The 107,444-nt window shown below is 39.6% G+C and overlaps 1 protein-coding gene and 3 non-coding genes across 4 annotated transcripts; all 4 read right to left on the reverse strand.

Annotated features, from left to right (window-relative positions):
• Nucleotides 1-10,664: 10,664 nt before the first annotated feature.
• LOC102157778 (uncharacterized) lies at nt 10,665-78,192 on the reverse strand. The gene is made up of 6 exons (XM_085013018.1): nt 77,968-78,192; nt 77,375-77,911; nt 66,679-66,756; nt 65,060-65,159; nt 24,265-24,451; nt 10,665-13,128 (listed from the first exon to the last, which is right to left on the reverse strand). The coding sequence occupies exons 1-6, from the start codon at nt 78,190-78,192 to the stop codon at nt 13,086-13,088; spliced, it is 1,170 nt and encodes a 389-aa protein (XP_084869144.1). The 3' UTR covers nt 10,665-13,085.
• On the reverse strand, nt 32,621-32,700 carry MIR30C-2 (microRNA mir-30c-2). The gene has a single exon (NR_038510.1). It is a non-coding gene; the product is annotated as a microRNA mir-30c-2 (primary transcript).
• MIR30A (microRNA mir-30a) lies at nt 61,664-61,770 on the reverse strand. Its single transcript, NR_038519.1, has one exon. It is a non-coding gene; the product is annotated as a microRNA mir-30a (primary transcript).
• A 19,636-nt stretch (nt 78,193-97,828) lies between the features above and the next one.
• LOC146406070 (small nucleolar RNA SNORA70) lies at nt 97,829-97,963 on the reverse strand. The gene has a single exon (XR_014832305.1). It is a non-coding gene; the product is annotated as a small nucleolar RNA SNORA70 (small nucleolar RNA).
• Nucleotides 97,964-107,444: the final 9,481 nt, after the last annotated feature.

Genomic DNA, 107,444 nt, shown 5'->3' on the forward strand with positions numbered 1-107,444 from the left:
GCTCTTGTAGACAGTGGTGATTAGCTCAGTCCTTGCTCTAGGGGCCGTGGGAGGCCTCTGGGGAGTTTGGACAGAGAGTGACAGGGTGCAATTGGGGCTGTGGAAGGTCACTTGGTGTGATATATAAAGGGAATATTTGGGGGGAGAGTGGGACAGTGAGAAATTTATGTCTGTACTTTAAGCAGGAGGTGATGAGAGCTTGAATGTCAGCAGTGGAGGTGCAGAAGAGATGGATGCAGGATGCATTGCAGAGGGCGAGCCAATAGGAATTGTGATAGATTGTGTATGAGAGGTGAGGGGAAGGTACAGAGAGAGTAAAACCAAGGATGAACAGCTAGGCTGTTCAGTAAGATTTCCCGAGGTGAGAAAAACCTCATTTGTTGCTCACAACAGCCCTTGGAGGTGGGTTCTATTGTCCCACCTAACCCTATATTTACCCCATCCTAGATCTCAGTATATCTATACATCTACTCTGTATCTATCCTGTATTATTCCTCTATCTATTCTAACACAAACAGGAAAATAAACCTTAGGGTTTTAAGGGAACTTGGCCCAAGACCTGCAATGAGAAAATAGTGAGGGAGGACCCATCTCTACTCTGACTATCCTTCCCATCAACCACTGTAATATTAGAGAATTACTGAACACATAAGCCATCATCCTTTAAGTGTTCCCTTGTTTTTTTTGGCTGTACCCACAGACAAGTTCCTGGGCCAGGGATCAAACCCACGCCATAGCAGCGAGCCAGGCCACAGCAGTGACTACACAAGACCCTTAATCTGAGCCACCATGGAACTCCCCAAATATTTATTTTCAAGAGAATAAGACTTTGAGCAATAGTGTTTGGGGAATTAACAGATAAATGGCCTAAGAAATTTTCCTCAAGGGTGAGGGGTGGGGGTGGGGGGTGGGAACAAATCAATGTTTTGTTTCTTCAAGAGTTTCATTCCAATATATACACATACATTTAAAAAAAAATCTGTGCTTTTACATAAAGCATCTTGTACAATGTTTATTAATCAATTATTTTATTTTATTTATTTATTTTTTTGCTTTTTAGGGCCACACCCGAGGCATATGGAGGTGCCCAGGCTAGGGGTGCAATCAGAGCTGTAGCTGCCAGGCCTACACCAGAGCCATAGCAACGCAGGATCCGAGCCGCGTCTGCGACCTACACCACAGCTCACGGCAACGCCAGATTCTCTACCCCCTGAGCAAGGCCAGGGCTCGAACCCACAACCTCATGGTTCCTAGTCGGATTCTTTTCTGCTGCGCCATGACGGGAACTCCTAATCAACTATTTTAAGAATTATTTACTCTTATTCTTCAAAATTACCGTCAAACTCCAGAATAAATCATTAAGTCTGAGTTCTAAGCCATAGAGTAATTCACCTATTTCTTGGTAGCTAGTTTGAAATTATACCATGTACTCTGCCTCATTGTTTTATTCAGTATCTGGTGGTTTCAAGTAATGGAGACCTAACCAAGCTAGTTCAAGTAATAGTAAGTCATTAGTTGTTTTAGACCAAGTTAGCTAAGGAGTAGAGATTGAAGCAAGCAGAAATTTTAAAATCTGAAGTTTGTTTGGGAAGCTCAAAGCCAGGGGGTGCCAGAGTGGAAAAGAAGGGAAACTCTGCAGAGAATGATGAACGGTGGGATATGATGCACTGCACCACAGCTCCTGCTTCTTGGGAGCTGTGGCAGACACAGCAGGTCTTCCAGGGATCCCCAGACAGGTCCAATGGAGAAACTGCGCCTTTGAGGGTCCAGGATGCAGAAAAGAGGGGTTTATGAACCTGGTTCCTGCTCATCCTTTCCCCTGATCAGAGTCTCTCCTAGGGCTCGGACTGCCTCTACAGGTTGCATCAGGGGGTACCTTCAGGAGGTTCAGGGCAGCTGCTCAGGAGGTTCAGGGCAGCTGTCTGGGGTGGCAAGTTGGGGATGGGGGGTGGGTGCTGCACTCCCAGCCATGATAGCTACCTGGGAGTTGGGAGGTGGGGAGAATGTAAGAGGTGCCTGAGATTTGTGATTGATACATCTGAATGACCTTGGGCTGAGTGCTATTCTTGGATTTTCTTACTGAAACCTCATCACTACCCTTTGAGGTAGCCAGCTTACACCTTAATTTATAGTTAGGAGAATTTATTTATTTATTTATTCATTCATTGATTCATTTATTTTTTTCTTTCTTTTTTTGGCCACACCCCCATGATGCTGAGGTTCCCCAGCCAGGGATCAAAAGCCACAGCAGTGAGAACGCCAGATCCTTAACCTGCTGGACCACCAGGGATCTACTACAGTTAGGAGAATTTAAACAATAAGTAGTGGAACTGGTATTTTCATATAGGAAGGCAGACCCTAGAGCTCACCTTAACCACTGCTTCCCTTGTGAAGCTTTGAAAGAGTACAGAGGGGCTTAGTAAAGTGATGACATTTCAAAGAAATAAACAGTGGACTCTCTGGGATATGGTATTGGGAATTGGATCCCCATTGGGAGCCAGGCCAACTCAAAAGTTTCAGAGTTATGGACCTTCATGGCATATCTGCTTCTTCCTATGATTCCTATCCTTTTACTTATTCCATGAGTCAGCTTCCTCTGCTCTTCCTTGTCCCTGACTAGTGCATGATGACAGCCTTCCCTCACTGTCTGTGCCTTCTCTGATCCCTATTCTAGCAAATGGCATTCTCTCAGACTCTACCCTTGTGGTTTACTGTGTCTGTGTCCTGGTTTTTCAGTTCTACATACCTCAGGGAAGCATTGGACTGACATAATTTTTAGAGCGTGTTGGTTGCAACCAACAGAGATAACTCTATTAAGTTCTACTTAAAATGCATTCATTAGAAACTATGAGTAGATCACAAGAGCCCTGTTTGGAAATTATGGGACCTGCACATCTCCAGAGAGTCTTAGAAGCAGCTTCTAAAGGACACTCCATGTATGTGCCAGCCCTAGAATGTTTTCTTCCTTTGCATAATATGGCCTGAAATTCAAAGTTCCTGAAAGAAGAATCTGGTTGGCCAAGTATAAATGACAGATCAGCCCTTAGCTGTGTTGCAATTTTACCAGGACTTTAGTTGAAGAAGCTTCCAGTGGTGCCTAGATTCACTTTCCCTGCTGGATTGCTTATGAGAAAGGGGATAATTACTTAGGAGGCTATTAGGGTGCTACAAGGAAGCAGGGGATTTTGTTGAGTAGGCAAAATGTGACAAATGTTTTCCATGCCAAGTTCATCTTTTCTCTTACTGTAGCAGAGCGCTCATCATTTGGTGGCTAGTCTATAATGAGCTGTTCTCTAAAGTTGTGGCCAGCCTTAATGCATTTCAAAGTAAAATATAAATGACTTTCCAATTTTCTCCTATTTTTAATTATTTATGCAGCTGCTTTCTTCCATTTGCACTTCCTAGATCTGATCATGGGAAATGACTGTTATACCATTTATCAGACAAAACTTTGGCATCATCTTTCTTTATTTGCAATACTCCTTTGGCCTTGGTCTTTGATTTGCTACTGTGGCAGCAGATACTATGGAAGGCAGAGGGGCACAGGATAAGACATGATTATTGCTTTCTGGGTGCTTAGGATTGAATAGAGAAAACATAATACAAAATAAATATATAGCATAGTAATAATATAATGTAAAACAGTGCATAATCAAAGATAAAAATATATCCATGCGTGTGGGGGTAGTAGCATGGTTGGGAGCAAATACTCCTGGTTAGGAGCATAACTTGTAGTAATGTAAGAGGAGCTAGGTGCTATGTGTAATTTAAATCTTAAAAGAATATATTTACGCTACTCTATATAAAATAAACAACAAGGACTTACTCTATGGCACAGGGGACTATACTGAACATTTTGTAACAACCTATAATGGAAAAGAATCTGAAAAAGAATGTATATATTATATATTTATATGTGTTAGTTTCAGGGATACAGCAAAGTGATACAATTAAACATATATCTTTGTAATAATATATATTTTTTATTTTTTAATTACTTTTTTTGTCTTTTTAGAGCTGCACCCACAGCACATGGAAGTTCCCGGGCTATGAGTTGAATCAGAGCTGCACCTGGCACCATTCACCACAGCCACAACACCACCAGATCTGAGCCACATCTGCTACCTATACCACAGCTCACGGCAATGCTGGATCTTTAACCCACTGAGTAAGGCCAGGGATCGAACCCACATCCTCATGGATACTAGTCAGATTCTTAACCTGCTAAGCTGCCATGAGAACTCCTCTATCTATAATATGTATTTTGTATATATATGTAATTATATATACACACACATATAAATGAATAACTTTGCCATATACCTAAAACACAACATTGTAAATTAGCCATACTTCAATTAAAAAATAAATAAATCTTGAAAGAATATATTTGATCTGGGAAAGATAAATTTATGGTGTGGCAACTAAATAATCTATGTCTAAGGTAATTAATATAAATGATAATTTTTGCTATGAATTTGTTCCAGAAGCTAGGACAGAGATTGAGTTAGAGTCTGTCTCTTCTGTGTGCTGGATAAAGGTCCCAGGCCATTGACCTTGGCCACAGGCCTGTTCTGAACCTTGCAGGGAAGGCCACGGCCCTGCCATTTGTAAATGGCACAGGCCCGGACCGCCTGTCCCTTGCTATCTTTCCACTGCTAATGTCACGAAACACCTCTGGCAGGATAAATAACTTTATTATGAAGCTGTAAAGTAGAGCAAGTTATTAATATTATATGCATTGCATTCTATTCAATTTCTTCTCCCTAATTGGGACAGATCTCCCGATCTCCTCATATTCTGGAAAACATATCCATGAAACTGCTGAGTAGCATGTATCGAATGAACTGAATTACGAAACCCTATAGCTGTTGGAGATTTTGATTGGAAGCTTGTTTTAATAAGTTCAGGTTTACTTCTGAGATGCTTGTTTTCTTTCAGAATTCAATTGATTAAGGGAGCCTAAGTCTCAGCGGTAACTACAAGAAATTAGATTTTGCTGTGAAGTATAAACAGGACTGCGATGGATGATATGAGGCTCTGAGCATTGTCAGGAGGCTGGCAGTCAGCTTTGTTGTGGGAGGTAATTGACACTGAAAGCTGTTGAAAATTGAGGTTTCAGGAGCAGGCCCAAGTCAATGACGTTTGTTTCATCCAACGTTTTTGAATAAGACATTCATGGCCCTGTTCTAGTACCACATTATGAAGCCCAAGTTTAGGCAACACATTAACTTCCTCTGCAGTAGCAGAAGTTAAATTAGAAGAAAACAAAATCCCCTCCAGATCAGCGTACTTACTCTTTGAGGAACAGAGGCAGAAAGGGATCTGCAGACACTATAGACTGAACTCTGCTGGACATGGGTTTAACCTCTTGGGCCATTAATAACTATGAGTTGAATTTTCTTATTTTTCCATATTTAAGGATTGAGAGTCTATGCTGTTCTTTTTGATAAGCTGATTAAAAGACAAAACTCCCTGAAAAGACTCAGGATGCTAGGTTCTTGTCCTGGGTTTTCCACCAGCTCAAAATATCATCAGTGTCTGTGTCCCCAGTGACAGGAAACACCGGCGTCATGACATGGGTGTGCACAGTCCTTCCCCAGGGCGTGGCAAGGAGCATGCAGTCCCAGCTCACCGGCAGGGAGCAGGCTGACTGTCTTCTCTTCCACTAGCCAAACGTCACTATTGTGTTGCGAGTAACAGACTACGGTGACACACCTCCAACTAATGGTGACCCACTGGGTCTCTTTATCCTGATGGGATTTGCCCCTCAGGCGGTCTGGCTGACCATGAATGAATTACAAATTTCTCTGGTTTCTACTTCCCTTACTTGTAGGCCCCTGCCAGTTTTAAATTTCTGCAAGCATGGTAACCAAGCCAAAAGAAGCCTCTGTATATTTCTACCAGGCTAGCATAAGAAATTGCCATGCTTGTTAAGTCTCATGGTTCTTCTTCCAACACCAAATTCTGAAATTGATAGTGGCAGGGGGTATGATTTAGAGCATGTAGTTATTCTCGGTGGCCTTTAACTATAAGGCTATGGCTGCTCCCTTGAAAATATTCTAACTTTCTTTAATGTCTGTGTTGGATCTACCAGCCATTAATGCATAATGAACCCAACAACATTATGATATAAATATTAGTGTGGGATAATAAAAATTTACAGTTGCCATGCATGCCAGACATCAGGACACCAGCCCAGAAATCCTATGAGAGCTTGTCTTTTGGTCTGTTTTGTTCAGATTCTCAGAGCTTGGCACAGAGGGCATGTCCAGTAGTATTTGTTGAGTCAACTAACAACTTCTGTAGTAATGGCAGTATTTAAAGTAGTGATGTCTTTTTTTTTTTTTTGTATTAATAGACTGACTCATTGTTTACATGTGAAAAAAAAATCTGACTTGAATGAACTTAAGTGGAAAGAAAAGATGCTCTCGTGTGACCAGTCCTGGGATGGAGATTGGTGCCTGGCCTTAGAAGAAATATTTAGGGACCCAAATCAATAAGCTTTCTGTCTCCATCTCTCATTCTTGATTTGTTCTGAAGCCTCCATGAGGTGACTCAAGGCCTCAGGAAGCACCTCGACTTACATTTTAGGTTTGCTGTCAAGGAGGTACCACCTCTTTAGTTTTAGTCTGGCTCAGTTTTTACCCAGTCTTGGTGGCAAAGGTTAGGGGCAGGGCAAGTTTCACTGGAAGAACATTTATCAAGAATTTGTTAGTTCATGTTTACTTATTTATTTATTTATTTATTGCTATTTCTTGGGCCGCTCCCTCGGCATATGGAGGTTCCCAGGCTAGGGGTCGAATCGGAGCTGTAGCCACCAGCCTATGCCAGAGCCACAGCAACACGGGATCCGAGCTGCATCTACAGCTGCATCCGAGCTGCAACCTACACCACAGCTCACGGCAACGCTGGATCGTTAACCCACTGAGCAAGGGCAGGGACCGAACCTGCAACCTCATGGTTCCTAGTCAGATTTGTTAACCACTGAGCCATGATGGGAACTCCAGTACATGTTTAAAAACAAGTTAAAGAAGGAAAAATTTTAAATCCTCAATATTTATTTATTTTTTACCTGCACTGTGGCATGCATAAGTTCCTGGGCCAGGGATCAGACCTGTGCCACAGCAGTGACAATGAATCCTGGACATTTCTTATGCATTTTATTTTAATTTGAACTAATTTGATAATATTTTGGTGTAAAGCCAAGATTTTTTTATTCCAGTCTGGAAATATTGTATGGATTTTGTCCTAAATTGAAAAATGCAGAACTTCCTGCATTAGATTTTTAAACTGTGATTTCTCTAAGATGGTACTTGCTTCAGTCTGAGTACAGAATCCTTCTAGATGTTTGGGTTCCCCTTCAGCTGTATATAGTGGTATTTCTCACTTTTTTTTGGCCGCGTCTGCAGCATGTGGAAGTTCCCAGGTCAGGGATCAAACCCACATCACAGCAGTGACCCAAGCCATTACAGTGTCCATACTTTTTTGTGCCACAAGGAAACTCCTATTTCTCATTATTTATTTGCCAGCTGTATGTGTATGTGTGTGTGTGTGTGATTTGCCTTTTTCTACTTTTCCCAAAACTTTCAGGATACATTTTACAAAAATAAAATTTTAATTTCTGCTGTGCTCATTTTACGTTTGCTTAATATTTAATGGAATTCCATACTTACAATAACTATAAAACTGGCATGAAAGTGTTGGAATAAATGAAACAGACCTTTGATTAAGTCTGTAAACATTCTGAGTGATGACATTTAGCCACAGAACCTAGTGGGCCCTGGGTACCAGCTGGTTTTAGGAGGGGAATGAAGAACACCGTTGAGTTTGACTAAGGCAACATCCCTGCCTTTGAGACATCACAATGGATGGAGGGATACACATGGATATATAAAACATGTAATGTAGACTATGATTGCATCATAATAAAGATCTATTTTTCAGCAGCAAAGAGGAGGGAGTCACTAATTCCACCCATGGGTGTTGGAGCTGCTTCTTTAAGAACAGCAAAGGGAGTTCTCATCATGGTGCAGCCGGTTAAGGATCTAGCATTGTGTCTGAGGTATTGTGGGTTCAGTCCCTGGCCAGGCACAGTGGATTAAGGATCTGGCATTGCTGCAGCTGTGGCTCAGATTCGGTATCTGGCCTGGGATCTTCCATATACTGTGGGTGTGGCCAGAAAAGAAAAAAGAGGAGTTCCCATGTGGCTCAGTGGTTAACGAATCTGACTAGGAACCATGAGGTTGCGGCTTTGATTCCTGGCCTTGCTCAGTGGGTCAAGGATCCGGTGTTGCCATGAGCTGTGGTATAGGTTGTAGATGTGGCTTGGATCCTGCATTGCTGTGGCTGTGGTGTAGGCCGGCGGCTACAGCTCCAATTGGATGGGCCCCTAGCCTGGGAACCTCCACATACCACGGGTGCAGCCCTAGAAAAGGCAAAAAGACAAAACAACAACAACAACAACAAACAAACAAAAACAGCAAAGGAAGAAAGGAAATGGCAGGAACCAGGCAGTGTGTGTGAAAGGATAGCAGAGAGCTTGTGACCACATCCAACAATGGAAGGTCCCAGATTATTAAATGCAAAATCAAAGTGATGGAAATTGTGATATATGTTGAATGTTTACTTTTAACTTATTAAAGCACATAGAAAGTATATGATCCCACAAGAGATGACAGGATTCATTTATAAAAGCCACCCAGGCACAGTGGGTCAGCAATGGGACATGTGTAGAATTCTATGACGTAGAGTTTAATGATGAGTATCTTGTCGGTATATTTATGGGACTGTAAGTAGAGTATCATTTGGAGATGAGTCTATCTGACATGGTTATAGATGTTGCACCATGGTTGGCAGCTCTCCTGCAGGCCTGCCTCCTTACGTATATGCATATAGAACCTGGTACTTTAAAGTGACTGCAGAATGAAAATGGTTTGGATGGGTGATGATGTATACAGTACGTTTTAAAGATCCACATGAACCAAGCAATAATGGGAGATGAGAAAAGTCCTGGAAAGACCTTGCAGCCATTCTCAAAAATTTGGAATAAAGGTAATAGAGAACCCAACAGTTCCCCCTCTCTGAAAAAAAAAAAAAAGATCTTAGCAGTTACAAGCCAATTATTACCTTTTCCCAATCTTATAATTTTCTTTATAAGATTGTGATCCTCTCCTAAAAATATCCAGTGGGTTCAGAGTTAAATACTGAATTATTGTGGATCCATCAGACTGAATAACAAAAAATACCCCTAGTTGAGTCTCTTGGTAAATGGAATGATCTGGCCTTAAAGATAAAGTTTTGGCTTAGTAATATGAAAAATGTTCAAGAAAACACTCAACACTGGGGCTTTGTGCAAATTCTGATCTCGATAAAGCATCCTGGAATCTCACAGTTTCTGCAATCGTCTACCATCATCATTCATGCTGACATGATCTACAAGGGATTTGGCAGTGATGTGCCTCCCTGTGGTGCCATATCTTTACTCTAACAGGTACCTGGTGATAGGTGTCATAAACACGCACAGACAGCACGAACATAAAAAAGGTTGTGGTGTCTCAAAGAAAAAAAATAGTAGGCTGAGCGATGCCAGCTGTCAAAGAATGTGATGATCAAGTCTATTTTCTCATGCTTGTTAATAACTCCACTCTTCTTAAAGAAAAAAGGAGCATAGTTTTGGAAACATTATTAGGAAGAATAACCTTTAATTGAAGGAACACATCTGACAGTAAGTCGCGGATGGATTTTTAAGAGGGGCGAATGCTGTTATAATGAGCACCCATAAACTAGCAGAAATCATGAGGTAGTTGACAGCTTTTCATGCATTAAAACTTTCCTTTTAGCCCTGAGTCATAGCGCTTGATTCTTTCAGGCTTGACCAGGTGATGACAGGGCTAACATGTTGACTTGTAACACAACCTACTGAGTGGATTAAGGAGATTTAAAAATAGACTTGACATTACTGGGAGGCACGTAAATGTAAAATTGGTTGAAAATTTCATCTTTTTCCTTACTTTGACCAATTTTATCCTCCATAAGGAATGAAAAGATTTAATGGAAATGATTCAGTTACAGGATTTTATATTCAATTATTGATCAATAACATGACAGAATTTAAAAAGCCAGGCAGAATGGTAGATGTGAGAGAGGCCACGGCGTGAAGGTCAAACTTTGAGATTTTTGCATTAATGATAGACTTAGGTGTCTGAACAGGCCCTAGGGTGATCACTGTTTGGCTGTGTTTAAGAGATGCAGTTGCAAGCCAAAGTCTGTGCAACCTGTCCCCATTTACAATTTGTCGATTTTGAGCTTAGAGGGTCTGGCTCTTCCCAGGTACAAAGGAGTGACTGTATATATTTTGTTTATTGGACTCATGACCAATAGACTGTGAATGAAATGGTGTGAGTAGAATTATAAACATCTTTCTATATATGCTTCACCTTTGTTTCTAAGTTGTTTTGCTGGTGATAAACTTCATGTTGTATCATGTGCTGATATTGCCACTTACCAACCCTGGTTCTATAGATATTAATCTATTTTCAGGTGAAGGTGGTAGTTCAGCAAGGGCATGTTTTTTATTATGACCCACAATAAGAAATTTACTATATGCCAAAATATAAAAATATAAATTTATAACAAACATATTCACATAAACATCTCTGGAATTATTACATATATAAATGTATTTATTTAAATAATGACATTTGTATAAATGATATTTATATATTTATATAACATAAATTATATTCTTTTATATGATTTATATAAACTATATTTATATAAGTTTACCGCTAGTAATGCTCTCTGACAGGGACCAATAGGGTGTGTAGGGCTCCCAAATCGGTCTGTCAGCGCCATCCTGGCAGCCCTATCTCCTACAATTCCACAAAAGAGAGGCTATGCCAGACAGCAAGAGGAACTACCACACCAGGCCACCTACTGGAACCAGGGCCCAGCCGTGGGGCTCCTGGGTTACTGCATAGGCAGGAGTCTTGGCAGTGTCTCGTTGACCCTATGTGGGATGGAAGGCTGTAGAATGGAGCATCCCCAAAGGATGAGGGATGGGTTCCTGTCCTGCACAGCAGGCCCCAGCTGGGATGACTATAGGCTCTGGGAGGGAGCCACGCCAATGTGTGAGGGGAGGGGCTGAGAATATTGCCTTGTTATCTATTTTATTATTTCACAGTTTAATTTATCTATGGCTGTGCCTGAGGCACGCAGAAGTTTCCGGGCTAGAGATCAAATCCAGGCCACAGCAGAGACCCAGGCCACAGCAGAGACCCAATCCACAGCACTGCCAATGCCAGGTCCTTAACTGGCTGAGCCACATGGGAACTTCTGTTATTTCACAACTTTAATTAAAAGTATCTCACGACTCTCTAGATTGACAATTTCCAATCTTTGAGTGCCTTTCTGTCTTTCCACTTGGTGTCCTGGGAGAAGAATTTGATTAGCCCAGTTGGAATGAAGGGACTATCCCTGTACTAATCAGCTGAGGGCAAAGGGACTAGGCTCCTGCAGTCCAGATAGGACCATTTTCTATCACAAACTTTCTGCATCAAAGGGGCTGATTTGGGAGTTCCCGTCGTGGCGCAGTGGTTAATGAATCCGACTAGGAACCATGAGGATGAGGGTTCAATCCCTGGCCTCGCTCAGTGGGTTAAGGATCCAGCATTGCCCTGAGCTGTGGTGTAGGTCGCAGACGCAGCTTAGATCCCGCGTTGTTGTGGCTGTGGTGTGGGCCGGTGGCTACAGCTCAGATTTGACCCCTAGCCTGGAAACCTCCATATGCTATGGGAAGTGGCCCTAGAAAAGGCAAAAAGACAAAAAAAGGGGGGGGGGCTGATTTGGGGGTGCTGTGAGCCAGGAAGCCACCCTGTCAGCATCTATTAGGGTTACAAATATCCTTAGGATTTGGATCCCAGTCCTAAACTTCTCAAGGGCACTCCAGGGGATATTGACAAATAGGAAGTATTATTTGCTTTTACTGGAAGAGAATCCAAGACATAAAAGGATGAGTGATATATTCAGAGTGTCATGGGGAGTCCACAGAAAGGACAAGCTAGATCCACGGTTCTGTTGTTTGCTCAACCAAGTGGACGCAGAAATCTTATTGGTATTAAAACTGCTTTGCTCATGTCATTAAAAAAAAAAACCCTACGTAATCCTAGTTAATAAGATGTTCTCCTAAAAGCTATGTTCACTGCTACCTATACAGTATTATAATGGCTTGTTTGATCATTTGCTCTGGTACCCTTATAATTCCAGCAGTCTCTAATTTCCTGTGATAGGGACAGCATTTCCCTTCTTTCATCTTCAAAGGCTTTTTGTGTGTCCTTTATAATTTCTCAGAAAGCTTGCATAGTGGCTCTGTAGTGACAGCAGCACAGAAATTTGTGATCCTTCAAAAAGATGCAGTGCAAGAAAAAATTCTTACTCTGTGTTAACAGAGTAATATATGACACCTAATTTATTTTACTCAGACCTTCATGTCCATCACTCTAGCTTTTCCAGAATTATGTTTATGAAAGTATATTTTTAAAACGTGCAATAGGCATTGGTCAAACTGAAAGGAAAGGTTTTCATGCTTTAAAAAAAGTGGCGTTATGGCCACGGGCATTTTGGGAGCATTAGCTGCTACTCATTGAGGATACTGGCAGCCCCAAGCTGAGAATTCTATAATCATTTCTGGATCTCTGTCAAGGTCCTGGTTTCTTAGTAAACAGATTTCTTATTAAATAGATAAAACTCAAGACAAGATCCCTCATTCACTCACTCGGTCTAAATCATTAAGATGACCTTTTTACCCTTGCTGACAACCTCATTAGAGCTCTACAATGAAGAGTACTGCTTTAAGGAATTCCCGCTGTGGCAAAGTGGGTTCAGAACCTGACTACAGCAGTTTGGGTTATTTCAGAGGTGCAGGTTCAATTCCTGGCCCAGTGCAGGGATGCAATGTTGCCATAGGTTCAGTGTAGGTCACACCTACAGCTCGGATTCAGTCCCTGGCCTGGAAACCTCCTATGGTTAAAAAAAAAAAGAATACTGCTTTAAATCTGTGAGTGTGTTGTTTCAGAACAGATTCCTTAATTCAGGATGTAGGTAACTGCCTCTTGTAGAAAAAGGTTCCTGTAGAGGAAAAATATGTATAAGTTAGAAACTCAGTTAGTTGTCAGAAAGGAACTTTGCTGGAAGTAACTCTTGTCATAAGTTAGTATCTGGTTGTTATCACCATAGAGAAATCTCTGGTTGCTGCTTCAAAAGTCTGAGCACGTTTTTTTTTTTTTATTTTAAATTATAGTTGATTTACAGTGTTCTATTTCTGCTGTACAGCAAACTGACCCAGTCACACATATATATGCATTTTTTCCTCATATTATCTTCCATCATGTTCTAACCCAAGAGACTGGACACAGTTCCCTCTGCTACACAGCAGGACCTTATTGCTTATCCATTATAAATGTAATAGTTTGCATCTACCAACCCCAAACTCCCAGTCCATTCCTGAGCACAGTTTTTAATTCTCTTCTGATGTTTATTCCTATTACCTGGCTCTCTATTGAAAAGGTTTCCTATATTTTAATATTTTCTAGAAGTTACTGGATTTAATTCTTCCCTTGGTGACCAAAAACCCTCTACATCTGTTGCTCTCCCCAACCCCCAACAAAATGTCTTCTAGTTTTCTAAGAATGAATTTGAGCTGCTTCATAAAATTATCATTCAACACTACCAGGAACTGAGAAATTGAGAGTATTGAGCATGAACTTTTCTACCAAAGAAAGGGCCAAATACACTTAAAGGACATCTATGAACAGAGGGAGAGTTCTGTGTGCATCCCTCAGTGTTCTGCTGCTCATGGTCTACCCTCCTTCCAGGAGTCTAGCTTTTCTCTTGAAGGTCTTGCTTGTTCCAGCCTGACAGTGGACTGTAGGGCTGGTCTGTCCATCAATCTGCTAGTTCTCTTCACAGAAGACTTTTTCACAATGGAGGAGTTCCCACTGTGGCTCAGCAGGTTAAGAACCTGACATAGTGTCTGAGAGGATGCAGGTTTGAAACCCAGACTCGATCAGTGGGTTAAGGATCCTGCATTGCCACAAGCTGTGGTGTAGGTTGAAGATACAGCTTAGATCTGGTGTTGCAATAGCTGTGGCACAGGCTTGTAGCTGCAACACTGATTTGACACCTAGCCTGCTAACTTCCATATGCTGCAGGTATGGCCATAAAAAGAAAAAAAATAATTAAATCAAATTGAGAATGGAGCTGAAACCCACCTGCCCAGTGAAGAATTCAGAGTGCCTGTCTGAAGTTGGCGATAGCAGAGCACAGATGTCTACAGGCATCTGGACAAATTATTTATCCCAGCTCACCATAAATATCTCCATTGGATTTAGGAATAAAGTCGTTAGTTCCTGAGAAGAGTTTCCTGTAAAGGGCAAGCTATGTTCACTGACACGTACTCAATGGTTCCCCAGGGCGGAGCAGGAATGGTTCCCTTAGGAAGCCACTGCATCCAGGTTGAGCTCTCAGCAAACCATTCCTGGTCTCTGGTCTAATTAACCTACACACATTGGGGTGTGTGTGTATAAAACAGAGATGCTGACATGCTGGCATTTATGCTGCTGATACAAAATGTTCTGAGTGTTGTTGATATAAGCGGTGCTGACATAAACCTTCTCCTTGAGAACAGCTGCTGGAGGTACTTTTCCATTATCTTCCTGTGGATTAACTTGAAGCATTCTCTGGGCTAAGATGTACCCACTATAGAGATTCAATCCCCTAACATGAAAAAATAACCTCTAGGCTGTTCAATGACCTATTTCTTTCATGTGTTTACTCCTTAGAGCATAGCTATTTAAAGTTCAGTATCAGATGAATAATGCAGTACTGATTGTCTTTATACAAGAGGTTCAGTTTGCAGGGATCTAAAAATGACTAAAGTGTACTTGGTTTGGGGTGGAAAGTGGAGGCATGATTGTTAATATCATATAAAATAAGTTAGGTCATATTACAGACTTCACATAAACTACTTGAGTTCACTGACAAATAGTTGCCACTGTTGATAACTTTGTAGATGAAGGTGATGAAACCTGGAGTTCTTCAGGGAGAATTGCACACAGACTCAACATAATACACACATACTTAAAGGGTTTAGGACCTCCTAAAGTCACCTAAGCAGCCTAGGAACCTTCCTTGATTGGTTCCATTACATGACCAGAGATGACATTTTCTACCTACATTTGGGGTGCTTTATCCCCAATAAGGCTTTTAAAAGATGACATCTTCACCCACAGTGTCTTCCTTTAACATGGATAATCAAGGACTGTATGGTTTTTTTTTGTTTTTTTGTCTTTTTGCTATTTCTAGGGCCGCTCCCTCGGCATATGGAGGTTCCCAGGCTAGGGGTCGAATCGGAGCTGTAGCCGTCGGCCTGCGCCAGAGCCACAGCAACGCGGGATCCGAGCCGTGTCTGCCACCTACACCACAGCTCACGGTAATGCCGGACCGTTAACCCACTGAGCAAGGCCAGGGATCGAACCCGCAACCTCATGGTTCCTAGTCGGATTCGTCAACCACTGCGCCACGACGGGAACTCCCGGTCTGTGTGTTTTAACAGGATCTTCTGGCTACTGGATGTGTATTAGTTGTATTAAGTCAAGTCTTCCAAGAAGCTTATGTCAAGGTGGGGTTAGACATGCAAGAATTCACTGGGAGGAATGTGCAGGTAGGAGAAAGGAGAAGGGGACAGGAGTGGCAGGTGAGTCTTCACACCTGGAAGCAGATATCATGCCTGTTAAAGCAGAGACAGGAGGAAGGCTTGGTAGGAAGAGTTTCAGATGGCAGCTCTGTTCTAGAAAGTCTCACCACGCCAACTGGAGTCCTGGAGTGAAGGTTGTGTGTTGGAGGAGGTCCATGCCAACCCCTAGGAACCCCACTTGCCCCATCTTTGCCTGGCAAAGCTCAGAGGAGGCCTGGCTGGTAGGAATGATGGGGCAGATTCGAAGGTAGTGGGGGCTGTTGGCCAAATGTATCTCCAGGTAGGTTTCACGAAAGGGGATCTAAGCAGTGGTCTCCATGGCCAACATGCTAGGACAAGAGGGTCTCGTAGATGCAAAAATGCACAACCTCTTTTTTTCTCCTTACATTCTGAGAGCTGCTCCCATTTGGCCAATGTGACTCTGATTGCTGAAGCATCACCAGGGATGGCTAATACAGTATTGGAAATGTGTGACTTAGTTTCTAGTCTCCCTACAATACTGTAGTCACTCGAGTTGTTCACTAAGGGGATTGGATGAAACAAACACAGAGGCTGAATACATGTTTTTTTTTTTTTTTTTTTACCATAACCTTCACCTTTTGTCTTGGGGCAATCCACAACATCGTCAAAACCACAGCTTGCTCCTTCAAGTGTGGAATCCAAAACACTCAGCAACATCCCACAGAAGCCCAGACATGTTCCCAGGGTCTCTTTTCGTTTATGGTTAAGGTGGAATTAAGTCCTAAGACTGGTGTCCAGTTTTTTTTTTTTTTTTTTTTTTTTTTTTTTTTTTAGGTGAGGTGCCCCCCATCCCAAAAAGACCATGTGGGCTCTTGGCTCCTTTCTGTAACTTCCACCAATGTCAGGTAGAGGACTCCCTTTCCTAAACAGCAGAGCAGAGGATGGATGACCCTCCCCGGGACTGTGTTCTCCAGGGAGTGAGATGGCTGGGAGCAGAGAGGGGTTCCAAGAGGGGAAGTGCCGGAGACAGGGAATGCTGAGAGCTGCTCAGCATCTCAGAAGATGCTGTGGTAGGAAAGTGAAATACTTCCAGGACTTGGGGTTTCTAGATTTACTCATTTACACATGCAACAAATAATCCTGGGGCAGTTAGTATGTGCCAGACCCTGTTCTGGGTGCTAGGGACTCATCAATGAACAAAATAAATATTCCTGCCCTTTTGCACCTTACATTCTATTGGGATGACATTAACACATATATAATCCCTAAACAAAATACATCAGTAAATTATATCTAAGTAAATATGTTACATGTAAAAGACAGTTTTTCTCACAATTGGCTTTTTGCAGGAATTGCCTCATCTGCTATTAGGAGAAGCAGACTCCCTTCCCTCTGTTTTCTCAGCCCTTTTAGGGTCTTTCATCTCGGCTGCCTGTTTCTCTCCCTGGGAAGGAAACACTTCCTTTGTAAAAATTCAAATGTAATTTCCAGGAAGTCACTGACAGATTGAGAGGACCCTGAATATAATCTTTAGTTAGTGTCTTTGATCTCTGAAAAGCCTATTTTAAAATTAGATCTTAATAGGTTTCCCCAAATCAGTTAAGAAAATGTGTTTAAAATATAATTGGCTAACTCAGATGAAAACACCCTGGTCTTCATTCTAAATTCAGTAGAATAAACCTATTGAGATGGGTGTGGCACTGCCTACAGGCAGCCAAGAGTCTTGCTGATTATGATCTAAAATCCATCTCAAATCTATTTTCTCTATGATAATAGGGAATGAGACAATAAAAAGTACTCAGCTGTGAGGAAGGCAGACATTTCAATTCCCCCTTTGCTACATTAAACAATTCAGCCTGCAATCCAGAGTGACAGGAGGAGAAAGCCAAGTGGGAAATGACAACCTTAAGTGTGTAGGACTCACAGTTAAACTGCTGACCCTATTTTAGGGTCCAGCCCAGAGCAGCTGAGAGGACACCATGCCAGCTGGATTTAACGGAACCCTCTTTCTTCTCTTTTCTTTTTTCCTTTCCTTCCTTCTTTCTTTGCTTCCTTCCTCCCTCCCTCCTTCCCTCCCTTCCTTCCTTCTTTTTTTTCTTCCTTTCTTTCTCTCTCCCTTTCTTTCTTTCTTTCTCTCTCCCTTTCTTTCTTTCTTTCTCTCTCCCTTTCTTTCTTTCTTTCTTTCTTTCTTTCTCTCTTTCTCTCTTTCTCTCTTTCTTTTCTTTCTTTTCTTTCTTTTCTTTCTTTTCTTTCTTTCTTTCTTTCTTTCTTTCTTTCTTTCTTTCTTTCTTTCTTTCTTTCTTTCTTTCTTTCTTTCTTTCCTTCCTTCCTTCCTTCCTTCCTTCCTTCCTTCCTTCCTTCCTTCCTTCCTTCCTTCTCTTTCTTTCTCTCTTCTTTCTTTCATAAGGGACTCTTCAAAGTCTTTTGGGTTCATCTTTTTGGAAAAACCCCCCAAAACAGTTGCTTCCTTTTAGAATTACATGATATGCTTTAAAAGAGAATATAAATTAATCATCACACTTTTTCACCCTTACTTCAGCACTATACACACATTCTTCAATTAAAAAGCAGAAATTATCTTAGTAGCTGTGGGCAGTTAAAGCTTTAATGAAACTTGATTAAGCCAACATTCGATTAAAAGACAATGTAGTCACAATTAGAAATAATTTACAGAATGAGTGGAAATATCCCTCATCCCTGTTATGACTAACATTTCTAAGAGAAGGTCACACTCACTGTTTTCACTTTCTCCCTCTACCAGCTCCATCTACATCCCATCTGGTGAGGCTGCGTCTCTGGGGTTACCTTGAGTGACTGCATCCTCCTCCTCTGGCTCATTGTCAACATCCTGTAGCCTTGGCCTCCTGCTCTCTTTGAATGGCTCTTCTTCCACTGGCTCCTGTGACACTGTGTTTTCTTATATGGCTTCATCTGGCTCTCTCCAGATTCCTTTATTGCCTTCTCTTCTTTTTCTCATTTCTTAGAGGCAGAACCCCAAATCCAATCATTGGTCCTTTTCTCTAACATGGGATCCATACCATAGTTTCCTCCGCTGTTGCTGTTGCGCTATAAGCTCTGATCCCTTCCTAAGGTGTCAGCTCTGAATACACAATTATCTGTGAAGCATCTATCACTGAATGTCCCTCTCGGTATCAAGTGAAGAGTTGGAAAGAAAATTCACCTCTGCCCCATTCTTACTCTTCCTGTGTTTTCAATCAATAACTGGTTTATGGTCTCTGTCTCTGAGGTCAGGAAACTTGGTCAAATCATCTTCCGGTCCTTCTCTCTCATTCCTTATATTTGATCACTGGTCCAGTCTAATCTGTTCATAATTTTGAATTTCCATTCCCAACGCCATGGCCATAGTCAGGCTCCTTTGAGATTTTCACAGGATTCTTATTAGAAAGGCCTTTGACTGGAATTCCTTTCCCTCTCTCCTTTTCTTTATTTAAGAAATACTATTTCCTATTATGTGCCAATATTGTGCTAGAAACTTGGGAAATAAAAGGAATTAAGCCAAGCTCCTTCTTGGAGGAGCTTGCAGTGCAGTGTGAAAGACGGGGGTGACTGACCCTCTATGGAGCTTTACACAGTGAACACAGTCCTATGAGGCCTAGAAGCAGGGGCCAGTTATTTAGTTAGTTTGCAGGAAGTGGGAAGGGGGAGTGGATGAGGGCTTAGCAGAAAAGGTGGCTTTGGGGCTGGGGCTTAGGCATGGCTAGGATTTCACCAGATGGAGAGTCATGGGGAAGGGTGACAAGTGTGTAAACTCATGAAACATGAGGGTGTGTGGTGCCAGTAAACACGGACTGCATAGTGGGCGGGTGGGGGCAGGAGGCTGGAAGGTGGGCTGGGCCAGACCAGGAGTTGCCTCCAGTGAGTTGCAGAGAGGTTGTTCTGTAGATGCTTTGGGATTGTTGTTAGATGTCCCACATCTAGCTAAATACCATGTTCTGAGTGCAATCCACAAACTGACGCTTGAATCTAACCTGTTTTCTCCAGTTCCATTGGCCCTGGCTCACTTCTGTCTCTACTCTTGGGGGCTGTAGAACAAATTCCAAATTTATAAAAATAAGAACATCTCTGTAGCCAATCCTTACCTGTAACAAACAATCTTTTTCCCTTCCCATGGGAAACGAGATTTGGCAATACATGGCAATATCAGGATCTATGAGCAAACTTCCTAGAAGACAATATCTATGTCTGTCTACAATTTATTGAAATTATATACATACTAAATCCATAAAATAAAGGAATAGTTACATAACTATATCCATTATTACATATATAATAAAATATGAATTTTAAAAATTTTCACTAAAGTTCTGTGAGAAAACTCTGGAAATTTTGCTTGCTTGTTTTTGGCCACTTATGGAATGGAGAAGTCTTTCCACATTGGTCCGGCCTCAGGTAACAGTATGAATAGCCCATCACTTCTGCCCTGAAGGATGGAGTAGGAGACAGAGCACCCATCCCTGGACCTGGGTGTGGCTGGGAAGCAAAGCCCTCTGGTCCTGCCTATCAGGAGGCGATGTCACACCCTTTGGTGGGCCCTGGGCAGTTTGGGCTGAAGTTCCCCACATCTGAAGAAGAATGCAAAGGCAGGCTGCTGGTATCCACTGTTGCCCTGAGTAGAAAATAAATGGAATTGGGGAATAATTCTTCATCTGGTTTCAAAATGTTCCTTGGTGTTTGAAAACTTCTGTCTTACTACTTAGGACACCAAATCAAAGTAGGGCCGCTTAGAAAAGGGAACACCCTAATTTTGGGAAGATTTTATTTATTTTTTACTTGAAATATAGTTGATTTGCAATGTTGTTAAATTCAGGTGTACAGCAAAGTGATTCAGTTTTATATATATATATACATTATTGAACGTAGCTCCCTGTGCCATACAGTAGGGCCTTAATATTTATTTTCTATATAGTTCTGTATATATATTAATCCCAAACTCCTAATTGATCCCTCCCCCATTCCCCTTTGGTAACCATTAGTTTGTTTCCTATGTCTGTGAGTCTGATTTGTTTTGTAAATAAGTTCATTGTATCATATTTTAGATTCTACATATAAGCGATATCATGTGATATTTGTCTCTGTCTGGCGTACATCACTTAGTGTGAGAACCTCTAGGTCCGAAACAGTTCTCACAATGCCTCCCAGATGATTATGGTGATGGATTCATGGATTATCACCCTGCTTTCTTTCTTCTGTTTATTTTGCATCTGACTCTCTGATTTTGCTATTAAAAAGGTATATCTTCTGCTTCTATATTGAAACACTCCAGTATACTTCCTGTTGCCTATGAAATAAAGTGAAAGCTTGCTTGGGGTGGCCTACCCCCATCTCCAGCCGCATTGCCTACCTTCATCCAACAACAGCATATAACATTTCTAGGCATAAACCCCCAACTATGTGGGAGCTGTATAATTTGTGTTTTTTTCAAAGATTCTTTTTTTAAATGGCCATACCTATGGCATATGCAAGTTCCCAGGCCAGGGGCTGAATCCGAGCTGTAGCTGCGGCAACACCAAAACCTTTAACCCACTGTACTGGGCTGGAAATCAAACCCACACCTCCACAGAGACGTGAGCCACTGCAGTAGGGTTCTTAATCCACTGTGTCATAGTGGGAACTCCCAGAGATTCTTGACATAGTCCAGAGTTGTTATGCCAGACAATCCATAATGGAGTCTGTGGATTGATTTCTGGAGGTCCTCCTGAAATTAATCTAACTTGTTCTGAATAAGACAAACCTTAGAGCATTTTTTGAGGGGATAAGCTCCCGTAAGATTGTCAAGTGGGTCTTGACACCCCAAAAGGTTCAGAACCATAGTAAATCTGTTGAGAGCTTAGGCATTAATTAACAAAATTTGATAGAACAATATACAACATAAGAATGGATGATAGTGGAGTTCCCTGGTGGTCTAGCAGGTTATGGTTCCAGCCTTTTTACTGCTGTGGCTCAGGGCCAATCCCTGGCCCAGGAACTTCTGCATGCCAAAAAAAAAAAAAAAAAAAGAATAGATAATAACGTTTTAGTCAGATCATCAAGTCCAGAACCTCAAGATGTAAAGACCGAGGCTCTGGGAATGATAATGATTTGCCTGGGGGTCACTTACACACTAAACAAAACAATTTAGATTTATTATGCCTTCTCTCTCTTTAGTTTACTGTTTCACATATCAATTTTACTTTTTTCAGCCAGAACAGAGTGGAAGTTACTTGAAAGCTAAGACGTTGCTTTGAAATGACAATGATGATGATGATAAAGATTAAGTTTGGAAGAAATTGTGATTAAGTAACATAACCAAAGGTAATTGCTAGTGGGTATAGAACCAAGATACAAGAAATACACGGTTACATAGTGCTACTTCTTATGTACTGAGAGCTCACAATCTACCTCTTAAAAACCCTGGATGATGAGAATTTACTGATTTCAATGAAGTACATTTAATAGATTGGGAAATTTACAAGTAATTGTGAGAGTTTTAAAGTGAAATACTCTTGAAATGATGGACTCATGAATTTGCCAATCTGAGAGCACTTGTTTTTCATGTTATCTAGTTTGTTTATGGATGGATTAAAGGAAGAAATTGCTGTTTATCTGAGTTATCTTCTATTAGGCTCCATGAAGCAGAGGAACTAGCTTCACGTTTTTGTTTAACCTTTACCAGATAGTTCAAATCTTCCCTTTGCCTATTTTACTGATTTATAAAATGTTGTAGAAATGGTTTTATTTTGTTAGGGAACTAAAGTGCCCTCTACTGTTTCTTTCCTGTCATTACAGTCAAATATCTGTTAAGATGCTTGTAATAGAAAAATTGTCCTTAAAGAAATAAAAGCAATAAATTAATTTATGATAAAGATAAATTGAAGCTATGGATTATACTTATAAAAAGGAATTTATCCTTAACCAAGCATTTTAAAGCATTTACACAGTTTATAATTTAATTAGTAAATAAAAGCCCAATTATTTACCTTAATCATATTTTTGTCACATACTTTGTCTTAAAAATGAAATTCCACCTTATAAATAACATTTACAACTTTGGATATTGTTTTAAATTCATTTTATACAGCCTAAATATTTTTATAGGTTGTCTAATATCATTTTAAAAAGATGAATCCAGTAGATACATTTCCAACTTAAATATTCAGAAGCATAAAATAATTAAGAAGGGCTAACAATGATTATATTAATGTAATCAATTAAGCTTGCTATTGAGAAAAAAATCTCCATCTTAAGATATCATGTGATTGGCATGCTGAATTACTTAAAAGTAGAATTATTTTAGAAGCTGACATTTTTGCTTGTCGTAAACTTAAATTTTGACTAATGATTATGCATATCCCCTCACAAAAATTTTCTTTTTTTTTTTTGCTATTTCTTGGGCCGCTACCGTGGCATATGGAGGTTCCCAGGCTAGGGGTCCAATCGGAGCTGTAGCCACCAGCCTACACCAGAGCCACAGCAATGCGGGATCCGAGCCGCATCTGCAACCTACACCACAGCTCACGGCAACGCCGGATCGTTAACCCACTGAGCAAGGGCAGGGACCGAACCTGCAACCTCATGGTTCCTAGTCGGATTCGTTAACCACTGCGCCACGACGGGAACTCCCGCAAAAAATTTTCAAGTTGAGTCGAATTCATTTTAACCACTATTACTAATAGCATCATTAAAAAATAAATAAATGTAATCTCCAAATCTTAATATTTCAGTTATCTACATGGTTAGAGGTTTAGGATCTGTACAGAAGACCTTTTTCAAAGTTCATAAAGCTAATAATTTAAGAACATTTCTCTCTTTCTCACAGGACTATTCTATCACTGCTAAGGTTTTAAAAATGTTCTAGCTGTTGGTAGCTATTCAGTTCTTGCACAAAGACACAAATCCTGGCTGCTGGCCTTTTGGCATCTGCTAATATTTTCATAGACCTCAATTGAACTTTCTGTCTGTTCATGGAACTTCAGAGGCTGACAAAAGAAACAGCTTCTATTTGTCTTTTTCACCCTTCACTTTTAATCCTTTCCATAAGCCACTTGAAAGGACTGTGTGAGGCAGTTCAAGAATAAAAAGGGAAAAGAAGAAAATCTATGTTTCCTTCACAATGTTTGTCTCCCCTTCCTTTTCATCCAGAGAATAGCAAATTAAGCAACCATGAAAACGGGGGATAGTGCGGTGCATATAACCAAGCTTAGCATTGGATGAGCCTCAAACTTATAACAGCCATTTAAGCCTCCCTTGTGTGCAAGAATTAATCAGCAAAAGCAGCCATAAAAACATACACACAAAAGGAAAAGTGATTTAGCAGTGGAGCAGAGCAAGAGGGGCCTGCCCAAGAGCAGTGAGCTCACAACTTAACAAAATGACAGCACCCCAAGTTTGCCACGACACGTAGGTCCTTCTGGGCCATCAGTTAGGACCCCCCCCCCCCCCCGCCTTCTGAAGCCCTGGGAACATGGCTTTCATGTGCCTTCCTCAGCTTCACTGTCTCTCTCTTCACCAAGGGACAAGGCCTGGCCTGCCTGGTTGGTGACTGCTCTTACCTGCTTCTCCAAGTCAGCACATCCAGAGCACAGATCACCTCCAGGGAGGTGGAAGGCTGGTCCTGCCACCGTAGTTTGCATAGAAGGGCATCCTCTGCCTCCTCGGCTCTTCCCCAGATGGGTTGCCCTGCATCCTGGGACATGGAGTCATGGCTGCTGACAAAGCTGCAGTCACCAATCCAATCCACTGGTAAGAAGAGTGTTGGGTGGATATAGAAAAATGATAAAAGGCAAGTTTACAATTGCAGTTTGCCTCTGATGTACTTTCCCTTATGCTCCGAGGACAGCTCTACTGTCAGCCGGTGAGCCTCCTGGGTATATTCTTAGTCAACAAGTTTGCTGCAAATCCTCTCAGTCAATGAGGTGTTTCTTTCCTCCCTCCTTTTTCTTTCGTCTTTTTAGGGCCGCACTCACGGCATATGGAAGTTCCCAGGCTAGGGGTCAAATCAGAGCTGTAGCTGCTGGCCTACGCCACAGCAACACTGGATCTGAGCTGTGTCTGTCACCTACACCACAGCTCAGGGCAATGCCAGATCCTTAAACTACTGAACGAGACCAGGGATCGAACCTGCATCCTGATAGATACTAGTCAAGATTTGTTTCTGCTGAACCACGATAGGAACTCCCTCTTTTCTTTCCGTTTAAAAAAAAAAAAAAAAATCCATACTCTACTGAATGCCTTCTTCAATGTCATGTGTTTAATTTGCTGTGGCTGATCTTTCTGACTTCCATGTTCTGGCACAATTTTTAGCCCTTAATGTCAGACAATGTATGGGAGTAGAAATGTGGGATCAGTTGCAAATAAGGGAAGTTTACCACAATTCAAAGATCCAAGTTTTATATGACCTTTCAAGAAATGTTTGCAGGAACACAGAAGACAAGTAAGTGACAATTTGAGATTGGTGGAAGTTCTTTAAGGTCCTGAGGACTGTTATAAACCTCATGGTGGTCCCATCACCATGGGGGAAGAAACTGTGGTTTTGTAGGATTTGAACAATAGAGGAGTGCAAGTGTGTGATGCTACAGGTAGCCTGTATCCTTAGGATCCAGCCCTGGAATCAGCCATGCCTCCTAGAAGCCTCCTTTCAGTGGGAACCAATACCTGGGCGCTAGACTTTCTGCTCTGGTCTTTGCTTCTTGGCACTTTCAGTAAATAGAGCTAGGGAATCCAATCTATTTTTCTAATCTAATCTTAGATTTCCTAGCTCTCTTTACATATATATACCTGCATACCAATATACTCACATACTAGCTATTCTTCTGTTATTTTTATTTTTATATAAAACTTAAAATTTCATCAATGCAAAGGTGGTTTTCACTTTAATATCAATATATCACACTAATCTTGGATTAAGGGAACTGCTTTTGTAAACAAAGGATAGTAATAACCATTTTATTCCCAATTGCAGGAAATACTTAACCTATTTAATCTCTATATGAATTGAGCATAGGAGAAAATGATTTTAGTGTAATACTTCCTTGAAAAAGCTTATTTTATTGCCCTATTCCTAATATTTCCTCATTCTTTCTACTCTTCATCTCTTGCCAAGCCCTCATCCCACCAAGGGAGAAGGAAAACCCTGCCACCACTGTGTTCTGGCAGTTTCTGCTTCGTAGAAATGAAATTTGCAGTTGAAAACAGACTTTATTTTTGGGAGAGTCGTGGCATGTGAAAGTTCCCAGGCCAGGGACTGAACCCATGCAACAGCAGAAACAGGCTTTTAACTCATCAGTCTTTGGATCAGAACTCTCAATTGTATATCTATGGCCCTAAAATGAACTCAAAACAATTGCACTCCATTGCTTCTGCTTTAGGCTTGCGTCTATATTGAAGAACCCCTACCCAAGGCCAGAGATTAACCAACTCTGAGTCCATCATGGTAATTCATGCTAATTTTAATTACAATAAGCTAAACTAAAGTCAATTTCACCTGCTTCAAATATGTGATTTAAAAGATCATAACTGCTGATCCAGTGGTCCATGGAGGTCCATTAAATTTTAAAATTCTGGATCCTAAAAAACTAATGTTCATCATCACTTACATTTACTTTTGTTTCTGGCATAAATTAACATTAAAAAACTATACTCTCAATAGGATTTCCTAAAAGACAGCCTTTTAAACTTATTTTTATTTTTTAAATTAATTAATTAATTTAATGGCTGCTCCTGTGGCATATGGAAGTTCCCTGGCTAGGGGCAGAATTAGAGCTGCAGCTTTGCTCTATGTATGCCACAGCCACAGCAATGTCAGATCCCAGCCACATCTGCAACCTATGCCACAGTTTGCAGCAATGCCTGATCCTTAACCTACTAAGTGAGGCCAGGAATCAAACCAGCATCCTCACAGAGACAGCAAGGTCCTTAACCAGCTGGGCCACAACAGGAACTCCTAGACAGCCATTTTTTCCATTAATTCTGGAAAAAGTTTAGTAATCTCAAGGCCGACCACATATGATAGTTGATCAATAGAGTTTTACATTCTACTGACGTAGTCCAAAGCTTTAGAAAATACATCTCAAAAAATATATCATATCGCTTTACTCAATTTTATGTGGCTATGATAAGCCAACAGACCATCTCATGAAGGCTTAACTTTTCAGTCAGAGGAGATTACCCTTAATGTCAGAGAACTTTCATCTTAGAAACCGTCGTGATTATTATCGCTACTGAAACTTTTAAGCATTTTAACCATTTTTATATCTTCTCTTGTGAATTATCATTTGATATATTTTACCATTTTTCTATTTAAGTCTCTGCCTTAACTCTTTGTCTCATGTAGTATGACCATTTCTACTCTGTCATATTAAGTTTTGCAGATGTTTCCCCAAATTGCTATTTTTCATATTTTGTTTGGCATGTCTTGATGTGTAAAGTCTTCACTATCTTTATCTTGTGGATTTTTAAAAGTTGCTTTAATTCTTGGAAGGTTTTCTCTCATCTTCAGAGCATGCAAATGCTCATCTATTTGGCTTTTAAGAAAAATTTAACTCTCTAATCCAGCTACAGTTTATTATACCTTTTTCTTCTGTTAACCAATTGTTCTAGTACTGTTTATTAGATAGTTTATTCTTTTTCTATTGCTGTATAACGACCTTGTGATGAGGGTTTCACCAACACAGCAGACAGGACCATGGTGAACTCCATGCAGGCTCTCAGTGCTTCTCTGGCACTTCCATTTCATCGACCAAAGCCCGTCCCATGGGCATCCCTAACCTTCGAGGATGTGGAGAAGTGCTACTTCCTTATGCACAGAAGGAAAGATGATCTGGAATATCTGTAAACAATCCAGTGACTACCACATTTTCTTAACTCAATTTCAGTGTCCTCCCCTGGAAAAACTGGACAAAAATACCCAACTCAGAGAGGGTCTTGTGCATATAGCTTCAGGGTTAGGAGCAATTTCTGGCATCACACTGCCTGGATGGGATCCCAGCTCTAGGCTTCTTAGCATAACCTTGGCCAATCTTCTTCATCTCTCTCATTGGATTTCTCATCTAAAAAATAACCTTAGTGCCTATTTGTTTAATTGTAAAGATTAAATCAGTTAAAATAAGCAAAATATTTAGAACTGTGCCTAGTACATAGCGGGGATACCTGCTTTTGGTCCCTAACATGTCTTCTGGACCAGAGGGTCCTTAGTGATGATGGGTGGTTATCAGGATGATGATGATGATGATCAGTAGATAGGCTATGCTTGTTCTCTAGCACTGAGCTCATGACTACTCGCGAAGAAAGAGCCAATGAAATCTCATCAGGTTCCATTTGGTGAACTGGAGTGGGTTATGTGGAATTCAAACAGGTTCATGGAAGCACAAGTTTAACAGTAAGTACAGCAGGAGCAGTCCTGAAGGGGGTGACAGCTGTGTGTTTGCCCAGTGGTCCAGTGCCCTGGCTGAGCTGGTGTGTTCTGGAGCTGCAGGGCGGTGGATAGCATGAGATGGGACAGGAGGGCCACCATCACTGTGGCGACTATCGTGGAGCCAACACTGCCTGTTCAGAGCTCAGGGGAAGAAAGGCTCGGCCCCTCTACTGCCCTTACATGATGGGGCTAGCAGGGACACGAAAGCAAATCATTTCTAAGGGCAAAGGTGGTTTCAAAGACATTATTTCAGGAATGCCTCCGCCAAGGTTTTGAAAGCTTTTTAGATCACATAGGAATTCACAGCTTTCCAGTGAGTCAACTACACCGTGGAATTCTGGATGTGGTCTGATTCTCCAGAGACGAGCATTACTGAACTGCAGAAATTACTGTTTTTACCCTACAAAACTTGGAGGTTAAATTTTTTTTCTCTGAGCCAAAAAGGAAGATCTTCAAGGCCACGCCTGGCTTTTGGGTGACAAAGCATTTGATGACACAACATCACAGAATGTTCAGCAGTCACTACAAGACATAGGGTATTCCTCTAGTCAGTCTGGAGGTAATTATAATGGTCATCCAGATAATCGTATGTACCTGTTTGAAACCTACAAGCCCCCCAGAGAGGACATTATATAGAGGTGTGTTAAACTGAAGAGTCTTCAGTGTATATAGTTCAAATTTTCCTAAAAGTAAACTGTCTGGAAGACTGTGTCAGTTTGTCTTGGGGAAGGACTACTGTAATGTTTGTCAAAATTACTTTGTGTGTGGGACTCTCCCAAGCCCTGTGAGAGTGGTATTCCCCAGCTACTGTGACAACCAAAAATGGAAGCACAGGTTTCCAAAACCCCTCGGTTCAGGGGGGCAGGGAGCAGGGGCTGCAGGTGAGAAGTGTTACAGGGAACTTGTTAGGCCTGTGACCTAATATGTGAAGGAGTCAAGGATTTCTAGTTTGGGCTTAACGGAAAGGCTCCTTCAAGATGGTGTTCAAAGTTGAAGCCTTTTCTTTTATTTAAAAAAAAAAAAGATTTGAAAGGCATTTTTTTTTTTTTTGGTCTTTTTGCCTTTTTCTAGGGCCGCACCTGTGACATATGGAGGTTCTCAGGCTAGGGGTCCAACCAGAGCTGTAGCCGCCGGTCTACACCACAGCCACAGCAACGCCAGATCCAATCCGTATCTGCAACCTACACCACAGCTGGCAGCAACACCAGATCCTTAACGCACTGAGTGAGGCCAGGGATCAAACCTGCATCCTCATATATACTGGTTGGGTTCATTACCACTGAGCCACGATGGGAACTCCTGCATATCCTCTTTTTGTTCAAGTCTTAGCTCATTTTTCTACTGGCTTGTCTGTCTTTTAAACTGGTAGGAATTCTTTATATAGTCTGGGTACTGTTGTTTGTTGTATTTGTTGCAGATATCTTTTACCTTATATGTTGTCTTTTTATTTTCTTGATGTCTTTTGATGAATAGAGGTTCTTGGTATTATTATTTTCCAAATGGTATTTTTTTTCCTTTTCTGGTTAGTGTTGTCTTATAAATTTTTAAGGATATTTTGCCCACTCCAAGGTCATAAAGATATTCTATGTTTTTGCCCTAAAATATTTATTGTTTTATCTTTCATATTTATATCTACAATCCATCTGGAATTGGCTTTTATGCCTGGTGTGTAGTAGAGGCCCAAAATTCATTATAAATTTTAGAATTAGATTATCAATTTACAAATACACACACATTCTCTCTCTCTCTCCTGCTCAGATTCTGTTTTGGGACGGCATTGCACCTTCTCAATCATCTTGGAGAGAATTGCCCCTTAATAATTCTGAGTCTTGCTCCGCATGGCCATGGTATATCTCTCCATCTTATTTAAGTCTTTAATTTCTCTCAACAATACTTAATTTGCAGTGTAGAGAGCTTACAGAACTTTCGTCAGATTTATCTTTGGGGTATTTGATAGTTTTGTTGCTATTTTAAATGGTGTTTTAATTTTATTTTAGTTTGTTCCTGATGAAAAGAAATATAACTGATTTTTGTATATTATTCACATAGCTTTTCAATGAGAGTTAACCTAAATACACCCAAGAACCACTGTCATGGATTGATTATTTGCTCTCTGCACTTTTAAAATGAAGAGGAAGGAAGGACTACATTTAAATCCAGAGAAATCTAACTTGAGTTTTGTAGAAATAGATTACCACTAGGCATAAACATATTTACATTATAAAGACTTACTAATTTAAACAAATAGGGACAAGGAGACCATGGATTCATAAACAAAGTATATATTAGACTTTTATTTCTGTTGAGTTTTTATGACAAATTAGGCTTGCAAAGAACTGTCAGTTAAAGCTTATGTTGTTTCAAATATAAATGGATGTTCACATTTAAAATAGTTTTAAAGTATTTATAGCATTTGCTTATCAAACAACAAACATATACTATACATAGAAATAGAGTGCAAAGATAAATCATTCTTATCAGTATATCGAGAACTATAAATTTGAAAAAGAGTAAGGTTCAAATTAATAAAATTTACTTATACTATATATAATGATAACTAGAATATATATATATATATACGCTTTATAAATATGCATGTAAACACATATAGATTTAGCCTTTTAATTATATAACTAATTAGCAATCTCTTCTCAGAAAATGTATATACTTAACCATGACCTCTCAAGCATGTTTACTAAAATACTTACCTATGTCACAAAATAGGCTAGGAACAATGAGAACAGACTTGGAAGAATAATGCAAAAGCTAAAATAGTATACAGATTTATACCTAGATGTTTTTCATAGACAGTGAAATAAATGTTCTGGAATACTTAAATTCATTTCATTTTGAAAGACCGAAAAAGGTAATAACATCATTGAATAAGATTAGATCTTTTAGATATACAGAATAAACAAGATATTTATATCCTGACACATTATCCATACTTATTTGTGGTTCATGTGAGTAAGGATTGTTTCTGTTCACTAATTTACCCTCACAGTGTCTGTAACTGGCACACAGTAAGTGCTCAGTAAATATTTCCCGGATGATGGAATGAGTATCTGCACATATTGCAATAACCTTTGGAACAGCCACATTCATGACTAAAAGTCAAAAATCAACCGACATCTGGACTATTTACGCAGACTAACTAAAAAGCTATTGAAAAGCACATGGGTCACTCTCCCCCTCCTTTGAGCTGTTTTTGCATTTACCCATATAATCTGCACCACCTGGCAGAAAGTAAAATTTCCAACATTCACAATAACTATTTCTTTGAAAAGACTGGAGAGCATTGTCTCCAAGAGGTCTTCCTGAAGCCCGGAGGCAAAGCCTGGGAAGCTTGATGACTTGCCCAGGCTGGAGCTGCTCAGGCAGCGCTTCAGCTGTGCCATCCACTGAGGCAAACAGTTTGTTCAAACACTTCCTTGAAATGACATACTAAAGTGATCGTATTCATATATCTTTTTTTTGGGGGGGGGTTACACTTAACATCAAACAATTGTTCCTATTGTCTTAGATCCTGCACTCAGCAAGAAGGTGAAATTAAAATTTCCTCTAATAGCTAAAGCAGTATCTTTTAGCTTAAGCAACTCGCATATTTTGATATACCAAGACGATACATGCAAGTAACTGTGTCTAGATTTGTTTACTAGCAAAGCAGGCATTAAGTTAATTATTTCACGCTTTTAAAGGGGTTTGCTATATTTGAGTATACCTTATTATTTAAAGATACCCCTTGAAAAGAAAACTTATCTAAAATTCTTTAGGAAAAAAAAGAGAAGAACACAAATTTTGGGTTAAGTCAAATCTAGATGAGCTGTTCAATAAACCATTGTTTTAAACTACTTACACAGAAGAAGAAATGAAAAAGTTATATGAGTTTTCTGGTTAAGGCTGAACCTAGTTCTGTGGATTTTTCTTAAAATTCTTTCTTTGCCTTCCACCTGCCTCTCCCATAATCCAATATTTTCATAAAATGTGTAACTATACTCTCGATTTTAAATAGCAGGGCTTATTCATACTGTTCATCATTACCACTATTTAAATCTGGGGCTCCAAACTACATCTGATCCTTGACAAAACAGCAAGTTGCAGGACACCAGAACTTTTGCTTCAATCAAAGCTAAATCAGTGTAGAAAATGCTGTTCAGGGTAATGGAGAAGTGTTTGGTTTAATGTGCAGGCATTTACTTAATGTTCTGTTGCTTTTACAGACCAGGCTCTGGCAACCCACAAAATATAGCCTCAGCCTCATAAGTTACCAGAACCTTTATCTCTTGGGTGTTTGGTAACCTTTTTTTCCTTTCCCCCAAATGATGTTAGGCAGGTCAGAGAGAAGTGATCTTACAAGTTATTTTATATTTGTTAGCACAACTCAGTCAATTCACTTCTTTCCTTTTAGAGTTGACTTCATAAAGAAATACTGGATAAGATCAATTATAGGACACATGTAAAAATACTCCCAGTCCATTTCTCTTTAGCTGATTTCCAAGGCAGAGAGAGTAAACAGCCTTCTCCCAGCTTTCTTACTTTCCACAGCTGAGAGTGTAGGATGTTTACAGTATCTGTCCCTCAGTGAGCTCTAGGGAGGGGCTGGGGGGGTTGGTGGGCGGCGGCACAAGCCTCAGGAAACCCAGCATCATTTCAAAAAGACCAGAAAGCATACTTGGGACTAAATTATGGCTCTCTTAGGATGGATGTTCTCTTCCTGCTCTGTACATTCTAGGATTCTCCTGGGGTCTACAGCTTTGGCCTTTGTACACTCATGGATTCTGTAAACATGAGATTTTCAATATTCTCTGATTTCCCAAAATGGTCTCAAAACACTCACTAACCCCTTTCATGAAGCACCTTTCCTTTCCGCCTGTAGGATCCAACTTCTCACTCTCTGAGCTGTACAATTTTGTTTCAACTCACTTCCTCATATAACCGAGGATAATGGCTGAACTGGGCTTGCAGACAGAAGACCATCTGTCAGTTTAATTACTGAAAGTTAGTTACTTTAATTATGGGTTATGAAGCCATAAATTCAATAAAAAGAAAAAAATAAATATGATAGTACACAAGTTATATGCATAAAATGGTGTATTACAAATTGCTAAAATAATGCTTAAATTTTTGTTTTTTTTTTTTTTTAAATCTGAGGAGTTCCTGTTGTGATGCAACAGAAACGAATCCGACTAGGAACCATGAGGTTGTGGGTTCGATCCCTGGCCTCACTCAGTGGGTTAAGGATCTGGTGTTGCTGTGGCTGTGGCGTAGGCCTGTAGCAACAGCTCAGATTAGACCCCTAGCCTGGGAACCTCCATATGCCATGGGTGCGGCCCTAAAAAGACCAAAGACAAAATAAATAAATAAATACATAAATAAATCTGATATTTGGAAGGATATAAAGCTGTGATTAGAAGCCTATATATGAGTGGAGTTAGTTGATACCTGAAGTTCTTTAGAAAGAATTATTCAAATGGTTCTTAGTCTTCATTCACTAGTTTGATCTATGGTACACAAAACACTTATATTACAAAGAAAGTTATCAATACTACACATCACAAAACAACCCTCCATGAGGGCATACCATACTGTAAATCAAAGTGGCATCAACTGTCAAACTGTTACTGAACACTGTTCATTTACTCATCCAGCAAACACGTGAGTGCCTACATAAACCACCAATGTTTTAAATTCCGAGTGATGAGAAATAAAGGGTATCAACCTCACTCTCAAGAAAGATACAGCCTAATCTTCAAGACAGACACGTAAACAATTGTCTTAAGTGTGACAAGGGCTGTGGTGGGTTGAAAAACACTTCCTTGTGACTGGTACCTAGGCTGAGTCTTGGAAATTGAATAAATTTAGCCAGAGAAAGTGCCAATAGGGGTTTGGAAGAGGTGGGCAGAGAAGGAGCTAGTGAAACAGTAAGTGTACCCAAAAGAACAGTCACGTCACTGGGACTGTCAAGAAGTGAGTTGACCGTCATTCAGCAGAGTTAGAGCCAAATGTGAATGCAGGTGAAGAGAAGCCAGACAAAAGGTGGGGTGGAGGAGGGCCGGAATGTGCCAGGCAAGATGTTCACTTCACGCATCACCTCCAAACTCTGGAGGCCAGTAAGAGGTGACAAAACAGGCAAGTAGCATGGCTGTGCCTGCACTTTGGGGTTTACCCTGGCTGTGTGGCTGCAGGTAAGGAAAATAGGATACGGGTTATGAAACCATGTAAAGGAGCCCATGGGAGCTTAACTTAGGGAAGCAGAAGTGAGGACACATGGCAACACATCTGAGAATTGAGAAAGATGAAAAGAGCAGAGCACAGCGAGGGCTGGGGTTAGGGTTAGGCTGAGCTCGGGGAGAAGTTGTGGGCAATTCCCCACATGGGGGCCTAGGCCTTTCCAGCAGGAATGGATGAATAGAAGGGAGGTAGTGCAGGAAAGGGCTGGGAAGAATTTCCACAATCACTTTCGTGGGTCTGGGCTGGATGTGGAAACCACATTGAAGGAGTCTTTAATTTTGTCATAACTGAAGGGATGGAGGTGTTTTGAAGGACTAACCCAGACAGGCCTGCTCTTTCTTCTGCTGGTTCTGCCCTTGGACTGACCCCCTAACTGGCAGGTGCCCACACCTTCTGCAACCCCAGTCCCATGTGCCCTCCTCTGAAACCTGGCTGCTCACCACCATCCCTAAGCCTGTGCCTGGCCCAGCCAGGGGAGGGAGGTCCACTCCCGTCTCTGACCGCCAGGGTACCTGTGTGTTCTTCCACCATAGCTCCTACACTCTATTGCAAGTATTTGCTGACTTGCCTATCTCTTGATTAAACACCATGTTCCACTTCACTTCATTACAAAAATTTCAAAACCACACAGCCAATGTGGCACAACAGGAGGGTCCCAGCAACTATTTGGTGAATGAATCAATGAGTGAATATATCATGCCATCTGCCACCTGGCAATTTGTTAACAGTTTGGAGATAGTGATTCAGGTTTTAAATACTTAAATAACAACTATTTACCAGTTCGTGAAATTTCATTTTGAAACTCTTCAATATTATCATCCCTCCATATCCATGAGGAATTGGTTCCAGGACCCCCTCCGATACCAACTTCCACAGTGATCAAATCCCTTATGCAAAATGGCCAAATATAGTCTACCCTCCATCTACGGGTTCCACATCTGTGGATTCAACCATCAGCACATCAAAATCCGTGCATGAGGATCCTGAACATACTGAGGGCTGATTTTAATTCTACTTTAGGCTGTTTTACCTTTCCAAGGAACTTATGGCTAAGAACAAACATTACCGCATCACAAGCAGTCTCTCCCTAAATGACAATGAAACCTTTCGGAAAGTTAACTTTTCAAGAAGAATGTTTATATTATTTTACTTTTTGTGATGGATTCCAAATGAAGGAAAATCGGGGTCCAAAATAAGTGCAGAGGAGAAATGCATGTAAACAGTTTATAAATGGACAAGAAAGAAAGGAAACGGCCCTAATGGTTGGGTCAGACTATTGAATAATCATTTGAGAGTTTAAAATGTTCTAACTGGAAAGAACCACACCCTGACTAAATACAGCAATTAAAATAATTTCATTTTTATAAAATGATGATTTTAACCATTCAAAGACAAGTCTGCGGCATTCCTGTTGTAACATGGAATCTACTTTTTTTCAAGTAGGGCTTCTGACATAATGTAGATTTTAGTTACATAAAGCCAGTCTCTGATAAAGTAGTAATTTGGTCACTCAAAGTGACCAAAAACACAATTTATACATTTACAAATATATATGAATATATTTATTTCAAGTGTAGATTGTACCTGGCCACATTTGGCACTTTTTGTATTAAAAATCTTTTAATCTATTATCTGTTTAAAAAATAAATTATGTGGTAGTACACATCTTTCAGATACACAATAGCTTCCTCCAAATCTTGTTTTTAAGTTAAAATGTAGCGGGCTTTCTAGTAGCCATGAATGACTGACTGTAGAAGAACCACTCTTGCCACTTTGTAAGCTTAATGTATCTCTTGTGGGAAGGATTTTTCTTGCCCTATCATGGGTGTTCTACCTTTTAGTCAGGCTCCAGCCATTGCTGCATTGTAGAGATGCTCTAATTTTCCTGCTGAAGATTCCAGATTGTGTCTCGGTCTAGGGGCATGTCTCTGTAAGTTGCTTGTCACCTTCTGCCTTCTCTTGCCTGGATCACATATTTGCCATGTCACCTGCCATTTATTTGCTTTCATTTTGCCCCTAATATGAGATGAGCATTTAAAAGAGAACTGCCACCCCACCCCAGTTGAAAACCAAATCCATATGTTCCACAGTGTGACAAGCGTTCTCCACAAAGAATGAACTATATGGAAATTTCCAGAGAACAATGATGAGAAAATAAGTCCACGATCTTTTTAATGAAACTTCTTCTGTCTATCCTGTGAAAAAAGCTCCCTCCCTGACCACAAAGTGCTATACGTTGCATCTTTGTCTGCAGTGGTTCTGTCTCAAGTTCTCACTGTAGCTCAAATCACCTATTTAAGTCTAAAATCAAGTCTAACTTCTATAGTATGAGGGAATAGCCAGAAGTTCATGTCCTCTTTCTGCAGGATGCCCTGGGTAGATTCAGAGTTAGGTGATCAGTGTGACGAAGCATATTTAGCCACACTTTCCTTACATATTCTTGGGCTCTTGATTCCTCTAATTTTTTTTTTTCATTTACACTTACTATTTCATTTAAGTTACTGTACTCAGAAGGGGGAAAAAGAATATGGATGAATTAATATTTTTACTGCCTATAAATCTAATTAGTTTCTTTTTAATTACGCAAATTTCAAGTTTTTTTAAAAAACATTAGATTTTTTTAAAAAATCCTTAAATATGTGGATTTTCAATGAAAGTGGTAGAAAAACTGAATTCAAATGAAGACAGTTATTGCAGTCCTCTCTTTATATATTCTGTGAGCAAGGTTAAAAACTATAGATCATTTGGACAGTTTTAGCTACAATAAATGATTGTGAATTTAGTTAAATAACACATAAATAAAAGTTGCTAAATGTGGCTCCACCCATGGTGATGGGAGGGTCATGCTGACAGAAGAGAAGGCATTCTGGCAGTGTTCTGAGAGACATTCCTTAGAAGATTCAGTGGTGGTCTGACCAAAATTCTAGTTCGATCTTGAGTATTTACAACAGATATCTGAAATAATGTCATTGCTATAATACCTAGTGGCACAAATTTGCATTTTGGTGGGGCTAGTCTTTCCATAGGAGAGATTTTGTTAGTATAAAGCTATTTTGGCCAAATATTATCTTTTATGTACCAAACACACAAGAATGTAATCACCTGTCTCTATATTAAATAAAAAGTGTGCCGTGTGCGTGTGTGTGTGTATGTGTGTCAGGGCAGGGGTGGTTCTGGAAGGCTACACACCAAACTGATAACAGCAGTTATTTCTGGGGAAAGAAGGAGAGAAAGAGGGTTAGGTATTAAAGATTCTCACCTTATTGGCAATAATTTCATTTTTAAAAAAGAGAAGGTACCCATGCAATATATGTAATTTTTAAACTAAAAGTCTCTCTCAAAATTAGAGCTAGGATTGAACTGAAACTGAAAATCTGGCTTCTGCAGAGACTTAGGCCAGTTAACTTTGTGACCTTGAATGCTCTCCAGAATCCCCTCTATAAAATGGAAAAATAATACAGTATGTACTGCAAGTACATGCCAGGTGCATTCCCAGTAAATATACATCCTCAGAAGCATTTCCTAACATGTTAGTAGTCTTAATAGTTCCAGTTTGTAGCATTAGCAGTGTCTTTTTTCTTCCTACCGTAATGAGCTTTTTCCCTATGCGAGGGCACAGATCTCTTTTTCAAGACCAAAGTGGAAATGCGAAGCACATTAGCTGCTCTTACCAGTGGGCTTTTGGCCCGAGTATCCCTGCCAATGAAAGGGATATGGGCCAGGAAGGGAAAGGCCTCAAAAGGCACATTCTAGCTGATGAAATGATTACTTAAAAAAAGTTCTAGACAAAACAGAACAAATCAGAAAACAGTCTTAAAAAAACCCACAGAGCCACCAGGTGTCACTATAACCTAAAACTCTTCAAGTTGTTTCTCTTCATTTGGAAAGAAATGTCCATTACAAGCAAACCTGTACTGTCCTACAAGGCTTTCCGTGTCCATAACTTCTGTTGTCGTAGTTAATAAACTATAGTTACCGAATCTTAAATAAATGGATCACCACGAGTCTCAGTTTAAAAAAAAATTTTAAATAGCGAACGTTAATGCTAAAATATTTAAAATGCTGTAAGTAGACCTTTGGAGGTCAAGGACCTAATATTTTCAGTTTTGCTTTTTGAGGGGCAAACTTGAAGTCATGACTATGGGAATCGGTCATTTGACTGAGACAGATTTGATCAGGGAGCAGGTGAGTGAGTCCAGGTCACTTCCTGGCATTTTTCTTGCTATTTTTAAAATGTTTTAAATTAAAAAAAATTTTTTTTTGGCCATGCCCACAGAATGCAGATGTTCTCAGGCCAGGGACCGAACCCACACCACTGCGGTAACTAAGAGCAGTGAAAACGCTGGATCCTTAACCTGCTGAGTCACAAGAGGACACTTGTTCTCTACTTGATAGTGGGTACACCTCTCAAAATAGTAAAAATTAACTGTTAGAAATTCTCATAACTAATAAAATTATAATATTTATTTTAGAGATATAATTTATTTTAATAATTACCCAGGGATCTAAACATCATTTTTATATTTTCATCTCTTCTTAAAGACATATGACTACTTAAAAGAAGACTTATACTTTTTTTTTTTTTTTTTTTTGTCTTTTTAGGGCATCACCCGCAGCATACAGAGGTTCCAAGGCTAGGGGTCAAATGGAAACTGTAGCTGCTGGCTACACCACAGCTATCACAACCCGGGATCTGAGCCTCATCTGCAACCTACACTGCAGCTCATGGCAACGCCAGATCCTTCACCCACTGATCAGGGCCAGGGGTCAAACCTGCATCCTCATGCATACTAGTCAGATTTGTTGTCACCGAGCCACAATGGGAACTCCTGTATTTTGGGTTTTAAAATATAGGTATACTTAGTTTCATTTTACTACCCATATTGTGCTTTTGAAGCTGCTTTCTTTTTTTTTTTTTTTTCTTTCACCAATAGAAGGTTTGTGCAACCCTGTGTGGAGCAAGTTCATTGGTGCCATTTTCTTAAGAGCATTCACTCACTTGTCGCCCTGTTATCTTTTGGTAATTCTCCCAATATCAAGCTTTTTCATTATTATTATATATGTTGTGGAGATCTGTGATCAGTGATCTTTGATGTTACTATTGTTTAAAGATTACAACTCACTGAAGGCTCAGATGAAGTTTAGCATTTTTTAGCAATAAAGTATTTTTAACTTAAGGTATGTACATTGTTTTCAGGCATAATGCTATTGCACACTTGATAAACTATAGCATAGTGTAAACATAACTTTTATATGCACTGGGAAACCAAAACATTTGTGCCACTTGCTTTATTGTAATATTGATTCACTGAGGTCTGCCTGTCTATAGATGTAATATATATATAATGTAATAATAGCACCAAGAATGGAGGTAAGATAACTGGAACGACAGAGTTGCAAGATATCTACAGCTATACCACTATCTCCTATCTATATCGCCATATATATTTTTGTTCCAAAGTTAATTCATTAATAATTTTAAGCTGATTATGATACATTAAGGTATACTGGAATCCTTATGGTAATCATTAGAAGAATTCAAAGGAATATAGCTATAAAAAGCCAATGGAATTAAAACGATACACTGTAAAATATTTATCACAAGGCAGAAAAGAAACAAGAAATACCTAAGACAAACAGAAAACAAATAGCAAAGAGCAGACCTAAATTTAACTATATCACTAATTACATTAAATGTAAATGGACTAAATGTTTTAATCAAATGGCAGACATTGTTAGGCCAAGCTGTAAAAAAAGCTAGACTCAATCATATGCCATCCACAAGAGATACAGAATTTTTACATTTGTAAAAATATTAATAGGCTGAGAAAGGTTGAAAAAGATATACAATATGCATAAGTAAGCTTCAGTGGCTCTATTAGGGTCAGACAAAATAGAATTTAATATAAGAAGTATTACTTTAATCTGTTCAAATTATTTTCCACTATGATAGATTTTTCTCTTATTAATAGTCTCCTACAATTTATCCATTGTCAATTTATGAAAGATAGAGCACTTGTCTCTTTGACACTGTGTTGCCTAGGTTATAAAGTCGTAATGGGCAAAACCCATGTTTACTACATTCTACTTCCTACTGCACAATCCTCCATGTATACACACATTACATCACTTCACAATCACAATGTGTTTTTATCCCTTAGATTTGCTTTAGGAAACACATCTGGTACAACATGTTTGTAGCTGTAATGCCATCAATTACTGTTTACACTGACTACTACAAATTCCAAAAGAAAATGCATTTGTAAAAATTAATTCCACTAAATTACTTGAATAAGCCACATATTATATTGGTTCTGAGTTAACATGACTGATCAGACTTTAATAATGATAGCTAACATTTTTGAGTGCTTTACATGTTCCACTAAATGCTAATTACCATACTGCTGTAAATAAATCCATCTGGATAGGAAACCAAGGCATTAACCTGCTCAAAATCACACACGAGTTCACATCCACACTCAGATTTACTTCTCTCAGCATCTGTATAGACATGCATATCCCAAACATAAAAAATATGAAAGAATGGAAGTACATTCTGGTTCTAAAAGCTTTATATGCATATCTATTCGTATTATAAAAGTACCAGAGGTTCAGATGTATCTGGATACTTTATAGTTTCTTACAACCTCATGGTATACTATATAACATTTCAAGTCAATTGTCTGGGGATTGTGCAGTGTCTTTATTATTCCTTGCCTATCAATGTTTCAATATGCAGCACTGAAATTATTGACTCCTGTGGAAGCAGGAGCAATGAAATGCTTGCTTACACAGCTATGAGCATGTAACTCCCAAAAGAATAGATGCAAATAATAAAATATAGAGATCACTACTTTATTTAAAATTTTAAGTAAATTAATTTCCTGAGTTAAAATTTTGCAACTACTAAATTAGCAATATTTAAGCACATGCACAGAATAGTCATGGCTGAAGCAAATCTGTTATACTCATATGTAGCTAAAAAATCTGCTTTTGACTTGGTCCTATTGCTTAAGGTAATTTCTTTTAAGAAAATAAAGCGATAGAACCAAAAATTATATGGGAATATTAGTTGCCAAAATGAAAACAATTTAAACAGTAATTGATACAATGTGATATCAACATAATGTAGTCATTTAAGTGAATGATTTAAAAATCGAATATAATATTTTTTAAAAAGCCACATGATTTTCATTTGCACAAAAATGGGCAAGCACTACAGGGTAATAACTAAAGGCAAAAACTAAAATATTTAAGTGTGAATAGTAGGATTATGAATTATGTTCCTTTGGGGACTTTTTGATTACTATTTTCTCAGTGCTTCAACAACTTTTAAGGAGACAAAGAGGGACAAGGAGAGCATCTTACCTCCCAATGATGAAAGTTAGATAAATACTGTAGTGCTCTTTTGGAGTTCCCGTCGTGGCACAGTGGTTAACGAATCCAACTAGGAACCATGAGGTTGCGGGTTCGGTCCCTGACCTTACTCGGTGGGTTAACGATCCGGCGTTGCCGTGAGCTGTGGTGTAGGTTGCAGATGCGGCTCGGATCCTGCGTTGCTGTGGCTCTGGCGTAGGCTGGTGGCTACAGCTCCAATTCGACCCCTAGCCTGGGAACCTCCATATGCCGAGGGAGCGGCCCAAAGAAATAGCAAAAAGACAAAACAAACAAACAAACAAAAAAAACCAAAAACAAACAAAAAAAAAACTGTAGTGCTCTTTTTAGGTACTTAAAATAAAAAATGTTTGCTCACCACAGAATAATTGACTGTTAAATAGTAGCCAAAATATAAGAACTTTTCAGGTAGCTGATTATAGTCAGTAAATCTGAAAAGAGGACTCCATACATTTTAAGAAAACTTTTGAAAATTATTTCTTTTCAGCAGCTCCAAGGGTGGTATCCTCATGCAGTTTTTTGCTGCTCTTGTATATTAACATGACAGACTGTTTTCTTTTGATAGAAAACAGAACCCAGTAGAACTGAGCAAAAAAGAAAATGTGCTGAAATTTTTAAGGCAAATTAGTCTTAAAATATTTGGGGGTTTTGTCATAGTACTTAATCTTTATGGCTTTCTGTGTTTATACACATGGATTAAATTTTTCACAACTCTTTATTTTTTCCATATTATTAAAAATTGAAAGTATGTTTCAGATAAGAAATAAACTTTGGATAAAAAATCTTACGATAAAAAAGACATTATCTTGTTACCTTTTTGCGAAATCAAAACTTCCAACCTCATCTACTCTACTCCCGCCACCAAGAAACAAAGATGAAAGCCTATCATCTGAAAATTTATCTGAGAACTGTACATTACCTTTCCAACTCAGCTGAAGGCTGAGGAGTTTGAAAGGGAAGCAAGAAAAAGTTCAAATGCCTCAATAAAAATCTGACTTGGCTCCAAATCTACTTGCTTAACCACCAATGCCCAAGTGTCTCTAGGGAAGCAAGGGCCATCTGTGGGAAATGAAAGGAGCATAATTTATAAACTTGAAAGATGTATTTCCCCACCATCTCTCCTCTTTCCAAAAAGGAGAAACATAAAGCAACACAAGTTTAATCCTGACAAATGAGCAGTCACTTTAGAATTAGGCAAAAAGAAATGAAAAGTAAAATCAAGTTGGCCATTTCTTTTCCCTAAACATTCCATATTAAAAATTCATGGAGAAACACTGGAGCACTTGACGGATATGCAATCTTCAGATGAAGCGTAGTTGACGTTCTGGCCTTATTCATTCTGAGAAGCAGTTGCGTGTGATAAAGTTTAATGCACGTGCTCTTTCTGTTCATTATGTTTTCTCATTAAAGACATACCGATAAATATTTATCAAATTAATTTATCTCTATTTGGAGGCATTTTATAGTGTCACCTGAATAAACAGAGTCAGCAGATCTGGGCGTGGATCTCAGTTCCACTTACCACTTGTGTGACCCTGGGCAAGCTCCAAACTTCAACAGACTAAGCTTTGAAACAGAGATGATGAGCACAGCAGCTCCCTCATTAAGATAAACCTCAAGGCTCTGAATTGTCAAACTTAATAGATAGTTCATTCAGAAAAAATTGAAGGGTTTACTATATACCAGTCACGTGTTTACCACAGGGATGAAGCAGTGAGTCCCTGACCTCACGGTGTGCATGAAGAGACATAAAAATCAAGTAAGAGGAGTGCCTGTCGTGGCTCAGTGGTTAATGAACCTGACTAGTATCCATAAGGATGTGGGCTTGATCCCTGGCCTCGCTCAGTGGGATAAGGATCCAGTGTTGCTGTGGCTGTGGCGTAGGCCAGCAGCTACAGCTCTGATTCAATCCCTAGCATGGGAACCTCCATATGTGGGGTGAGGTCCTAAAAACACACACACACACACACACACACACACACACACACACACGCGCGCGCACACACACACACACACACAAATCAAGTAAGAAATTAACACAGAATCTGATGGGTACGATAAATGCTCCAAGGGAATGTATATCAGGTTAAGTTATTGGTTGGAAGGGATGACTATTTTACGCAGAGGTGGGGGTCAAGGTAAGGCCTTTCTCACTACAAGTGACATTTGACGAGGAAACTAAATGAAGCAAGGGAGTGAGTCACTTGTGTCTCTGGCACCGCATATCTGCCTAATTTCTTTTAGGCAAGTTTTCATGTCTAAATGGGATACACAATTGTACAGGAAGCTACTATACAGAGAAAGAGGGAGTTTGAAAGAAGCCTGGGAAGTTAAGAGACTGGCGGGAAAATGTATAAGGGAGGATGGAAGACAACAGTGATAGTGAATATTTCTTTCCTTTTCTCTGGAGAGGTCTCACAGGTATCTTCTGGGTTTGATCATGAACACCCTTCCCTACAGGATCTTGGGTGGGAGGGAAGCGGGCACCTAGGTGGGCTCCTGAAGGGAGTGGGCTCCAGAGGAGGTATGGATATTGCTTTTTCACAGTCTTTTCTAGTGGGGCTACTAAACTTCAGACTCAGGAATAAACTGCATTGGAAAAGGGGAAAAGGAACCGAGTTAGGGTTACATGGGGCTCCTGGGCTGATTATCTTCTATTTCTCCATCTACAGTCCTTTTGAGATCTATGCACAGTCTGTGATTAACTTTGAAGTCTGTATAAGAGTCAGGCCAGGTGTAGCACACACCTAAACAAAGAAGGACTTTCAAAAAATGATGACTATGAGCCCTCGGGATAAACAGTGGGAGATGGATATTGCATAAGTAATTCTCTGAAAACTCTCTGAGGAACACTGGACTTAGGCAATGTAGGAAAAAAATGATTCATTGTTCTGCTAGGTCTTTTTTCCCCCTGGGGGTAAAAGAATCAAAATTCTTCTCTGGCAGTTCTAAGTTCAAAGACATTTACTTCTGATGACAGAGCACGTTAACCACTGTGTGTGAAAGCTGTTGCTCGTGTGCACTTGAATTACCAGCAGGAAAAGTCTGTGAATCCCAAATATTTTAGTAAACAAGCTCCTCTACATTTCAGCTTCTTAGGCTTTATGTATTACATAGTTCCACTAGTTTCCCAGTCTATCTAGATATTTTATGGGACAATGTCAGGAACTTGAAAAGCTTCCACTTCCGCACATGTGGTTGCCTCGCTCTAGTCTGTCGACCACTGACCACAGCTGCTCTGCACTTCCATCCTACCCTCCAGCCTCTCTGAGGGCTGCTGGGTAATAAAGCACATTTCTGGGTAGGGCAGGGATGATGCCTTGTTCACAGCTGTAGCCTAAACTCCCAGCACAGGGTTCGGTTCAGAGTAACTGCTTGATAAATATTTATTAAATGGATAAACTGGTGTCTGGAATCCTCTGTCTTAGATCCACAATGATCTTCTATCTTCTCTGAGAAGGGTCTGGGAGAGAAGGCAGGCAGGTATTTATTTACACAATACGGGTGTTGATTTTTATTTCCTCCCTTTTGGATAGGGTTACTGGACAGGCAGACAGAGAAAATGTGTTAAGCAAAGTATATTTGACCAAGTCTCTCAAGATGCAGAGAAATTGAGTCTGGACCCTAATTCATTTAACAATATTCATGGCTACTAAAAACTGAGCCCCAAAGGAACTAAGGATCAGCCAGGCATTAGCCTAGAGGACAGCATTTTGAGAGCTGGGCCTCATGGCTCATGTCTGCACTTGGACATTCTCTAGGCAGTGATTTTATTTTAATCTTTATCAATATCTTCAACTAAATCCAAAGAATAAAGGCTTTCTCAATGTGACATGAAATTCAAGGAGTTGGCAATTATGTTGGAAAACTGAATCAGGATTCAAAAGGACATGGATGATGGCTGTGGGCCAAATCTAACTTAACAAGTAGGTAGTGTTTCTAAGACATTTGCTGTGGAGGGAAACGGGACATTCTGCAGCTGCCATGAAGTCTCAGGGATACACGTAAATATCTATTCAAATTCAGATAGCAGGCCGAACAAGTACCAACTAGGGCAAAAGAGCAATGCCTGTGAAAAAGGACTGAGTTTTAACTGACCTCAACCCCAACTTGAATAGCGCTGATGACTGCCAAAAATAGCTAATGTGATTTTAGTCAATATTAAGAGAACTGTGCTATCTTTAGAAACCAACCAAGTATTTATGGAGCTTCTATTTGCATTGTTCATGGTGCTGTGTAGGGCAGAAATGTAACAGGCAGAAAATACCTGCTTTGAAGTCACTTTCTAGTCAGAGGAAGTTTAGCAATCAGAAAACAATGTAAGATACGTGATTTGACAGCCTATCAAGGAAATGACCCTTCCAAATGCCCAAACACCCCAAACCAAAACCGAAAACAAGAACAAAAAAAAAAAAAAAAATGGAAGTTTGAGTGCTTAGTCCACTGATATTTAGAGCTGTGGTCCAAAGTCATCCAAAACCTGCTGTAAATAAGGTATATGACTCTCTATAGGGACCAAGTCACAGGAATACATCTTAGAAAGGGTCTTTTTTGTTTGTTCGTTTTGTTTAGTTTTAAATAGGCTAGAGTTCACATCTCTGGAAAATTCAATTATGAGGATCCACTCATTCCTCAATAGGATCAAATAAATCAGATACTTCTGCACACAGTTAAGTGCTGAAGTATACAGGTCAATCCATGATGCTTGAGAAAAGAGGAGTCCACAGAAGAGGTCAGGGAAACAAGGTCCCCCACCCCCAACTCTCAATACGCCAGGGCAGATCTGTGGGCTCTGAGGACGTGGGGTCATGGAATAACCAGAGCCTGACAGGTGGAGAGGGGGAGAAACAGCTGCTTTTACATACGTCATACATATAACTGACCACCATACCCCCCCCCCCAAGTTGTAGAGCATTATGTCACTTTTGGCACCTACAGCGCAACACACACCAAAACAACAGCACGCTTCCTTCCCAGGGAGGTTCCCCTGCCTGGTATTCTTCCTCCGTGGTGCCTAGAAAGGCCAGAAAAAGTCATGCCAGCAAGCGGGGCCATGCCTCTCCAAGTGCATGGCCTCTGAGTTCAGCTGGCCCTTATGGCACACAGAATGTCAGCTGTTTCTGTGCTCCCAGCAGCTTTTCCAAACCTCCGCCTCTTCCCGATTTTCATCCATCTCGGGCATGACCTACCCACCTCACTTCTATTTCATAAAGCACATTTTTGCCCAGTTACTGCAATCCAGCTCAAATCTGTTCCAAGGACTGCCTGGCCTTCCTTTTCTACTGGAAGCCACCTCTCCTGTTCCAGGCCAGTCCCTTCATCTCTTTGTAGCTGTGATGCTGGTGACCCCCTCCTCAAACCCTCTACTACTTTCACCTCCAGATTCGGTTCCCTCCTCTCCAGCACGTTCCTCTGCCCACCTCTGCCACCCTCCCCACCCCACCCCATTCTGCCCGCAGGTCTGCTCTCAGTGTGACCCACCAGGCCCACCCTGCACAGGCTCTGCTCTCCACACCTCCATCCTCTGTCTGCACAAGCTCTTTATCTTCCTGGAGTGTCTGCACCAATGACGCACTTACTCTGGGGGGTCTGCTTGTCCTTCAACATCTTCAAAACTTTTTGAACAATTTCGTGATTCTCCCCCTAAGCTAAATGGACCTTCTCTCTGCTTCCCTCCTCCTAAAACCCTGAACAGGTCTTTTACTCTGGGTTCTCTCAAGCAATCACTGGTTTCCGTGTTTGTTTGTTTGTTTTGGTTTTTTTTTGTTTTTGTTTTTTAGGACCACACTGGCGACATACGGAGTGTGTCCCAGGCTAGGGGTTGAATCAGAGCTATAGCTGCTGGCCTACAATGCAGCCATGGCAATGCAGAATCTGAGCTGTGTCTGGGTCCTACACCACAGCTCAGGGCAATGCAGGATCCTTAACCCATTGAACGAGGTCAGGGACAGAACCCTCAACCTCATAGATACTAGTCGGCTTCGTTACCACTGAGCCATGACGGAAACTCCCTTACCATCTTTTAAAAGGCTTCTTGAAATAAGAGGCTGCATTGCTCCTTGCCATATCTGTGTGGGAAGGGCTCAATAAACATCTATCAAGTGAATGGATAAACTTCATGAGAGCAAAATATGATGCCAGCACCAAGGTCCTTGACTCAGGAGCTGTCCAAACAGTTGTGTGGATGCTGAAAGACCAGGCTGCCATGGGTAAAGGGTGTGGACCAAGGGACTTAATGCCCCTGCCAAGAGGAAGAGTCTATGATGTTATGATGATTCTGTACCAAGTAAGTCTTCTTTCTCATTACTTTTTTTAAAGACTAGAAATTAACAATGTTTAAAAAGACCATATAGTAAATTCAAAAGTGAACGGGTGGTATTATTTTGCCTTCTCTTTCTTAGCAGACATCAAAACACTTCGGTTACCTATTGTTTTGTGTTATGGTGACAGAGGTCACTGACTGATGAAGATCTAAACCAGCCTTGTGCTCTAGACATGTACACCTGGTCTCTGTTCCTCAGCAGATGGCCTCTGATTTTTTTTTTTTAACCATGACTACTACACCAAGCAGTTAGAAGAAACAGGATGATGACAAGAACAATTTTTTCTCTCCTTTGTGCAATTTTTAACAGGAAGCTATTCATGTTTAAGGCTTTTAAAAATACTAAGTCTTAACGGTGAGTGTGTGAAAGAAAATCACTTCATAGTTTCTGGCATGGTTGGCGGCATTAAAAGAGCTCTGGATGTTGAATGACATCACAGTTTTAAACCTTCCTGAGAGACTGTTATTTCCTCACTAATTCCCCTTAAGCAAAATATTTAAGATCAGTATGAAGTTAAGAGATTCCAGCTTTTTCTTCTGAGGATTACCTTTCATGGAAATGATAAAATGGAAAAATAATTACTCCCCAAAATCCAATAAAAAAGCCAAATCCTCCTAGAAAATCCAGAGATAGCATTACCCTTCGGTACCCTCCACTTATCAGGGGGGAGAGAAAGAAAACTTCCCTAGATCCATTCAAATATAAAAACATTCTTCGCGACATTGAATTTTATAAAATCCCATTGTTAAATACTTCCTCTCAAACTCCTGCCAAATGGGAGGATTACTGCTGAAACAGACAAGGAATATGTGACCTCCTCCTCCTCCCCTGATGAACATCAGGGTTACACTTTGGCCCATGTACAGATCTATTTTCTACAAAGGATGCAGCTTTTCAGAGATGTGAAGGATCTGGAATAAGAACACTGGCCCTCATCAACCCACTTCCTCTATTGGAAGGGAGTCTCCCAAATAGTCCTCAAAAGGAAACGCTGGGATGAAGTCACCCAGGTTTATAAAGTAACAGTAGCCGGATGATGGGATCGTCTGAAAAGTGATGCAAGGCACAGCGGTCAGACCCAAAGTTCACGGGGACTTTTCATAATGCAATTTTAGATAAATATTTGCACAGATGTACACACATATTTATTTGTTTTGCTTCAACTGGACTCATCCGAGTGCTGTTTTTTTTAAATATAAACAGTGGGAAACTGCCATAGTAATGACTAGTCAAAGACAGCAATTATTTGCAAGAGCTAAAAGTGTTCATTTAATAAAAAGTAGGAAGCTGTGTGGGAGAAAAAGGAGTGAAATTCTCTAGTAAGTGAGGCCAGTTGGAATTTAATAATTCACTTTGGCTATCATATTTGTTTAGTCAGCAGGCCAGCATTTTTGCTGGGCTGCGCAGTGCCAGGGATGGTCTTCACCTAAAACACCCAGCGTGTTAAGAGAGGGACTGTTTCTAGCCAAGCTGAATAAATACTACCACGGCAGCCCTGGATATATACTGTTCATTACATATCTCTGAGCATATGCGAAAAGTCCCGAAAGGATTCTCGTTAGTTCAACCATTAATCTGGCTGAGATGTCATCAGATTATTTGAAAGTGTGTTAGGAAGCAGTGTTTCAGCAGTGGCCTATGTGTCAGCAGAGAGATATGCTCCTATTATACAATATAAGACAGTCTCCAGACTATATTTTTAACATCTCCTTAGTAATATAAACAGAGATCAGGACATGGAAAGCTCTCTTTTTATGAAGCAATGTTTTTAACTCTTCAAGAATATTTTCCTCAGCACTCTTCATTGAAATTGACTTTCTTCTTTCAAAGGTGAAGAGATGCAAGAAGTGGAGTGATTATAGAGTGTGTATATGCTGCTATAGTAATCAAAGTGGATCACTTTGTAACTGATGCTCAGAATACTATAATTACGCCAACAGCTCAAATTTATAAAAAAAACTTGCCACCTATGGAAGGTCCATAAGGGAGGCCGGAATGCAAAGAAATGGAAAGTCTAAGAATATGCAGCTGCCCATATGTCTGCATTCATCTACTCACACAAATATCTTTGCTTCCTGTGCTTTTTCATGGGTTCTCTTGTGTTTGACTCTTAAACATAATTTAGTTAGCTGAATTAACACTTCACCAGAATGAACTCTGCATTAGTTAGCTGCGGTCACCTAGAGGCCACAGACCTGGTTTTTCATGGAGCAGATGGTCAGATACTGCCTAGCAGATATTTATCCTATGGTAAATATATGACAGACATGTTAGTGAAAGGTAATCTACATATTCTTTCAGGGGAGGAGAATTAGGTGTCTGGACAGAGAAACTTCATGAAGAAGCAGTCGGTCATAACCCTGTGCAATTAGAGTCTCAGGTACTTAGAGAAGCCAGCAGCCTGCACCTCAGACAGCTGGAGGGCAACCTGGTGGTCCCAGGATGGGAAGTGCCTTCCTGGTGGCACCTGGGGAGCTGGCCTTTTTATAGAGTGTACAAGAGGCAAGGGATCGCCTAGGAGAAATGGCTGAGGAAGACACGAAGCGCAAGTTTGAATTTAGGGCAATAGCAGATTGAGAGATGGAAAAATCCTCAAACTTGTACTAAAAGACCTGATCAAGGAGCCCCAATACTGACAGGGGGTGTGGAGTGGGGGGGAGGAGAAAATCAGCCAGAGTCAGTTCCCTCAGCCACAGGCATCTGTGGACTTGGTCAAGGCCCACCCTCCCCACCCCCACGCTGGAAGACTGAAAGTCAGCATTGGGGCACAATCAATTTGATGGATAGGAATTTTTCTTCCAAAAAAAAAAAATTTAGAAAATGGTGATGTGTTTTCCTCTAGCAGTTCTTCTAGTCCTTGCTGAAGAGAGCACCTGTGATGTAGAAAAATAACATCCTATGACAGCTACCTTTGTCAAAATAGCCTCTCCTTGTGCACACCTGCAGAGCCAGACTTCAGGGTCTCCTGGGCTAGGGACGGCTCAGGCCATCGTGATCTGAAGCATCCTGGGGCTGGAGAGGACACCAAGACGGCAGGAGACAAGGGCAGCATTAGACAGCCCTCTTTGAACAGAATATATAATTTCATTTAACAGCTGCGGAAGCTCATTAACTACGCTGGCATGAATGAGTCTTCACGACAAAAAGAAAGAAAAACGGCAGCCTATTTACAGATGCAGCAGAGCCGGCTCTTGTTTTCTAGCTTTCAAGGGAAACAAAACATTTCTGCATAATAACTTGATCCTATAATTCGACACTATTTCAGAGCCGAGCTTGCCACACACTTAAAGAGATACTTGTTTTTGCACATTTTCAGAACCTCTGCAGTGTTCCAGCCCAGTTTCCAACTGGCGAGCTGGTGACCAGCGCCCTCCTGACTCAAGCCGCCGCCCTACTCCTTCTGGTCCTAAGTTTGAGGAAAGTATAGCCCAGATACCTTCCACAAGTCTCCCAGCTTAAATTGGCCCTTCTTCCTTATGCAATAGCCGGCACCTTTTATTTTTACGTTAGGTTCCCTGCCGCTTACTGAATGACCTTGAGCAGGTCACTTAGCCTTGCTGTGCCTCAGTTTCTTCCTCTGTAATGGCACTGACCTCACAGTGCTCCTGTGAGCATTACACTGTCAGTACGAAGCACCTAAAACAATGCCCAGCACAGAGCACACTATAAACAAATATCAGGCTGTATTTCATTATTACAACAGCTACTTAAGGCGTCATTCAGCACTATTACTTATTTCACATACATGTTGTCAACTCCAAAATTGTTGGAGAGCACATACTAGCATCTAGGAGGAGCAGGGGGCATGCTAGAGCCTCTTCTCTCCCTCCTCCGTATCCCTCATCTGCCCAGACATAAGCACAAGGGAGATGCTGTATGGCCCCACCCCGGACACACAGAGGAGGGATGAGGCTGTTGCAGGTCACTGGGCTCAGCCGAAGATGCACTGGAAACGGGGCCATAGTATTTGCCTCATTGGGAAAAACTTTCTTACTCCCAAGAGTAGGCAGTAAGAGGTGCTCTGGAAGAGGTCCCTGTTTTTATTTCTCTTTCATGTTCTCAGATAGTCTTCCCTCTCCAGAATCTCTGGTACTAGAATGGCCCCATAGGGGGCTGTAGGCTGAAGGAGGGTGGGATAAAAGCTCCCTTCCTGCAGCCTGGTCCATAAACATTCTACAATGGGATTGGAGGGAGTGCCCTACTTAGTCACTTACTCTGTTTGTTTTTCCTTTATTTCGTACTGTTGACCCTTGAACAACACAGTGGTTAGGGATGCCAGGCAGTCGAAAATCCATTTGTAAGTTTTGATTCCCCCCAAACGTAATAACTAATAACCTTACTGATAACAGTTAATTAACACATATTTTGCATGTTACATGTGTTATATACTGTATCCTTACAATAAAGTAAGTTTAAAGGAAATACTATTATGAAAAGCATGAGAAAATATATTTACAGTGCTGTATTGTTTTTATTGATACTGTAAATTTGTATCAACTGTTTATAAGATGAATCATCTGTCAGTATCAACATCAATATTATATGACACCAAACACTGTAGATGTTACATGTATTACTAACACTAGACATCAAAAATGAAAAGATAATGTGAAAAAGAAATTTGTATTTATTTACAGGTATAAAGATTCACACATTGGTAACAAAGAAGTAGCAATATGATTGCTGTGTGGTAGCCTTGTGTAATTGATGCAACTGCCTCAGGGTAGCCTAGCTTATACACTAATGAATGCATCATCATTAAAACTTTTACAGTTGCAGTATTCCAGTCATATTAATAATACAGTATTGGAAACTTAAAAAAAAAATACTGATGACAAGCTGACATGCAGTTTCTCCATGCTGTACAGTAATGTAATTCTTTGAAAGCAGAATAACAAAGCAGTAAGAAAATGAACACATTGGAAACTTTATATTAAATATCACTCATCTTAAGCTTGCTAAGGACAGGCTGTCCACTTCAGTACAAGTCTTGCACACGATGGGTGACACAATCAACGATGGTGAGAACACACAGACGTCTGTGCATTCATTGCTGTACGATTCTTGGGTTTTCACACCAAGACACTCATACACTCACACCAGTTAAGTTTATCAACTGTACAGTACAACGACTATTGATGATTGAGTACGTGGAAGTGCGTCATCCTTGTTGTCTGCACATTGAGTAGACTGAGGAAAGGCAGGGGATGGCTTGTCTCAGGGTTGGCAGAAGATGGAAGGGGAACCAGGAGAGGCAGGCACACTTGGTGTCACTTTATGTAAACACATCATGACATTTGACTTTTTTGCTTTACATTTCTCTAAAAATTTTTCTGACCAGTACTGATCCTTCTTCCACTGTTCTCTTGGGTTTCAGTGCCCATATCATGGAAGGCCCTACTTTGGAAAAGTAGTCAAAAGCAGTCCTGAATCATCAGAACCCTCTACCGGACTATTAAGTTTGTTTCTAGCACTGGTTGGGATGCTCTCATCTCCATCAGGTTATGCTCTGTTGATTCTTCTGGTGTTTGTCTATTAGTTCTTGAATTTCTCCGAGATCCTTATTTTGAAACCCTTTGCCTTTTTTTTTTTTTTTAAAACCATATCTACAATCTCTTTTCTGATTTCCTTGATTGGGTCTGTGGTAAATCCTGTGAAGTCATGCACAATATCTGGACAGTATTCTCTTGTAGGGATGAATTGTTTGGAGCTTGATGGCTTTCACGGCTTTTTCTGTAACAACAATGGCATCTTCACTGGTGTAATCCTCCCAGACTTTAAGGAGGGTTGGGGTTCTCTAACATCTAGTTGACTATCCTTTCCATAGACTGCTGTGTGCAACGAGCCTTAAACCTCCGTATGATCCCCTGATCCAGGGGTTGAATTATTGACATTGTACTTGGGGGCTTGCCAAGATCACTTTGACACCTTCAGTGTTGAACTCATGGGGTTCTCGGTGGCTGGGGGTATTGCCCAATATGAAAGAACCTTTAAAGGTAGTCCCTTGCTGGCAAGGTACTGCCTGACTTCATGGACAAAGCACAAATGGAACCAATCCAGAAAGTGTTCTTGTCCAGGCCCTCTTGATGTACAACCAAAAGACGACAGCTGATGTTTGTCTTCTCCTTTTAAGGCTCAGAGGTCAGCAGCTTTATAGATAAGGGCATCCCTGATCATAAACCCAACTGCATTTGCATTAAACAGTAGAGTCAGCCTATCCCTTCCCGCCTTAAATCCTGGTGCTCACTTCTCTTCCTTACTAATAAATGTCCTTTGCGTTTTTTGTTTTTCCCAGAATAGGGCACCTTTGTCTGTATTAAAACCCTGTTCAGGTAGATGTCCTTTGTCCTCAGTGGTTTTCCTATGATGTCTGGGAACCTGTCTGCTACCTCTTGGTCAACAGAAGCTGCTTCTCCTGTTATTTTAACACTTTTTAAAGCCAAACTTCATTCTCAAGTTATCAAACCATCTTTGGCTGGCTTCAAATTCTCCAACTTTAAATCCTTCACCTTCCTTTTGCTTTAAGTTGTGGTATATGACTTTGCCTTTTTTGGATATTAGAGTCTATAAGCATGCCTTTCTTACAGTGATCCTATGCTCTCAGAAAAGATGCATTTCCAATGTAATAAAATGGTGCTGGTGTAGCTGTAGTGGGAACTACACCAATTTCCTTTGCTTTTCTTACGATGGTCCCTATGCTGGATTCATTCATCTTGAAATGTAAGCAACCACAGCTGCAAACCTCCATCTATGGTCTATATCTAGCAGTTCAACTTTTCCCTGTCATGTCATGACTTTTCTCTGTGCATTGGGAGCACATCCAGCCTCACAAGTAGCACTTCATATGGGTCCCACAGTGTTATTCAAGGTTCATGGTATTGCATTAAACACAATGGAAAATACACGAGAACCACAAGAGATCATTTTTTATTTTGATACACAATTTACTGGAAAGATGAGCTACGCATGCGTAGATAATTAGTCATGTGGCATTTTAAGCAGAAACATCCAACAATTGAGCTCAGTGCAACAGCAACAGGAGGTGACCCCAAAGTTAATTTTACGTTGTTATGATTGAACACTCTGAACATTCCTTTTTGTTGTTTACATGAGCGCAGATGGTGCCATGGACAGTCTGCAAGTATTTGCGTGCATTTTGATAAATCTTAACTTTTAAAATATATTGGTGTATATTTTATGGTAGTAACGATTAAATAAATTAGTATCTATATACATATGCAGACAGATTTTTCTTAATTTTTATCAATATTTTTAGGCTATGTTGTTCATATAAAAGTTTTTTCAAATTTTTGAAATCTGCAAAAAATTTTCAAAACATCTGGAAAAAAATCCATGTATAAGCGGACTCATGCAGTTCAAACCCATGTTGTTCAAGGGCCAACGGTATTTCCTATGAGACTTTTCAGGGATGGGTGGCCACTCTCAGGTGGGATTCAGGTAATCCTGGGTCTTTGGTCCACATGACATCCCACCCTAATTAGCAATCACAGGGATCAGATCTTTTTCAAGCTGTATCCTTTGACCACTATTCTTTATACTAGTAGGCATTCAATATTTATTGAAATGAGTTGCTATTCCTCATAAAAAAAGCTACCCACATTCTGGTAGGGTCAGTCACTATGATCAATGTCCTATCATCTAATTAAACTAAATTCAAAATTCAAAGAACACTTAATGAAAACAAGGACTAATCTAATGCTTATTAGTGAAATTAGAACTTGTCACTAAGACCTAACAGCCCAACACTGCTTGCTTGTTGCTTACCTGACTCTGTCTTGCTCACTCTAAACCAGAATGTCATAATTTTTGCCTGAGCCAACTTCTGCTCATTTGCACTTGCTGTTCTCTTTGCCTAGAATGCTTTTCTGCCCAGAATTTTGCATGCTGGGCTACTTCTCGCAATTTCCAGGACAAAGAAGGAGCCCAGAGCGTGAAGAAAAGGGAGTAATAAACTTTTTTTCTGCAGAAATGACATTAAGTATGAGACCCTAAAGTGTGAGTGCATATATGTGTATGTGGCTGTATGTGTGTGTTTTTTTGGTAGACATGGGTGAAATAAGAGTATTGAATCTATGCAGAGGGTAGGGCTAAGGCAAAGGCTTTGGGATGCAGAGGAGTAGAGAAAGGTGGTTTGAAGAATAAAAAGTCAATGTGGCTAGAGCTTAGAAAGCTGAGGAATAGCAGAAGACAGGGCCGGAGCCAAATCATAAAAACCCCCTGTAGAAGTTCCAAAGGAGGACAGAACCACATTGATGCATTTGTAGCTCTTTAGTGACATCTTAATCTCAGATATACTTTAATTATTCCTCATAAGAAGACAATCCTTCTGCCCTCACTGGTATTCTCCTACGCTTCCCTAACCTAAAGATAATCAGCAGTGCTAGGGGAAATGCTTTGGAAAGAAGGAGCTATCATGTCCAGATTCAGTGGATGAGTCTGCTCACCAGCCGCTGGTGTTTTCTGACCATAAACACAACCCTAACTTCTCCCAGCCCTACTCCTGGTGCTATCCCAGGTGTGAAACTGAATGAGCTTTTAAAAGTTGGCTTTAATTAACTATTAGCATATTATACACATTCAATGAGAATTACATTTGTACCAACAATCTCAATAGATTATTTTTTATACCAAAAAAAGATAAATTTTATTTCAGTACATTGCGTTTTGGCAAATAATTTATTTTAACAATAGCTTTAGATTTTCAGAATTTCTAATAACTCATGATGATTTATTTTTAATTATTCAGAGACTTAGGAGCAAGTTATAAGAAATCAATAACGGCACAGAGACTCAAACTAAAGAATAGAAAGATTAGAGTATTAGTTCAAGATATAGCTGAACATTATTCTTATTCTTTCTATGAACAAACAGTGTTCAAATTTCCTAATTTCTTAATCAATATGTCAGAACTTATTTTAAGTAAAATGCTTATTTACTGGGGTATGAGAGTAGAATGGTAATTGGGAAAAGACAACCACATATCTGATATGGCCAAGAAGGTCAGTGAGAGTATATGAAAAAGAGTAAGTTCCAAAATTAAATTTCCCAGATGGGTTTTCCATAGTTGAAATATTGTAATCCCAAAGATACTTTTAATCAAACACGATTATTAAACAGTAAGGAATTACGTACACTTCATTTAACCAGGTCAATAGTGTTTCTATTCATTAATCACATCCTGCAAATCAGTGTATTTCTATGCTGGGAATCCTGACTGCAGGTACCCCTCTTTCATGGCACTGACCACTCATTTACATACTTTACAGCAGGCATTTCTTTAGCTTTTACATTCATTTTCCTTCACTGGGATAAGCATTTGCTCTTCTTAAGAGTTGAACTCTCTAGTTAAAAAACAATGAATCCAAAATTTAGGAAAGGAAGTTCAGTCCCTGAAAGGACACACTGAGGCTAACATGCTTGTAACACATTATCACACTGTGTAATGTTGTGTGTTTTCCAATACTCCTTCCAGTAAGGTACTGAATATCCTGAGAGCTCCTGCTGTCATTTTTGAGTGGAGAGCTGGGGAGAGCTTCTGATTTTACTCAGAGTTGTTAGGGTACCTGAAAGAGTTCATTCATTTCTCCCACCACGTGGGACCCTGAAGCCTTTGGGGACAGTAAGTTCACGTTGAGTGTTTGTGCTGATGAATTCCCAACCTACTTTGTTTTAATTTACATTAAAAAGCCTCTACTCTCAAAGTACTGCATCATTAAGTTTATACAATAATTAGATATACAAATCTGGAAAGGCATGTTGAGTATCACTTGGCAACATTAACTTCCCCACTACATTCACACTGGAGATTTCAAAGTGCATATTAGCGAGAGGTATTGGTTCCTGCATAACAGAAGAAGTCAATGAAAGAATATTTAATTCACTGATTATTATTTTTAGTACATCCAGAGGACGTGATTTTTTTTTTTTTCATTTTACTTACTGGCTTCTTGCCATTGAGAGGAATAAAAATTAAAGGGAAAAACAATAATCAGTAAAACCCCAATCTCTTAAATGATTTAACAGCTTAGCTCGTGTACCAGACAACCACAATACAGGCCAGCAAACACAGCTTCCACCTCTATTTAGAATACATACTCTGACATAGTACTAGATGAAGAAAGTCCGCTTCACTAAGAACTGTCTTTAAGATTCAATGCGAATTCAAGAATTAAGAAAAATAAATAATTTTTGGTTACTCTTCTTTTTTTTTGCTTTTTAGGGCGGCAAGTGCAGCATATGGAAGTTTCCAAGCTAGTGGTCAAATCAGAGCTGTAGCTGCCAGCCTGAGCCAGAGCAATGCAGGATCCAAGCCATGACTGTGACCACAGCTCTCGGCAACGCCGGATCCCCCACTGAGCGAGGCCAGGGATTGAACCAGCACCCTCTGGATAGTAGTTGCGTTCATCACCACTGAGACACGATGGGAACTCCCTTTTTGGTTACTCTTCTAATATAGAAAAACAACTGGCATCTTTGCATTATTATTATTAAGCCACTTCAAACCAACACCACTCAAGAAAGATTTCCTTCCCCCAAAGGTAATTTAGCTACAGCTTTAGCGGAAGAAAAAAAGGCAATTCTGACAGCAATCTGGTCAGGTGGGGTGGAGTTTCAGAGTACTGACCCATATAGGGCAGCTTTCTGAGCAATGTGGTAGCCACAAGTGTCTGCGCCCCTGGTTTTAGTTTTTCTTTGGTTTAGGAAAGGTTCCCCACATGTGTAACATTTACAGATAGCATCACTACAAAATGGAGTGCAGGTTCAAATCTGAGTTTTGTTTTGTTTCCTTTTTAGGACCACACTTGCAGCATATGGAAATTCCTGGCTAGGGGTTAAATCGGAGGTGCAGCTGCCAGCCTATGCCACAGCCACAGCCACACCAGATCTGAGCTGTGTCTATGACCTACAGTGCAGCTCACAGCAATGCCAGAGCATCAACCCACTAAGCGAGGCCTGGTAACAAACCTGTATCTTCATGGATTCTAGTTGGGTTCCTAACCTGCTGAGCCACAAGGGGAACTTCCAGTGTTATCTTTTTTTTAACATTACAAACTTCATAGCAACATAGTGATATTTATCCAGCATATATTGTGACAGTGTTTTATTCTCCATAATTTACCTACTTTGGGCCATTTCGAGAATTTTACTTTCTAGATCATATATGATATTTTATTATGCTGATATGAATATGAAAATTAAATACATAGGTTGATGAAAACATGTATGAAAGCAAAATAGCAATACAGAATTCCTATTTATGCCAAATATTAATTTATCCTAAGTGCATAACTTTGTCTAGGTAGTTGTAGAAATGTAATACTGTAAAATTTTAAAGTTGGATATTTTTGTGACATTAAAAAAAAAAACAAACCTGGATGCAGTTTTTTTTTGAAGGGCCGCACCTGTGGCATATGGAGGTTCCCAGGCTAGGGGTCGAATCGGAGCTATAGCTGCCAGCCTATACCACAGCCTATACCTATACCACAGTCATAGCAACGCCAGATCCAAGCCATGTCTGAGACCTACACCACAGCTCACAGCAACATCGGATCTTTAACCCACTGAGAGGCCAGGGATCGAACTGCGTCCTCATGGATGCTAGTCAGATTTGTTTCTGCTGAGCCACGACAGGAACTCCTACACCCAGATCTATTCCAAATATAATAAATAGCATGCTTCTGATATTATCTTAACATAACATTTTAGATTGTTACTATGGAAATAGGGGGCACATGGCACACTAAATAATAGGCTTTAGTTTCAGAACTACCCAGAAGGTTTTCTGGAGGTTTGTAGTTGTTGGTTTAAGAATATTTAAGAAGTCTGTAATTTTTACATACTAAACTATTTCAAGAAATAATTACTTAAATGAAGGACATAACCACATAAAAGGTGGGAAATGGAAAATCTGGAGGGCAGTGAGGTGAGGCAGGGAAAGCGAGATGACAAGGCTGGGGTGCTTACAGAAAGTGAAGGTCAAAGAACCAGGGAGTGTTCACCCATTTCTCCAAAGGTACAGTCACCTACCTGGGGACTAGTTCCCTGGGACACAACTAAATTATTCGCCTGAAGTGTTTTAAGTTTACCTATTAAAAACAGGCCACATTCTCCATTCCACACCCCAGGGGCCCAGCATGGAGAGCCCTGCCTCTCTTGCCCTTTCTCAGTGGCATCTACTGACCTCTCAGGCCAGCATGACTGATGGGTTTTTTCACTTAAAGGTTTTATGCATGAGGACAACTTAAGGGCATTTCCAGACAAAGCTCTCTCCATCGCAGTTCATTAGAATGTTCAACTGTTAGTTTGGCCAAATTTTAAATTGTGGCACGGTCACACTGCTTCAAGAATACATCGACGTCACCAAAGGGCACGGGCACTAAACAGGGAACAGAAACTATAGTTTCTATATTACTTGACAATACTGCATGTGTAGGATGTGTAGGAGATACTGTGTTTTAGAGGGCAAAGGATGCCACCTTCATCTCCTTTTAAAGTGTTTTGTTTCTACACTTTAAGTGTCTCGTATTAAACCAATCTGCTGTAAGACAGATACGGATTTAGAAAAAAGACAAGTTACAAGTTAGGTCCCTCACAGAGACTCATAACAGGAAATTTAAACATCTTAGGTTGCCTTCATCTATTTAGGATAGCATTTGATTCATTTATTATTTTTAAGAGATATATGCTATTACATAAAGCAAAGTTAACAATTCATTTGAATAGAGATGGTATCAACACATCCCTAAAATACTATTCTCCTCAGCTAAAACAAGAAAAGATCTTTCAAATTGAGTTAGTTGAGTCAAAATTAGTTTATTTTAGGCATGTAATTAAATTAAAAACTACTTTATTACTTAAAGATTGAAGCTATAAAAAATAAGAGGTTTAATCCAAATAATGTGAAAGTGAATTAATATTCATTCTGGCTTTTATGTTTTTTTCCTTTTCAAGTAATTTAGATTTGTTAATAGAAGTATTTGCAAATGGCTGTAAAAAACAAAACAAAACAAAAAAACAAACCTCTGATTTTGGAGTTCCCATTGTGGCTCAGCGGGCTAAGAGCCCGACTAGCGTCCATGAGGATATATGGGTTTGACCCCTGGCCTTGCTCAGTGGGTTAAAGGATCCCATGTTGCTGTGGCTGTGGTGCAGCCCTCAGCTGCAGCTCCGATTCAACCCCTAGCCTGGGAACTTCCATTTGCCGCAGCTGAGGCCATTTAAAAAAAAACCAAAAAACAAAAACCCTCTTATTTCGAAATTACAGGTAAATATAAATAGCAGGACAAAACAAATCTCTTTGGAGAATGATTCGTGGAAATACTGCCCTAGAACACTTTTTTCCTAAGAAGAAAAATACTTTAATACATTTCCTCACTTCTCTAGAGGATAGTTGGACTTTTTCTTTTCTTTTCTTTTGATATTGCAAAATCTTCTCCAGCGCTGCTAAAAATGTAGAGATGGTGTAAAAGTCAGTGAATCTATGCCATTCTCACCAAGCTTTGGGAGCACACATCCCAGGGAGGGTGAGGTGTCCAGCGGGGCTAAGGAGACCACTGCTCCTACGGCAGCTCCTGATGCGGGAGGCAGTCGGCGGCTGCAAACATCCGACTGAAAGCCCGTCTTCAGCCTCACAGCTTCCAGTCGAGGATGTTTACAGCCGCTCACTGTCGCAGGGACACTTGTTGCTGTCTGGTTACCCTGGAGAAGGGTCCCTGAGATGGACAGGCCGCAGTTCTGCACAACAGTCTCCTCCAAAACCAGAAATATTCTAGAGAATGTCTCAGATTCAAAACCCAGGGCTTCATGTGTGTCTCTTATTCATCTACCTGATTCCTACAAAATTCTGTGACAATCTAAGACAGCATATGCCAACGGCATTCATCCATCACCATGAGCGACAAACACCACTCAGGCAATGGCAGGGTTACTTACTAGGACTCCCACATGCATTACGTAATCAAAATCTTCTGAGTGAACGTGACAAGACATACAAATTAAATTATGCTAACAAGAAAAAGTGCACACTTAACATTAAACTCTACATTTAAGTGACCTTAGACTCTCAACGAAAATATAAAAGGACTATTTCAAACACTGTAAATTCTGACCAAAAAAGACTTACATACTGCTTTTATTTATCACTTTTGCTCTGAAGTTTGCTCCTGGAGACAACTTGTACAGTCAGCTGGTTTTTGAAAGAGTAAGCAACAAATTCAGGAGAGAAATAGAAGGAAAAGCAAAGGTCTGTAACAGGAACATATCAGTTTGTGGATCAAAGTTTCCCACTGGAAAAACACAGAACCCATCACTTGCGACAGGGTGACGTACATTAACTCCAGATCTGAATGTTTTGAATTCCACTCCCATTCTCTTATGAAAATAAATGAGGAAAACTGAAGGGTAATAAGTTCTATCAGTCACTGCTTTCCTGAAGTAATTCAAAACCCTTCCTTGCCTGGTGAAAGATTAAGCTGATACAGAGAAGTGGGTGTGCCTCTCCCTGAGATTTGTTTTTAGATGATGTTTCCATAAGGTTCTTAAGTTGCTCTGTTCGTGATACCAAACCCCAAACAAAAACAAAATCCACACAAATAGCATCTTGTTTACTGAAACAAACAAACGTGAAGAGCTCCATAAACCACTTTTCAAAGCAAAGGGTAACTCTACCCCATTAAGGTTAAGAAAGTTAATCTTTGAGGCAGCAGGTGAAAACAAGGCGAATTATGTTGTGGCCTTTCTCTTTATTAACTAAGGACTTTGAACTATTAAAACTTCCTAGGGAACCACATTTTCTCAATGGGTCAAGTCACATAGGGGAACAAAGCAAACTTTATCAGTGCTGTGCAATTCTGCATTCCAGAAATTCTTAGTACTTGGCATTCATGTACCACTGCAGACGAGGGCTTGAGTTGGTTCACCAAACTCAGTCACAGCTTTCAACCTTGTGAACTCCCTACCACAACACCCCCTTCTTATGACTTGGTCACAAATAGACAGGCAGGGTACTCTTTAATTAAAACAGATGAATACCAAGCCTTACACCCTATGAAGACATTGTATAGCAGTAACTGTTTACTAAAAGAAAATATTTTTACTCCCATAAATTTTTCTCCAAGTGACAGACCCCCTACTCCCCTTGGAAATCTTACCACTTTTCAATAATAGCTTTAAATTAAAAGTGACTAGTACCATCCAGGCAAACAAGTTCACCCAACAACTTGGTGCATATTGAAAAGGATAATAAACCTTTGCACAGCTTTGAAAATCCAGCCTTTGCTCAGTGCTCTCTATGAGGAAACGTTTAAAAATTCGCCATATTTAAGCATGAAAGACCGTCAGGTATTAGTTATAAGGGTTCATAAGTGGAAGGACATTTAATAGGTATCAATAGAGAACTTCATGACCTGTATATACCAGCATCCTTTTTTAGCAAGATACCAGCTAGAGGAAATCTGTGTGAAAGTAAAGTAAAGCAGATTTATCTCAACAAGGTGCTAAACAATTTTGCCAGTTTCCTTGAGATTCAGTTATTTGTTTAAACTATTTGCTTGTTTGCTGGTCATTGAGAAGTACTGATTCCATTTGGAACGGCAATTCTTAAAATGAGAGGGTGACAGCAGGATGATCAGGACAGATTCTTCTGATCCCACATACCTGGCCTGCCTCTTACCCCATCCACCCTGTAATTCTTATTTGGAGTGGGGGAGGGTGCTGAGTGTATTTAGCAAAAACTGTAAAATGATTCTACTACACCTTCCTGGTAGAGAACCACTAATCTAGAAAGACGGAACTAAACAAATTTGCTCAAGACTAAATATCTTGCCACTATCTGAGAAATGTGACCCAAAAATCCACTAAAAAAACTCATGAAATGATAACAAACATGGCAAAATAAGATTGAATTGTGTCCAATATATCAGACCCTGACTTTTGTCTATAACCCTGGAAATGCTCAAAGAAATCCATGTAGTTCAAAAGCACAGGGATCAGGTTGCCTTAGACCTGTTAAGATAAGGACCCTAAAAGTTTTTCCACCCACAAGTGCAGCTCTGGATATCTACATCCTAGTTAGGTTTTATAATCTCCACATATTAATTTGAACTATTTGAAGGATTAATTCCTTCTGATAGTAGACAGTATAGGACTGGCGTCAGATAAAGTTTACAAATTTTTCTTAGCTACCCTAAACCATTCAGTCTTGAACCCTCTTACTGACACTGTAGTCATAAATTTTCCTAAGCCATGCAAAACTAAGAACACCTTAAAATATTACAGCCACCCAAGCTCCCCGACTCCCTCTATCCCTAAACTCAATTCTCTGGATTTGGAGATATCCAAGTATGTAAATTAAATGGTCCATCCTTGAATGGTGAGATTTCAGGCACTTAGCAGCAGGGTGTGGAAATTACCACAGCTTTATTTGTTGATTTATTTATTCATACCAGGACCCTCCTCTGGCCATGGAAAGGCCAAGGTTCTTGTGGGTCACTGACACCAGGAGAGAATATGCTTCTCCCCCTGGCTCCACCTTTCTCTCTCTCCACTCTGCCTCTGGGTGTATGTCATAGCACTCGCAGTCCATGTCAGCACAGGGCTTGGTGTCTAGCCCCTGCTCTACATCCTTTTATCCTATCTCTCTGGGGACCAAGGTCCCAGACAATTGCCTTGATAGTACTGGCATTGGCCCCTATCCCTTCCTTCAGAAAATCCATCTAAAGACAAGGAACACAAGCGGTCTCTGCTTCCTTTGGTAGAAAGCCCACATAGAGCTGAAATGGAAGTAAAATAAAGGTACAAACAGAATTCTGACCTTTAAAATTCAGCTTCACCTTCTTCTACTTTACACTTAGTAGTCCACAGTGTTTCTAGCCTAATTCAAAGGCTTCTAATTCTCATTATATTTCTTCCTAGGAACAAAGACAATGAAACGTTTTCTTTTTGTAATTAATAGAAATACAGACCTACCTGGTCCTTTGCCTCTTGAAAATGTCTGAAGGCTACAGGAATTTACTGGGAAGAATTTCCTATGGGTTGTACACACACAGAAAACCAGGAAACTCAAATTCTAGGAAGAAAAGCATTGTCTGGGATAGTACAGAGCTTGCAGAGTTATAACGAGTACAATCTCTTCTACTCTAGAAATTAATCTAAGCATTTGTTGTTCCATTCACATTCTCTAGGAATTAAGCTAGATAAACTGTGTGTAGTCAAGCTTGTAGCCTTAACTTTAACATAAGATGTTTGCTGTTTTCCAAGCAATGCCTATGCACAGGCTCGTTTTCTCCCTGCCATGGTATGACGAAGTCTTCACTGTCACTGCCACTACACTCGTGGGACATTAGTTTTGCAGAACTGGAATCTCATCTCCCACTCACTCTCCTATTCTGATATTTTCCTTATTGTAAGCTCTTCTGAAACATCTGTGGAGTTGGGGAGGATGCTGGTTTGACTAAGTAGGAGACAGTTAATGATGAGTCAAAAAAAAATTTGTGTTTTCATTTTAAATTGGGCATAAAAAATGAATAAATAAATAAAAGATCTTCAGAGTAGAAACAACCAGATCCTTTAGGAGAAAACTACTTAGTCACTCATTCATTCATCATATATTCATTCATTTGCTAAATCCTCTTTTAAAATGACACCCACTGACAATACAGGCCAGGGTTCCCAATTAAGGATCTCTCCAGGCTTATCAGAGTTTTAGGTTGTTCTTCCCCACCTCTCCCCTACCCCCACCTGTCTGAGCCCCTCCTCTCCTACTTTGGCTGCAGCCCCGCTAGGGAGGGGGATTCCAGGGAGTCGGGGCATCCAAGCCTCTGGGTGATCAGGGACTTTCCATCCATCCCACTCCTCCCATTTCTCCCAGTCAGCAATTCCCAAGCTGCAGCCCTCAGACCACCTGTTGACCCAGCTCCTCCTCCTCAGGGGCTCCCACCCACCCCTAAGATGCCCCACAAAGAGGATCTCTCATGTGGGAACACTCTCCTATTCTTGTTGAAAAAGAAGATCCTATTTCTAAAGGAACATTAGGTGAATTTAAGATGCATTTCATGGTAATTTTAACTACATGGCAGAATTCAGAATTCAAACCAGACCTTACTTTATTTTTTTAAAATTATAGTTATTCAATTATATCATTATTAAGACATATTTACAAAGTTATGCAATGATACAGAACATTAGCTATCCTGGCAAGCTGAAGAAAAGCCAAGAAAAAATGATATGTATGATATAAATATACATACATGATTTTTTTCTTTCTACTTTTCTGTATTTTACAAGTTTTCTTTACTGTGAATATTTTAATACAAATATTTAGATAATATTGACCCCTTTGAGACACAGGGATTGGAATCTCTCATATCTCAAGTAATGGAGAGAGTACCAGACATTTTTCAAAAACAGTTTTCTATCGAGATAAACCTTTGAAAGGAGAGAAGTTTGCATAAGGCTCTTCCCTGAAGGCTGGGATTCTATCTTGATCACTACTTTGTCTGCTGGAGCAGCCCTAAGGTGCCTTAGGTGATCAACACATACTGGCTGAATGTTTAAAATGTTGACAGGGAGATTCTTTAAAAACATACCTTATTTCCAATTATCCAGCATCTTTCTTTTGAGACGTTTATGAGCTCCCAGCTCTGTAAAAAGTGTCTTTTCTCCCCCTTTAAAAGTGATAAAATAGACAAGAGTTAATAATTGGTTCACATTCAGAGGCGCAGCTACAGTGTGAAGATGTGATTCCCCATCCTGTGGTTCAGGGGAGCTGTTTTAAGACTGGCTGATGCTTTTGATGAGGTGGAGGACTCGGGCCCCGGGCCCTTTTGAGAGATGACCACCGTGCACAGGCCTCTGCCCATCATAGAGCCTATTTTCTCTGTGAAGGAAACTAGTGGTGGTTCACCATACCCCACAGCTCTTCTGAGAAGTGACTGAGAGAGGAACGTCAAAGTACCAGCTACATGTTAGTTATTCTCATTATTACCTTCCGACTAGGATCATGTTCAGGCAGATTCATCACCACAGTGTTTACTAATGGCAAGAAACGACTAATGTCATTTAGGCCTTTAAATGTGCTGTGTGCTCGCTATGTGCACTAGCTCCGTGCTCTCATGTGACCTCACTGGACATCCATTTTCTCAAATTAGAGGGCAAATCAGATTCTCTCTCAAATCCTTCTAGCTATAAAATCCTCTGACTCTAATTCCTTCATTACTTGCATTCGGGAGGTAGGGGTGGGAAATTAAGAGTGGGAGATGGTCAGAAGGATTTTTTAAAAAACTAAACATACACAAATCACAGACTTGCCTTAACTAGTGTGATTTTTCTTAGTACAAAGAAGCACCAATAACCCTGAGTTCACTTCCCACACCCACACATTTTCTAAAATAACAGACTACAGAACAGTTGCGAATATATACACACAGTAGTTAGCAGCTGACTTATGAAGCTTTCTATGGAAGGATCTAATTGTCTCCCATACTGTGTAGCATGGGCCTAGGCGGCAAGTTCGAAGAGAAAAGACACACCTGTAACTTACACCTGTGGCAAACAGTGACAGAAAACTTCTATTCAGACTCCAACCATGCAATGAAGTTACAAGACCGCCACACCATTCTGTACAGAGAATGGGCAACTTCACTTGAAATGGCTTGCTGCATCTCAAAGTCAAAGACACTTTCATCAGTTTTCCTGCCAGTTAATGTTCGACTTACACTGTTCTGGGCTGACAGCAGCTTAGCTGCTCATGTAAAGATTTTCTAGATTTTCAACACAATAATGGTAAATTTATAAGATAAAAACCATACTTCAAAGAACAGTCATTAAAAAACTCATGAAATAATTCCATCCTATTATATTCCCCTAATTAATATGTATCCACAGCAGGTTTGTGCTAAATTTGAACCACAAGGGAGAGCTGATGATGGAAATGCAGTGTAACTAGCCCTAATTTCATTTGTAGATATAAGTATCAAGAACGAAGATAAAGTGCTCAGGTCAATTGAACAGCCACAGAAGCAACAGTGACAAACCACCAACCACTGTTTTGCTCCTCTTGCTTTTAGGGAGGAAAGAGAGTCTGAGAAAGCAGGGGAAAGTTTCATTACTTTCCAGAGACTCAGGTTCCACTTCTGCCTAATTCTAAGAAAACTTGGTGGAGGGGTAATCTAGGACTCCAAACGGGGAACATCTGAGGAACACTGGAGAAAAATAAAAATTTCCACAACTGTAGAAAAGGATGGACAAGTGGGGGAAAACCTGATAAGTGAAAAAAAGAGCAAACAATAAAGAAAAGCTCCCTTTCCCCCTTTCTATTGCCTAAGCGCAATTTATTACTGATTTTTATTAAAAAAAATTATTTTTTTGGTCTTTTTAGGGCCATACCTGCAGCAAATAGAGGTTCCCAAGGTAGGGGTCGAATTGGAGCTGTAGCTGCTGGCCTATGCCACAGCCACGGCCACATGGGATTTGAGCTGCATCTGCGACCTACACCACAGCTCATGACAATGCTGGATCCTTAACCCACTGAGCAAGGCCAGGAATTGAACTTGCATCCTCACAGATGCTAGTCAGATTTGTTTCTGCTGAGCCATGATGAGAATTCCTATTACTGATGTTTAAATGTTTGTTATTTCCAGAATTTAAGTTACTGCAACACAATGATCAAGAAAAAAATTACTTTGTTCTACTGATAGAGATCTAAGTAAACCTGTCAAGATGAGGACCCTCTTTGGGAACTTAAAAACTATTAAAAAATAAATTTCTTCAAATCAATACTTTTATCATTTAGATTAGTTAACATCTTAAAATTTAAGCTGGGTATTTTTCATAAATGTTACTGAACAGTGTACCTCCCTATAAGAAGCAGGAGAAAGAGAGACTTCAAGGGGCCATAAAATGAATTATCAGGAAGTTTAAGGGTAAAACTAACTGTAGACTTCAGATTTTCTGGAAGCATCACAATTTCAATAATTATGTCTCAACATGATTGTAAATCAGTAGAAATACTTTCAGACCTGTGATCTGACCAAGTAAAGTCATTAGAGATGATTTAACAACATCCTCCAAATCCTAAATTCCCAAAAGAATTAATCTTGGCTTTACATTTTATGGAACAGAAGTATCACACTTTCATTTTACCTAAACTATTAGGAGGATTTATATACACAAGAATAGTACTTTAAAGCCACTTAAAAAAAAAAAAAAGTTGATGCATCTGACTTAGTCTTTGAAAACATTCATTAAAAAAAACAAAACAAAAAAAAACACTACTGCATTGGTTGGCATTCCGGAGCCTGAAAGTCCTAACTTTTCTTATTTTTTCTAAAGCGCTTCTTAAAATTGCCTCTGGTATTTTAAAATGTGCTAAGAAGTCTTAGAGCTCCAGCAGTTTTTTTTTTAACTAATAAAATAAACACAGCAATTGAGGACCTGCAGTTCTACTAACAGTCCTGTTTGTATTCTGAGCCCTGTCCACAAAGGCTACAGAGAAAAATACCCAGTATAAACAAATATTACCTAGATACCAGTGGCATCTCAGAGCAGCACAAATGCAAAAGGGAGAAATTTTCCACTCCCACTACCATGCTTAACTCCCTGGCAAACCTCGGGTCAGGCACAAGGGGGTGAAACTGCCTCCGTTTTAGTGAGGGTAGCGGGTGGTATGGATGTGAAGCAAATCAGCAATTCATTTTCTTCATTTGTTCACCCTCAATGCCTCTTTTCTTTCCCCTGGTGTCTCTCTCCTTTCTCTGCATTCCCTACTTTTAGCTGTGCTCTCAACTTCCATCCCCAATGCTACAGGAATGGCAGGGCTGTCCTTCAGTCTCCTTGCTTACCATCAGTCTCTAAACTTTATCTGTACAGCCACAGACACCACGGAGCCAACAATTTTCCAAGTAATCTCCACAGGAGGGCTAAGGCAGGGAATGAAGTGGGCTGGGGTTAAGACTGGGAAAAAATGTCTTCCCTGGTATTAGGAACACCCAAACTCACAGCTGAGAAAGAAGCTGAGCCCTCTGGGAAAAGCAGCTGAAGTCCCAGAAATGCAAGGACGGGTGAGGCCAAGAGGGTGACGCAGCTCAAGAGAATCCTAGGGAGCCAGTACCACCCTCCTCCAGGGCTGATAGGCAGCTGTGGTCCGAGGTGAGGATGTTTCAGTCATGACCATCGCGTCCCAGGACAGAGGAGTGCCTTTCCCAATTTAACCACAGCTGAAAATGGAGAAAGGAGACTGTGTTGCCTTTTGCAACTGGGCCCAATGGAGTCTCTGATCCTTTCCATGTAGACTCATCCTCCCCAAACTCTTGTCCACCTTTTTGTCAGTTTTTAGCACTGTGTCAACGTATCCCCTCTGCCTCAAGGCTACCCTAAATTAAAACTCTGTGCCTTAGTATTCACAACTGTAAAATGATAATGTGACTGCAGTAATGACAGCGTTAAGAGGACTTAATAAACTAACACTTGTGTTAGAAAAATGTTCGGCACGTGATTTAAGAATCTATTAGGACAAAAATAATAAATTATCTGGGAACACATATATCTGGGTTCAAATGACAGAAAGCTCTTCATGATGGCAAAAGAGACTTCAAACAGAAAGGAAGAGCAAATATATTGATTTTGTCACTATGGGTCACCAGTCCAGTAATGTTACTGAGAGAGGTTGCCTAAGGAACCAGGCTTCATCTTAATGTTCTGTATTAAACCAGTTCCGGCCTGGTCCTGAGACACTTACATATCTTGGTAGAACTACATCTGTTGAAACCACAGATTACAAAATGGAAGTGTGAGAGTTCACACTCAATCTAGGATATCCTGTATCTGACCATTCAGAACTGCAGTCATTTGCATTCTTTAGTATTATGTAGATAGTATCATTTAAGAGGCTTCATTATATATTCTAAGAAAATGGCAGAGTTTGAAGTTAAATGTTTAAGGGAAACGGGCTTATTTCATTTTGAAGGTGGGACAATAATGAAATGAAAAGGACAGCTGGAAGTTGCAAAACAAAACAGAAAAAGAAAAAGAAAAAAGACAGGGCAAGATGGAAGGCGGGAAAGACAAAGAGAAAATAAGGTCAGCTTCATGAAATGAGGCGCTCTCCCATGCTTGCGATGTGTGAATAAATAAGTGCCATAATGACTGCAAAACTTATATAAACAGGGAACAAAATGCATTGCAAACATGGAGCTACATATTTGAAAAGTACAAAATTACCTCGTAAACAGAAAAACTCTGGTTATAACTTGAGCTTCCCTACTTAAGACAAAACTGTTTTTTTTAAAGGGGAGTCTCTAAGGTAAATTACTCCAAATTGGCAATTCCGTATTTTAATTTTTCTATAAACATGCAGTGTAGCTACTTTTCCATGATCACTAGAAATACTAATTCAGAAACCTGTAAGACAGTTAACAATGTTAAAATTTTCCATAGATTGATTTCATAAGTTTAATACCCAGAAATACTAACCTTTCAGCAGATGTTCTCTAGGTGATGGTAATAAAATATTAAGCTTTAAGAAAGAAATATATTTGATTTTTTAACAAATATATAATTTATAGTGAAAGAAAATACCACTCAGAGCAATTCAAGGAATATAGTTTGCTAAAAAATAAATTCCTTGGATCTTTGTCTATAGAAAGTCATCGAGCACTGATAGTTTTAATCTACACAAATGGACTTGTTTTTCAAAGTTTATTATGCTAAAATATATACTGCTGTAGTGTTGAGCTTCTCTAAATTTTAGCATCAAACCTTGAAGACTTCTAACTTCTGCCAGAAGGAAAGCATGCCTCAACTAAGCAAGAAATTTCCATTACTCCTAAATTAAGAAGACACACCCCATACAACTAATGGCAGGAAAACATTTCAATTCAAACTTCTGACACTATCCAGCCTGAAGCAAAATTAAAAAAAAAATACAAAAATAAAACACAACTCTCATTTTTAGGAAAGAAACTCTTGCTAAATAAGTAGCAATTATGCTGAAGAATTTATATGCTAAGCACGACTGAATGTAAAAACACCAGAGCAGTCAACCATAGCCTTAGCACTTTGAGTCTGATTAACAGAATGAACTTCCAAAGGTCAATTAAATGTCAACACACTTTAAAGGGATATTCTTCTTAAGTCTGGTCAGGGTATAATAACACCTCACAACTTTGGGGTACCCTTCTTAAATTCAGAGTAATATGAATGGGATATATCACATACAACGCAGACTTGCATGCCAGCAATCAGATTACTATAGAAAGTCATCTAGCATCTGTCTGAGAGTTTTGACTATGTTAATGTTTTCCAAGTCATGAAATGATTACAAAGAAAACAACTGTATTTGTTATACAGCACTAGCCAAAGACAACAAAATGCAAAGTAAATCACACATGTTAGGTACACACAATAGCTGATCTTACGTATTCCATCAGAGGCAGTCATTCACAGAGATAACCCTTTATTGGCCCTAACACACCTTCTTGCTAATACACAGCCCCCTAGCCTTCCTCAAATGCTTGTGGTTAAAAACCTTACCCAAAACGGTACATGGCATTCCCAAGGTACCCAGTTTATTATTTAGAAATCTGTGGGACAGAACAAGCCCTGAAGGCCCCCAGTGCCCATTCCTGACATTTTCATCCAGGGACTCAGGAAGAGCCCTAATCCTATCCCACGGAAGGAAGGCCAAGTTGTCCTAGACCTTCAGAATGAGGAAAAATCGCCAGCATCATCTTGCCCAACTCTCTCCACATTCACAGCTCAGGACACGTGGAACCACAAAGGCAGAGCAACCTGGCTTGGCTCCTTGGCTCCCAACTAGAGGGCAACTTGCTCCCAACTAGAGGTGGAAGGTGAAAATGAGTAGATTCTGGATGGTTTAAGGGGAGGCATCACTAGAAGGAAACAGTATGTGCTGGTGGCTGAGGCTGCCGTGTTCCAGGGGCCATGGGGAAAAAGTGTCTAGAGCAGGACTGGGACTCGGATTTTCAGAGCAGGGAGGAGGGACAGATCAAAGGAATTTTAGAAAACTGATACAAGGACAGCTAGGGCGAACCTAACGATACAAGAGAGAATGGATGTGGGGTGAAGGAAAGATTCTAGCTGCCTCACAGGGGCTTAGTAATATTAATACCTTACAGGCCTGTTGCAAGGAACTAGTGAGCTGATGCAAGGAAAAGCACTTTGAAAAGTCTAAAGGCTCTAGAAAATAAAGATGCTTTTGAAAGACTGGGGCAGAGGGGTAGTGGGGAGCAGGAGATGCTCTAATCATGGGCTCCGTGTCTTGAGGACAGATAATTTTCTGAAAAGGCAAATTTAGAGTTGAATTCTGGATCTATTCTAATGGGGTCAGAGATAGAAATCTTCAATAATCCCAAAAGCCAGATCCCATGGGGTGAGACAGCTGTACCCCTTAAGTCCCTGTAGGTTGAGGATATTCCTGGTACCCAAAGCCAAATCCAGGGTTACAATGTGGAGGCAGACCACATAATCCAAGTTTCTCCCTGAGTCAAAAAAGTATCTAAAGTGCCAAAGAAAGTGGTACAAAAAGGGAGAAGAGGAGGGGACACAGCACCTGAGTCAGCCAGGATGTAAGCAGGCGCTGCAGCTGCACCTGCTCCCCCCACTCCACAGTGAGCTTCCCTGTGTCCACTTCTCTGCTCTGCCTTCCTCTCTGTCCCTCTTCTACAGCAACTCTCCAGGGGTAAAAAAGGAATTTTGAAAAGTTACTGTAATAAATTAAAAACAACACATATGGAGGATATACTGAGGGACAGTTATTAGCTGTCACTAATTTGTACCTTACATAATTTATAATCTTACATAATTCCCCAAACAACTCCCCAGGAGGCAGGTACCATTATCCTCATTTTTCAAGTAAGGAAACCAGAGCTTAGAGGGTCACCTAGGCAGTAAATGGCAAAGCCAGAATTTGAATCAGATGTGGTGGAGACCTCAGCCTGTGCTTTGAATCTTTCTCCTGAACTCTCCTCTTTTTTCCTCAATAAACATGAAAATCCTCACATGTGTCAGCGATTTTTTTTTTTTTTTGTCTTTTTGTCTTTTTGCCTTTTCTAGGGGCGCTCCCGCGGCATATGGAGGTTCCCAGGCTAGGGGTCTAATCGGAGCTGTAGCCACCGGCCTGCACCAGAGCTACAGCAACTCAGGATCCAAGCCGCATCTGCGACCCACACCACAGCTCACGGCAACGCCGGATCCTTAACCCACTGATCAAGGCCAGGAATTGAACCTGCAACCTCCTGGTTCCCAGTCGGATTCGTTAATCACTGCGTCATGACGGGCACTCCAATGTCAGCAATTTTAAGGATAGACATGTTCTAGGAGCCCTTACATGGGGCTGTACATCAAAGTTCTAATAAGAGGGCAAGGGCCTGGGTTCAGCCACACATTTCTCTGGCAATTACCAGCCTTGGGACTAAAATCTTCCAATGTAGGTGCTGCACTGTGTCCAGCAGACAGCTTTCCATTCAGCATTCTTGCTCTGTGCTCTCCCAGGCCTCCTGTCCCTTGGGGTCCTTTCCCAATTATCTGGTTGAAACCTTATCTGGACAGTTGAAGAGGAGGCCGCTAGGACTGGGCCTCTGCAGATCACACAGGCTGGGAGGGGACGGATCCCATAGCGGGAGGGGTCTCAGGCCTTGTGCCCCAAGGCAATCCTAACTCTACTAGTAGGTGGGTTCCGGGTTTGCCTGTACAGCAGCCGACAGGGTTGGGGTGGGGGGTCTCAGTTGCCACCCCCCATGCCCACAGGGCCCCACTAAGAGATGAACGGGAAGTGAGCAGAGCAGTAAGCATGTGGGGAGGAAAGCAACAGCTGCCCCTTAAACTTTGGCAAGAAAACTTGAATTCTCAAAACTTGGTGTGATAAACTCTCATTCTGGGAGGTTCCAGTTAAGAGTAGATTCCAGGTTCTGCTCACAGACATTCTGATTCTTCAAGGGTTGGAAAGTGCCTGGAGTCTGAAGTTTTGCAAGAACTACAGAAGATTTGGATACAGGGCCCTGACCTTCTGCAGGGCTGCTCAACCAGCAAATCGGCTCTGAGAAGAACACACATTCTACAAAGACAGCTTGTTGTTCACATAGCAATGCTAGGTTCTGAGTTGAGTTGTCACTTTTAAATAAGGACACTAGGCTTTCCAGAAGCTTCCAGGCTCACAAATGTTGGGGACTTAGTTTTCTGATGTCACCAAATAAACTATTACACGGGCCTTTCAGGAAAAACAGAGTATCTCACACATGAGGCAGTTTACACAGGACCTCTCCCCACACACAGCACTTGTCTGGAATGAAGATTTTCTTGGCAAGATGCTATTGCCAGTGCTTACTTTCTACCTGGTGTAAGATCGGAGATGATTTTCTCACTGCAAATTCAGGCGATTTCGAAAGGTACACTTTTCTCCATGCAACTGAACTGCACTGAAAGGTTTATCCCATACTATTTAAAAAATGAGTTGCACAGACAGTGAAATATTAAGGATACGACTAGGCCATTTAATTAGACATTCTTTCACAATGCAAGCAACTACTGATTTTTTAAGAAACAGTCCTTTTCAAAGTTTGTGTTCTTCAAAGAAAGCTAGGTCATAAAATGTATTATGTTAAATCAATATTGCTATCTTTCTCCTAGAAACTCTATCTGTGTTCTTTGTCTCTTTTCCAAATCTGTATCCCTATTTTAAGCTACAAACTTTCAGGCTAGATACTGAAATTAAGCTCAGTTTTTCTGCCAAATCTTTCTTTGATATTTTCTTTCTTTCCTCTAAAGCAGGATAATAATTTTCTTTAAGGATGGGCAAGAAGAATTTTTATTTTTTTTTTATTTTATTTTTTTTTTTTTTTGTCTTTTTTTTTTTTGTCTTTGTTGTTGTTGTTGTTGCTATTTCTTGGGCCGCTCCCGCGGCATATGGAGGTTCCCAGGCTAGGGGTCCAATCGGAGCTGCAGCCACCGGCCTACGCCAGAGCCACAGCAACTCGGGATCCGAGCCGCGTCTGCAACCTACACCACAGCTCACAGCAACGCCGGATCATCAACCCACTGAGCAAGGGCAGGGACCGAACCCGCAACCTCATGGTTCCTAGTCGGATTCGTCAACCACTGTGCCACGACGGGAACTCCAGAATTTTTATTTTTATTTGAATGCCCGGTATATTATTCAGCAAATATTTGTTGAGTATCTATACTTATGCATTTATATTTTTTAAAAAGTCATTTTTTTGTTGTTATAAGCTCCATGAGCAGAAAAAAAATGCCCAATGGAGCGCCTGACATCTAGAAGGCACTGCTTTATCATTGAGAAAATAACTTCTCCTGTCTTCAGTACTGACAAATCTACATTTCACAGTTGAGAGAATTTTGGTTGGGGACAAGGTTTGATTTCACTTTGCATGGAAAATATGCAGGTTATCAAGATAACCAAAAGTTCACACTCCACTGTATTGCAAAACTTGTGAAAACATTGTTTCAATACCATTGCCCGACCAAACCTTTAACATTAATAATTTATCAAAATTATACATGCCACTGACACATCCCAACAAAGAAGATTATGTAAGTGAGCCGTTTTGGCGTCAGTGATACTGAACACAGCAGCTATTTTCAATCCTTCATTAAAATTAGATCAAGATGTACTTGCATTGTGTCACCGTTCCTGTAAGGAAGATTTACATTCGTTTAAGATTTACTTTGGTCCTAAATCTCTTTCCCACTGCCCCCAGACAAAAGTTTTCAGTGGAAGGAAGCAACACAGAAACACAACAACAAAAAACAGCTGCCCTGTTTACTCCATCTTATGTATAAGCAAAGCCCCGTTCTCTCCACCCCAAACCGCATCCAAAACATGAAGGAATTGCTGGGGACACCTGCCACTTCACCCTCTGGCTTGGTTCTCTGTCCCGGGCCTGGTCCCTACAACTTCGAATGGGGCGGTAAAGCGGACGGTCCTGGGAAGCACTTTAAAAAAGAGTGATGGACAGTTGATTTTTCACCAAAAGCAACCTTCGAATGCTTATGTCCAAGAACGTGACCCGCAAGTTACTTCTGACAGGCTGGAGGGTGGGCGCGGGCGCTCGAAAGCGTACCCTGGCCAGCGCCCCTGAGTGCGCGCGCCGCAGAGGCCCGGGAAAGTCCCCAGGCAGGCGCGCTCCAGGGGCGGGAGGACGCGGGGCCCGAGCTCCAACCCTCGCAGGGCGGCTACGAACCCCCGCCCCCGCCCCCAGTTCCCACGGACTTGCGTGCGCCAGCACGCTCCCCACGCCGCTTGCAACTCACCGCGGCCCCGGGCCTCCCCGCGGCGGACGCGCCGCCAACTTTTCCCGGCTCCCGGTGCCCGCTCGGCGGCCGACGGCCCTCCGGCCGGGAGGTGCGCGAGCGGGCCGGGGCCGTATGGTCTCCGCGGCCTTGGAGCGGCCGGCGGGCGCGGCCGAAGGCGCCGTCCCGCGTCTGCCGCCCTCGCGCGCTCTTTGTGTCCCGCGCCGCCCGCCGCCCCCGACAGCTGGCCGGCCCGCGGCGCCCGTGCGCGGCCCCGCCGGCGGAGCGGCCGGCGCAGGATGCAGAGGAGGGCGCTGGCGGAAGCTGTCTCGGAGTGGCCGTTCTGCGGACGCAGAGACTGCCCGGGACACGGTAGCCCCAACCGGCGCGCCTCGGCTTCAGGACCTCGCGCCGCCCGCAGGCCGGGTCGGCCCGGCGCCCGCTCCGCCGCCCGCGCGCCCGGTCGGCACCCAGCCCGCCCCGCCCCTGCCACTCCCTCCAATGAGCTCGGCCAGCAGGGCCCAGCTCCGCCCAATCCGGTGCCCGGGTAGGGCGGCCCTAGGGCAGCCAATCCGAGGCTACTCCGGCAACACACCCGCCCCGATGCCCGCGACCCGGGCGCTCTGAGCTCCGCACCCGGACGCGACCCGGCGGCTGGAGCGAGCCGCTGTGCCTCCGAGTGCAGGTCTGTCGGGGGAGGTCGGCTCTCGCCACACTATGTTAAAACGCGAGGCCAAAGTGGAAACGCTGGACGCCCAGCTTCTGAAGGTCATCCGAACCCCTTCTGTGAACTTAAAACTGCTTTTCTGTGAAAGTTCACCTGTAAAAGGGAGCGGCATCAGCACGATGTAGCCTGCGGGCTGCTCTTGTCAGACCTCTCCTTTTCCCTGGGGCTTTCCTCTGAAATGTCCCCCGGGCAGCTCTCAAGGTGCTTCTTGCTTGCTGGGTACTTGTGTTCTTAATCAAATCACCAGGACGCCAGGGATCTGAAAAGGAGGCTAGTTTCCATCCTGTTCCAAAACGCAGGCGATCTTGGCAGCGCCAGCTTTTTAATTTTGCTGAAAGAAAATAGCATTGTAAAATAAAAATATAGGACTTTTGTATGCAAGTCGTCTTTACTGTGAACTCTATTTCTGTAATAAAGTCACACAGTCTTCAATGGAGGTTGAATGGAATAGCTGAGTAGAATACTAAATACATAATATGTATACATAGTATATATAATGTATAATATTAACACATAGAGAGGAGAGACTTAAGTAAACCACTGGTTACAAAAGCCTGGAGCTCGGTCACAATACCTTCTAAATAACAAGCACTCTATTGTTCACTTGATATGAATAGGATTACCCATTTGTTGTTGGTCATGTAATTGAGCTCTTTACTGAAAGTGGACTGCACAATGAAACAGTTTTTGGTAACACATATTTACAAATGTTAAAATTAAATCACACTTATTTGTACTTCAAATAAGCTGTCGTGTTTATTTCTTCTGGCAATAAACTGCATTTAAACATTTTCATAGATTTGTGACCAGTTCCTTCAACATAAGTTATTTTGGTGACTGAATTTTTTTTAAGGAAGATCTGTACAATGAATGAAAAGGAGAGAGATCAAACAAGAAGTAAAGAACAGCTTATGTTACCACCTTTCTTTCATGATTGAAATTTACCACACTTTCTTAGTTTCAGGGGGTAGCATGGACCCAAGACTAAATTTTGTCAGATTATTTAAATTCTGGACTGACCTTGAGCAAATCTCTTAATGACTAACTGTTATGAAAGGACAAGATCCCAAACTCTGCCTGCCTCATGAAGGGCTCTGAGATCCAACCAAGGTAGCATTTGTCAAGAGTGTGTTTTCTGTAGAATGTGGTGCCAAGTGCACAGCAGGTTTAAATGTCTTAGGCTTCTTCTCTACTTTTCTATAAGAAATATCAAGATATTTGCCCGATAGCAGCCTCTTAATATTTCCTCTGACTGCACATTTTTTTGAATCGGAAATATTTTTTGAGGCCATCAGTTTTCTTTCAAACTAGATGTGAATGAAACTACTGCCTCTTAATTTCAGAGAAAAGAGATATTTCCAGGGTTTTTTTCTTTTCTCTTTTCTTTTTCTTTCTTTTCTTCCTTTCTTGTCTTTTTTTTTTTTTTTTTTTTTTTTTCTGGCCACACATGTGATATATAGAAGTTCCCAGGCTAAGGGTCCAAGTGGAGCTGCAGCTGACAGCCACAGCCACAGCAACTCGAAATTCTTAACCCACTGAGTGAGGCCAGAGATCAAAGTCATATCCTAGTGGGGTTTGTAGCCCACTGAGCCACAACAGGAACTCCTTCCTTTCTTTTGCTTTTTCTCTCATTTTAATGGAGCAGGCGTTAGGAGACAAACTTCATGTCCCTATGACTGCCACTGTGCATAGTTTTATATGGAAGTGTCATGGGTGGGTCAAATTTATACCCCTGTAATCAGGTAATTTAGCAAACATTTATTAAGGATTCACTTAAGGCATTTGTGCTTAATGTTCAAAGAGGAAATCAAATGCAAATTTTTAGAGATATTTCCATGTGTCACAATGTAATGTGTTTACTTTGTTTCAAAGCTTGCAATCTAGTACAGAAGTTTAATTATTACTTCAAACAAATGTACATATGGTAACACTAGAATGTGAAATTTGCTAAATATAATTGAACCAGCAGTTGTTATTTTCAACTAATTAACTGTACAGATTTCATTTTCTGCATGAAAATTGTGGAAGAATTGATCAATATGTATCCAATATGCATAACTTATTAAGTGTAAATCAAAACCAGTATTTGGTAATGGCAATCTATTACAGGGCATGAATATTTTATCAGTCCTCTGGGTAATATTCATGACTCTGCTTTGGTGATGTTTCATTCACTAAGTGATATTGTCAGAGTTTTTCCTCGATGATTTCTTCATTAGTTGTCCAATATGGAGCAGGAGAGCTGTTGCTATTTTAGAGCTATCAGTCAACCCGTATTTAAATGTTTACTAGAGCAACTGGAACTTTGGGGGTAATTTAACATTTGTAAAGATAATTTTAAAAATATGTATACATAAGGTTTTTATAAGTTGCATCACATGATCTGTGATAATCACTTGATGGTGACAATATTTTCTTTGTATTTTTATATTTAAGATATTATTATCTTGAGATTGTTTCATCAATGAGTATAACAAATAACTGGATTCCCCTCTTCTGGATACTGATATGCCTCTGAGTATCTGCTTATTTCAGACGAGTTGACTCCCATGTGACTTCTCTTCATTTCACTGAATCCAATTCACTCATTTGAAAATGTTATTAGGATAGTGAAATAATTTCTATGGCGAGAGTTTAGAAAAAATAATTTGCTGGTTTTCCTTTCTAGTTGTGACAAGGATGGTAGAAAATTCCTTTTGTGAACCACAAGGTCAGATGCCTTTAGCTCTCCTTTTATGAAACTTATGTTTTTCTTATTTCTTGAGCCTGACTGTGGTGCTTTTCCTCCTGGTGGTATATATTTATGGCAAGAGTCTTTCATAGGCATATGGAAGAACAGTGAGAAAATTCTAGAAAACATGGGTGATGGGCAACCTGGACTTCCCTCCCCATTTTATCTTGGGCCACAGTCCCTAAGGAATTTTTTTTTTTAGAGTTCAGTATTAGGAGAACTTTGTTTCCTCTGAATTGGAATCTTTTTAACTTCTCCTTATTTGAGCTGTCAGGACGCTCTGAACTAAACTTATAATTCAGTTTAGGAAGGTGGTATAGCCTGCTTCATTGTGATTTTTTAAATAAATACAATGGTTACCTTGTCTTTATTATTTTTCACCTTATATTACTGGCTTGTATTTGTATGCATGCATTTGTTTTGGGGGGTGGGGGGGTCTTTTTTAGGGCCGCACCCATGGCATATGGAAGTTTCCAAGCCAGGGGTTGAATAGAAGCTATAGCTGCTGGCCTATGCCACAGCCACAGCAACACAGCATCCAAGCTGCATCTGTGACTTACACCACAGCTCAGGGCAATGCTGGATCCTTAACCCACTGAGTGAGGCCAGGGATCAAACTCATGTCCTCATGGATACTACTCAGGTTCGTTACCACTGAGCCTTGATGGGATTTCCATGTGTGCACACATTTTTAAAGGCTATCTAAAATACCTTCTGAAATGAGGTGAAGTTGAAATGCATGAATAACATGTTTTGAGCTGTACATAAACCCTGGATCTCATTGAGCTGACATCACTTCAGCAGAATGTGTAGTGGGGACAACAGGAAGGAAATTCTGTAGTTTCCTTCACAGAAGCAGAGTCTCACTCATCAGTAATAACATTGCAAAACCTTTTTCAGAGAGGCAGAAAAATAAGGGAACATTTTATTACATTTATTTTTAAAGTTGTAGGAAACACATATTTATGGATGTTCTCTGCAAAATTGGGGGTTTTACCTCAAAAATAGAAAATTTGACCTAAATACAATCTAAAATGCATGTTATAAACTATGCTTAAATCATGGTCACCCCTGGTATTACCCACAAGTGGCTTTTATGCTTTAGACAAGAACGCCTAGGCTATGTTTCAAAGGCAATAAACCTTTCTATTAGGATTAGTATGCACCTATTTCCTTCAATTTTAGTAGTCTCTTTTCGAAAATAAACAAGGTTTTCCCCTGTTTTCAAGTATTACTCTATAATATTTTTAGTTTCCTAGTAAGTTATTGTTTTAGAACCTCTGCAGAACTTCATCTTATCATTTTGTTTTGTTTTATAAGATATATCTTAACTAACTCTAACTTACAGGTTAAAAAAAAGTATATGTTTTTGTAATAGAGTCATTTACACAGAGTTGCTGGTAGCATCCCCTTTCCTGGCTAGCAAGTCAGCATGTAGGTGGTGCTGAATGAAGAAAACTCAACTCAACCGGACTTAAATACAAAAACATTTTTATTAGATTGCATAATTAACAGTCCACTTTATAACCTTGACAAAGTAGATGAATTGCTAGCTGACAGAAGGTGGAAGGTGAGAGAAGGGAGCAGAAGTGGGGAGAAGGGTAAAGGCAATAACAGCCTTATTTCCACCAAGAGGGGTGCTAAGAAAGTGACTAAAATTTACTGAGATTTCTCAATTGCAAGAAACAAAACAAATAATAGTGAAATTATCAAAATGACAGGGCTGTTGAGGAAAGGACTACAGTAAGGAACTACAACCTCATTTTAGTTCCTAGCTAAATTTTAGACCTACAGCTGAGGGTCAAGCATATTGATCTAGATGGATGAAAAACAAATACATAGATGCATCGTTTCATTCTTTAAATTTCATGTTTTTTCAAATAAGGTTATTATTTAGTTTTCTTTCAAGGAGACTGCTTGAAAGACTTTTTCTTTTTTCTTTTTGTCTTTTTCTGGGGCCGCACTCACAGCATATGGAGGTTCTCAGGCTAGGGGTCCAATTGGAGTTACAGCTGCCGGCCTATGCCAGAGCCACAGCAATGTGGGATCCGAGCTGCATCTGCGACCTACACCACAGCTCAGGGCAACACCAGATTCTTAACCCACTGAGTGAGGCCAGGGATTGAACCCACGTCCTCATGGATGCTAGTTGGGTTCGTCAACCACTGAGCCGCTATGGGAACTCCCTGATCTTTTTTTTTAAAACAGGTGTTGATATTGTTTCAATGAAAATTTTCAATGTTGCAAAAAAGTCTTAGCATGAAATTTATTAAAAAATAAATGTACAGAATCAATACATGTTGGGAAACCACAGTTGTAAAGTATTCAGGGTTAGGATGGTTAGGACCCCAGTGGGATTAATACAAGCATTAATCAGGAATGTAAATGGTGGTTTTAAGAATGCAAATTTAATGGGTACATAGTGAAATTATTTTATTTCTTGCACAAGTGATTCATAATATAGTAGATTATCTTTTTTTGTGCTTGAGAACAACTGTGCCTTTGGAGCCCACAGATTCTAGTACAGATTGAGTATGGAAGGATGTTTGTTAAATGCCGGTTTGTTTTTTGATGAAGTAATTGCATCGTTTGAAACCATTTGACTCAGCACATAGGAAGACTCAATAGAAAATGTGTTCAATTGTGAGCTTCCTAGCTTGAGATATGAATGAAAATTATGCAGAAGATTCTGTGGAAAGTTACAAAAGGAATTAGAAATCTGGAACACAGAATATTTGAAGAATGGACGTTTTTGAGATTTGAGGGTTCCAGATTTTTCAGATATAATTCATTGTTAGCTTTCTATGCCAGTGAATGAGAATGTTGAGGCCACTGTGAGATGTTCCTAGCGGTCTCTTAGAATCAGTTCACTGTGGAAAGAAGGGAAATCAATTGCTAGATCTGCAGCCTGCACTGTAAATATTCAAAGGTAATGGGAAAAAAATCATTAACAGAAACCATGGATGAATAAAAGGGGTGTGTGTGTGTGTGTGTGTGTGTGTGTGTGTTTGCACCCACAGATGTGTGAGGGACTAAGCTGAATAAATGTTTGGATCACCAAATATTTGATCACCTGCCAGTTATAATGAACAGGCTAAATCTAAAAAGCAAGTTCAGAAAAATTAAAGAATAAAGATGGAAGTAAAAGAACTGTCAGAATGTAATGTTTTAATTCTAATATGCAAATTTACTTTATGATGTACTGTGCCATTTGGAGAGAATATTTCTGGAAACTACCTGAACTCTAACCAAAGTTAGGGTTCTCATGTCGGAGGCATCTTTCCAAACTTGTCTGAAAATAAATTCAGCTAGAAATAGATTTTCTTTTCTTTTCTTTTCTTTTTTTTCTTTTTTTCAATTTGGAAAGAACCTTCATGTACGTAATGTCACTAGATCCATGTATTTTTCCCTCCAGATGAGAAGGGAGCTTGATGTAGTACTTGGACTCAAAGACATTCTTGAGCTCTGCTATTTCAATGGGACTCAACCAAACCACTAATGCCTTGGGCCTTTACAGAGGATGATAATAATTATAGATGCTGTATCTCTCTCCCAGCATTGTTTTGAGGATGCAACTGGCCAATTTGTTTGAACATGCTTGCAGACCATTATGTTCGTACCAGCATAGGTTCTCTTCCCACTTTATGGGGTGTGGAGAAGAGACCCAGTGACTGGGATGAGTCCTGTCACCAGTTAGATAAAGTTGGGTCTGTGGGCCTGGGTGCAGGTTTCTTAATTAATCACAAGTGTCACAAGCCTTGGAGGGGACACAGAAAGCCAAGGCAGTGAGTAAAGAGCTCTGTGTAGAAAACAGGGGGATTTTCCTTGCTCCTGAGAAAAGAAAGAGCACAGAGAACCAGGGAGATGGTGTGAATTAGGAACAGCAAAGATGAAATAGTTTCTAAAGATTCATGACTGGGGGACCCAGGTCCCCTCTGTCCTCCAGAGAGAGGATTTCCAAGTTTCAAAGTCAAATGTTCAGTGACACTTTCTAAACACATGAACAGCCTTTTGTTGTAACTTGTTTGTTTTGTTTCGATGGATTCATATGGAGCACAGGAAAATAAGATGAAGCCGAGAAAATGTAAGACCCTCCTTTCCTTCTCCAGAATTCTCAGAAAAATTGGAAGAGCTTTACATCTGTATCTAGATGATGCTTACAACAGAATGGAAAAAAAAAAAAAAAAAAAAGACAAGCCCAAATCATCCTTACTATTGCTAAAGACTGTGTGGTGGAGAAAGAGAAAGGAAAATTGTAGCATGTGGAGATTATTGCCAAAAGTAGATAACCCAAAAACGTGTGATTTGCTGCTATGAAAAACAGTTGAGAAAGGAAAGTATATTTATCAATGCAAATTTTGCCCTTAACATTGGAGCAAACATCGTGTTTAACTTACAGAAGGGAATATAAATTGTGATCTGTTAAGGTTATAGTATGGGATCTATTTAAATGAGTGAGATAAAATCTAGAAAGATCAACTCCTAATTTTGTTTATCTCTATGTAGCAGGATTATGGTGATATGCATACTTTTCTGTATTTTCTGAAAATTATTCAATAAACATGTTACAGTTAAAATTGTAAAAATCTATTTAAAAGGCATGTAACTGATACAGAAATTCTCACTTCTTTATTGCTACATTAGCTATACAGATTATGAATAAAAATATGCATTATAGGAATTCTATTATCTTCTTCCTATTGAGAAAATCTCTTTATTTGGGCTTTTGAAACAGCAGTTTGCATATTCATTATTTAGATTACTCTGATGACCAAGTAAAAACAAGGAACTAGGAGTTCCCGGCGTGGCACAGTGGCTAACGAATCCGACTAGGAACCATGAGGTTGCGGGTTCAATCCCTGGCCTTGGTCAATGGGTTAAGGATCCGGCGTTGCCGTGAGCTGTGGTATAGGTTGCAGACTCGGCTCGGATCCCGTGTTGCTGTGGCTCTGGCATAGGCCGGTGGCTACAGCTCCGATTAGACCCCTAGCCTGGGAACCTCCATATGCTGCAGGAGCAGCCCAAGAAAAGGCAAAAAGACAAAAAAAAAAAAAAAAAATTTAAAAACAAGGAACTAATATAAAAAGAAGTGAATCGAAGAGTTCCTGTTGTGGCTCAATGGTAACAAACCAGACTAGAATCTATGAGGATGCAGGTTCAATCCCTGTCTTTGCTCAGTGCGTTGAGGATCTGGCATTGCTCTGACTGTGGTTTAGGCTGGCAGCTGCAGCTCTGATTTAACCCCTAGCCTGGGAACATGCACATGCCGCAAATGTGGCTCTAAAAAGCAAGCAAACAAACAAACAAACAAACAAAAAACAAAACAAAAAAACAAAAAGAAGAAAGAGAGAGAAGTGAAGTGAATTTTCAATGTGACAGTTACCTCTAACACCTGCATTCCAGTTCTTTGGTCAGTTGTTTTTCTTTGAAGATATGGAAAATCTTAATTGCTTATTCACTTTAGGTAGACTATTTAAGGATTAGTAAAATATAGAGTAGCAAGTGGTCCCACCATTTGAAAGACTGGCATTCTCACCTTTTGAAAATTTTGTAGCAAAGAAGATGGGGAATACTCACATGGCTTTCTGTGGGTGACCTAATTTAGACCAGAATTCTCAACCAGGAGATTTTGTCTCCCAGAGCAATTTTGGCCAAGTCAGCAGACATTTATGGTTGTTACGATGTGGTATATATGGGGGGGGGGGTGCCACTGGCAGCTAGTGGGAAGAGGCCAGGGATGCTGATATACCATGCTACAGTGCACCATACACATCACCCCTCCCCCCAAAGAATTGTTCAGCCTAAAATGTCACTAGTGAGTTCCTGTTGTGCTCAGTGGTAAGGAACCTGACTAGTATCCATGAGGACTCAGGTTCAATCCCTGGTCCCGATCAGTAAGTTAAGGATCCCGAGTTGCTCTGAGCTGTGGTGTAGGTCACAGTAGTGGCTCAGATCTTGTGTTGCTATGGCTGTGGCAAAGGTCAATAGCCGCAGCTACAATTTGACTTTTAGCCTGAGAACTTCTGTATGCCTCTGGTGCGGTTCATTAAAAAAAAAAAAAAAAAAAAAAAAAAAAAAAGGAAAAAAAGTTTGTAAAATGTCACTTGTGCACAGGCCTGGAAACTCTGCATTGGACTCCTTTTTATTTACATATAAACAAAATTGCACCATCAACTTAAAAACAGAAAGAAAGAAAACAATCCTTGTTGATATGTTTGCTTTCAAACAATGGAAAATAGCAGTGATATCCCCCCCTCCCCCAAAGTCAAAAGTAGAAATACTTCTAGTTCCTTTTTGTGTTATAACATAATATTTAAAAAATAAGAAACCTAAGGGAACTTTTCTCAGTGTTTGAGAAAGTGCACTTGGATTGGTACAGCTCAGGGGAAAACAAATGAGCTCCTGCAAGTTAGTTGAGAATGCCTTTTTTTTTTTTTTTTAGTATTCCTCAAAAGAATATTTTAGGTATTAATTCAAAACAGTAGGGAATGCAAATCCAATGATATGTCAAGAACATGCATTAGTAATGACTGCTATTCTCCCAAGAAATAAATGAAGGCACAAAACACACTTATGATGATGTTTTATGTGCCCTTCAGAATCAGGAGTTATTAGGAGGCAGTTCTGGGACAAGATCCGTGGATAAAGGGCAGAAACCTTCCTCTCGTCACCCCAAGGTGAGCTTGTGTTCTCAGAGGAAGATTGTTGGGTTGAGAACACAGCAACAATAACAACAGGAAGTTTGGCTGCACTTTGTATTGTGTTAACCCCATAACCCTGAAATATTTTTTTAAGGGAGTTTAAAAATATGCTTTCAGTTGGTTCGAGCATGAAGTTCAGGGAAGTTCACTGTGTGCCTTTTAATTTTTCTCCCTAGAGAGGGCATTAACTTGGTTCCCCGTAAATGAGAATGAAGACTGTTAACTAATGCATACCCATTTGGTCTTTATTATTCCTTTCCTCGAAGAATGGGGTGTATTTTCATGCAGGATGAAGTGATATGTCATGATGATATTTTGTTTTAGTTTTTAATTAAATGTTTATGCTTCAAGAGCCACAGAATTGTCTTTGGCAGGTTAGAGAGAGACAGTCTGAAGATCAAGTTACTTCATGCTGTCAGAGGCTTTCTTTCTAGTATGTGCTAGAATTGATTCTATGACGTTAATTAGAAAGGCATAAATCCTGCTCTGTAAATATTTCTTATACATTTTAATTGGTGTAGGGATCAGGGGCGAAAGAGGATTACAGGATTACTTTGTAAATGTACTTTATTTTACAGTATTTTTTGTGAACAACAATTTTTTCCTGCTCATAAAAATAATATCTGCCCATTAGTTAATATGTGGAAGATTCAAGTGTAAAGTGTAAAGTGTAAAAAGAAGAGCTATCTCAGAAGCCACCACTTCTAACACAGATCAACTTCCTTCTCATTCTAGATGGCTTTGCTTATTCACTTTAGGTAGACTATTTAAGGATTAGTAAAATATAGAGTAGCAAGTGGTCCCACCATTTGCAAGACTGGCATTCTCACCTTTTGAAGATTTTCTAGTAAACAAGACGGAGAATACTCACATGGCTCTCTGTGAGTGACCTAATTTAGACCAGAATTCTCAACCAGGAGATTTTCTTCCATGAAATGGGGGTCTGTGCCCAGTGCTGCCTTGTCCCCACATCATAGACTGAATGGTTACTCATCTCACCAAACTTTTTCCAGACAAGATGATAATGTTAGTATCGAGTATTTTAAATAGGTGCACCTAACTCAATTCTATAAGTGGTTCTGATTTTTTCTCCTCCCTGACAGTCGGATATACACCTAAATAAGAAAGGCTCTGCTTTAGGCAAATTTCCTGGACTTTTGGCATTGCTCTCTCTTTCTTCCCCACTCATACACTGTGTTCTTATACTAGGTAGAGTAACATCACAGGGAGAACCTTGACTGTACGTTAATTCACTAGCTAATTTTAAAAGTTTGGTGCTTTTAATATTAGTAGTAAAAAAATTGCAACACCCCTCACAACCTGTGTTGGATATTTTCTGATATTTCAGGTGATTGACACTAAATCTAAATTCAGCTAAATTCAGGTTAATGCAGCATAAATGTTCCAGACCTCAGATGTTCCCTAATTATTTCTATAACATGAATGGCTAAAAGTAAAGTTATTGAATCTATGAACACTCATTCTTGATTTAGATCAGCAAACTTGCTTTTCAGGAAAATTGTTTCAATTTCTATTCTCACATTCAGTAATACTGGACTTTAGAATTAACTTTCACTTATTTGATAACTAAAAATAACCTTTAAAATGAAAGTATTTGAGCAGTTCTGGTTGTGGTGCAGCAGAAACAAATCCAACTAGGAACCATGAGGTTGCAGGTTTGATCCCTGGCCTCACTCAGTGGATTAAGGATCCGGCATTGCCGTGAGCCGTGGTGTGGGTCGCAGACACGGCTCGGATCCTGTTGCTGTGGCTCTGGCGTAGGCTGGCAGCCATAGATCCAATTCAACCCCTAGCTTGGGAACCTCCATATGCTGTGGGTGTGGCCCTAAAAAGTAAAATAAATAAATAAATAAAATAAAATGAAAATATTTGAAATTGAGTAAACTTTTCTTCATGTTTAATTTTTGTTTTTTCCTAACTTTTCTTCTGTTTATCTTTCTTTCTCTTTCCCTTTCTTCCTTCTTTTTTTTATTTTTATTTTTTCCTGGAGTAGATACTTCACATTCTTTGTCAATTTTTCTATTGAAGTTTTAAGGTTAACATGAGCTTCTTCTGTATTATCAATATTAAACTTTTGGATATAAATTTGTGTCAAGTATTTTTTCCAGTTGTGTGCTTTAAAATTATGTTTATTTTTTCATAACGATGGAGGTATCATTTCAGTTTTTGATGTTTCTTATTGTAGGGAATTTTCAAATTTTGTTCTCCATAATCACATGTATACTACATTTTGCATAATTTCTTTCAATGCTTTTACTAGTTAGAAAGCCCTTTCCCATCCTGAGATCTGATAAATGCCTACTTTTCTTCTTGATTATGTGTGTGTGCGTGTGTGTGTGTGTGGTTTCAGTTTTTAACATTAAAATATTTAATCAGTCTACAGTTTATTAAAATATTTAATCAGTCTACAGTTTAAAGTGAGAACCTAACTTTATTTCAATTTGTTAATAATTGTCACGCTGTTAATGAATTGTCTTTAATATCTTCACTAACTTGTGATGTCACCTTTATCTCATACAGGGCTCTTTTATTCTTATCATTATTTTATTTTGTAATCTACTAGCATTGGCTGGTGGTGGTCTACCTATTTAATTCCATTGTTATATCTATTTTTACATCCCATTTTCATCTGGTGGGATAAGGTTTCCCCTTTAACTTTTTTGTTTGTTTGTTTCTCCCTCTTATTTCTAATAAACTTTGGAACTTCTTTGAAAAGATATTCTTTCTAACTGGTACTTCAAGAATTGGGGATTTGATGGCTTACTTAAACATATTTTTTTTCCCATTTAGCCGTAAGGTGTGCTTTTCCACCCATGAAAGTCTTTTTATTCTCTTTACAACCTTTTGTAATTTTCATTGTACAGCTTCTACACAATTTATTTTTATTTTTATTTTTTTAATGGCTGCACACTTGGCATATGGACATTCCTGGGCCAGGAATTGAATCCAAGCCACAGATGTGAACTACTCAGCAGCTGTGGCAATGCCGGATCCTTTAACCCACTGCTCAGGGTCAGGGATTGAACACACAACTCTGCAGCAACCTAAGCAGCTTGCAGTCAGATTCTTAATCCACTATGCCACAGTGGGAACTCCAACACAATTCTTTTTTTAAGATTATTCTTTGTAATTGCATCTTATGATATTTGGGATAGGATCTATGCTATTTCTTGTAAAGAAGAAATTTTTCATAATATTTTGATTGTATATTATTAATATTAGATGCATGATTAATTTTATACATTTGTTTTGCATTTTATCACCTTACTGAATTATGTTATTATATCCATTACTTTTTTCAGTTGATTTCCATAGATTACTTAGGTAATCACATATCTGTAAATAAATATATCTATTTCCCAGATTTTTTCAGTTGATAAATACACTTTGTGTTTTTGCTTTTTGTTTATTTTGGCTATCATTTCTAGAATAGATAGTGGTAATAATAGATATTCCTGGCTTGTTTGTGATTCTGCCAGTTTTTGCTTTTTGTTTATTTTGGCTATCATTTCTAGAATGGTAATAGTAATAATAGATATTCCTGACTTATTTATGATTCTACCAGTGTGTTGTTATAAAATATGATGTTGGCTATATGTTATAGATGAATATTATTTATTATGTCTATGAATTATCACTCTATTCTGAGCTTATTAAGCAAGTTTTAAAACCCAAGAGAGTTCATTAAATTTTATCAAATTATTTTCCAGATCTATTGAGATGTTTATGCTTATTTTGCAACCCTATTGGTGTGATTTATTCATTAGGAATTATATACATGACTTCTTAGGACAATCCTCAAATATTCAGGATTTTTAATATAATCTGAATTAAGTATGTTAATCTTCTATTCAAATTTTTGTGTCTATACTGAGCATTTTTAGGTTTTGCTATAAAGGTCGTCCTGTGTTTATAATATGACTTAGAACATTTTTCCTATTTTTTTGTGTGTGCACAAAAAGAGTATACATCACAGGAATAATTTATTTCTAAAGTTTAAAATTAATCATTGATAAAACTCTGAGGCTACCTTGAAGTTAGTTGTTGAAAACGTTTTCAATTTCAATTCTTTAATAGATAGTGGTCTTTTTAGTTTCAACACACAGCTATTTTCCTTCATTATCTTTAAATTCTCATTAAGATTTTCAGATTTATTAAGTTAATTCATTTATGCTAATATTTTTAAAAACATCTTTGGATCTGTTATAAATTCTTTCAATATTACATATTCTTCATTCTAATAGCATTTATTTGTTCAGTCCTTTTCTTTCTTTTTTTTAATGGCCACACCTGCGGCATATGGTTGGTCCCAGGCTAGGGGTTGAATTGGAGCCACAGCTGAAGCCTACATCACAGCTGCAGAAACACAAGATTCAAGCCCCATCTGTGACCAGGGCATAGTTTGCCACAGTGCCAGATCCTTAACCAACTGAGCAAGGCCAGGGATCTAACCTGCATCCTCATGGAGACTATGTTGGGTCCTTAACCCACTGAGCCACAATGGGAATTCCCACTCTTTTATTCTTGATTAGATCTTGTTAGCACTTTTGTTTGATCTTTTTCTTTAGGAATTCAGTACTGCAGTTTATTTGACAAATTTACTGGTTTTCTATTTTCTCATGCACTAATTTACAAATTTATTTCTAATATTATCTTGTTATATCGTTTAATTTCTCTCACCATTCTAACTACTTGAAGTTACATTCAAGTTTATTGATTTGTTTTGTTTTAATTAGAACAAAAAGTACTTCAGGCCACATTTTTTTGGACATGATCTATAATATTTGATGTCATCTTTCTATTTTTATTCTTTTAAACAGTTCACGAATTTACCTTTAATTTTTCTTTCTTAAATAGCTCATTAGGAAGGCATTTGAAAGTTTTTGTGAAGTGTTCTAGTTTTTTATTGTTTATACTTTAAAAAATATGTTGCTTTATGGCGTTGTGGTTGGAGAACATAGGCTCTATAATTTCTGATTTTGATAGCAATTGAGTATTTTCTTTGTGATGGTATTATTGTATATTTATAGAAGTTATATTAATCTTGAAAATAACACACACACATACTTTTCCTATTCTTAGGATTTTCTTAAAACACCTAAAGAACATAAAAAATAAGGATAAACAAAACCCAAAGTCAGAAGGAAAGAAATAACAAAAGTTAGAGCAAAAATAAAGGATGTATGACTAAAAAGATCAATGAAACTAAGAGCTGATTATTTGAAAGATAAACAAAATTAATAAATCCTTGTCTAGACTTACCAGAAAATAGGAGAGAAAAATTCAAATTAATAAAATAAAAAATGAAAGAAGAGATGTCACAGCTGATACCACAGAAACACAAAGGATCATGAGACCACTATAACAATTATATTAACAAATTGGACAAGAAGAAATGGATACATTTCTATAACATTCACTTACCATGACTGAATCATGATGAAATAGAATATCTGAACAGGACAATTAGTACTAAAGAGATTGAATCAGTAATTAAACACCTCCCAACAAATAAAAATCCAGGACCATATGGTTTTACTGGTGAATTCTATCAAACATTCCAAGAAGTAACACCAGTCTTTCTCAAACTCTTCCAAAAAATAGAAAAGGAAGGCTCTCTTCCAAACTCCGTTAACAAGGCCAGCATTACCTCAATATCAATATCAGACAAGGATGCCACAAGAAAAGAAAATTACAGGCCAATTTCCCTGATGAACATATATGCAAAAATCCTCAATAAAATATCCGTAAAATGAATTCAATAATACATTAAAAACACCATACACCATGATAAAGACCATGATCGAGTGAGATTTATTCCTGAGATGTAAGGAGTGTTCAACATCTGAATTTCAGTCAATGTGATACAACAATTAACAAAATAAAAGCTAAAAATCATATGATTATCTTATTAAGTGTAGGAAAACCTTCAACAAAAATTCAATATCCATTTATGATTTAAAGAAAATATCAGCAAAGCAGGTATAAAAGGAAAGTACTTTCCTAAAACAAAGATCATATATGAGAAACCCACTGCTAACATTATACTCAACAGTGAAAAACTAAAAGATTTTCCTTTAAGATCAGGAACAAGACAAGGATGTCCACTCTTGTCACTTTTATTCACCATAGTTTTGGAAGTCTTAGCCAGAGCAAAGAATATAAATATTTAAAAAAGAAAAAAAACCATCCAAATTAGAAAGGAAGAAGTAAAATTGTCACTATTTGCATATAGCATAATATTATATAAAGAAAACCCTAAAGACTGCATTAAACAAATGTTAGAACTAGTAAATGAATTCAGCAAAGTTGCAGGATACAAAATCAATATGCAAAAAGTTTTACAATTCTACACACTAAAAATGAACTATCATAAAGGGAAATTAAGAAAACAATCCCATTTACAATTTCATCAAAAAGAAGAAAATACTTAGGAATAAATTTAACCAAGGAAGTGCAAGTCATGTATGTTGAAAACTATAAGACATTAATGCAAGAAATTGAAGACACCTAAGAAATAGAAAAATATACTGTGCCTATGGATTGGAACAATTAAGACTGTTAAAATGTCCATACCAATCTACAGATTCAATGACATTCTTATCAAAATTCCAAAGGCATTTTTTACAGAAATAGAACAAACAATTCTAAAATTTGTATGGAAACATAAATGACCCTGAATAGCCAAAGCAATCTTGAAAAAAAAAAAAAAAAAAAGCTGGGGGCATTATGTGCCCTGATTTCAAACTATACTACAAAACTATAGTAATTAAATCAGTATGATATTGGCATAAAACAGATATGCAGATTAATGTAACAGAACAAATAGCCCATAAAAAACCCCACATACATATGGTTGATTAATTTACTACAAAGCAGCCAAGAATATGTAATGGGAAAGAACAGTATCTTTTAAAGCAAAAAAACTGAACAATCAGATTTTTAAAAAAAGGACAGTTCTGAATAGACAATTTTCCAAGGAAGACATACAGAGGCCAACAAGTACATGAAAATATTCTCAGCATCATTCTTCATCATGAAATGCACATCAAAACCACCATGAGTTATCAACACATACCTGTTACAATGCCTACCATCTAAAAGTCTAGAAATAACAAATGTTGGTGAGATTGTGGAGAAAAAAGAACCCATGCATACCATTCCTGTTGGTAGAATGTAATTTGGTGCAGCCACTACGGAAAATAGTATGGAAGTTCCTAAAAAATTAAAAATAGAACTACCATACCTTCCAGCAATTCTACTTCTAGGTGTTTATCTGAAGGAAATGAAAACACTAACTTGAAAAAGATAAATTCACCCTCATATGCACTACAGCATTATTTACAATAACCAAGATATGGAAACAATGAAAAGTGTCCATCAGTAAATAAATGAATAAAGAAACTGTAAAATACAGTTGGCCCTCTGAATGCATGGGTTTGGCAACTTGGATTCAACCAATTTTAATCCATGCTTGGTTGAATCTGAGGGGCATCAGAGGATACTGAGGGCCAACTGTATTCAATATACTAAGTCATTTTATATGAGATTTGAGCATTCAGAGATTTTGGTGTGTGTGTCAGGGTGGGGGTGGAGCAGCAAGGGTCTTGGAATCAATTCTCTGGGGATACTGAAGTGTGACTGTATATATACACAATGAAATATTATTTAGGCATAAAAAAGAGTGAAATATTGCTATTTGCTGCAATGTGGATAGAACTTGAGAGCATTATGCTAAGTGAAATATGTCAGAGAAAACCAAGCTCATAAATAAAACGAATATATAGATAGTTTCCGGAGGTGGGGGTGGTGGGAGAAATGGACAAACTATCTTTGTTTTTGTTTTCAGTTTAAACAAATTGAATTTTTTTAAAAAAGCAGATTATCCTGAGTGAATCTGACCTAATCAGGTGAGGCTTTTAAAAGAGAGTCTAGAGATCAGAGTGGAAGTAGAGCTTGATAGCTGGAATCCTGACTCACAAAAACATTGAGATCACAAATGTGAGATAGTGAATGTGTGTTGTTTAAATACATATACACATACAATATGCATATGTATTTATTTGTCAAGGGCTAAGACAGATGCGTTAAAGTCTCCCATAACAAGGTGCCTTTCTATCTATATTTCAAATACTTGCTCTCTCTATATAGATATTATCTTATTCAGCTTATAAAATTTAATGACTATTGTTTTTCTTGAGATATGTATGTATGTCTAGTAATATGTAATGACACTTTTGTCACCATTAATATCTTTTGCCTTTTCTGAAATTAGTATTGCCTGTTTTCTTTTGCAAATCGCTGATGCATATCTGCACATTCTTTTAACTTGTCTATATCAGTTTGTTTTAAAGATTCTCTTACAAGTATTATGAAGTTCATTGTTTTTAAACTATATCTGAATTGTTTTTGCCTTCTATGACAGTGTTTTCAATTACTCAAGACTATTATTTTAACTTATTAATTTATATTTTTATAAATGTTTACTCATTTCTTTTCTCTTGATTTGTGACTTTTCTCATTTCTTTTCTCTTGATTTGTGACTTTACTCATGTTTTCTCAGTAATATTGCTCATGTCATAAGCTTTTAGACTCTCTAGTATTTGTTTGGTCTAAAATTTTACTTTCCAAATAGTACTTTCATTCATATTTTTAATGATCAGGATCATAAAAAACAAGATAGATTTTGACTTCCTTCATAGAAAACAAGGAATTTATTTCATTTTCCTTCTCAGCTTTGCCCTTTCCTTACTTCTGTGTTTCTCTTGCAATAATGTACAATTATAGACATAGATAATTATCATGAAATACTCTATATGTTTGCCTTCTGTTCTGCAATAATATTAGCAAGAGTTCTTGAGACTTCCTATCTGTTGAACTGTTTTGGTGGATGTCCTGACTTCCTGTGCTTGAGGACTTCATTAGGGCTTATCTCTTGGTCAATGGAATACAACTTTAACCTTTTCACAGGGATAGGTCATTTTCTGAGCTCTTGCAATCCTGAGACCATTCTTTCTGTTTCCTTCCTACCAGAAGGTCAGATTCTCTGGGAACACAATTCTTGAAACTTTTACTCTGACAATTTTTCTCTTAAGAGATGTTGCAGCATTGATTTCCATAACTTTGCTTGTGGAAAATAAAATCTTATAAATAGCATATGGTTCAATCTTATTAGAAGTCATTAATCCTTCTCCTTCCTGAATGCTTAAAATAAACTTTCTTAATCATTGAATTCAAAATTTTTCCCCCCAGAACATAATTCCATGTTGTTCTATTTCACTTTTTTCATGATTTTTTGCCTTGAATGAAGTGAATGCAGTGAATGCTTTTGATCTTTATACTCAAATCAGTTAGTGTACACTGTTATTCATGCGATTTTGATTTTCTTTCCCTCTGAGTTTTTATGATCATATAATTCCAATAGTTTTCTTTTTCTTGACGTTGCCTATAATTCTTGGGTTGAGTTTTGATTCTCTCTCTTCCATGACTATAGTTTTGCTTCTTAGAATTTTCATCTTTTCTTCATTTTCCTCTGCCTTCTGAGAAAACTACTCAAGTTTGTCCTTAAGATTTCTGATTTGATTTTCCGTAGTGCAAATTCTAAGGTTCACTGCTTTTATTTGTGGATTCAATGCAACCATTAAATATTTCAAATATTCAAAATTATTTATTTATTCACTATTTTAGTGATGGACATTAGAATTGTGGTCCAATTTTGCTGTGATAAGTTACCATTCAATAAGCATCCCCATTTATACCCCTCATACACCTGTGTGAGAATATCTCTGGGGCTGAGAGTGGAATTTCTGAGTAAGTACTGCATTTTTAGTTTTCTTGTATGTCTTTTGTTTATCACTCATGTCTCATAATCCTACCTCACCTTCTTCTCTTTTTTGGACAGGGAAGTAAGATTTATTGGTGGGCTATTAGGCTCTCACGAGTGCAGGGCCCACCATTTTTTCCAGGGGCCACGATTAGGGATGTATTTGACCCCACAGTCATTCGGGATGACCTGCTTTTCTGCCACCATGTTTTCAAATTTACATGCATTGAACTTAGTAATTCTCCACTTCTTGGAGCTATGGATCTTCCAGAGGCTGGAGAACTTGAACTTGGCCCTGCATAGAGCCTCAATCACATCCTCCTTGTTCTGAAACTTGATGTGGAGGGGTATTATGCCTTGGCCATTGTGGACCCTGGCCACTATTCCCTGGGGATCTCTAAAGGCACCTCACATACCTGTCTGGAGCCTAGATTTGAGGACAGTGTGCTAGATATGAAGGTCCACTGGAAAAGGCTGTCTCCAAGGTCTCTTGGGACAACCCATACAGGCGCCAGGTTGTGTACACTGCCAAGAAGGCTGTGGTTTGCAGCCACTGAACACCGGGCCCCCACAGAGAGAAGAGCATGGGTGGCTTCTCTTATTTCCTTCTCTTTATAAGTTTCTTTCCTATCTCATACAGAAAACATTTTCTCACATCTTTTAAAGGATGACAAACATCATTCTAAAATAGTTTAAGTAATTTTAAGGGACATGTTTTTACTTTAGGAGGTAAGAATTATGTTCCTTTTCCCTTTTCCTCTAATTGTGCCATTTTCAAATTATTGTCGGTTTTGTCTCTCCTTTCATTGAAATAATCTATTTTTTTCTATGCAAATGGGATCTCTGTAGATCTTAGCACCACTATTTTTCCACTGTCGGATAAGCTAAGATACCAGCTCTTAGCCCTGTCATTACTGTACGTTCCACTTGACAAGTCTATTGGCTTCTGAAGAAGTGTTTTCCATCTTGATTCCTGACTTTGCCCATCTGGAGAGTTGTAGGATACGAAAAACTGAAATTCCTGGAATGCACTGCTCTCAGGGCTCCTCTTTCTGCCCAGTGGTTTGACATTCCTGGAAATTCCTCCAGGTTTGCCTGAGAGTCTTAGCTTCCTTTCATTGTATTTTCAACTATTTCTTTAGTTTTAAACAAATTTGGGTGAGAAATTGGGAAAAGTTTCCTCAACATGTTCCCAGCTAGGTTCCCCTTTAAAACAGAGCCCTTGGTATATTTCAGATAGATTCTTCCAAGCCCGAAAGACTTGCTATATATCCAGTTCCAGAGTTTTGTACCTATGTGACTCAATCGGTGATGAGAATGAATGTTTCAAAGAATTGTTCATCACATACAGGCTAGTATTTTTTTGTTGTTGTTGGTGGTGGTGTTTTTTTCTTTTGTGTCTTGGTGCTTCCTGCTGACCTGTTTCCTCATAAAATAACAATCAGCTGGTGGTGCAGGTCTTACTGAAACTAACAAAAGGTCCCATCTGTCCATGAGGGTGATATGCTCTCTAGTATTAGTCCTTGATTGCTTTATGAAACTCAAAGCACTTCACAGTTTTATTTTGTTTATAATCTTTTTAAAATGTCTTAGAGTCACTGAAAGGAAAATGTAAATCATTCCCATATTACAGATGACCACCTTGAGGCCAAAAGCAAGGGAATCGTGCTCTCATCAGTCATTCCCCAAACCAATAGTGCCATCCAGGTCACACGTGATTTCTGGGTAGATGGTTTTTCCCATTTCTTAGCATCTATGCAATCTTCCCATCTATGATAGGTGTTTATAAACTGTGAAATTCATCCCTAACCTGTGCTGTTCCCTCTGGGAAGGCAGTTCTCCTTGCAAAGCACACTTTTGCGAGCACCCTTTGAGGAGTGGTGAGGAGGAGAGGCTTACTTGTTCAGCCAGGTGTTACATTTACTCTTTTAGGAATAATCAGTAATGTCAATGAAAGACTTTCATTCAATAAGCTAGCAGGAATTTTAATGATCTTACCTTATTTTTTATTAATTCTCATTCAGAGCACCTTGGCTTGTCCAGAAAATCCAAAGGACGGATTGACAGAGACATATTTTCAGAAGGAAATGTATGCACAAATCTCTCAATTTCTACTGTATTTCTAAAAGTTTTAGTATTTCTTTTAGTGACTTATACTTTGGATAAAGCATAAGTATCTTTAGTAGTTTGTGGCTCATGGATGAATAGGCTTCAATAACAAAGGGGTAGCTATCCTGTCCTACTGAGGAATAGAAAGAGACATAGGAAAACACAGAATATTAATAATAATTACAATAGAACCAACTCATTTATGCTTCCTAGATATCAAGTTCTTTTCTACATATAACTCATTTAACTGCCTCCAGATGAGATAATTAACATTATCATCGTTATCTTAGAGAGGAGGAAAATGACAAAAAGAAACACTCCCAGGACCTTAGAGCAAGTATATTTTGTAGCCCAAAGTCACACCCAAGCCATCTCAGTCCATTGCCCACACTTCCCACACTGCCCCATGCCATCCTCCCTGCAGAGTGAGACAAGGGATTTTTCAACCCTGTTTTATAAACCAAGCTGATGTGTTTTGCCAACTAATCCAAGGTGGATGAAACAGTGCTCAGTTCATATGGGAGAAATTAGCAAACAATTTCCCCAAAGCACACATTCGAGAAAAAAAAAATAAGGGTGCTAAAGGGGACTGGCTTGTGGAGATTAATTCAAAAGAAGTGTCTCTTTGAGATATCTCTCCCCCTTCCTTCATTTGTTTCACTCCACTGGGATTTGCCCAGCCCCCCAGCTTAACCTTTGCTTCCTTGGCTTACTTACCAGCTTCAAAAGTGGGAAACATTTATGAAAAGAAGCACAAGTGTCAGAGCAGCCAGCTGGCAGAGGGAAATTCCAGTCGCGTTGTGCTCTTTTCATTTCAGTTGTTCTTTGGCACACACAAGTCAAAAGCTCAGCTGGCTGTCTGCTTCTTGAGAGATGACAACTCTGTAACATTTTGAATGTCCAAACACAGCTCACCAGTTCTAGTCTTCTTGGACTTTGAGCAAGCCGTAGTGAGTGGAAAAATTATAAGGTCATGGGTTATTGAGAAATAAAGTTACAAGAATAGGAAAGAACAATCCTCGTTGTTCTGTGGCTTTGGGTTTCCAGTAGGCTAAAGGGCTGAGAAACAAGTCCCTAAACATAGCTCTGTTGTATCATAACCATGGTCAGAGCTGTTCTGTGGCTCTGTGGGGCCTAGAGAACAGAGTCAAGGCACGTCACTTGGTATTGGAGACATTTCATTCTCTGGCTACAACCTCCTATCTGGTCCCATCTCCTGAACACTTCAGGCTGTGATACAGAGGCTACAGGACTGGTCAGGCATGCTGTCTTCTGCACATGAAATGATTCCAGTTGCCAGTGTTTATGCCTTCAAAGGTATTAAATATATATTTTTTCTTTTTATGGCTGTACCTGCGGCATAGGGCCAGATGGAAGTTAGTTCCTAGGCTAGGGATCAAATTGGAGCCACAGCTGATCCCTTGCCATGGCAACACTAGATCTGAGCCACATCTGCAACCTATGTTGCAGCTTGCAGCAATGCTGGATCTGTAACCCACTGATCAAGGCCAGGGATCGAACCCACATTGGACGCTATGTCAGGTTCTTAACCTGCTGAGCCACAATGGAAACTCCTTTTTTTTTTTAAAAAAAAATCTTTTTAATATCACCTCTTTTTCACATGTTTCATATATCATACTTTTAAAAATGAAATCCTGTTTCTTTCTCCTACTAGACTGTATGTTTCTTTTTTCTTTTTTTTTTTTTTTAAAGTCGTCATAGACAACTTTTTTTTTTTTTCGGTCTTTTTTTGCCATTTCTAGGGCCACTCCCGTGGCATATGGAGGTCCCCAGGCTAGGGGTCAAATCGGAGCTGTAGCCGCCGGCCTACACCACAGCTACAGCAACATGGGATCCAAGCTGCGTCTGCGACCCACACCACAGCTCACGGCAACGCCAGATCCTTAACCCACTGGGCAAGGCCAGGGATCGAACCCGAATCCTCATGATTTCTAGTTGGATCGTTAACCATTGCGCCACGACGGGAACTCCTAGACTATAATTAGTCAATAACTAATAACTAATAATTAGTCAATATCTACTGATAATTAGTCAATATCTACTGATGCTTATTCGATATATTTGAAAAAGTCAGTTTCAGACATTAGGGCCAGGCTGCTTGGATTCAAATTCTGGTTTTCCCAGAATCATATGCTATATGTTTCTTAAGACAACTGATTCTGTCTTATTTTATCTCTACCACAATGCCTGGCATTTTCTGGGCCCATAGTAAGTGCTCAATAAATCTGTGATATGACTAAGAGAGTAAGAAATACTGGGAGATCAGACATCTATGTTTCCTGTCTTGCTCTGATAAGGGAAAATATTTGTCATTAGGGTAGCCCAAGAGATTTATGTATAGATCTCCCAATTCTGCTGGCACAGAATCTCCCAAAGCCTATGAGAACGCAGGGAGAAAGTGTGAAACTGTTGGACAGGGAGCAGAAAGACCCTCCCCAGAAGCTCAGTTTCTGCAGAAGGGGGGAAAAAAAAAGGCCAATATACAGATCTGAGGAAAGAAAAATATAAAGTCCCTATGACTAAGAAATTATCCAAGAGTTTCATTTAAAGTGGACACCTAGACATGGATGCTCTAACCCCTACAGTCTGCCCAGGTGCCAAGAAATGAGGGGAACTAATAATTAGTCAATATCTACTGATGCTTATTCGATATATTTGAAAAAGTCAGTTTCAGACATTAGGGCCAGGCTGCTTGGATTCAAATTCTGGTTTTCCCAGAATCATATGCTATCTTATTTCCTCAGAAGTGAAACTGGAGTAATAAGAGTATCCACCTCACTGGGTGGTCAAGAGCATCATAAAATAAATAAATTCTCACAAAGTACTGAGAACAAAGGCGAGTATGTAGCAAATAATGAATAAGCATTTAGCAAGTAGAAAATATGAACATATTATTTCCAAGAAACACTGCTTTATGTGATAGCTCACTCTTGATTTTATACTGCCAGAATGTTCATCGCAGTACTGTCATAGTAGCTCCAAACTGAAAAGCACCCAAATGACCCTAACATTAGATCAGAAAAATAAATTGTGGTATATTCACACAATATCATGTCGTTTGGCAATGAAAACAAAAGACCTCCCCGGAGTTCCCATCTGTCATAGCTCAGCAGTTAATGAACTCAACTAACATCCATGAGGATGCTGGTTTGATCCCTGGCCTCGCTCAGTGGGTTAAAGATTGGGCATTGCTGTGAGTTGTGGTGTAGGCTGAAGACGCAGCTCGGATCCCATGTTGCTGTGGCATAGGCCAGCGGCTACAGCTCAGATTCGACCCCTAGCCTGGGAACCTCCATATGCTGGGGGTGCAGCCCTAAAGAAACAAAAAGCCAAAAAAAAAAAAAAAAGAAAAGAAAAGAAAAGAAAAGATCCACCCTTACTTATAATGGTAAGGATGAATTTCACATATGTTGTATTTCATGAAAAAAGCCAGACACACACAAGAATATATATTGTATGACTGCGTTTATAGAAAGTATAAAAATTAATACTTATCAAACTAATCTGAGCTGTTAGCAGTCAGTGTAAGTGTTACCCTCCTTTACAGGAAGGCTTCTGGGGTGCTGGGAATGTTCTGCCTCTTTTTCCGGGCACTGGTTACGCAGCTGTGTTCACTTTTTGAAAATCCATCAAGAGTACATTTAGGATACATGTGCTTTTTGTATGAATATTGCACTTCAATAAAAAGTTCCAAAAATGATGTGATAGTGAAATAAAAGTAGAACCAGTTATAAATATGAGTTAGTAAACGATTGCAGATTAATATATCAACTAGGAAAGCAATTAGAAAGGTAGTCTGTAAAATCTTTGGAGCATGCAGATGGAAATTTGCTGGGGGCTAGAACCAATGAAAGAAAAACTTGCAAGGATTTCGGCTGCTGAATTGTAACAAAATCTATGGTTGACCCAATAGGTGAGGTTTCTTTCTGTCCCTTGTGGCCACCTCAAATTTGTATCACTTTTATTTCCTCTGAATATTTTAATTTAACTTAACAGGAATTCAAGTGATCCAATGATCCTTATTCCTCCATTCTCCCCACTCACCATCACAACCAACCTCCCAGTGCTCACAGGTAAACCTCTCCTGAAACTGCCTTCCCTGACTCTTCTTGCTCAGTTAAGGGCCTAAAAGCACGGTGACCCCTGTGTCCAATCAACAGCCATTCTGTGGTCTTAGTCTTATAGTTACCATCGCCTTCAACAGGAAAAGAAATACAGCTCAGGAGTTAGTATTTATTATCACAAAAGCAACTAGATAACTTCCAGGTGGCAGCATTGTTTATGTTCCAAGAGCGAGTTAATGGGTAATCTCTTTCTTTTTTAAAAAATACCTTTGATATCAATGCAAATAACACAGATGCCCAGAAAATACTGAATGACTTTGTGAGTTATTCTGGTCATTACAAAACTTAATATGTTCAAGAAAGTATGTATGTGTCTGTGAAGGAGGGACTCCAGGGATTCGCTAGGGCTGTGTGATTAGATAAAGGAGTATCAAGGGGAGTGTGCAGGTTTGTATAAAGTTTGACATCTGGGAGGAATGGATAACTCTGAAAAGGCTTAATGGGGGAAGGCCTTTGGGTGATGAAAGGCTATGGAGATGGAATTCCCCTGGAGTGTGAGCTATTTGTTTCTTTAGTGACCAAATAGAAGAGTAGTTAAAATCTGGCTGGCTCTTGACAATTATTTCTTGGTGGAATGAATTAAGAACTGAATGAATGGGAGAAACGGGGTTGTCTAAAACACAAGCTTTCAATCTCTTGGTGAAAATCTTATATTCTAATCTATTATGTGTGGACGTCTTCAGAAATTAAAACTAAGAACCTTTTATTTTCTGGATAATAGATTTTCAATCAAGAATATGCTCAATATATCATAAGACTCGGAAGAGCCTTGTGAAGTGCAATAGTAAGTTTTAGTTGATAGATGTGGCTAAATCTAGGTAGAAATTCATATAAACAACATTTAAATCAGTTTTATAGCTTCAGTACATTTTAATTATGATGAGCACAAACTTTAAGTGTAATGAGAACAAAATGTCAACAGATATTAAGGAATTTTCTTTCAAGGGATTAAGTATCTAATTATAGACACATTTCTTTGTTCTTTCAGAAAATAGCATTTCCAAAAGCATTTTAAAAGGACTACGAAAATATTGAGAAATTGACAATCCAAAATCTGTTTGTCCCAGTAGTAGATAATACAATTTTTTATTACGTTATTATTATACTTTACACATTTAAGCAATCCTTAATCCTCTTAACAATTGTCTGGTAGGTATTACAATTTCTATTTTACAGGTGAGAAAACAGATTCACTACATAGCTTGTCTAGGTCACAATACGTACTTGGAAGAAGCAGGATTTGACCCGCATCCTCTGATTCCAAAATGTTTGACTTCTACTTTGCAATCCTGTATCTAGAGACAGAAGAACGAATGTGCACACACGGGTACAAAAATAGCAAATTTCTTCCCTTTTATCCTAATCCCAAATCCTAATTTTTGCAATGACATCAAAAGCATACAGGTTTAATGATTATATAGGCAATCCAATAATGGGACAAAAGCATATTCTGAGTTGGATATAACATGGTTTATTCTTATAATCACTTGACTGAATGTAGTCACACCAATGACTGGGGTTGTCACTGAAGCACAGTGGAAGCTGGGAGATTTGATGGTTGATGCTTTCTTTCACTCTCCTCTTTCTTGGTAAGTGTCGCTGGGTGCTACGAATCTCTCCATTCTGAAGGATTCCCTTGTCTCCCTGCTCCATTTCTCAGATACGGTGTGTCTTCCTATGATGACAGCGGGGAGCACTTGATGAGTCCCCTTTTTCAACTGTTTTGTCAATGGAATTTAACAGAATGGGTCTCAGGCTTCTTTAAATGCTCTTTCTCCATTTCAAACTGCTACCAAGTGTGTAGCTACCAAATTGAAATTTCTAGGGAAAGAAATAAACCATATGTTGCTTTTGCCTTCAGCATATTTCAACCATATGGTACTAGACATGGGAAGGTAACAGCCCTAGGAATGTAGACTCCCCACGCTCCCAACATTACCATTCTCTAGCTAATGAAAGGAAATCCTTACAACTGGCCTGGAAAATTTGTCTATAGCAAATAATTTAGGAGCAGGATTAGGAAAGAAAATGTGATTGAAAGGTAGTCTGTGGATGAAGTGGGCCTGGGCTGAGGACACTCCTGAAGACCATGGTTCTCAGAACACCTTCTGAACTCCTGTGAGGACTCTGACTTGATTCTGTGTGGAACAGAGCTCCCAGGTTGTCACTGATGCACAAACACCATAAGGGCTAAGCCTTTGTACTTCATTTGATTTACATTTACTGAGTACTTGATAAGTGATAGGAGTTACTCCGGGTAACACTATATGAACATTTTCAATGGTGGAAGCGTGGCAACAAATATCTTTGATGTAAAACTATGAGGATTTAAAATTTTTAAAAAAGTATACATGAAATAAATGTGGGAGTTCCCATCATAGCTCAGCAGAAATGAATCCGACTAGTATCCATGAAAATGCAGGTTTGATCCCTGGCCTCACTCAGTGGGTTAAGGATCCCGAGTTGCCATGAGCTGTGGTGTAGGTCACAGACTCGGTTCAGATCTGGCATTGCTGTGCCTGTGGTGTAAGCTGCCACTCTTTTTTTTTTTTTTTTAAACTCAATGAATTTATTACATTTGTAGTTGTACAATGATCATCACAATCCAATTTTATAGGATTTCCATCCCATGACCCCAGCACATGCCCCCACCCCCCAAACTTTCTCTTTTGGAGATGGTAAGTTTTTCAAGAGGCTGCCACTCTTGAGTTCCCGTTTTGGTGCAGTGGTTAACGAATCTGACAAGGAACCATGAGGTTGTGGGTTCGATCCCTGCCCTTGCTCAGTGGGTTAAGGATCTGGCGTTGCCGTGAGCTGTGGTGTAGGTTGCAGACGAGGCTTGGATCCGGTGTTGCTGTGGCTCTGGTGTAGGCCCGTGGCTGCAGCTCTGATTAGACCTCTAGCCTGGGAACCTCCATATGCCACAGGTGTGGCCCTAAAAAGGCTGCCACTCTGATTCAACCCCTAGCCTGGGAACCTCCAAATGCTGCTGGTGTGGCCCTAAAAAAGACAAAAAAAGAAAGAAAGAAAGAAAGAAATGTCTATTAGGCTTAGAAACCAGAAAAATTAGAAAAGTAGTCATGTAGAGGTGCAATGTCCTCTGGTCAAATACAGCCATTTATTTACATAAAGAAGAGATCAATTATGTTATGAATTTATTTCATGTAAACTAAAAAGCACATTTCAAAGCATTTGCAAATTTCATATTCCAGTCTGGAATTTGCTTTTCATTCTGTTCATGGGGTCCTGGGACATGAATAATGTTTTTATTTTTAATTTTAATTTAGTCATATTTATCAATCTTTTCTTTTAGGGATTTTGGTTCATTCAAGAAATTCTTCCCTTTTTCAAACTCACAAAGTTTTTTTTTTTTTTTAAACATGTCTTCTTCTTAAAGTTTTAAGTTTCACTTTTAAGCATTTACTGAACTTGAAATTTATTTTGTGTATAGGAGTGGTAGTTTTCTGATGTTTTCCATGTAAGGAAAACTGATCAGCCCTGTACCATTTGTTGGATAATTCCTTGTTCTGTAATGAGACTTGTATTACACAATACTTTTTGATATATGTTTATTTCTGATCTTTGTATTCCATATCCTTTGCCAAGTTTCCTATCCTTGGCCTAATAAATCACTGTTTCTCTTTCTTTTGGTTGCACCAGTGGCATGTGGAAATTCCTGGTTCAGGGATTGAACCCATGCCTCAACAATGGCAATGCAGAGTCCTTAATTGCCAGGCCACTAGGGAACTCCTACATCACTGTTTTAATCATAATAATATAGAAAGTTCTATCTGATAGGACAAGTCTCTGTTTAATGCTCATTGGAATTGTCTA

The sequence above is a fragment of the Sus scrofa genome, chromosome 1 (genome assembly GCF_054392235.1).
Source record: "Sus scrofa isolate SSC_HxYL_T2T_F1_AM1 chromosome 1, Sscrofa_HxYL_maternal_Yorkshire_Landrace_v2.0, whole genome shotgun sequence".
NCBI classification, from domain to species: Eukaryota; Metazoa; Chordata; class Mammalia; order Artiodactyla; family Suidae; genus Sus; species Sus scrofa.

What these genes read in the sequence shown, in the direction of transcription:
- LOC102157778 (XM_085013018.1), bottom strand. Translation starts at nt 78,192, where the DNA reads ATGCCGCTCCCTTTTACAGGTGAACTTTCACAGAAAAGCAGTTTTAAG. An exon ending in TTCAAGAGGCAAAGGACCAG is followed by an intron (nt 24,452 to 65,059) that starts GTAGGTCTGTAT and finishes TCTTCTTACCAG; the next exon opens with TGGATTGGATTGGTGACTGC. An exon ending in GTGCTGACTTGGAGAAGCAG is followed by an intron (nt 13,129 to 24,264) that starts GTAAGAGCAGTC and finishes TTTCCTCTACAG; the next exon opens with GAACCTTTTTCTACAAGAGG.